General features: G+C 35.8%; 2 protein-coding genes and 1 pseudogene across 3 annotated transcripts; 1 reads left to right on the top strand and 2 right to left on the bottom strand.

The window, feature by feature from the left end:
* Window positions 1-67,176: 67,176 nt before the first annotated feature.
* On the bottom strand, window positions 67,177-67,875 carry LOC149566433 (uncharacterized). The gene has a single exon (XM_089816474.1). It carries the CDS (start codon window positions 67,873-67,875, stop codon window positions 67,177-67,179), a length of 699 nt encoding a protein of 232 aa, XP_089672600.1.
* A 4,163-nt stretch (window positions 67,876-72,038) lies between these two features.
* LOC149566431 (mechanosensitive ion channel protein 2, chloroplastic-like) lies at window positions 72,039-136,170 on the bottom strand (annotated as a pseudogene). The gene is made up of 14 exons (XR_016362189.1): window positions 135,974-136,170; window positions 112,418-112,681; window positions 98,943-99,023; window positions 98,402-98,553; window positions 97,779-97,887; window positions 97,491-97,588; window positions 97,192-97,305; window positions 96,999-97,059; window positions 96,691-96,840; window positions 96,087-96,197; window positions 95,713-95,880; window positions 73,485-73,598; window positions 73,312-73,368; window positions 72,039-73,023 (listed from the first exon to the last, which is right to left on the bottom strand). The product of XR_016362189.1 is annotated as a mechanosensitive ion channel protein 2, chloroplastic-like (transcript).
* Window positions 114,616-120,444, top strand: LOC149566432 (uncharacterized). The gene is made up of 11 exons (XM_089816473.1): window positions 114,616-114,983; window positions 115,189-115,374; window positions 115,577-116,029; window positions 116,197-116,263; window positions 116,345-117,141; window positions 117,296-117,962; window positions 118,398-118,901; window positions 119,003-119,505; window positions 119,623-119,909; window positions 119,957-120,180; window positions 120,268-120,444. The coding sequence occupies exons 1-11, from the start codon at window positions 114,616-114,618 to the stop codon at window positions 120,442-120,444; spliced, it is 4,233 nt and encodes a 1,410-aa protein (XP_089672599.1).
* Window positions 136,171-144,179: the final 8,009 nt, after the last annotated feature.

The following is a 144,179-nucleotide window of genomic DNA, read 5'->3' as shown; positions in this document are numbered from 1 at the left end:
TGGAGTAACTAAGAGGGGGATGAATCAATTACCACAAAAACAAATCCACAGATCCCTTAGATGTCTTAAAACTAGTTACTATCACTCGATAGCCACACAAAAAATGTTGTAACTCAGTAGATGTACTATAAGTTATTACTGATCTTTAAGCATTCACAAATATTTAACATACATGCATAAAAAAAATATCATAAACACAAGAGACACTACATTTAACATGGAAACCCAATATGGGAAAAACCACCAAGTAACTAGCTACCAATTTTCAATCTTTTGAAGTGAGCCTTGTTAGGAGCCAACTCTATTAAAGGTTACAAAACACACTATTAGGTGTGACCTTGTTAAAGGATTTAATCACCTTCTAGGAGTGGCCTTGCTAGAGGACTTTAGAACAATTCAATAGAATTGTCCACCTTGTTAGAGGATTTACAAAATGGTTGTTAAACCAACTCTGTTAAGAGATTTGGAAATCAGTGCTACAATTGTGAGAAAGTAATAATGAGTTGACCTAAATGAGATGCAACTAAATTTTCTAATACATATCTCTATTCTACTTCACTAGTTCCTCTCTTATCGAATAAATCTTTGCTACTCCTCAAGGATATCTGATCCTTCTTCAAAATTTTCTCACACCTTCTTCTTCACAATCAATACGCATGCTCACTCATTCATCCATCCATACTTTAGAATTCACAACTTGACCTTTTATTTATACGTTACAAATTATCCAGTTGGCTCATTTACAAGTTACAATTACCAATAATCATTACATCGGTTGGCTACATTCATTACATGAAATAGTTAAACTTTATTTCCAAAAATAATGAAATCCTTCATTGGCTAACCCTACTCTAGAAATGATTTCCATTGTTAACCAATTGAAGCTCGGTGAACACTGCAAATTTTAAAAAATCCTTTGGAGATCGAGTGAACTTGGTAAATACTAAATTTCCTTCGCTAACCTTGTGAGCTCGGTAGAAACTGACTTTTGCCACAAAAACCTTCGACACCTGAGTGAGCTCAGTAGAAATTATTTCCATAGAGTATTTTCAAGAATGCTTTGTAGACTCTGGAATTTTCTTTGCTGACCAACTGAGCTCGATAGATACTGAGAATTTCCTTGCTAACCAATTGAGCTCAGTAGATACTAAGAATTGCCTTGCTAACCAACTGAGCTTGGTAGACTCTATTTGATAACTGATATGACATTTGTGTAACACAAAAGACAACACACAATTGAACAATTGTATCCAACACACAATTCCTTATAACCCAGAACGGAATGGGGTAATGAAAGAAAGAATAGAACAATTATAGAAGCTACTAGGGCTATGATTTTTGACCTAAATCTAGAATACTATCTTTGGCCAAAAGCCTCTTGTACTATTATATATATTCAAAACAAAAGCCCTCACTCCTATCTTAAAGATAAAACCCCTGAAGAACTATTTGCTAAAGTAAAACCCAATATAAGTTATCTTAGAATTTTTGGATGTCCTATATATATTCATGTTCCAAAAGAAAAGAGAACCAAGTTAGAACCCTCTGGGAGGAAAGGTATCTTTGTAGGGTATAGTGAAACTTCTAAAGCATATAGAATTTTCATACCTAGATAGAAAACTATTGAACTTAGAAAAGATGTAATCTTTGAGGAAGATCCTGCATTCAAAAGAGTCATACGTTCTGATGAACCTTCTCCTTTATCAAGTTCTGAAAGAAATAGTGAATCTAGATCCAAGAGGAAGAACTTAGAAGAGATTGAAGATGAATTTCAAAATATGAACCTTGAAGAAAATTCAAAGAAAAGACCATTTTGGGCCTTAAAAATAGTTGAAGCAGCTCAAGAATTTGCTACACCTTCAGGAACAGTCAAAGAAAGTAAAAGACCTAAAAGATTGTCTAGTTGTATAGAAAATATGAGTGATTTATCCAAAATAGAGCCAACAATCCTTCTGATGCTAGTAAAAATTCAGCCTGGAAAGAAAGTATGACAGAAGAATACCAATCAATTATTAAAAATGATGTTTGGAGAATTGTTCCAAGACCTAAAGGAAAATTTGTTGTTTCTTCCAAGTGGATATTTAAAATAAAGCATGTTGCTGACAATAGTATTGAGAAATATAAAGCTAGATTTGTAGCCAAAGGATTTTCTCATAAATAAGGGATTGATTATGAAGAAACCTTTGCTCCTATTTCCAAATATACCTCTGTATGAGCAGTCTTAGCAATTGTTGCATCAAAGGGATGGAAGGTACATTAGATGGATGTAAAAACAACATTTCTAAATAGAAATATTTCAAAAGAAGTGTATCTAGAGAAATCGAAAGAATTTGAAACCCATGATCCTAACACATTTGTTTGCAAGCTCAAGAAAGCTCTCTATGGGCTTAAACAAGCTCCCAGGGCCTGGTATAAAAGGATTGATAAATATCTCACCGGCTTAGGATTATCCAAGAATGAAGCTAATCCAAACTTATATTATAAAAGAAATAAAGATGATATGGTAATTCTGATATTATATGTTGATGATTTATTAATCACAGGTGATGATCATCTTATAGATCAGTGCAAGAAAGATCTAACTAGAGAATTCGAGATGAAAGACTTGGGGCTTCTCCATTACTTCCTAGGATTGGAAGTATGACAAAATTTTGATAGTATCATACTTAATCAAGGAAAGTACAGATCAGATATCTTGAAGAGATTTGGAATGTGGAACTGCAAGTCTATGTCTTCTCCAATGGAGACTAATTTACATAAACTTAAAAAAGAAGCTGTAGAATCACCTTCCATAGATTCTCCTCTTTACAAACAGATGATTGGGTCCCTTATGTACTTAGTAAATACAAGACCTAATATTTGCTATGTTGTTAATGTCTTAAGTTAGTTTATGTGTGAACTGAAGGAGATTCGCCTAGTTGTTGTTAAACACATTATGAGATACTTATAAGGCACTCTTAATTATGGACTCAAATATGAGAAAGTTTCTTTAGACTTGCATGGATTCACTAACTCAAATTGGGGTGGAAGTGTTAAAGATAGGAAAAGAAAATCTCGATGTTGTTTCAGTATAGGATCAGCTATGATATCTTGGATATGCAGAAAATAGTCTCCAGTACCTCAGAGCTCCACAAAAGTTGAATACATTATAGTAGTGATGGCCTCTCGTGAATCAGTCTGGCTAAGGAAATTACTTGTAGGATTATTTGTGCAAGCCATGAATCCTAAAATTATTCATTGTGATAATTAGAGTTCCACCAAGCTCTCAGTGAATCTAGTTTTCCATGACAGGTCCAAGCATATAGAAATTCCTTACCATCATGTAAGAGATATGGTAGACAGGAATTCTGTAAAATTGGAATACATTTGCACTACAAATCAGACAGTAAACATACTCACCAAACCTCTATCTAGAGTGAAGATAGAACTCTTCAGGAGGAGACTTGGTATGGTTAAGTTGTAATCCATTTGTACTCTCTTGATTATTAATAAAATAATTTTATTTTGTTGGGCTATTGACTGTTATGGGCTCCACCATTTGTATTCATTATTTTAAGAGGTCACGATCTCTAAAAAATAATGAACACTCGTATAAAACATTATGAGAGATGATGATCTCTTAGATAATGTGCTAAACAGTAGAGATCTACTATAACATCTAGATGAGTTCAAGATCATATTATGGTGTTGACATTTCTATGTTCATGGGTCACAAATTGGATAAAGGAAGAATCTTGGTATTCTCCAGGTTCATCCTATATTCTAGTAGATCTTAAAACTTAGGATCATGTTATGATATGGAAATACTAGTTTCTATGAAATCATAACTTGGATAAATGAAGGGATTACTCTTTATATATATCTTGTATAATATCACTAGTGTCAGTAATTTTTGATATCATAGGTTTAAGTAATATGACTTTGTATCATGTGTTCTATGATACCACATAAGAGATAGATAGATATAGAGTATTAATTCTTGCTTACTCATTTGTATTGATGATTTCTAGATATAATATTTCTCTGGAGGATTATCAGCTTAAGAGGGAGTGTTAAAATTCTAACCATGATAACCCTATAGGTCTGAAAGTATAGACCATACCTTCTCTTATAGATAATATATCCAATGACTGGCAATTAATACATATTTATGCCTCTCCTGTAGGTGCCAAAAATTTCCAAGAGATACCTTTGTTTTGTGTCTTGCACACTTTATTTTGTTTGTTGCTCCTCAACTATTGTCATTTCATCATTTTTTTGTTGTGCCTCCTCCACTATATTATCTCCTTTTTCTTTTTTAGTTTCTCCTTCCTTATCATCATCCTCATCTTCTCCATTATTCCTTCCCTCAAAGGGATCCCCTTCTCCTTCCTTGATAGTAGTCAAGACATGTATCGACTTCCACATGTATATGAGCAATGTTAGTATGCTAATAGAAACCAAATTTAAATAAAGCTTCTACAAACTAAACAAAATTCATAAACTTCAAGATAGACTAAGATGAACTCGCAATTGAGAATATGAGCCATTAATGGACTCTCTCAATAAGAAGCTCTCTTGTTGAGTAGCTTTGTCTAAATAGATAGGATGTATGCTCAAGCTTATGCTTCAAAAATGGCTTCAAATGGAGTTGGAATTTGGGTGTGAGTGTATGGTTTTGATGTAAAATGGCTTCTCAAAATGGCATTATGACTTTACTTCATGGATTGTGTTATTTTGCAAAGGGGAAGGATCCAATTTATAGGCAAGAGGCTTGAGGGATTGAGGGCTAAGATGCAAGGATGGGAAAAAGCTCATGGAGGGCTTAGATTGCATGAGAGGAGAGCACATGGATTGTGCTTCCTTATAGCCAATCAAGGAGTGACACATGTCACATGGTGAGAGGATGGAGGAAAGGGGAAGGATGAGTCAACAAAGGAGGCTCAAGGGATAAAATCTTCATAAAGACCCTCATAATGACTTGTAAGAGCAATAAAAGGGCTTGTAAGAGTCATTTATGACCTAGTGGACTTCATAAAGTTTTATGGTTGAGATATTTTGAGGGTGATGAGAGCAATTTTGACTTGGACTTGATTAGGAAGGTTTTAAGCTTGTTTAGGCTTGTGCAAATGATTAGAGGATGGATTAGGATGGTTTAGGATTAGCTTAGGGATAGGCAAGTGGATGGCATTTAATGAGGGTGGGTGAAGGAGGAGATATTTGTTAACTTTGGCTTGGGTTAGTAATTCTTAACCCATGTTTAGGGAATGTGACAAGGTTAGGAGGGGATTAGGATTAGGTTTAAAGACATCTTCTAGAAGAGTCTAGACTTTGGATGAGGATAAAGACTTTCTAGAATAGTCTAGAATTTCCTAGGATGAGGATGAAGACTTTCTAGAAGAGTCTAGAACTTCTTAGGATGAGGATAAATTAGATTTTTAGGAAATAAATAAAGTTTTATTTATTTCAAGGGTTTGGGTTGAGGAGATATTTATTAAAACTTTTTTAATAAACATGAGGATTAATATTTAATCTTAATTAAATATTTTGAGTTTGGATTAGGGGTAGCAAATGATGGGATTAGCCTTTAATCAAAATTAAAGAAGGATTAGAAGATTTTGGAAGAGGTTAGTGGTCTTAAGGAAATTGGCTAAGTTTTGGGCAAAAAATAAATTTTTTATTTATTTTGGGTTTTTTGGTCAATTTATTAATTAAATAATTAATAAATAAGGAAATAATGTTTAAATAAGATTTAAACATTTTTGGGAGGGATTCCTTAATTAAATATTTTTAATTAAGATAAAAGGATTTAATGGCATAAAAATTAATTAATTAATTAATTAATTAATGATGATGTCATCAGGATTTTTCAAAAAATAAAAATAATTTATTTTCTAAAGGTTTTTAGGTGTCTACACCACATTTGAGTGGATTTCCTTACAACATCTTCAATCTTGTTTTGTAGAATGTTGAAGGCTCTATATTTGGGTGCAAATTTGCTACCAAGTTTCTTATTTGCTTTTTTGATTCACCCTTTTGATAATTTTTTAGTGAATAGATTGCCTTCCAAGAAAATACATACAAAATAAATCTAAGTGCCCAGATGAGAAGACAAAATCAGCACTAACAGTTGGATAGGTTATCATTAAATTGATAACATTCCTCTGAATTTATCTGGGTACAGCTCCCCGTGCATGATTTACAATGAATTCAAATATGGATTCTTTTAACTAGAAAGCACAAAAGGTTTATGAACATCTACTCGTAAACATGAAATAGATGTGAAAACTAAGTGACTTGAAAGGAAAGAACAACAAATAACACAAAGTCTATTTGCCTAGATGTTGCATTACAAAACGAATAAAAATTTTGAGAAATCAAAGAACCTGAAGTTTAAAGGTATCTTGAAATCAAATTTATTCAAGAAATAGTGATACTAAATGCTTTGAGATAAAACTGAAAGTTACACCAAGGTAGTAGTCAGTGGGAAGAAATCTACCCAAACTCAAAGTTTTGGTATATGATTTTCTCCCAAATCTCCCTTCCCTAACATGTATAAAATTACATAGACCTCATACATATTGCATCAAAATCACTATTTGAAATAAAACAAAATCTCCCTTCATTACACTTAGGATCAAAATGTTCTATTCTTACTAACACAAAGTTCAGAAAAGAAAATGAAGATCAGCTCTCCTATAGTCCCAGAATTTGTTGTCTCTCTTTTCTACTGTAGCACTCAATCTACCTCTAGGAAAGAAAAGTGGAACCCCCAAATCTCCCTTTCACTAGCCTCTTTATCTATTTCTTTTCCCATAGCTTTCTGTTACATAACTAATTCTCAGAATGCCTTTATTTGCATGTCTTCATATTATTCTCAAAGAATATTTCATATCTTGTCATTAAGGAATGGAAAAATATCATGGGCGATGACAATAAAACATTATAATGTTGCTTGTGGCTTTCCTTTTGAGTATGGGTGAATTTTACATCAAACCAATCATTACTCAACTTCCTCCCCTCTAATGGAATTATCTCCTGAAACATTATAAACATAATGCTCGTATAACACATTTCTTTACACATTGACAGGTGTCTATAATTATTTCCACCTTAGATGACAGATATCATTTGTTGATGGCTAATGCCATAATGTGTGGTTATCCCAACATGGTTCTGTTATGAATTCTTTGTAATCTTTAAAACATCCCTTATTGGCATTAGGCAACTTCTTTCATGTCCTTCCACAAGCTCAACCATCTTGAAATATGTATTTCATGTTGTGTTACCTCAAGTGTTTTTAATCTTTTGCAAAGTTATGGCTTTAACATTCACAAGTTTCATGACATGTTTCTCTACATGGCTTGGAGACCTACATTGATCTACATTTTATAAAAAAAACATTATGCATTATATGTCTTTTATTCAAGACCTTCTATAACCTAAGTAACTGGGCTTGTGCCCAATTTCAGTGAAGAGGGATTGAGCTGAAGTATATTTATCTTGTGTATACTTCCACCTATTTCCATCAGGGCCAAGCTTGAGCTTGAGTCTCATTTACATAGACTCCATTAACTTAGATTGTGAAGTTTCATTTTTCCCCCTCAACTATCACAATTGGGCCAACCTATGAGGAAAAACATGCAAATCTTTATGCTTTTTTGCGGCTTTCTTTTCAATGGCTCAAGAATAGATGGTGACATATATATATCTTGCCACAATTGGGTTTCTTTTCTTAGTTTCAAAATTAATTGTGATAGCTCATTATGCATGAATAGGCTCGTGCAAGTGGTACCATGATGTCCTTTTTATATCTATATTCACATTGAGTACATATGCATTGCTGTAAGTTTACTCAATGTTTCACATGCATAGTTAAACTCTACATATCCTGCCATGGGCATGACAAATACAAGTGTGCTCTCTCATGGTCTGTTGTGTCTTCATACTCGTGCTTCACCATAGAGTGTCAACCACAATTCTAAGCTAGATTATTCATTATCAGTTGGGACCCAATTGTTGCCATAGCTATCATCTTTCACATATATTTTGGGCTTTTCTACACATTCCCCTCACATCAGGCATACATGGTGATCCCTTGTAGAGATTTGGATCGGTGAGACCTAAAATATCTGTAATGTTATCTCCTCACAAGAAGGCATGGTAGATAAGTTCAAGCATATGCACCAACTACATTCAAAAGCCTTGACTTGAACGTCAGAGACCTTTTCAATTCTTCTCAATACATTAATTTTATATAACATGGGGACACTTTTGATGCCTTGCAGTCTACATAGAACATACAACTTCACTTTCACTCCCATCAAATTTTAAATGCATATGAAATTTTCAAATCACAACCTAATCTTTGTGGGTAACTTAACCTTTCCTCATGGCTTTTTCCTTCATGTTGTTTGTGCAATGAGAGGTATGTTGTGTTTGGTCCTCTACGTGCATCTTCATATTCCTATTTCAAAACATCTTTGATTCACAAACCTCCTTTATACTCACCACAAGAGTCAAACCATTTCCATCAATATTATGCATGCCATCTCTTTCATCTATGCACCATGTGCATTATGTTTGGAACAAAGCTCATTGTGGCTTGGGTATAGGAAAAAACAAATGTTTCCTTATCTTTGAATATCATCAACATCATAGATTATGAGGATCAACCCAGTGAGATGCTAGATTCATTGTATTTTTGTGGGAGGCTCGAGAACATGTTACCTCCCTTCAAAGAAAATATTTCACCCATGGGCACTCCTAAGACAAATAAAATTATGAAGAATAGTTTGGTAATTATGAGCCCGTGAGCTAGGATCTACTATCATTATCACATAATCGTGCCTTTATGAACTTAAGTATTTCTCCTGAAGATGCCCTTTCATGTCAAGCATTCATGAACATTTTTAGTCTACCCCACTCACAAAACTCAATTGCCAGAATCTTAATGCTGATAAGCTTACTTCAAATGTTATAATCATCATATCTTTGGTATCATTGATATTATACAAGTAGAGTACCATAAATTCAAGAAAGTGAAGGTGCCTTTGTCTACATGATCGACCACCATTATCAGCTTTATGTGTTATAGTGGTTGGAAATATTCCAAAATTAGTCTGAGCAACATGAACTCAAAATTAGAGAATCCTGAATCGTTAAGCATCTGAATCAACATGTTGTGAATTTTGAATGAAATTTGAAACTTGAATGTGGAATAGAATCACTAGAGGTACAACAAGATTGGATTTTTGAACTGGACCATATCCCCACAATCTTATTCTGCACTTGTGCACTTTCTTCAAATTGTTGAACTGGCAGAACTTGAACCTAAATTATGAGCCAAGATTGAATTCAGGCATTAAACTGAACATGGATTTTGAATTTTTCTGAATCAACAAATCTATATTTTGAACCCATTTGAACCATAGAACCACTTCGAACTACTTGAACTACTTTGAATTTTAGTTCAAAGAGGTTCAAGACTTCACATTAAAAAATTTAAACATTGAGTCCATATGGGTACCAACACAATTCTAGCATCACTTGTGCCAATGTAGATTCTCTTATTTCCTTTTCCATATTTAAGCAATAGTGTCATTTATTCTCAACAATTGAATACAAATCTTTAGTCATTGTGTTATCAAATTCAAGAGGTGTGTTCTTGAATTTTTCCATCATGGCATACATTGATTCTTCTAACATATTCTTGTCTTCTCTACCAAGTTTATTAAATTCAATATGTTTCAATCCTATTAAGTCTGCATTATCCCTAAAATTGTCACAAATGTTTTCAAGATTAGATTTGGGAGCATCACTTACCACTCTGAATTGGCTTGTGTCTTCTGACTCCATCTTTTCATCATCTGACTATGATTGTGCCACATATTTTCTTCTAGGTTTCTTTTGCATAGGATTTTGTTGTTCAGTAGCCTTTTTCTTTTCCTTTACTTGCTTCTTAGCCTTTTGAGTGGTGGCCCTTGTGTTGGCTCTTCTAGCTAGAGTAGTCAGCTTTGCAGGGCTTGGTTTAGCTACTTTCTTTCACTTTAGTTGTGTTGTAGGCTATGTTTTAGCCTTCCTCTTCTTTGGTTCTTGTTTGGCTAGTGCTTTCTTAGCTTGTTCCTCCTCAACACCTTCTTCTTCTACATCTTGACCCATGCATTGGGTTAGGGCAAGAGGTTCTTGGCCTTGCTCTTCTTCTTCCTCTTCTTCTTCTTCATCATCATCTTCATCTTTAGCACCTTCTCCAAATTTAGCTTTCAACTTCCTCACCATTTTTTCTTTCTTTTTTAAGTTGAGGCAGTTTTCAACTCCATTTCAACCTTTGATTTAACATCATAATTACCAAAAAAATTAGTTGTCTTATCAACTTCTTCTACAAGAACTGCAGTGATGGTAGCTAATGCTTCATCAATGTTCATTTCATAACCTAAAGGCCTTAACCATCTCACTCTATGTACTGCAGTCTGGATGAAGGTGTAGTCAATGTCTACTAGAAAAAAAATGTCATTGTAGTATTTCTCCACTAGGAAAAAAAAAATTCTCAGCCTCTGTTTCATTGACTCCTTGAAATCTTCAAAGTAACTAGTCATTACTATCTCAAAATTATCTCCCATTTGTTCAATATACTCATTTATTTGCATAGCAACTAGCCTATTGGTCTTCCATCCTACTCTACCAAAAGATGGTAATTCATTTTGAACATAGAAAAATATGCATATCAGTATGGAACCAAACTTACATTAAGAACTTTTAGACTTCCTTATCGCTCCTATGTTCTCCATTATTTGTTGCAATTGTAGTTCTGCAAGATCATAAATATGATCTTTCTTGACTATCTTGTAGCCTACATCAACTGCTATACAAGGAACACTATTCAATCTACTTGACTTATAAAATTTGTGTGATATGACTCTTACTACAAAATTAAGAAGTGGATCTTTAATAGTGTTAATAATCATTCCTCTCTTGTTCCACTTCGCTCCTATATTTCACTCTATCGCCTCTTTTGAATCGCTCCTCAATGTTTTAGGCCAATCTAGGGTTGGGTAACCAGTAACCCTATGTACAATCCTCTTTGAAAGTTTGATGGGTCCACTTTCTAGCCACAAACATAAATCATGTATTCTACTTAGAACAATCTTGATCCACTCAATTTTGAAGAAAGTTGGAAAATCTAGGGCATGGATTAAGCCTTTCCTCTCTATGATTTTGAATTCTTCCTTTAACATGCCATCTTCGCATAACCTATTGTATGTCTATCTAATTTCCATGTCTCCAATTCTCCCTACCTTGCAGTTATAGCATTTTCTCACATCTTGAACCATAATAACCTTAGGTGGAATAATTGATAACACACCTGCTAGATCATTCTTGTATGAAACTTTTGGTATGGCCCTGAAGTCTAGTTGTTTTACTTCATTGCTAACTAATTGGACTTCAAACGGTTCCTTCTCCTTTGGATTCTTAGAACTTGAGGCCATTATGCAAGCTAGGGTTTTAACAAATATGTAAATTGCATAGCTCAATAGATGAATAATACTTTGAAATCAATGATCTGACACTTGATCTTCACTTTGATTCGTGCAAATGCTTCATTCTTTCTTGAAAATCATTTCTTCACTCTGCTCCCTCTTGCTCTATGTTTGTAATGACAAAAAAAAATGTAGAATTCACCCTTATACCTTTTCAAAATATAACATAAACTTGGCTCCAATGCAATTTTTGTTTCACTCAACATCCATTGGTTTTCCCATCACTCAGCAACTATAAGAACTACCCTTACTTGGCTTCTATAGAAATTTCTTTCACTCGACAGCTATTACTAACTTGGCTTCAGCTAGCTTTGGCTGTCAGCTCAACACATACTAGTGCTCTACTCGATAATTAAAGAGGACCTTTCACACTCAACAGTAAGATGAAAACTTAAAGATTTAACCATGGAATTTTCCTTAGCATCTTGCATCTTTCTTCATGCTAATTCATCTATTTCAATACTAACTTCTTTTGGGATTAATGTATGATAAAACATTTTAAAGGATCAGCCCCACATACCTACTTTTGCTTAGTTTGATGAGATGTGATCACTTGACCTACTAGGTGAAGTGATCCCTTCATTTGATGTGTTGAATCCATATTTCTTCCTCCATGCTTTGTTCATCTATCCTCTGATGTGCTCAATATCTACCTTGCCTTTTCTTTTGCGTAACTTTGAGTTAGGTGCCTTTGTCCTAGTTGGGAAATGTTTGCTGATATGACTAGTCTTCAAATAGCTAAAGCACGTAGTTTGACTCAACCGTCTGTTGTAGCTACCAATGAAGTGCATTCTTATGCAATTCTTAGGGATGTGTCCATACTCTTGACAATAATGACAGTTATGTCTTGTATTGTAATTCTAGTTATAGTAGTTTTCATAGCTTCTTCCCTTTGTTGACTTGTTTGATAACCATGTGGACTTCGATCTACATTCAAAGGCTTTGTGTCCAAACTTCTAAAAATTGTAGCAATTTCCTTCAAATTTTGGTGCATGTATGGTTCTGGTTCTAGTTTTGCATTCATGTGGCTAATGACCATGTTTGTTGCACTTGTGACAATGAGTCATGTTCTTAGGCTTAGCATTCTGACTAGCATTCTTGTTCTTGCAAATGTTAGTTGTATGTCCTTTCTTTTCGCAATGATGACAAGTAGGTTTAGAATTCTTACCTTTATTGTTTCTTTCCATAGTAGGTTTGGATGATTCTCCTTCTTCAGTGCTTGTGTAGCCTAATCTTGATGTGTCTTTACTAGATCTAGGGAATTTTTGTAGTTGCTCAAAGTACTTGATGGCTTCATTTGGCTTGTTGAAACTTTTAGCAAACTCCCTTTCTCTTTTCAAGTCATTCTATAGTTGTCCATTTTGCAACTTTAATGTATTTATCTCAATGTCCTTGACATTCAACTCATGATGAGCATTCATCATTTGGCTTAGGGTGTCTAATTGCATGTTTGAGACCCTAGATAGCTCTACTAGTTTTTCTTCTTATATGTTTGCCAAAATTATTTGGTCTTCTTCAATCATGGTCTTGTCTTCTATAGCTTTTTTCTTCTGTTCAGTCACTTCACATTGCAGTAGAGCTTGTGATTCTTATTCCAACTTGAGATTTCTAATTTCCTCAGCTTGTGCTCTGTTCTTGTCCATGAGATCTGCAATTGCTACATTGAATTCATAGGAGTTACCATCTATAAATAAATTTGTGGTGTGAATTTATTTATATTGTGTGTCATTTTCTACCATAGCAATCTCTTTCCTTCTCTTCAGTAAACTTCTCAAGGCATCTCTAGCTTCATTCAGTTGTCATAGCAAGAAATATATCTCAATCTCCTAATTTTCAATGGTATTTCCCAACTTGTAAACTTCTATTTCAAGATCTTTTCTCCAAGCTATAAGGCTTCTCCTGATGAGAACTTAGCTCTAATACCAATTATTGGAAATACAAATGGGAAATGTATACTTCTCAAAAGGGGGGGTGAATCAGAAGTACTAATCTTTAACCAATAAAACTTTTAACTTTTAAAACAATACATGCATAAACATATTGAAATAACATGTAAAGTAAATACATCTACATAAACACTTGACACTAGATTTGATTACTACTATAGCAATAAAGTTTACCTCTTAAGGTTACATAGTTTGAGCATTCTCATGATCTGCCCTATGAAAGGCCTGCCCTATGAAAGGCTTACAAAGAATTGTTAGATCTCACCCTATTAAAGGATTTTAACACCCTGCTAAAAGTGTTTCTAGCTAAAGGAATTTAGAACACTCACTTGGAATGTCACCCTATTAAAGGATTTTACAATGATTGTTAAGTCAACCTTAGTCCAAAGGATTTCACCCTACTAATACATTTGTTAGAAAGTAATAGTAGAATGTTTGATCTGATACACTTACAACTTTACCTTGCTCATTTTAGATTGCAATTCTATCCATCTTAATCATCTTGATCTGTTGTAGCAATGTTGTATAGTTTTCTCTTATGTTCTGCAAACTGATTCTACAAATCTTTCACACTTCTAAGTCACCTCGAAACTGATTCTGATCAATTCATCCCTTTCATTTCCTTAAAAATATTCACTAGCATCACTTCCTTGCATACACATTCTCTAAAACTCGCATTGAATTATGGGGCTTCATCTCCCTTTAAAAATAATTTGGTGGCTTAGGGTTAAGTATGAATCTATGATTGAGATTCATTCATTTTTTTCACTTAATTTCTTTCATTTTTATGATTGGTTGCATGTTAATCGCATAGGGAATCCAAATAGATTTGATCTTATGTTCAAAGTTTCAAGATCTATCCATAAGTCAGTTCAAAAATGGCTTACATAGTTGTTTGTGCAATCACAAGCAACTAGGTCCATTCTGTGTTACTCAACACTTGATAATATTGATGCTCGGCACTTACTATAATTTTGTCTTGCTCAACACTTGAACTTGCTCAGCATCAACTATTCACTTGACACTTGAACTACTTGGCACATGAGTGACTTGGCACTCATTACAACTCAGAATCTATACATATTATACTCGTCATATGTTACTAGCTCGGCATGAACATAGTAAAAATCTTAAGTGTATTGACACTCAATTGTCAAAACCAATCTGAGATCAATAGCTTTAACTAGATAACTTGTGAGATCATAGGTGTTGATAAAAGATAAATGAAAAGGTTAAAGGTTAAATAAAATTTTAGTGAGTGTATATAAATGTATGATTCATCTATCTCTATTACTTGGATGTATGTCCTTTCTACAATCAACATGAAGACTCAAATAAATACATTAGACTAGTGCCTTAACCAATGGATTCTTTATCAAATTTCTATCATTCCTTCATAATTCTTTTTGTAACCCTTAGAGACAAAGCAATAAATTCCTTTAAGACAAATTGTTGTCACTTTAATGAAGTATGAATTGCTTGAAATTCTTAAGAAAACTTCAATATCTAATCTTATTTATTTTAACTCTCCTCAAGAGGCCAACACAAAAGTAATGAAGATTAATCATTAACACAACATCACTATTTTTCAAATACTGAAATCCTTTACTACATTCATTCAATTGAACTATCAATTAAAGAAAACTTTGAAAACTTGATCAAAGGAAACAAAATGAAAGAGACAAAATTGATATCACCAAAAGATCAATGGAACATATAATCTTTTTTATTAAATTTGAAATACTTCACCATAGTTTTACATGTGTTGGTAGTGCATACAATTGACAAAATCTAGAGTGAACAAAGAGAATCAACTCCTATAATATATTATGTATGATTTTCAATGATCTTGTATACTATTCTAAATTTGGCCCTTATAATTATAAGCATCAAATTGGTTACATGATGAAAGGGCATGCCCCTTTGTTTAAAAAAATTATAACTAACTGACATATTAACAATAAATTGAATACACAATAAACATGATTATGGAACAAAGGCTAATGTTGTCGATTATGATCATGATGATTCAATGAAATCATTGCACTACTTGATATGATCTACATACTTGTCATATTTTTCAAAATCTACATTGTTGATTGCTTCCTAGACCCTAACCTTGATTTCAAACATGTGTTCAATCTGCACGTTGGCCTTTGTCATCTCCAGGTTATCATTCTACATGACTTCTAGGGCTTCTCTCTACATCACATGACACATATCCATCCGTCTCTCTTAGTCTATGATATCACCATTTTCTTCATGCCAAGATGTAACTCTGTGTTCTACTACCAGTTCCTCCATCAACCTGAATGAAACCTTGAACTCTTGTGAATACACAGCATGATCTTTAATTATCTTTTCTTCCTCCTTGATATCTTCATCCTCTTTGAGGGCATCCTTTTCCTCAACCAATTTCTTATACACTTCATTATTTCTTAGGGCTAAAGGCTTATAAACATTGTAAATGATCAAAGTGCTAGAAACCTCTCTTTTGATTATTGAAACATCTTTCAATTTGGCATTTTATTCTTGTAATTTCTTCAATTCAATCTTCAAGGCATCATCAGATGAATGTATCATTGGTTACATTTAAGGCTGACTTATCTTCAACATATTCTCTTACAAGGCTTCCCAATTATCCCTTTTAGAATTCACTTGTTTCACACTTACTTGATTGAATAATACAAGATCCACCTGTATGCCTGCAACTTTGTTGGAGTCTATCACTCCTATCTTTAATGTCATCAAATGACCAAAATCCTGATCAACATCAATTATTTGTGGCCTTTTATGTGGGGGATATAATGCCCATAACTACATTGACTTCTCATCTTCCACAAATATTGAACCAATTATGACATCCTTGACTCCCTGCACATCCAATTTCATGTATTGCTTACTAGATTTGATCAAACTATCAAAGATGTATGATGCACTCAAATCCCAACCAAGAAGAGTCATCACTCCTACTTCATTCATTATTTGCCTTCCTCATGTCAGATTCATATGCTCAACCTCTCTTTTAATATCCTCTTTTAGATTTGACATTAATTCTTGCTCATTTTTCAGGAGAGATATTTTTGATACTCTCTCTCAGCAACTTACCTCTGTGCTTATACAAGATAGCCATGGACTCCTTTTATTTGATGAAAGCATCATCATTTAAAAATTTGTTTAATTCAAGAAGTCTTTCATCCTTCTTAGCATTTACCCTCTCAAGAATTTGCACATCATGCTCCAAGGGTTAAAGTATTGGCCTCTCTATAGTTCATGAAATTGGAATAGGGGAATCTGGAACTCTCTTAATGTCTTCTTTGAATTTCTCCTTAGCCTTTTGCCTCTTTTCCTACATTTCCCCCTCTTGTTCCACAATCTTCTACTACGCTTCTCCCAATTCCAAGTTCTTAAAACTTTCCTCATATTCATTTCCATGGTGAATGCAATCACCCAATCTCTGAGACTTCCTACAGGCATGAATATATCCTTCTAGATCATAATGACTCCAGGAATCCATTGTATACATGTGATATTCATTTTGCAATTTCTCTCCCATCTTGTCATATGAGTTAGCTATGCAAATAGTAAAGTCTCCAAAAGATAAAGTTACAGGAAAGAAAGTTTTATTTCTTTATTTTCCTCCAAAATGGTGTTTGTTGGGTTCTAACATCTACTTAACAATCTCTAAATAAGCAATTCTATTAGGCATTGATGCTAGTAACCTTCAAATCAAAATACTCTAATGAAGGTGAAATAATCATAAGCATACTATTCTCCCTAATTGTGCTTTATCTTCTCTCCCAGCCCATTGTTTTGAGGCCTTAAAAAATATTTAATGTCAGGGCTAATTAAAGGAAAAGATTGATGTCCAACCAGAGAATACAAATGTTGAACAAAGCGATCCTCAAATGTAAGGTAACAAAAAGTACTAAACACATAATCCCACATTGATGTCCACATTTGTACTAGCTTCATTTCTCCATTTAACTCTCTCAAATTTAATTGCAAACCCTCACCCCACAATCCTCTTATTTGACCAAACTATAAAACCATATGCATAAGAAATGACTAATTCTTGAAAGTAGGGAATTCAATTTCATCAAAGCTAACAAAAGTAGTGTGAATATTGTCAACAACATACTCTATGTAATCATAGGGCCGAGGCTCCAACATTTGAACATCTTATGCTAACACCATGGGACCAATCGCTATCAAATTAGGCACTTCCATCCCTCCTACTTTTCTACATGATCGGTATGTAATGTCTAAGTATCTCTTAAATAATTTGATATTGAATGGAGGTCCATCGATGCTCCTTTTCAATTTTGTGTAACTTCAGTTTCCATTGCATATATGAAACATATGATCTTTCATATTCATTTTTCAATTCTATGAAAGACAACTTCATTGTTAAACCATCACTGAGTCTAAAAGCTTCATTTAGGAATTCAATAGATACATCCATGAACTTTCCCCCATCCTTGCCATAATATATATCTATATTTAGCATTACACTTGCTAATAATGATTTTGAGTAACTCTACATTCAAAAACACATTTGCTAATGTCAATTTTCCCAAATTCATCTCCCAAAGATGACATATAGGGGCCTTATGATGTCTTTTCACATACTGATACAAAAAAATATCCAACCTCACTATATTTGTCTTCGACTTTATCAGGAGAGGAAAATTTACTTCTCCTTGACTTAGCACCTATAAATTCCATATGTTCTATGAGATCTTCATTCAATTTCTATGGTGGCACCTCATCATCTAATTTTTTCTTCTTATCAACTTTACCTTTTTTTAAACTTTTCTACTATTCTCTTTTGATTAGAACTAGAGCTCTCCATTACAACTTCTCAAACCTTCTCCAAGTACAATCCTCTATTTTTTGAATATAAATGGCAATTTTACAATCTTTCTTCTCAAAATTCATGAACATAAAATTGCAACGATTGTCTTTTTATTACAAAACAGGTTGCATTTGTGCATTTACTTTCCATGTGAATCAAAAACATAAAGACATTTTCTATCATTGTAGCAGATGGACTAGATTTCAGAGGTCATTTTGTGCACTCATTTCCACACCTAATAAAAAATATTCAAACATTTGATCCCTATAGCCTTTAGCAATATGAATATATGAGCTTCTTGATCATTGTAACCAAATCTCTCCAATAGTGAGCTACTTTCAATTATGTGCATGTCACTAGATTAATAATGATAATACCATTACTCATTGTTATATTGCTAGCCCTTCAACCACAATCTCCAATATTCCTTCTTACTACTAGGTATTGTAATATTAAATCTCTATTTTTTATTTTGACATGAAATGTTGCTATAAGATAAAGTGATATCCCGTAGCTCATGGTTGATCTCTATATATCCATTGCACAAAATGCGATCAACAATCACTTTAAACTTTATTGTCAAAGCTTACAGTGATGCCCATTCAATAATGTAACCATCCATCATTGTAGCCCACAATGATCACCAAGCTTTATCGCTCATTGCCAAAGCCATTTTAAAATACTTCAATCAGTGATGACCACTATAAGACATAGCAATGACCTCATTTTATTGCTAATCACTAGATTTGAATTGTTGCTTCTTCAATTAGCAATAAATTCTATATGTCATAGTGATAATTTCTTTCTCATTGTTAATCACCAAGACTAACGTTTTTGCTACTTTGATTAGTAATAATCACCACAATCTTCAACAATCTCTAGGTTTTATTGCTAATTGCCATATCTATTTTGTGCTCTCACCACTAAGTGACAGACTATGATCATTGTAACATATAGCAATATAAAGACATATCACTCATTGGTATATCAAAATTGTATCTCCTTTGCTCACCGATGAGGTGCATCACCATAAAATATAGCAGTAATGCATTTCTATTGGCTATTTCTATGTCTCCTTTGAACCTTCTTCACTCAGTGATGAACCTTGATTGCCATATACTATGGTGATATCATACTTGACTTCTAGCTGCTCAATCTGTAATCACTGAAAGGTACCATGATATATGATCCCTCATCACAGTAGTTATAGCAATAATCTTTAAAATGATAATATCTCCATGAATTATGTTGGAATTACAAGTGGGAAGAGAGTAAACTTTTGAGAGGGGGGTGAATCAGGAGTTTAAACTTGGACCCATAAAACTTTCACCATTCATACATCACATGCATTAATATACTAAAATAACATGTAATCAATCACACACATAACACCAGATATGATTACCCAGAAACCCTCCAAGTGAGAAGGGAAAATTGGGGTGGGGATGACACCCATAAATCTTCACTACTACAGTAATAAAGTGTATCTAATGAAGGTTACAATGATTTGACCATGAATCATGGTATGCCCTATGAAAGGCTTGCCCTATTAAAGGCTTACAAAGATTGTTAAGTCTTGGCTTGTTAGAGGATTTCAACACCTTGTTAGAAGTGTGCCTAGTTAGAGGACTTCAACTTACAATTAAGTAAGCACCCTGTTAAAGGATTTCATACAGCCTATTAGGACTATTCTGTTAAGAGATTTAACTAAAATCACCTATTAAAATGTCTCAACATAGATCCTGCGATTAGAATAGGCTTTCTTGATAACAGATCATCTGTACACAATATACTTTTTGATCCTTCACGATTTGATGTAACAATGTTGTATCCTTCTCTATCCTCAATTCTTCTCTAACTAATTTTGCAATTCATTCTTACTTCTAAGTCACCTTGAATGCTCTACAAACTATCTTGTTTGCTCTTCCAATTTGATCATTCACCCATCATACACTGTCATTTTCATTGTAAAGAGTTTAGGGCTTCATCCTCCTTAACAAGACTCTGGAAGCTTAGGGTTAGGTATGAATCTATGGCTAAGATTCATCCATTTTTCTGCCTAAACCTTCCCTTTTTCTAATTGGTTGCATGTAATTACATAGGGAAACCAAATATAGATTCGTTCTTATCTCCAAAAGATCCTAATCTATCTTTATGTCGGCTCAAAAATGGTTTACATAGTTATTTGTGCCATTACAAATAAATATGTCAAAACTGTGTCACTCGACATATGAAGTCACTAATGCTCGGCATGCATTGTATTTATGCTTCTAACTCGGCACCTGCATTACTCGGCATCCACTACTTACTCAGCTCTTGAATCACTCAGCATAGTCTATTTGCTTAGCACTTGAGTGACTCGACACATGAGTAAGTGACTCGGCACTCATTGCACATTAGCATGGTCTTATATTTACATGTTGTGCTCAGCATGTATTACATGTTTTGCATGAACTGAGTAAATGGCTTAAGTGTGTTGACACTCACTTGTCAAAACTAATCTGAGATCAATAATCTCCCCCTTTTACATGTGTCAAAAACACTTAAATATACAATATTCTACTTAACATCTCAAGCATAACATATCCATGACTCAGCTTATATACAAAACTTCAAATTTTCAAAAGTCTTAAATAACCTATATAACTCAAAATTGATAACTCCCCCTGAGTTAATGTATCTATTTTGTATCCAAAATCTATGCTCCTTGCTAACTTCAATGCACTATATCTGATACTCTTTCATTTGATATGCTCTGTCTTGGCTAATATCTATATCTATTTATTGCTTTCTTCAATGATATATCCCAAAAATGTATATCACCCCAATGATATAACCTCTGTCTTAGCTGATATATGTATCTGTTTACTACTTTTACTTTCCAAAAATGTATATCACCCCAATGATATAACTTGTTTGTTATTATGCTCTATGCTCCCTATCTTTTGTATGTCTCTTTTGGCCATTTTCCTCCATACTTTATCTTCCTTTGTTTTTGGCTCCCCCTTTCTTTATTCTTCCCTTCCTTTTTTTTGGCTCCCCCTTTCTTTATTCTCCCCCATTGTTTCTATCTCCCCCATGGTATATTTGTCCCTTGCTTTGTCTCCCACTTTTTGACACTTATGTCAAAAGGGTTATACACTTATAGTGTGTTTGTCCAAAAAGGATTTATGGACTTCCATTATGATCATGAAGGTTGTATTCCAATTGTCACATGCAACATCCAATGACTTGATCTGGATTGCAAGCTCAACAGCAAGTTGTACTAGGCCATCTAAGGTAGAAAGATTGGGGTCTTTCTTTAGTAGAGTCTCAGCATAACCTAGTTTCTTGTGCAATATTTCCAAGCGTGGGGTAAGGGATGCTTGTATACATGTTAATTTTTCTCTTATGATAGCCTCATATGTTGTTAGTATAGCTAATTGACTTTGGGTTTGGAACAATTTCCTAAAATGCTTCTCACTTTGAGTTGGGTTCTGAGGTAGCTTAGTACTTGATATGTTGAGGTTTCTCTCCAAATTCAAAATATGGATCCTAGTTTCTTGAGTGAAGACTGTAGGATCACATAGCTTGGTGTACAGTGAGAATATATTCTCAAGTACCTTCTTCACTTATTCAACTTTATTTGCCAATGCAACTTGAGTTAGTGCTATTTCACTAGATATTTTCTCATTCATCTTTCCTTGAAACTTTTTCTCAGACCGTTCTAAAAGTTTTGCAATAGTATCAAGGTATTCATTACTAACCTTTTCCACTATATTTGTGAGTTGTTTGATTAGTGTCTTGGTCTCTTCAGGAGTTGGTAGGCTAAATGCATCTAAAAAGATGTCTTTAATATCTTGGAGAGCTTGCTTTTGCCTATTTTCTCTCCTAAGCATTTCTTGATGCTTTTTCTTCTCTACGGCTTGTTGTAATATGCCTATTTGTTCAAATGTCATGGTGTCATAGTCAAATTTTGGAATCACAATTTCTTCATCAAGGCTTATGTCCCCATATTGAATTACCTTATCAATCTTTGATGAACCAGGGCTTGGCACTAAGATTTGCAATGGTATGGCTTCCATGCTCAGCTTCTGTAGAACTTTTGTAGAAGGAGTGCCAAATTTTGGTTGAGTTACCAATGCATGGATGGCTTCCTATTCTTTCACCTTAGGCATTTGCTCATGTTCTTGAGGCTTGCCCTGATCTATTACTATGACTTCAATAACACCTTGTTCCTATGCTTTAGGTATAGATGAGTCTATCTATCTTGTTTTATGTTGTTAACCTACAATATCTTTCTCCTTTGGTTGCTTCTTCTCAATAGTATCAACTTTGACACTTGTATCAACCTTAGTAGATGTATCTACTATTATTTGAGATGAAGGTTTTACACCACTAACTGAAGGGATAATAGAAGGTAGTGCTTGCATATTTACCTTTTCCCTTGACCTTAGTTATTGTCTTCTACAACTCTTCTACACTGACCAAAATTGGATTGTCACAAAGTTTTTCTTGGACTGTAAATTGGTCTAGAATATTTTTCATATCTTTTGCAGTTAGTGGATTGATGTTCTAAGCTAAAGCATCAGAAACATCCTTGATAGTTATGGTCTCTATAGTGGCACTTGTGTCATGAAGGGGACTGATACTCGACACTTTTGTGTCTTGCACACTTTATTCATCTTGTTGTTGTTTAGTTGTTGCCTTGTCACCAGTTTTCTTTTTGGTTTCCTCCCCAACTGTATCATCTTTTTCTTTTTCATCCTCTTTTTTATCAATTTTACCCTCTGAAGGGTCATCTTCTTCTTGTTTCATAGTGGTCAACCCATAGATAAGTTTCCATATTTGGGTTGATTTCTTGACCACATCTTCAATATTATTCTAAAGAATGTTGAAGGCTCTACATTTGGGTGTAAACCTAATAGCATATCTTTTGACAACCTTAGCAATATGTCCCTTTGTTATCTCTGGCATCACTTGAGCTAATGTTGTTTCTCTAATTTGTTTCTCCAAATGCCACTTTTTCTCAACAATATCATATAAACTGTTTGGTATTGTGTTGGAAAATTCTAGTCGAGTGTCCTAAAACTTAGACATCGTAGCATATAATGCCTCTTCCACTTGATTCTTCTCTTCTTTCCCAAGTTTATCAAAATCAATATGCTTTAAACCAAATAAATCTACATTTCTTTTGATATTTTCACATAGATTTTCAAGATCAAATAGGGGATTATGACTTACCACTTTAAATTGGTTATTCTCATCTGATTATGTCCTTTCTTCATCTGAATATGGTTGTACAACATATTTTCTTCTTTGTTTCTTTTGCACTTGGCCACCTTTTTCCTATTTTCTTGGACTTCTCCTTGGCCTTTTGAGTTGTTGCTCATGTTTTGACTCTAGTGGTAGGAGTTGTGGGCTTGGCCAAGCTTGGTTTCACAATTTTATTTGCCTTTGCCACAAGTTGTGCCTTAGCCTTTCTCTTCTTTGGCTGAGTAGGAGTAGGTGCTTCCTCAGCTTCTTCTCCCTTGACATCTTTTGTTTCCTCCTCTTCCTTATCCTCTCCCATGCCTTGAGTCAATGCAAGAGGTTCTTGTGCTTGTGCTAGTTCTTCCTCTTCATCCTCTTCTTCTTCTTCATCTTCCTCCTCTACACCTTCTCCAAATTTGGCCTTTAGTTTCCTCACTAATTTATCTTTCTTCTTGAGTGTGGAGGCAGTTTTCAATTCCATGCAAATATTTGACTTTACCATCTCATAATTGTCAAATATCTTTGCACTTTTATCAATTTCCTTTGTTAGGATTGCAATGATGGTTGTTGATGCTTCATCAATATTGATTTCATACCCAAGTGGTCTTAACCATCTAACCCTTGGTGTGGCAGCTTGTACAAAAGTGCAATCAGCATCAACAAGAAAACATATGTCATTGCAATGTTGTTCAACCAAAAAAACTGGTATCCTCATTCTTTCCTTCATTGATTTCTTAAAATCTTCAAAATAACTTGTCATCAATGTTTCAAAATTTTCTCCCATCTACTCAATGTACACATTGATCTATACTACAATTGACCTATTGGTCTTCCAATCTACAATACAAAAAGAGGGAAATGTATTCTACACATAAAAGAATATACAGACTAGTATTGACCCAAATTTACATTGTGCACTCTTTTTTTCTAATAGCTCCAAGATTTTCCATCAGTTGTTGTAGTCGTAGCTCTGCCAAATTATAAGTATGATCTTTCTTTACAATCTTGTAGCCAACGTCCATAGCTATGCATGGTACACTATTCAATCTACTAGATTGATAGAATTTATGAGAGATTACCCTTACAGCAAAATTTTGCGATGGGTCAGTGATGGTATCTATAAGCATACCTCTTTTATTCCAAATTGCTCCAATTTTCTTCTCTATCACTTCCTTGTAGTTACTTCTAAGTGTCTTTGGCCAATCTAGGGTTGGATAACATGTAACCCTATGAATTATTTGTTTGGTGATCTTAATAGGTCCTCCTTCCAGCCATAAAGAACTATCATGAATTCTACTTAGAACAATTCTTATCCACTCAATTTTAAACACATTTGGAAAATCTAGGGCTCGTGTTAAATTCTTCTTCTCAATGATTTTTTATTCCTCCTTCAGAACACCATTCTCACACACTCTGTCATATGCATCTCTAATTTCCATATCTCCTATACCTCCTATTTTTAAATTATAACACTTTCTAACATCTTGCACCATGATAACATTTGACAGGATCATTGACAAAGCACTAGAACGATCTTGTTTATAGGCTCTGTCAGTGATGGCTTTAAATATTGGTTGTTTCACTTTGCTACTGACAAGCTAGACATTCAAAACTTCCTTCCCTTCTATATTTTTTGAACTAGATGTCATTCTGTCAAACTAGGGTTTATGCAAAAGTAAACTACGTAGCTCAGCTTATGATAAATACCTTGTGAAATCTATATGCTGGTGTGAGATCTTCACTAAAAACTTTGTAAATGTCTTTAACAATTTTTTGGATCGCCTTATGCTCCAATTGCTCTTGCTTGAATTTGAAATGATGAATAACAAGCAGAAATTGATCATATACCCTTCGAAAACCTTGCATTTAATGCTTAGTGCTTATATAGCTATAAGCTCAACATCAACCATTTTTAGAATTACTCACCATCAATTGATATTTCCATCACTTAGTAGCTACTACAAACTCAGCATCAATTAGATAGTCTGGCAACTTGGCATAAACTAACATTCCACTCGGCATACATATGAAACTTTTTTCTTTTTTTATTATACTTGAAAACAATATGAATTTTTTTAAAGATTTAACTTGAATTATCAACAACATCTTGCATATTTATTCATGCTAATGTAGTCTTTTTAGTTATATCTCCTTTGAAATTGACGTATGATATAACACTTTGAATATCAGTCCCACATACCTCTTGGTTGCCTAGTTTGATGAGGTGTGATCACCTGACCCATTGGGTGAAGTAATCCCTTCTCTATTTCATGTGCTACAATCATTCTTCTTTGTCTTGGTCATCTCATTTCTCATGTGTTCAACATCTGCCTTTCCTTTTATCAAATTCACAATTTGATGCCTTTGACCTAGTTGGACAATGCTTGCTAATGTGACCAATCTTCAAATAGCTAAAACATGTAGTTTGACTCAACCACCTTTTGTAATTACCACTGAAGTGTCTCCTAATACAATTCTTAGGAATATGTCCATATTCTTGATGATAATGGCAGTTATATCTTGTATTATAATCCCAATTATAAAAGTTTCCATTGTTTCTTACCTTTTTTGACTTGTTTGATGACCACATGGATTTGGATATGCATTCAAAGGCTCTATGTCCATACATCTGATAGTTGTAGCAATATCCTTCAAATATTTTCTTATGCATGGTCTTGGTTCTACATTCATGCACATAATGACCTTGCTTATTGCACTTATGAAAATGAGTCATGTTCTTAGGCTAGACATTCGAATTTGTATTCTTGCTCCTACACATATTAGCAGTATGTCCTTTCTTACCACAATTATGACAAGTGGGTTTGGAGTTCTTACTTTTGATGTTCCTTTCTCTAGCAACTTTGGATGATTCTCTTTCTTCAGTGCTTATGTTGCCCAATCCTGATGTATATTTGTTGGATATAGGGGATCTTAGTAATTGCTCAATGTATTTGATGGCTTCATTTGTCTTGTTGAGACATTCAGCAAATTCCTTTTCTCTTTTTAGGTCACTTTGCAATTTTTCATTCTGTAACTTCAATGTGGTTATCTCAATGTCCTTGACATTCAATTCATAGTTGGCATTCATCATTTGACTTAGAGTATCCAATTGCATGTTGGAGATCTTGGTCAACTATGTTGACTTCTCTTCCAATCTACTTGCCAGAATTCTATTGTCTTCTTTAATCATGGCTTTGTCTTCCGTTTCTTTCTTCTTCTATTTAGTCACCTTGCATAGTAGTATAGCTTGTGATTTTTGCTCTAGCTTGAGATTTATGATTTCCTCAGCTTGGATTCTATTCTTTTCCATTAGATCTGCAACTGTTGCATCAAATTCATTAGAGTTACCATTTGCAAATAGTTTGGTGGTGTCTATCTCTTTGTATAGTGTGTCATTCTCTACAAAAGCAATCTCTTTCCTTCTCTTTAAGGATTTCTTTAGTTCCTCTCTTGCCTCATTTAGTTGATGTAGTATGAGATGTATTTCAATCTCCTAGTTCTCAATAGTCTTTCTCAGCATGTAGACTTCCATTTCAAGATCTTTCCTCAAAGTTGCAAAGCTTCTCTTTCAAAGGACCATGCTCTGATACCAATTTTTGGAATTACAAGTGGGAAGAGAGTAAACTTCTGAGAGGGGGGGGGGGGGGGAGGGGGTGTGAATCGAGAGTTTAAACTTGGACCCATAAAACTTCCACCATTCATACATCACATGCATTAATATACTGAAACAACATGTAAAGAATGTACATCTAAATCATGTAAACATGTAATCAATCACACACATAACACTAGATATGATTATCTAAAACCCCTCAAGTGAGAAGGTAAAACTGGGGTGGAGATGATACCCAAAAATCTACCATAGAAATAAAGTGTATCCAACAAAGGTTACAATTATTTGACCATAAATCAAGGTCTACCCTATGAAAGGCTTGCCCTGTTAAAGGCTTACAAAGACTGTTAAGTCTCAGCTTGTTAGAGGATTTAACACCCTATTAGAAGTGTGCCTAGTTAGAGGACTTCAACTTACAATTAAATAAGCACCTTGTTAAAGGACTTCATACAGCCTGTTAGGACTACTCTATTAAGAGATTTAACTAAAATCACTTGTTAAAATGTCTCAGCATAGATCCTGTGTTTGGAACTTGCTTGCCTAATAATAGATCTTCTATGCACAATATCCTTTTTGATCCTTCATGGTCTGACGTAACAATGTTGTATCCTTCTCTAACTGATTCTACAATTCACTCTTACTTTTGAGTCACCTTGAATGATTTGTAAACTATCTTGTTTGCTCTTCCAATTTGATCATTCACCCATCATACACTATCATTTTCATTGTAAAGAGTTTAGGGCTTTTTTCTCCTTAATAAGACTCTGGTGGCTTAGGGTTATGTATGAATCTATAGATGAGATTCATCCATTTTTCCACTTAAACCTTCCCTTTTTCTAATTGGCTACATGTAATTACATAGGGAATCCAAAAATAGATTCATCCTTATCTCCAAAAGATCATAATCTATCTTTATGTCGGTTCAAAAATGGTTTACATAATTGTTTGTGCCATTACAAACAAATATGTCAAATGTGTCACTTGGCATATGAAGTCACTAATGCTCAACACGCACTATATTTCTATGACTTGCCACCTGCATTACTCGACATCCACTATTTACTCATCTCTTGAATCACACGACATATTCTATCTACTCGACACTTGAGTGACTTAGCACATGAGTGACTCAACACTCATTGCAACTCAGCATGGTCTTATATTTACATGTTGTACTCAACATGTATTACATGTTTAGTATGAACTGAGTAAATGGCTTAAGTGTGTTCACACTCACTTTTCAAAACCATTATGAGATCAATAGAATTCAAATAGGATCACAACCTTGATTGATCAATGAATAGTGCCACATGATGAGCAAGTCCTAGAAGTGCAATTTTGTAATAGGTTCCTTTGTTTTAAGTAATAAATAACCATTTTATGTCAAAACACAAAGAGATGCAGTAAGTGATTCCTTATTTTGATCACCAAAAACTACTTAGAACATACAAAAATGTAGTAGTGAAATTAAGAAAAAAGATAAACAAATATTTGCAAAATATTAATTTTTACCAAACCCAATTTGGGAAAACCACCAATGCAACTAGTTACAACTCTTCACTCTTCTGAAGTGAGCCCTGATAGGAGCCAACCCTGTTAAAGGTTACAAGTCACATTGTTAGGTGTGACCATGTTGAAGGATTTGAATCACCCTATTAGGAGTGGTCTTGTTAGAGCTCTTAAGACACTTCAATCTAGAAATTTCACCTTGTAAGAGGGTTTTTTAAATGACTATTAAGTCAACTCTGTTAAGAGATTTCTTTGTTGCTATAATTGTTAGAGAGTAACAATGATTGACCTGATTAATGAAGAAACTAATTTGTAGATTCAAATCATTGTTCTAGTTTATCCTTTAGATCCTCTCTGATCAAAATAATTTTTGTAGCTCTTTGGATGTTCTTCTCTTAATCAGATATCCTTCTTTATCTACATTATATCTTCTTCCAGAACTTCCATATTTCAATCCACAACTTGACCTTTCATATATATGAAACCCAATGTCAATTCGGCTTGAATACCTTTACAAATAAGAAATTAGCATCGATTAAGTCAGATTGCATAAATAAAATAATAATAAAAACTATTCTATTGTAGGTTTGTTGATACTAAAACCGGGTCACTCGGTTACCACTGAGTTTCTTGGTAACCAACCTAACTTGGCTAACACTAAACCCCTTTGGTAACACACCTAAATTGATTAACACTTGAATCCTTCAATGAATGACCTAGATCATTTTGCACTTGATCACTGAACTTGGCTTCTTCTATACTTATGCTTGGCTGATAGTGGAGCCTTCTGAGCTCAGTTACTACTGGCAATGCTTGGTTAGAGTGTAACATGTGTGTAACATCAATGACAATATACAATTAAATAATTGTTTTCAACACTTCCTTCCTCATCATCTTGGATCTTTCCATCAAGTTGTTAGTCTTCATAATAATAAAGGTCCAAATATGTGATGAAAATTGTTCATCCTAAGGGATCAATTTATAATCAACCAAATAATCAAATTTTCAACCTTTTCAACCTTTTCAACCTTTAACTTATAAAAAAATCAGTAGGAGTACGTAAAAGAATTAAAAACATACACCAATTTTATATAGATATTTTGGTATTAAAGAAACCCAACTTCAATCAAAACTATGGGGAGATTAGTACCCTCAAATTATGTACTCTTCTTGAGTACACCTTGTTAAGAGCTTAACCCAGTTAGGAGTAAAGACATTTTTAGGTGTCATCCTATTAGAGGATTTACCTCTAGCCTCATTAGGATCTTTACCCTATTAGGGGTAGCCTTGTTAAAGGACTTTTAATGCTAGATAAAGTATCACCTATTAAAGGATTTATAGTAAAAGACCTATAAGGATCTACTCAATTAAGGAATTTCATTATGTAACTATTAGGGGAAAACATAAGAAATGATCTATTTCACGATAGTACCTCTACTTGATTAGATCCACTAAAGGTAAAACTCACTTATTCACACACTTTACTTCTTTTTGGTTGGATCAAACCTTGCACTTCTTCAACACACTTGCTCAGCAATGATCAACAATACGAACTAATAATATTTCACATATAAATAGCAATTTTTTAGTTCCACTACCTTAATCAAATTCTAAACATGGTACTTATATAAAATTCAAAAATTGCACTCAAATTCAATCACCATCAGACAATATCTTATTTCCTACAACTCATTTGCACAATTGCACTAACTAATTCATAGAATTATGTGCAAGAGGTCAAACATATTTTGACCAACCACTTTTATTCCTCTAGAACCTTCTTCATACAATGTTCTCAAACAATGTGATGCCAAAAAATTATCTCTAGATTACTAATGACTCATCCAAAGTCACTACAACCTTGTCACTAGTTATTTAATGACCAAATTACTAGTAGTTACTCAAGAGTTTATTTTTCTTTAACCCATTCATAAAACCTGTCATTTCTTTATTGGTCACCTTTCAATATTGTAACTACATTACCTATAATGATAATGAGTTATTATCATAACCACACTAGCTTCACCAACTTCAACAAATCATATTATGATCACTCCACTTCCTTAAATATAGATTCGATAAACCAATCAAATTACCTACTGCTTGTCACTAACTATTCTACTAGTTGAACTATGAATTCACTGATCATCTTTTTTTCACTTTAGAAGTAGTGGTCACCATATACACTTCAAGGGACATCTCAAATTCTCTCTTGATTATCACAACCACAAAATCTTACTCCAATACTCTTCTCATAACAATTATGGTAGACTACATACTAGGAATACTAGGTCAATATTTGACATTAATGGAAATAAAATAACTGATCATCATGCAATAAAATCACTAACATCACCAATTATTACACTATTAGTTATATCATTTATTCCAACCTTTTATTTTAGAGGATGGTTTGGATGTGAAGTAGCAATATATCCTAGGAAGTAGCTGAGATGAATAGAGATGATCTTGGATAGAAATTGGAAGGAGTAGAAGGGGTAAGGAGTATTTAGTAAAGTGGAAAGAAAAACCAAGTAAATATCATTCATGGATTTCTTGAACTAAGTTGGATCATGTTGATGTTCTTAAGCACCAAAGTGAGAGACTCATTTTTTTCATCAACCTCACATATGTGATGTGGGAGCATCTTTGTTTCAGACCAATCTGGCATTTACCAAAAATATTTTTATTTTTATTTGTTCTAGTTTTCCTAGTTGTATAGTTTGAGGGATCAAATGAGGGAGTTATAATCTCTTTGAGTTAGCACATGTAAAGATAAGATTCTAATTAGGATCTAGTCATGCTTATATTTCTACTATTGAAGACCATTTATTTATGTGTTTCTTTAGATTTGTTGGATTTTTTATTGGGTATTTAGTTTGTGCAAATTCTTAGACTTTTTGATCAATTTTGGATCAGTGATAGAAATTTGTGGTCAATGATTATCAATAGTGCTTATCTCCATTTTCATGGATCATGTGGACCTACATCTCAAACTTGAACTTCTCAAACGGTTTATGAAATGAGTTCAATGTGCTTTAGGAATTATCCTATTTGTTGTAATATATTTCCTATTCTTTTGGGATGTAATGAATCCTTTGGTTGACATGCATGCCATATATTCTACATAAGAAATGTAATGCATCTCTAGAAGAGATTTTTTAGAGTAGAAGGATTTAAGGTCAATCACCAAAGTTTTCCAAAGCAATCAGGCTTGTCTAGCCTAACATGTAAGGAGGCTTATTTCCAACTAAATGTAATTGATTTACCAATTGAATGAAATTTGATCTTGCATTGTTCTCTCTGTTTCCTTTTTGTTTTGTTGTGTTTAATCTTTTTGCATGCTTGGGCATATCTCTTTGAGGTCCCTCTATTCATGATTGCACAATGAGAATAAAGATATTTTTCTAGTCGCAAATGAGCATAACATAGGTGTATCATTAGGATTCTTGAGGTGGAAAGACAATTCTTATGTTTCCCTCATATTTCCCCAAGATTATCCTACAAAAAATTTGAGATTAAGATGGGGTGGATAGCTCTTCTTAAAATGATATTTCTTTGGCTGAGGATTCCATTGTTTTCTTTAATGATACGAATGTTGTCCCTAAGGTGGCTTTGGTTCAAAATGTTGTTGTTGTCCCTTCTTTTGATGTTGACTCTATCTAGAACATTATTTTTGGTGTTGATTCAATGATTTTATCTCCTATTTTAGTGGGTATTAAGGCCCATTTTTCTTTTGCGAGGGTTTTGGGGGTTAGTAGTGGGGCTACCCCTTTCCCTATGGTTTTCCCTAGTTATTTGGATTGGCAGGTGGCTGCTGGGAAGGTGGAGGATGGATGGACATCAGTTAAAGAAAAAAAATTCAAATCCTCCAAACCTTCATTTGATATGTCTTTTACATTCTCAAAATACTGGACCAAAATGTAAATCTTGATGGTCTTTTTCTTTCTGGATTGTTGGCCCTCTTGTTGGGAACTCTAGTGTGTCCGTCTGGTTTTTCAGGTGGTGTTCCACAGTTGTATTAAGATCCTTCATTGTTGTAAAAATTTGGTATAGCTCTAATACCATATAAGAATTTGGTATAGCTCTGATTTCATGTAAGAATTTGCCTAATGCAATAATTCAACACCAAGATCAAGAAGCTCAATAGATAGCACAAGAGAGACTAATTATGATCAAATGAGAATCTCAATAATAATCAAAATGATAATAGATATCAAATGGTTGGATATTAGATAATTGGATAATTGGATGAATACATCATAGAGGGTACCTATATATGAGAGCAATCGATATGTCTAGAAGTCACACAAGAGATAAGGATTACAACTCAGCACATGTCCACCAAAGGTGGATTATCCTCCATTGAGCACAGCAGTTTGTGAGATGATGAGAGGATAAGTTTACATAGGTGTATCTCATAAAGAGATGTTGTAGACACCATGTGCTCAAATAAATTTCTAACTCCTATGTTGTCAACAAGACAACTCATATGACTATGCATATTCCTAAGTAAACTTAAGTAAAATATAATAATAAATAATTATTTACACTAACAATTGTTATATCTTTCTTGTCCCTTTGTACAAGGTTCCAGGTCCTTTCAAAACCTATTTTTACTTAATCAAAACAATTTGAGACTATGGGCTTAAAATTCATGATTTAAAAGAGGGTGAGGGGGATAGAGATGGACATGGAAATTAAGATTATGATTGAGATTAGAATTAGGTTTTTTGGTCAATATATTTTTCACTGTGAAATTGTCTTCAAATTTGACCTTGTTTTTCATGTACAATGATACATTGCCAATAGTTCGAGAGATTGCAACTTGGTCACCATCAACTTGCAATTTTCATCTACATTTGAGAGGGGAATATCCCTCATATGATTGGGATATTTGATATTTTTATGTACTTTTCACTTGAAAGTACAAAAGGAAGCATGAAAGAAGTAAAGAAGATGATTAATGAAAACCTCATTAGTAGACATAAGAATACTAACAAAGATTCACAATGGAATAATTATCACAAAGGGTTTCTAGAACAAAATATAATAATGGGAAAAGAAGTACAGAAATCCTAATATACGAAAAGATGTACTAATCCAAAACATTCAAATCAAGATACTAAGAAATGAATGCATTCTCTTCTATCAACTACATAGATTAAACATACTAATGGATTACACCAATACATAAAGATATTACTAATATGACATACAAAAATTAGTAATAATAACTCTTGAACGCATTTAAGACATACAACTTAATGCATTCTTCATTATCTCTTTGAAGATATAAAAATTCAAAGACACATCTATACATAATGTGAATCCAGAAATCTCTAGAGAAATTTTTCCATAGTATCCCCTTTGTAAAAGCTTCATTTCTCTACTTTGTGAGAGCATTGTATATAAGGCTTACAAGATAACCTCCTTGTAACCACCTAAGTTAGAGCATGGAATTTATTTTTGGCTTTTGAAACTAACTCTAAATTTCAAAAACCTTAGAGTTCAAACCTCAACTTTTAACAAAATAAATGTCAAATTCCTAACTTTTACAAAAAGTGAATCACAAAAGCTAACATTTGTTTACAACAAGTGATATAGGTCACTTTTTCAAAATATGAAACTTCAATCATGTATGTTTCAAGGTAGGATTTGTTGAGGTTCTGGTTTTTCTTCCTTTCTTCTTTGACATTAAGGTCATCCTTCCATTTACCCATCCAAGAACATAAATAACGCATTCTTCTCTAGGAATGAATAGATAATCTTCATTCCTTTTAGAAGTATGAAAATCTCAATTTTACCTTTGTAGCATGTCCATATTTTAAACTTTTCACTATCATATATTTCAATCATGATTTTAATAACACCCATTTTATGGTGCAATATAAACTCTAGCGCAATTATATAGAACCTATGGAAAGAGTCTTGCAATACAAAGATATATCACTATTTAGATGTCAATCTTACTCACAATTTAACATTTGTTTCTCCTATATTTTTCATTACATTACATGGTATTGATTATGAAATAATGACATATTTTTTAGTATCCATTAGGAATAGTTCATGTGTCTTGTCCATGTTTCCACATTAAACTTTATAATATAAATTTAAAGACATGTTGACCAAAGAACTCAAATCATAATTTTTGACAACAAAATAACTTTTTGTGATATTTTTGCGACGTGCATGCATTTCTCCCAGTTCTTCCACCATTTTTAGGGTGAGATAGTGTTATCAAATGATAAAATGATTGTTGCAATCAGCTCACATATTCCATTCTCATTTACCTTTGAGATATACTAGAGCTATCTGAAGAAAAGTGTTTCATGTATGCCCTACAATAACTGCAATAATTTCCTTTTGTTGTTTTAATTTCAATGGATAACATCTCTTTTTGAGGAATTTGTCAAACATTTAATGATCATGTCTTTGATTTCATTACTTTAAATTTCAATTATTATATTTCTTCTTCACATAAGGATCTACATACTCATTTAAATATTCAGGACCTCTTGTTGCACCAAAGGCTATTCTCATTCAAGTCTCCCAATCCAATTTTGGAGGAATGCAAGAGGACCATCAAAGTTAAGTTGCCCCTTAAGGTTTCCATTGGGAATGTAATTCATAGACTAATATTTTGTGGTCATGGTCTACATAGTAGTTAATCAATGAAAGGACAACTTAAACATCACACACTAAGGTCTAATTTCTAGGCTTAAAGTGTTAAATAGTTGACTTACTTTTTCCAAGCTTAATTTTTCTCTTAGTGTGTGATGTTTAAGTGTTCCCATCAATGAAAGAAAGATATGGAGAATGTGATCTCCTCAAAACATAAACCTCCACACAAAATTTGTGTTTGTATTTCTTGTTAGGTCAAGCTGCTTGACAGTAACCTTAGTGTCATCCTATAATACCTTTTTATACACAAATCCAAACCCTCCATTACCTATAACAATATATTGATTGAAATTGATTATGGTGACTTGGAGTTTTTTAGTGTGAATACATACTCTGCATGAAAAGAGCTCAACACTGGTACTGTAGACTAATCAAATTCTTTGGGTTCTAAAAGGGAAATCATGTTTTTTGTAGAAATAGTCAAATTACTAAAAGCTGACATGTGTTGGATCAGTTTAAAATTTGGATTGGGAATATTTGAATTTTATGCCACTAAATTTAGGACTTGTAGAGGGTCACCTTTAAACATCATACACTAAAGGAGACATCAAGATTGGAAAAATTAATCTTAGAAAAATGTTAAATGTGAGATTATCATGCATATCATGGATGGTTGTAGATAAGGAAATGTTATCGTACCTAATAATTGTCTACCAACATTATCAAAGATGCAAATAGACAGAGAATTAGGTTGAGTTAGTGAGGTATCCACATTGATTTTATGTAATAAATTTATTATACAAACATTAAGATAAGGGAATCATATCAATTTTAAACTTCCAAATATGATAACTCATATCATGAAAATCCAATATCTAAACTTTTTGAGTGTATAATCTAACAAGGTTGTTGTATTATTTAGCCTTACAAAAAGTAAAACCACTATCTTTTACAAATATTCTTAATGCATCACATGGTATGTAGGAAAAGCTTGAATTGGTTTCCAAAGGACGATATCAGCAAGAGTAGTACAAAAAAATTCAACAAGAACAAACTCCTTTCTAATATATTGAGTGAAACAAATAGTGAAAGAAAACACAAGTTGAGAAGCAAGAAGATAAATAGAAGGATAATTTTCAATAAGATTTTACTTATTATTTTTTATGTTTCATATGTGAGAAACTATGTTACGAATAGGTTGTGAAACTTTTTTATCAAAAAAAAAACTGAGGCAAATATTCACCATTTGGCAAGTTCTGCATGTTGGCAACATAAGATTTGACAGATACATCTTGCATATTGGACAATTCGTATTGCCCAAACTTTGTAAAAATTGAGTCACATGTATGGGCTCATCGCTAATCAATTTGTGTAATTTTCTCCTTTTTTTGCATGATATCACCAATCAAATTTACCTTTTTGCAAGCTGAAAACTTTTGCCTATAATTTTTGAAGGGAAGTTTTGGACAACCTCAATTTCTCCATGGTTTTCTAAATATTTATTGACAGGAGGCCTCAATTTTTCCTAACATTTTTTGGGCGCATATCACAAACTATTGCATTTTTCCCAACTCTATTATTCATAAAAAATCATTGGATGACTCATAATTGCCTCAAAAATGACATAAGGCATGTTATTATTACACAAAATTTGTGAGACATATATATATATATATATATATATATATATATATATATATATATATATATATATATATATATATATATATAGCATATAAGCTTCCCATTGAATTTTCCAATAGAACATATTATTTTACACAATTTTGTTGAGTTGGTTTTGATCTCTCAATCCTAAATGATCATGAAGTCTCAAAGTCCATTGGCGACTATAACTGACACAAGGGTGGGTGATTAATTTTTGAAATGTATTGTGTTGTAATAATATTTTGAATTCACCTAAGTTTTTACCTCTATTTTATGAAATTTTGAGTTCCTTCTTATTTAGTGGGTACAAGTTAGTGGTCAACGGTTGCCCAAAAGTCCTCAGACATGATGACATCTAAATTTTATATTATAGCTCATACAATCAATAAAGCATATTTTGATAATTATATGTTATAGTCTATTGCTACTTCTTCAAGATGGTAATTTTTTTGGGTATTTTTTATTTCATTGGAGATGTCAAACATGATTAGGGGTAAGAGTCTTGCATGTGGGGAAATCCAAGAGAGGCCAGCAAAATGTAGAACCTTATCATCATATTTTAGTGATGGAAAATTCTATGGCCAAAATTGAGAAGCCACAAACTCACAAGTATATTTATAATATTTCCAATGTACATGCACACAACATATTGAAGAAGTTAGAAAACCTGATATCTTAGATCATGATGAACTTAAAGAAGATTTTTAGTGAAATACCTAGAGTAGAAAGAATAATATAATCATCTTAGATGATAATGATAGAGATGATGATGGTCCATGGTCATGAAAGGAAAAAAGGAAATACAAATCAAAAAATAATGCATAAAAAAAATGGAAGTAGGATGTGTCGATTGATCATTTTTAAATAAAATGAGCCTCAAAGTATTCATTCATTGAACCTATGAAAAATCTAATTCAAAGTGAGCCTCCAATAGAATGCAAATGTAAGTTTTGCACAATGGTAAATGAAAAGGAAAAGAGGGTCCATCTAAAAAATACACCATAGAGAAGCATATTGGTAAACTTTATGAAAATAAAATTATAGATGGAGTTGAAAAATCAATGATAAAATGGAAAACAAAGGAGTAAGTTCAATATGTTAGGAATGCAGAATTATTTGGATTTCAAGAGAAAATACAAATGACACATATTAAAGTAAAAGGCTCTATTGAAACTTTTCTTCAAAAAGAAAAGGAAGTAGGAAAATAAATTTAGTTAAGTATTGTCTTTTATATTTTTGAGAAAAGAGAATGCTATGATAGACTAACCATCATTGAGTACTTTATTACACTTTTTGAAATTTCATAACTAACCTAACAATCTATAGTCAATAAACAATGGATGGGAATGGGCAAGTTGTCTTGTTGGGGTTGAAAATGAATATGTAAAGGCAAAAACTAAAGAATCAAACTTTATTTTGTTGTCTTTAGATGAATTTACAATAGAAGATAATACTTCTAAGGTATAAATGCATATTTATACTATACACATTTCTTTCTCCCAACCTCATTTACTATTTTTTGCTAAAATGAAGGATAATGTGACAATGGAAAAATTATTTGAACTAATATAGAGTTATCTAATTGAATATGGAGGTATAGATGACATGATGATTTCCCAAAAATTTGGTGTGCATTGGAGTGGAAGGACCTTCAATAATTCAAGGCCATAGGAATGGTCTTTGTGTAAAGATAGAAAATTATTGTGCACCTTACATTATTGGTACTCATTGTATGGCCCACAAAGTGAATCTAGCTTTTAGAATTGTCAACAACTATGTTTCAATAAAAAAATTTGACTTTTTAACCAAAGATATATCTATAAACACTTATGTCAAAGTCTAAAATAGTTGAGGGAATTTCAACACTTTGGTACTAAATGGATCTCTTTGGATGGACCAACACATCGAGATTTTTTAGAATATTTGTCATTGCTTGGTCTAATGAAGTCAAGTCATGATGATGCAAGCATAGAAAAATTTCATAAGATTCTTTAAAGTTTAAGTAATGCAAAGACACTCTTAATGTCAGTAAGCATTCTCCCCATGCTAGTGGAAATGAGGGTTTATAAAGAACAAGGCCCAACAAAAAGTTGTGTATATAGAAGAATATGCTATGTTGTGTCAACTGGTATTCATGACCTTCAATACTCTTTATTGATATCAATCAATGTTATGTGATGATGTGCAAAAAATTATTGGATGTGACTCATAGATTTGAACAATCTGGATAACTTCTACAGATCGGTGCAAACAAGGAGTTATATGTTGATGTATGCAAAGTTGACATACCAATGCACTAATTTTCTAAGATCAACTCTAAGGAACCATGAAAGAACCTGGGAAAGTGACTATCGAGTGTTATAAAGGAATTATTTTCCAATATTTTTGAGTTTGTAACTACTTATATGGAGGAAATTGCATATGATATTTCCTCATAGATTAGAGAATGATTCCCTCTATTCAAACTAATTTATTCCATTTCTATTGTGTTTCTCCATTATCAAAGTCTTAATAATTTGAAATGTTTTTTTACCTAGGCTACTAACTTGGATAGATTTTTTTTGTAAAACCAAAGATTTCAATGGAATAACTCTAAATGGAATTTTAGATGAATATTATTTGAGAAATAAATCATTTCATTTTAAAATATGATGAAGGTATAATATGAACTTGTGTGGAAACCCCATGAAGGATCAATAAAAAAGATTTCAAAAACTCTAGCTTAGAGTGATGTGTTAACGAGTTCAAAATCAAAATATTTTAATATTTCTAATTTATATATAATCATGATATTGGGATCAGTGGAGGATGTGATATTTTTTAGTGCTTTGGGGTTCTTAAAGTCAAAGATAAGATACAAACTAGAAAAGAATTTGGAAAATTGATCAATGCCTTATGAATCCTAGTATGATATCCATGATTTTCCTTATTGTAGTGAATTGAAAGCATGGAGGAAAAAATGTCAAATAAGAGGGTTGGGTAACATTTCAAACTAAAGTGGAAGTGCCACAAAAAATGATATTTTTAACTCAAGTATTGGTAATGTTGAACTTGAGATGTACTTAAGGGGATGTATCCAGAGTGAAGAAAACATAGTGAAGAACCAAGCGAGATCTAAACTTGATGGAGAAGAAATGAAGGATTCCAATGATGATATGATGTGGAAACTTGAACTATTATATATGTAGTAGGTCCTAACCTAGGTGTTTATTACACTTATTACTGTAGAAATTCATCTGATGTAATTCATAGAGATTCTCATTACTTTATTTACAAATATGATATTATTCAATGAATTGATAATTCACTATTACTAAGTAGAGAACTCTAGTCTCTGAATGATTATGCTTATAAAAGTCAATACCCAAATTCAATTTCATGACCCTAAGTAAATGACCCTTAATTCCCTTTCATAGAAACAAGGGAGAAACAACAACTTCAAGTCAATTCACAACATTTCATGACACCACATCAAAAATTAATATTATAAGAACTTGAGTACAATTGTAGTTTGTGAAATTTTGAAATTGAATGTATCTATAAATCAATGACCATCATGATCATAGATTCATATGTTGGATTACTAAATTAGTAACTGCTACATGTCTCCTATTGAAAAAATTACAATTCAAACTAACTTATTCAAGCCATTAGAAAAAAACATCCAGAATATCATTACAAATTTATATTACATAGCCTTGATATGATGATATCTTTGTGCCAAGTTTTGTAGGTTGCTACATTCTCCACCTAATGGAAGTTCAATATTTTTGAGACTATAGTAAATGACCTCCAACTTTCACTTTTGGAATAATGACTTGAAGCCAATATTTCATACAACATTTAAAGTTGGTAATGTTTTAATGTAAGTTGCAGAACCTTGATCAATTGTCTTCTTAGGAAACTTTCCTAATTTAGACTTCATTGTGTCCTCCAACCATTTTTTATAACCCTCTCTTCCAATGAATTTATTGCTAGCATAAAAATATTAGGAAAACCAAGATTGAGAAATTTTAATGTATTTTGATTCATCTTGTCCATATTTTTTCAATCTTTCTATAGAATTTCTTGTTCTTACCTTGGTCATTAACATTTTTAAATCACATATGACATTTTTAGTGAAGCATGAATGTAGTTATTAACCCCCTTTGATGTGAAATACATGTCATTGGTTATAAGGATTTCTTGCAGATTATTTTTTTGAATATCCTTTCTAGGATATAGATATATGTTCTTGTTAATGTGGTCTTCAAGCTTCCTAAAATCTTCTCTCAAAGTATCTACTCATCCAAACCAATCATACCTCTAGCTTTTCTACAATATTTGGCCCCAAAATGTCTTGGTGCATATGCTTAGAAGTATTTTTTATTTTTTCATTCAAGTTATCTTGGTGATTTTTAATCATATTATTTGCCTTTTGTAGCTTTTGTCTCAAATGTGATAATTGGTCTACATTGTGTTTTCTTATTTTCTTTGCTTCAACTTTCCATTATTTTACAATTTTCCTATGAATCTCCAATTCCTCCTTTAATTTATTTTTCATAGCACCAATTTCCACATTTTTATATAAATCTTTTTAAGTGGTTTTTTTCATTCTCAAGTTTTTGTTTGCTCTCTCCAAATTTTACCTTGGTATTTTTTACTTCCTCCATCTATTTTTGTTGTACAATTCCACTTGTAAAGGCATAAATAATATCCTTTTTCCTTAATTCTTTACACTTATTATTTTTTTCTTTCTCCTTTTCCTTTTCATTTTGTAGATATACCTGTAACTTTTGACTTAGCTTCTATAGATTTCTGTTCTCTCTCTTTGTCTTGAACAATGAAGTGTAGACCACTTGGTTGGTCTTTTTTCCATATTGACTATGTCCACTTTTTTTTTTTTGGAAAGATTCATTTCCACTATGCTAACAATAAATTTATAGGGATAAATTTGACTACAGACTCCATTATTTCTTTGTTCGGATCATATGTGAGAAATACCATATTTGATGCAAGTTCTTCATGATGAGTTTTATCAAATACTTCCCTCTTCAATGTCTTCTTATTTTTTCTATTCCTAAGATTTGTTTATCCCAATTTACTACCAAAATCATCAAAGTGAAAATATGGAGTTGCTAAGATAACTAAATTTTTGAAAGGTAAAATAACTCTTGTAGGGATGCATAGGCCTCGACCTATGCATATGCTTCTAATTATTGTATTTTGAGGATTACCAACACCCTTTTCTAATCTTATCCCATTGTCACTAGCAAGTGGATTTTTTGGACTATTCTAAGGGTTTTGTCCTAAATCTACAAACAAAACATTAGGAGTGGTTGTTGTTAAAGTTGTACTCACCATTGGCATTATTTTCATAACCTATTTCTTCTTTACAATACCTTAATCATTGGGATCCCCTATAGTATCTACTACTAGTGACATTTTGTAAGAGATGTCTTATTGTTGCACCTATACTTGTGAGGACAATTAGTATTACTATTAGTACAAATGGCACTTAATTGAATAGTAACACTAACACAAAATGGAATATCATGTTATTCAACTTTTATTACTCAGTGTGATTAAGTATGAGTTATTGTAATAGGTGGAATTGGATTTTAATCTAGAATAAATGATTTTGCAATAGTGTGAAACTGGTCAGTACCTCTCTTTGATTAATAAGTTGATTCACCTCGAAGCATTGGTTTCTCACCATGTTTTGGTGTAACTGGTGTGCAATTGGAAAGAGACCTAGACCACCATCACATGTATAACCCATTTTTTCTATCACCTCTATTTCTTTTCCATATTTTAATTTTATCAATAGATAAACCCCTATAAAATATGAATGTTTATTGCTTATTAGAGTGGATGTAGGAACTGGCTTAACTTGCATCACATATTCATTATTTTTATTTTCACTATTTGTGAGGGTGGAAATGTGAACTAAAGATAGCATTCTAAGTTCATCACATAACCAACATGCACATATGTATAATAGAGGGAGGGAAGTCAAGGAGATTAGTTCTTTCAATTCCAATTCTAAAGAACTAGGTCTAGAGAGATTAGTGCTAATCCAAACAAGTAAGGAGCACTAATACAAACTAGGTCTAGAAAGAATAGGGGAAAGAATTCCAAGTCCATGAAAACCCTAGATGAATGTAAGGAGATAGAGATAGATATAAGTAAATGTGATAAAAGTAAAAAGAAGGTAGAGAACACACCTTTGGAATTTTTTTTATGCTTGACGTGTTGTTCAAAATGAAGGGAAATTGTTGGATTTGGGCCTAAAAATGTGCAGCAAATAAAACCCTTAAAAAAATTAGAGATTTGTTAGGGGTGAACTAGATAATTGAGATAGAAATGGAGCATCAAGCATGCATTTCACCCTAATTGATTGTATACAATGTTGATTCTAATTTTGCAGTTCTAAAGAAAGTCAAAAAGGGTACTTATATTTGCAACCTATTTGTCGATTCAATATCTATAACTTGCAATTAAAAAAAAAAGGTTTTTGTTGTTGATGGGGGTTTTCCTTGGTTAAAACTTAGTTTAGTAATTAACCTTGAATTTAAATAATTGAAATAGCATGAATGTAAAGTAAATGTACAAATTCACCTTACATTAGTTGGATCTCTCAAATTGAATGCAATGTGCTTGCTTCACTAGTTGATTTGGATCAAGAAGATAAAGATGAATACATGTAGAAGATGCAGTAAAGGATCTTGAATTTGTTGAAGAATATCTTGAAGATAAACTCCTTCAATTTCTTGAATTCTTTAATCCTTGATCTTCAATGGAGGAATGCTTGAATCAACACTTGAAGGCTTAAAGGCTTGAAAACTTCAATGCTTGAGAACTTGAGCACTAGAGTACTTGGAGATATGATTCATGGATTAAGAAATGGAGAAAATGGAAGGTTTTATATATCTCTCATAAATTATTAACTCTTGTAGGCCTACCTATCTAGGAATTAACATTCTTAAGGTACTCAAACATGGGACCCAAAGAGGAGACACAAAATAGGTCCTAACTAGGGGTGCATTGTGGTCCTAATTGGCCCATTAGGGGTAGAATGTGCCCCTGATTGGTCAAGGGTGCTTATGCCTCTAATAACTGAACCTAGAATCTTCAAGATCTCAAAACATGTCCTATATCTCTAGGATCAAGTATAGAATCTTAGATATAGTCATTATGGTACAAAGAGCATATTCCAAGTGGATAAATGAAGGGAAGAGAGGACCTAGGGGGATAGATCTTACCTCAAGCTTAATGCCATGAAAATACAATTTTTAAAGAGGATCTATTAGGTTTTACCCCAGTTCCACCTACGAGGAAGGACAAAAAATGGAAGAAAGGAAGAAAAGTTAGAGAGATTGATGATCTTGTGTTAAATAGGTACTAAAACTTCATTAAATTGGAGTGCATCCAATTTAAGATGGTACAGTTAGCCCCCACTTCAGTAAGAGTATGGACTCAATCCAAACTCTTAGTAAAGTAGAAAAAAAAGCATAAGATACTATTATTAAAATCAAGGAGACAAAGAATCCATCAAGCCCCTAAGCAAATAGGAATTTTCTAACTCCCAAATCATAATAAGAGAGAAATCATTAACTTAGAAGAAATAAGAAAAGAGTGATGATCTCACCCAATTTTCCACACCCTACTGTGAATCAGTGAAAGAGTTGTTGTAAAAGATGGCATTGAAATAGTCTAATGGGGTGGTAACCCTCTATTCAACCCATCAGAAGGTTCCCCTAGTGATCAATATTCCTTGTACCACCATGTAATGGTCTAATAAAATTGTGCTACCCATGTATGGGACTTATAAAAAAAATATGTGTTACCCATAGATGAGATTTAGCATATCTACATGTATAGGAAAGAGAGACCCAGTGTCAAGGATACTTACTTCATGTATTGAATGTGTGAATAGAGAATCCATTCTTTAGTATCATGCATAATCTATAGAGAGATTCATAAGATGTGTGCATTGAAAAAGAAAGGATGAAGTAGTAGTGCATAGATTCAAGGGTAACTTAGGAAGCATACTAAGCATCTAGGGATAAAGTACCCCAAGCTATACTTAGAATCTATATTCACTACCCATAGTTGGAATGCAAAGATGAGTTGAGTGTAAGCCCCACATTATGATAAAACTTTAAGAAAAGTAATATCATTAATGTATTGTATGTATAATCATTGAAATATGTTTCCACTATGAGATGCCCCAAGGAGAAGACAAATCAAGGGAAATAAAATGTATGACATGTAAGAGCACAGAATGGATCTGCTAACTTTGGGGTTAGTATGATCATATGATAACATGTAAATATTATATCGATTAAAAAATATCATCTTCTTGCAAAGGAAGTATAACTACAACATAATGGAAGAAAGAGATGTAATAGTTACAAGGAAGAGTCTTTTTGGATAGCCACCATGCATAGCAAAAAGAATTGGTGTTACCATATCACAAATCCAAGCAGACAACAAAAGGATATAAGTATGAACAATAGCACATGTACAACATAACATATAATGACAAATAAAAGAGGTAATATACAAATAGAAGAATGATACAATGCTTTGATTTCTTTATCACCTTGTGCCAATAGATAACAAGGGTTGTGTAAAGAAAACTAAACAAACATTAAGAAAACATGATACAAGGGAAGCACATAATAACAAGCAAACACACAAAAAGCTACTATGCTAGAGCACACACTTAAATCATGTTTCCACCCTCCCCTATCGCGGCCAATAATAATAAGAGAAGGTGGATAACTTGCAAGAGGATTTATATTCAACATAGTAGGAACAATAGCTAAATCCAAAGAAGGACCCTCAAAAGAGTCACTATGCTCAAGAGTAGATGTAGAGTAAAATTCTTAAAATGCATGTTAGGTAAATCAACATCAAGATCAATAATCTCATGCTCAACATTATCTAAAGTATCTTCTTCATCAAAATTAATAGAAATTGAATCCAACATAGGAATTTTCATCTCATTAGTATGATTAACTTCCTCAACATACATGGGCTGATGATAAGAATTCATACGATCTTTAGCACGAGTCTGGTGGATCTTTTTATGTTCACAAGCATGTTAGTTATGATTATTTTTATTATATACTAGTTGAGAATATGAAGGAGGATCAACAACCATAGGTTCATTACTTTTTGGTGGCACAACAGGAGGAACAACAAGAGGCTGAGAAGTAGAAGGAGGAACCACACTAGGAGGAGGAATCGCACTAGAAGAAGGAACTACACTAAGATGATCAGTAGATGCAAGAGGTAGTTAACAATTAGAAATAGAGGAATTAGAAGAAATAGGCATAGAAGGTGTAGGTAAAAGACCATGATAAATATCCCTACACATACTTAACTTAATAACCTTTTGACATTTATGAGCTTGATAAGTGCAAAAAATATAATATATACAAGTAGGAGGTGTAGTAGGAATAGAAGGCCAAAATAAATTGAGTAACACAATGTTGAGGTCTAGAAGGGCGATAAATACTATGATAGATCATCTTAATCTCACCATCATAAGGAAATTTAATGCATTGATGAATAAGGGAAGCAATGGTTTGCATGGAAGTCAACCAAGGTACAGCCAACTTTACTTGGAATTGATCAAAAATAGGAATGAAAAAAGGTATTATTCACAACTTTACTATGGAGCTCAATAGGAAAATATATAGAACCTTGAGGAGGATAGAAGAAACCATTACAAGTCTAGATCTAAGTATCAGTTGATTCATAGAAATCACGATGTTTTTTCTTAGCATATAAATGTTCCTCAATAATAATGTTAACCATGGAAGTAGGATCAACAAGATACCCATAAGAAGGATATTTAGAAATATGAGTAGTAATATAAAGAGGACCATCAAGGCCCTTGAACGTATCAGCATCAAATAATGAGATAACAAGGGCTCTAGGACATTTACAATTCAGTTTATGTTTAGGCTAATCAGTATATGTAGAGGGAACATATTCCTTAGGTGGAGATGGAGATTGAACTAAACATTCCATAGCATTAAAATTATTATTATTCACTCATCATGAGGTATCATAAGCAACATTCACTTCAAGAAGAGAAAAAGAAGAAGGGGGACATTGAACAATAGTATTATTAGTATGCTAAGGTAAAGGATTAGTGTAGATTTGAATATTTTGATTGGGAGGTGCCAAAAATTTGTTTCTATTATCATGGCTATCAACATACAAGGCATTAGAATCAATCAAATCTCGGATCTTATGTTTCAAAGAATAATAGGCCTTAATAGCATGTTCATGCTCGCAATGAAATTGAAAAAGGGCTTTAAGATTAAAGTGTGAACTTGACGTAGTAGAAGAAAGAAGTGATTTAATAGGAGGAAGTGTAATCATATTAGCACTAACCAACCTACTCATAATAGAATGAAATGACTCAAAAAGAGGAGTAAACTTATGATTCGTCCAAAAAATAAAGTGACACCTTGAGATGCAACAACTACTTGGTCATCTAATATTTGTGTCTTTTTAAATATTGATGTAGTTGTTAGGTTTTTGAATTTTTTTATGATTAGGTGTGGCCTCTCTCTTATCAATAGGTAAAGGAGCCATTGGAGTGGTGCTCTTAAACTAACTTGTAATTGACAATGATGAAGCATTGTACAAAGTTGTGAAAAAAGAAGTAAATTCAATAAGTAGAATCTTATCTCTAATTTGTTTTTGTAAATTTACAATAAACATATGTTGAATATCAAGATCAAGAAAAAGACAAGAAATCTAAGCATGCAAATGCTGAAATCTACCAATAAAATTGGTCACTTTCTCCTGACGACCTTGTTTAAAATGCATATACAAAGTAACTTGTAATTGACAATGATGAAGCATTGTACAAAGTTGTGAAAAAAGAAGTAAATTCAATAAGCATAATCTTATCTCTAATTTATTTTTGTAAATTTACAATAAACATATGTTGAATATCAAGATCAAGAAAAAGACAAGAAATCTAAGCGTGCAAATGCTGAAATCTACCAATAAAATTGGTCACTTTCTCCTTACAACCTTGTTTAAAATGCATATACTCAATCGAATAAATAGGACCAATAATATTCTATATTTTTTACATAAAGGCATTGACAAGTTTATGGAAAGAATTAATAGAATAAGGTGGTAAAGAGAAATACGATTACAAAGCTTTTTCATGGAAGGTGTGAGGAAACATCTTAGCTAAAATACTATGGTCATGAGCATAGTCACTACATAGAACTTAGAAAGTCTTAAGATGTGTCTCAAGATCACCGTTACCATTTAAAGTGTCAAGGTGAGGCATATCAGCTTGTTGGGGAGCAACAATATGGATAATGTCAAAAGACAAAGGACTACCATATCACATGTAGGAACATTAAACTTAGATTGAGTAAAAGAAGCATCTTCTTGTTCTAAAGAATACACTATTTGAGAAAGACTAAGGATAGTGGAATCATTAGAAGAAACACATGGCACAGGCACATTTGACACTCTAGGAAGGGTGTATGAATTAGATGGAATAGAAGAAAATACAGGTGGAACACTAGGAACCATAGTAGGAGAATTAGGATAAGTGAAAGGAATACTATTATATGAAGGTTGTGATATCAACAATGAAATAGGTGGAACACTTACAAGAAAAGAAGGAATAGGAAGACTCTTAAGGGGATTAGATGCCTAAATAGAAGTGGTCATAATAGGTGAAACATAAGTATAAATTCTAGATGTAGGTATGGAAATAGTAAAAATAGGATCAAGAGTAGAAATAGGTGGAGTTATTCCTACTTCAGAAACAACTTGAGTTAAAAGCTTAACATGAGTATGGACAAGGTGAGTAAGACCATGCAAAATATTAGCATCATGTTCATCATTATGGATCACTTTCTTAAGAGAATAAATAGCAGCAATAGTTTCAATATTGTGATTTCCTTGTAGAAGCCAATCATGCATTTTATCAATCTTAGTAGAAAGTTTATCAACTTGTTCAAGAGGAACCCTTAAAGCCTCATCGTCATCACAAGATGAGTGAGAAGATTCATGTTCCATAGAAGAATTAGGATCATGAGATACCATAGGGTCACTAAGGTTTCCAAGACAAGGAGAATATGAATTTGAATCAAAGAGAGTCATGAGTCTATGACATCTCCTAATAGGAATGCTATAAGTAGGACTAAAAGTAGTAAAGCACATACATCAAACAAGAGAAGAAGACAAAACTAAATCTAACCTGATGACATGAACTCAAATCCAATGTAATATAACTCATGCAAAGATAGATCACAAGATAATACAAGAGAATGCAAAGATCTAACATTGAAAAAGAAATCTAACACCAAATCAAAAGTCGAAATGTCATAAGTCGAGTTCATCAATAAAGTGAGGGTGGAAATGTAAATCAAGGATAGGAGCCTAATTTCATCACATAGCCAACATGCACATATGCATAATAGAGGAGGTAAGTCAAGGAGATGAGTCATTTCAATCCTAATTCTAAAGATCTAGGTGTAGAGGGATTAGTGTTGACCCAAATAAGTAAGGATCACTAATGAAAACTAGGTCTAGGAAGAATAGGGAAAGATATCCAAGTCCTTGAAAACCCTTGATGAATGTACAAAGCTAGAGCTAGATATAAGTAAATGTATTGAAAGGACACATAAAGTAGAGAAAACACCCCTTGGATCCTTTTTATGCTTTCTATGTTGTTCAGAATGAAGAAAAAATATCAAACAACAGGCAAAAGCCAAAAATATTTCAGAGATTTGTCAAGGAAAAATTGGATAGTTGGGGGTGAAATGGAGCATTAGGAGTGCACTATTCCCTTGATTAACTATGGGTGAGGTTGATTCTAATTTCGCAATTTGAAGAAAACCAAATATGGTACTCAGATTTGCAACTTGTTTATTAATACGATATTCGCAAATTGCAATAAAAAAGGGTTTTTATTGTTGATGGGGGGTTTGCCTTGGACAAACTCCAATTTAGGAATTAACCTTGAGTTGAAATAATTGAAATAGCATGAATGTAAAGTAAATATACGAATTCACCTTATAGTAGCCAGATCTCTTGATTCGAATGCAATGTGCTTGCTTCACCAATTAATTTGGATCAAGAAGATGAAGATAAATAGATGTAGAAGATGCAGCAAAGGATCTTGAATGGATTGAAGAAGGTCTTGAAGATAAACTCCTTCAATTTCTTGAATCCTTGATCTTTAGTGAAGGAATGCTTGAATGATTACTTGAAGACTTGAAGGCTTGAAAACTTGAATGCTTGAGAACTTGAGGGCTAGAGTACTTGGAGATATGATTCATGAATTGAGAAATGGAGAAAATGGAAGGGTTTATATAGAGGTTAGAATTGATTAACTTTCATAGACTAACTTACCTAGGAACTAACAATCTAAAGGTACTTGAACACGGGACCCTAAGATGAGGCTCGAAATAAGTGCCAATCAAGGGCCAATTGTGGCCCTGATTAGTTAGGGGCACACTGCACCCCTAACAACCAAGTCTTGGAACTTGTAGGATCCCTTAAAGATCCCAAAATAGGTCCAGATCTCCCGAATCAAGTAGAGAATCTAAGATAAAAATTTTATGGTGCAAATAGAAGATTCCAAGTGGATAGATGAAGGGAATAGAGGACTTAGGGGGACAAATCTGACCTAGAACTTAATGCCATGAAAATAGGATATTTAAAGTGGTTATGTTAGGTTTTACTCCAATTCCATCTAGGAGGAAGAACAAAAACGGTAAGAAAGAAAGAAAAAAAGGTACAAGGAGATTGATGATCTCGCATTAGATAGGTGGTAAACCTTCATTGAATTGGAGTGCATCCAATTTAAGATGGTACACTATTTCCATCATCATATGCTTCAGTTGAATGATTTGTATTCCACAATAATTTGTTAAACTCTCAATCCTCTTTGTTTTCATAAAGATTTGCACAAGTATTTGGATTTAGATTAGTTTTTTACCGAGGGTGGTTTTTTGTATATAACTGGTTTTGTGGCAATGGTTAAAAGATTTCATGAATATAGTAGGTTGTAATTTTGATTGCTTTGGGCGCAATTGAAAGTTGGGGGTTGGTATAGTTTGAGATTGGTATCAAGAAAAGTGGGGTGGTGATCAAGTTTGTAATTCTCATGGTATATATTATATATGTGAATATTTGAGTTTGTAATACTTTTTGAGAGACCTAAATTGTATACCCATGTTTATAAGGGTCCTAGTTGCTCTCTTTTTAGTTTAGGTTTGTTGTATTTGATACCATATATCATTCTTTCTATTTTTGTAATTGGTAACGACTAGAGGGTTTCTTGTTGGATTCTTCCCTTCATGAGCCATTGAACCAGTTTATAATTATATATATAATTTTAGTGGCATACCACTTTTTGCTTTTTTTTTAAAAAAGTATTTGGATCATCAAGATTCTTCCTCAAATCCCAAAAAACACAAATTGCTCTCTAAGTCAAATTTTTATCCTTACATTGATCCAATATTTCTTTTATAATAGATTGTTTAGATGATTTAGCAACTTTTTGGTAGAAATTGTAGGATGTCTTGGGTTGCTCTCTTGTTGTCTATTTGTGCACTACCATAATTTGTGACAATAATTATTGAATTAAAATATTATTGTCAGTAATGGATTACTTTCATGTTGAAATTTGCTTACAAAGTTCTCATTTGCTTCAAGGCTTGTTAGAATGATGTCTAGAAAATTATCCTATCAGTAATTGTCAGCATCGAACTTAGAAATTTCCAAAAACTCGAGTGCCACATTGAATCCTCTTCTCTCAAATTTGAATCGTCCACATTAGAAAGGAAAGGAAGGAAATATCATTTACTTTTACTGGCCACTAAAGAGTACATATGCGCTCTTCATTTGTTGTACATTTATTGACTTGTTAAAAGTAACGTATTGTGTCTCCTTTTTTGGATCTCTCCACTTATTAGGTAGTGAATATCTAATTTCCATGATTCCTTATTTTCTATAGATAGCAAGATCATAAATATCATTGTATTCATCAGTGAAACATGCTAGTTTAACCAGTTTTATTAAGTCTATTTTATCTTTCTCTTGGCTTTTAGTTTTTCTCATATTCATGATTTTTGTTTTCTCCACCTCTGGTATTTACTACTTTTATTGGTTCCTTTTTCAAATGATTAAATTATTACTAGATAGGTCGCAACCAATACTAAGAATTAACACTTGTAGGCCTAAAAAATCTTACCCTCAACTTTCAAGATGAATAGTAAAACTGTAATTCTATTTGTACAACTTTAATAATAAACCAAAAAGATAGAAAAATATAAAAAAGCAAGAAGTTGTTGTCCTAGATTTGGCCTAGAATTTCAATTTCAGCAAACTATGATTAGGAAGAGAAACCTAGTTTCCTTGATTGTTCCTCGACATAGGAGGTCGGAGCATAGAACCCATTTCTAAATCTCTCTATATGAGTTAGAAACTCTAAACACAAAAATAAATTCAACACCCTCTTAAAGTTAGAAGTCTAGAATTTGAAGGGCAAATATTGAACATTAGGGTAAGAACTAGAAGTTTTTTTTTTAATTACTAGTTGCTTCTTTCTGGAAAATTGAAATCTGACGTGTCACTTTAATCAATACGATGTGTCACTTTTATTTGATTCTACAAAAAACTAAACTAATTAGTTTAATGTTTGACATTTATGGTAGGATGGGTGCCTTGTTTATGTGGGAACTTTGGGTGGGTGGGAATTCCAATTCAACATGAAATACACCTTAGTCTGTTGATCTATGCTCATCCAACTATCACTGATATTCGTCATCAATTTTCCTATCCAAGCCACTCAGCATGTCATCGTCCAATCATCAATGGTTCCAAAGTAAGAACATAAGTTTGTAATAGTTAATTAATTTTGAGTTTTGTTGATAGTGGATATGTGTCTCATTTTTGAAGGAAGTCAACAAAAAATGAGTTTCATTTCCCACTTGGCTCTAAAATATTATATAGATTATTGATATATATTCATTGAATGGCTATTGGTATATATTATCATTTTTCCAGGTCCCATTCGTTTTTGCTAGTATGGCGACCTACTCAAATGACATGTCATCATCAAGATTCAAGTCATAAAGATTTACCAAATAGGACACTAACAACTTTTTTTTAGATTTAAGTAATTTATCATTATATTTAAGGAAATGATATTATCTAATCCTATAAAAACACACCAAGAATGGCTTCTTTTTTGTTGTCCATTATGGTCTTCTCAATTCGCACTCATTGTTCTAAGCATTCAAGTTCTTATAATGTCTATTAGGTTGATGAGGTTCATGTCATTGTATTATTTAGGTTACAATAAATTTTCATGGGTTAGAATAGATGTAATGGGAAAGAATTAGAAGAGCAAAGGAAGGCTCATTAGGGGCATTCAACGCCCCTTGAAATATTTTTCAAAGTTCTATACCAAATCATAAAGAAGACTACAAATCTTCTTCAAGTGTATGTCTTCTTTGAGTGCTTTGTCCTCTTATATTCTAGGAAGATTATTCTTGCCTTATGGTATGAGAAGAAAAATTATTCTCAAAACAATAGGAGGAACGAAAAGGCCATTGCGAGGATTTTGAATCTATAATTACTTATTAAAAGGATGTATCAAAATTTCAATTCATCATGTACCATGTAACATTATATTTTATGTTTTTTTTTTAATATAGAGAATCAAAGTTTACACAGTAATAGTAATAAATATTTAATTTCTAGTAATTTTCTATGTTCTTTGTTACTCATTTACATTAAGGACTTAGGAGTTGTTGTTTTTCTGAAAATTTGTTAATTTTCATTAATTTTACAACAACAAAAAAAAGAATAGATAAACACCCATTAATCACCATAGGTCGTTAGTTTGTTAACTAATTCTATATGCCTCATTTATTTTTTGTGAATTTGTTAAGTCTTGTTAATATAATATACTTCCACTTTCACAATGTAGTCACCTAACACATCATCATCCAGTCATCATATTTCAATGTGTCTAAACTAAGCTTATAAATTTATAACAATTAATTAAGTATTGGTAAACTAACAGTGGACATGTCTTGTTACTAGAGCAAGTCCTTCGACCTAAAATACACATAATGTGCTACATGACATGTTGTCAGATAAGTCTATAATTACAAAAGTATTTTATTCAATGACACCAATACATGTCAAATTTTTAGAGGAAGTATGAGAAAAGAGTTCTTGTTCCAACCTTTGGCCCATAATACACCTTGGATTGTTGATCTTTTTATCCAACAAGCAAAGTCTATCTTTGATGTTAATATAATTTATTATAATATTTGATATTTATATGACATTTAACTAAATCCATAATTACTAGAATTTTTAAGTACTTAAGTCAATGACATTTGACACTAACATGTGTCACATTTTCAGATGAAGTATTAAAAAGGAAATCTTGTTCCCAACTTTACCTCAGAATACACCTTGCATAGTTGATTTTATTATTCAACGGACTTATGTATTTTCTTTTATAGGTAACATTGATATTTTACTAAACTTAAAGAAACATAAATACTCTTCATTATAGAATATCCGCAACATTATCTTACTGGCATCAATAGCCTATAGATCCCCTATTAAAAGGCTACACATCCCTCCTATTACACATTAAAAAGATTCTCATTAAAAAATCAGAAATTACAAAAAATAGCATCACTATCCTACTCGTGTGCTGATCTGGATTCAAACTTGACCGAACTTCATCAAAACACCACCACGTTGCCCCCATACGAACCTTCATCCCATATGTTACTGTAACGACAAGCACAAAACTGCACAAACCTATGATATTCATTCAATATGATAGATAGCTCTAATTCCCCTTATAACTCCGACAGATAAACCCCATTGAATTCATCCAAAACATAGATTATCCACCAAACTATCATCCGCACTACATATTTCACCTGGGTTTCCTCTTTTAACCATATATGTTTGACCACACTGATCAAACGAAATTCCACCATTAACAATGCTTGATCATTGCAACCCAGCAAAAAGAAAGTCTTCCAAAATGCTCATCCAGGCCTATCATAATCTACCCATCCCCCATAACATTCCCAGTACTTTAAAACTAGAAACCAGAGCCCATATATGCCAAAATTTGCAAAAATTATTTTTTGCCTTTAACTTATCACGACATGGGTGAATGGGCAGCATCAACCATTAAAGCTCGACCTCTTCTAGCTGTGAACAACCCCTTCTTGCCACTGTCATTGGAAACTCTGGAGCCACATCGTCCTCCCAATTCTGTCATTCCAATTTTAATGCTATGCACGCCTCCCAGGATTCTTGCAGATAGGCCACCTCGTCATTTTTCCCCCACCGCCACACACACAAAGGGGACATAGCCATATTCTTGGGCTTCTTCCTCTGTTACAAAGCATTCAGAATGTCGGTTAACTACCCTGGAACAACCCATTCCAAAATTGAGTCCATGCCTAATAGCATGTCCTCTTCAAACAGGTTGTGCATCACCCACTTCATCGTTTCTTCCTCTTACTCAGACTGCAAACCCCAGGCCAGTGCCATGGAAATAATGCCCACGATAATTTTCTTACAATGGATGTCTCATGTTTCTTTCTCAAATTAGAGTTACAAATAATTACTTTTCGTTTCATTCATTTTTTATCAAAATTTTGATATCATTTGGGACCCTCCAAAATATTTAAGCTAAAACATTAAAGCAGTCTAAGAATCATTTTTGTATCAATAAAATGCATATTGAAATAAATTTTTCAATGTTTATTACTTTTTTAAGAAAATTACAATGTGGATTAGTGTCACAACTCGAGGCATGACTGTAATGGTATAAAAAGGAAACAAAAAAATGTAGGGTGGCAGGGCATGGGAAACCCTACTGATATTCCCCTTCCCCTATGTAGAATTCTCTAGAGAGGATTAATTATGAGATTTTTTCAAATGAGTCGTACTGCATGCTTCCATTTTGTTGACAAATAACCACTTACAAAAAAAATCCGTAGAAATCAACACTCATTTCCTATGGTGCTACAGTTCCCAACATTCAAACCCAATAGAAAAGGTTGCATGGTCACATTTTAGCTTGGGAGGAGAAGCTTGGGTATTTCACTTGCCCAAGGGATCCCCACCCCTATTTCTACAAACACAATAACATCAACATCGTCCCTTAAGTATTCTTCTTTGAAAACCTTCCTCGACAGTGGTAGCAACATGTCCACTTTTTGTCCTTTGAGGTCGAGGAGATGTCAGAAATTAGGACATAATGTATGTATTAACAGTGTCTAACTTCATTTGGTAAGAAGTTTCATCCCAACACCATTTTCATATCCTTGATTATGAAAGGGTCGCCCTCCCTACAAATTGACTCTAGGGGTTCATCTAAGAAGGAGCCCAAGAAGGCCTTCTAGGCCTCCTTAGATGTGCATCCAAGTCTACTAGGAGTCTCAATCTAAATCTACAAAAATTGAGCAGTCAAATTAGCTACAAATTAATAACCTAAACTAGGATTCCAATTACGGATGAAGCACACAAAGAAGGGTGCAATTAAATTATATGTGATGAGGGCAGAAGCCATTACTAAATAAATAAGGTTCTCCCCAATGTAGATACTTTGAGTCACACTTGTTTTCTAATTTCACCATGACTATTCAACACTATAGTATCTTGAATGCACTAGACTATCCCGTACTAATAATGACATATATGATCTATTGGTGAATGTTAAATCCCACTAATCTCTTAGTCCATTCTATTCACTACTCAAATCCATCACAATTTATCTGTCAAAGACAAATTGAGCAATGAGGAACAAAGAAACTAGATTGCATATAAATAGCCTCAATTGCCTCACAATTCCTTCTATAACCCTATTTGTTTTGATTAAGTGAAAACAGGTTTTGAAAGGCCCCGAAACCTTGTACAAAGGGACAAAAAAGATGTAACAATGAGAATCTCAAAACAACTATGGACAACCACCCGACAAACTAGAGGGATGCACTAAGGTTCCCAACAAGAGGGCAAACAACCCAAGAGACCACAGACCATCAAGATTTACATTTTGGTCCATTCTTTTGAGAACATAAAGACATATCAAATGAAGGTTTTGAGAATTTGCCTTTTTTTCCTTTAACTGAAGTCCAACCATCCTCCACCTTCCCCGCAACTTTCTGCCAATCCCCACTAACCCCTGAGATGCCCACAGCAAGAGAGCCAACAACAGTGTTCTGGACAAAGTCAACAACAGAAGGAACAGCAACAAAATTTTGACTCAAAGCTGTCAAAGAGACAACAGGAAACGGATTAGCAACAACCTTTTGTTTCAAAACCATTATAGGGACAACATGCGAATCATCAAAGATATCAACAAAATCCTCATCCAAAGTGGGATCAATATGAGAGGAGCTATCTAACCCATCCACATCTAAAGCAACGTTTTGGACCGTATAGTGATCCTCTGAAACCCCCAACCACCAAGAAGATGATTTCTTCGATCTAACCTTATCAAAGGAGCATTGAGCAACAAGATGGTCAGTTTTATGACATTTCCTACATCTAAAGAGAATACCTTCATAATCAAGAAGCTAAATCCAAGAACCACATGAAGAAGTCAACTTCAACATAGTCAAGAGTCCCTTAGAGACATCCATCTCCACAAGGATACGAGCATATGATGTCTTATAGACATTGGAGGAAATTGAATCAACCAATAAGAAATTCCCAAGGGTAGCCCCCACAACCTCCAAGACTGAGTCCAGCCACAAATGAAAGAGGGGGATTTGGCAACCTAACCCACAAAGGAATCTTATTAAAGGACTCAATAGTCAAATTAAATGTTGGATACCAAGGTTTGGCCATCAAAGGAAACCTTTCCTCCCAAGAAAAACCACAACTTAGGATGACATTCCTGTCATCACCATTAACAAATTTCACAATAAAAAAAACCTTTGCCATAGGGTAGATCTAAACTAAATCCGAAATAATTGATTCCAAAAATTTGGAGATCCAAGCATGCGAATTCGAGAGAGAGGGCCAAAAACCTCCAAAAATGAAAAATAGCAGCAGTAGCAAAGAAATCATCCATGTATGCATTAATCTCATCAACAATGTCAGATTTAAGAATAAGCACCAACGGATTATTTACACAACCGCATGAATAACCATAGTCGGACAAGACCCCTTCCTTAGAACCGAAGCATTAAAACTTGCTTCAAAAGCAGCCACATTTGCATAAGAGATAAAAGATCGGCCAACATCAACCCGAGATACCTCAGGAAAAGCGTCCACAATTGGAGCCACAGTAGCAGATCCTACGGCTGTATCGTAGTCCCAGCAGGAGGGGGCATAGGATTCAACCGGCCGGAGGAAGCCACATGAGCAGATGCAACAGAGAGTCAGATCGCGGCAGAGGCAACCACCACACCATGGGCATCCTCCACACTAGGGCAGTCTAGAGCCGAAGTTTGAAATGCACGGGCGGGAGCCATCTTTCCAACTCACCACTATAACCCTATTCGTTCCTTTGTCCTTCCACGTCTAATTGTTTTAAATGATGAAGTCTTTGTAAATCTTTCCCGTAGATTCACAATTGTGTGAAATTTGTATATTGGTTTTTTTATAATATTGTCAGTACCAAATTGGAAGTTGTGTGTACCACATTTTTTTGCTCTCAGTGACTCAGTGGCATCCTGATGATGGATCATACAGTATGATCCGAAACGTTGATGAAAAAACTCTCACACAATCTTCCCCAGAAATTAATACAATAGATAATGTCACTAACAAAGACAAGATTTTGATTTAATGTCCATTACAATGGAATTGGGTGAAGGGAGATATGTCACCATTCGGAAGACTTGCAAAATATTAAGGTTTCCTTTAAGATATTTCGCCTAAAATAAAACTTCAACCGTTGATCTATAATCATCGAACAGTAAATGGATGTTGGGTTCGCGTTGCAATTATCAATAACATTGTACAAAGTGATGTCTCTAATCAATTATCATTTGACATTGGCCCACATGACAAGTCAAAACTATTGAAAAAGTGGTTATTAATAGAAAATATTTTTCATTACAGTTTTTAAAATAATCTTTGAAGGAAAAAAATTCATCAATACATTATGGTTTTTTTTTTCAAAAGGAAAAGATTTGCCTCATACATTATATATGTTTTCCTTAAAAGGAAAAAGTTTGCCTCATGCATTATATATATTTTTCTTCATAAAATAAAAATTTGCCTCATACATCATATAGTTTCCCTCAAATTAATGAATTAATTGCACCTAGATTTTATGGAATTTTCCAGTGGTGGGAAAAAAATCATCAATACAAACTAATTTCTCCCCCAACTTTGAAAAAAAATTGCCATCAATATGAATTCCCCTCCCTCCAAAAGTAATTTGGGATTTGTCGAGATTTTATACATTTCTCTCGGAGGGAGTTTCGAGTTTCTTAAAATTATCCCTATTGTTGATTCATCATGTTTTAATGAGTGTATTAAAAATCTTGAGCTTCTAGATTCATTATTATAACTAATAATATGTATCATGTTGATCAACCTTTGATGAAGGGTCAATTTAGTAGATGTAGAGGATAAGCATTAGTGATGAAGTTTTTCAAGAGCTTCATCTAACGCATCAGAGTTGTCACTACTCCATAACACATCACAAATAATAAACCATGTAAAACCACAACCAACATGATCGAACAACTTACTTTCTCCAAGAAAGGTTTTTTTTTTCCCAAGATTTGGGTATTCTAATCTAAGAAAAAAATGTGTTCTAACTAATACCTTTAAATGATACAATCAAATGCAATAAAGTATTCAAACACTAATACAATCTAAACAAACACGATAAAAGACACAACAAATGCATGTAAATCAAGATTTTTTTATTTTTATATAATAAAAATATACAAAAGACATTGGCTTCATCAAATTGTTTGAGATGGAAACATGATGGACAAGTCTAGCTGGTAACTTACCAAAACCAAAGTTTTTTCCATAAAGCATTTAGATACAAACAAGCCAAAAGTATTATGCTTGACTAACTCTACTCGAAGAGAGTCAAGTAACATGGGTTGTATATCCATTTATTGCATAGAAGATTGATTGATTGACAAAGATGTGAGCTAATTAGGTCCTAAAGCATGTATATATTATCATTTAAACTAATAAGACATATCAATAAACAAACAAAAAGCTACACACAATAATAGAAATGAAACCAAGATATAGAAGTGCATCTATTATAGCAAATAGAGCCTGGAACTATTGATCAAGTGAACTATGTGCCCTATATTAAATGGTGTCCAACTGTTAGAAATTGCCCAAAATTGGTATCAAGAGGCTCCAAACTATTATTCCTCCAAATTTTAGGCCAAATCAACAAGACTTTGCTTGATTGGATATTTTCTCTTGAATGTTCTATATCAATCTTTATCTCAATCTACTTAGTTCTCTTGAACTTGCATTTATGTGAAATCTTACATTTGAGCTTGTACAAGCATGAGGAGAGAGAAGAATGATTGCAACTATATAAGGGCTTGCCTCAACCAAACCATTGTTTTGATGTTTCCACCTCTATGGATAGTCAAGTTGGATATGAGATACAAAATTCTAGTCTAAAACCTTGTGTGTGCCTAAGATTATGAGAAGCAATAAAATGCATAAATACAAACAAGAGACCTACTCAAATGTATTAAGTAAACCTTATACACAACAATATAAAAGTGGTGTACAAACCAACTCAAGAATGCATGAATCACACAAATAATAGTGAATAAGTTAATAAGGTCAAATATAAGTTGAAACTTGAAAAACTATGGTTGTCATGAAAACATATTTAACCCTTGAAAAGAGGTACAAGATGATCATCAATTAGTAATTCTCTATATTATTCTCCAACATTAATTAAGGCTTCCATCTTGATGAGTGAGTCAATAAAAACTTATGAAGATTTGATGAACGCTTGATATTGTTCATTATCCTTTAGACACGCAAACTTGTCCACTCAAATTTTATAAGATCTCCTTATAACAAAGATTGCATATCAAAATTAGGAAGGTTGCTAGTTTATATATGGGTTACAAGATTAATGTTAATATAAATTAATCTTTAAATTGTCATAATAAAAAATCAAGGCTAGATTCCAAAATGTCAAAGTTTACAATATTAAAAATTTCAAGAGATTTTTGTTGGTGAAGTAAGCAAATTGGCCAAGTCCCACCTAAATAGGTTCTCGAAAAGCAAGATACAATTAGTACCCTGATGTTAATCTTGTCCAATTTTTTTTAATTTGATGTCAGTAAAATGTAAACCATGATATTTTATTTTTTATAAAAAGATACGACATATCTTCTTGAGTTGGTTAAATTCAAGGCTAGAATTTATTCTTAAAATATCTAAGATGGTGGATAGCAAAGCAATGTGTTAAGAATAATGAAAGTGACCTCTAAGGAGTACAATTTGTGGTATTATTAGTGGTAAAGAAGAAATTTTGGAGTTCAAACCATCCTAACTTGAGATTGATAGTTGATAGTTAGCAATTTTTCTATATCCTTCATTATCATTGTTTTATTTGGTTGTCTTGCTATACCTGTTAATTATCTCATTTCTTGTACAAGGGTCATGGACCTTTCAATATTCCTAGTTACCTAAATAAAACCTCTCTTTTTTATTTTAATCATATTGTTTTGTTGTTTGAAATTTTTTTATTTTTTAAAGAAAAAGTGGACAAACCACTGAATATATTTTTATTAATTTTTCAAAAAAATTGATTCAAAAAGGCTCAACCGGGAAAGAATCAAGAAGAAAACCAGGCATTATCACTCAAAATACAAAGATCATTGATATATACAACTATTTATATCTATTATTAATTGCTCAACCATACAAAAGGAGGTTATCCTTCTTCCCATATTTACAAAATTTGAGCAATTAAGATACCAAGTCATCAGATTTTAACATTGTTTAATCAAATTTCAAAAAATCAAAAAAAAATTTGTTTCCAATCTCTCTCCTCCATATCTGCGCATACCTCCCCATGTGCAGCCTCAGGATCAGTTGACGTACACCCCTAGTAAGAAGAAGAAGGAATGAGAGGAGATTTCTCCCACCTTGACGTGTTATCTATACCCAAATCAGAAGGAGACCGACTAGCATCTTCATTTTCCCATTGACAAATTTGTCCAACAAAGTGAGTCAGTTCCCATCCTTTTCCTGTGGCCACCTCTCTTGTCAAGGTCGATACTCCATGCATGTGCTTCCAATTAGCAACCACATTATCATCATGTGAGCCACACCACATCTCCTAAAATCGAGATTGCACTTGAATAGGGACCCCTGAGGAAGGCCCTTCCTAGCTCTGAGAAACACAGTCAATATTAGACAAGCTCAGCATATCCAAAATGGCGTAACTAGTACGATTTACTCTTTCTTCCAATTGATACCCTAAAGACCTTGCAGTGGTGGGTTCTACCTTTCAAACACTTTTTAGAGAGCTTCATACATGACAATGAACTCATGCCTCCATAATAGTTGAGACCTTTGAAACAAACTAACAACTAACGCATTACCAAACCATAAATCGTACTGTTGCATAGCCTTTGCAAGTTTATTTTCATTCCAAAACTGAGGAAGAACAACCTTTCTTGCCAAAATTTCTAGTAGGGGGACCGATTGTAACAAATCCATGGCATTCAAAAAGAAAATGGACACAACATTTGATGGAAATAGAAAATGTCTTGAAGAAGGGCATAAGACTTCTTCACCAATTACATGTCGAATACCTCGTCGAATCATTGGAGAATTAATAAAGAACAACCCATCCATGACCATATCATCAATTCGCAAGGGTAGAACTATTTCATTGACATTCAAAATAATCCATATTCAATAAATTTTTGACAACAGGGACCAGTGAAATTGATTACAAGATTCACACTTAACGCATGACTCCAAAGGTATTGACATTTTTAGACAAGGTATAACCAAGAACATTATGCTCCGCTAATATGTGAAAGTGGAGAAGCCAATATCGCCTGTTATAAAAATAGTTATTGAAGGACTTTATAATACTAATGCATGAATAATAATTATCAAGCTTTTGTAGATATATGCAGAACATACAAAGGACAAGATACCATGTGAATAATAAACATATTCAATCTTCATATTGATCTCACCTCTTGTTATACACACCACACAACCATTATGAGAACTAATCATATCCAAGTGAAAAAAAAATTTCCATGAAACTCGGCGGTATAAGGTGAATTGGCATGAAGTTCACTAACTTCACCACGTACTGAAATAATGATTTTGATTAGGGGCAATAAATAGTAATTGTAGACACCTAAATCTAATTGCACAAATAGGTAATTGTTTATAGTCATCTCCTAGGACATTAATGATTAAATATTTATTATTTAATTAATTAATTGTCATCCCCTAGTTAATTAATTAATTTAATTAACTATAGTCTAGTTGATAAAATCAAATGATAACCCAAATCTACTTATCAATTAAAACCCTATTCCTCTATTAAATTAACTAAATCCTCAAACCTATTTAATTTAATCTCACATCCCCCATTTTATTAAATAAATCATTCCTAACCCCTAAAACATCCCTAAACCCTACCTTTACCCCTAATCCAACCCATCCACCCATATTAACCTCACTTAGCCACCTAACTAACCCATCCCATCAAAGCTAAGCCACTTGCCCCCTAACCCCCTTTCTAAGCTAAGCCTAATCCCTCGCCTAACCTTGTGCACAACTTTAAGCAAGGGTTAAGACTTGCTAACCCAAGCCAAAGTCAACAAGTCTCCCTTATCCTCTTCAATCTCTATCCAAGAGCATTTATGGCTCTTACATGCCATTGATGCCTCTTACATCCCCCTTCCACACTCTTCCTCTCTCATTACTCCCTTTGACCAACCATTATTCCATCCCCTCACACTCATCCTCCTTATGACAAGTGTCACTCCCCTATTAGCTCCAAACAAGCACAATCCATGTGCTCCCCTTTCAATGCATCCTAACCCTCCCTCACCTTTTTTCCATCAAAGCATCCTGACCCTCCATCTCTCTACCCCTTAGCCTATAAATGAAACCCTCTCCCTTAAAAAATATCATCCACTTCCAAGCTAATGTTATAATGCTATTTTGAGAGCCTAAGAACTATCAAGATACCACTAAAATGGAAAAATCCATCCATAAGTCCACTTTGATCATATCATTCATTGAAGACTGAGCAACGTCATTGAGCACACATCTCCATCAAAGGATGCATTTACACAATCAAGGAGGTTTGGACGACAACTCGATTTGCACTCTCTGTTTACCTTCTTTGTCTAATCTCATATGTGAATATAGTTTTAGTTTGTGAATGTTTTCCTTTTTATTAATGTTCTTTGCACACTAAACTATTGTTCTACAGTAATTAGCTCTGACAATCCACTAACTCATTGTTACTTAGCATTTGTAAATCTTTGTATTGCTCAATGAGCATTGATGGTTGCATTGTAAAATTGGAGAATCCATTACAACCTAAATTGGAAAGATAATCTACAACTTTATTCCCTTCCCTATATGTGTGTGATAATGTCACATCAAAAAATTGATCAATTAAGAGCAATATTTGTTGTAGAACGTACTGAAGCTTCCAAGAAGACGTTTGTCGCTTGAAGCAAGCTGTTATTATAACATGAGTCTTCTTCTATCTGAACTCGTTGAAATTCCCCTTTGTTTGCAAGAATAAATCCTGATAGTAATGATTGAGCCTCTGCAATATTGTTAGTTCCTGCAGGTAAGGGTGTCGTTGTAATTGCAAGCACTTTACCTTTACAATCTCTAAGACATGCCCCTAATCTCGATTGACCTAGGTTTCCTCTGGATGCCCCATCAAAATTGAGCTTCACAAATGCTAACTGAGGAGGTTGTCACCGTATTGTTGACCTATCTATGCTTGTTTGATTTCTTCTAATTCGGCCAATTCCTAATGGAATAAACAATAATTTTCCTTCGTGAATGATACCTCCATCCCAAGAGGTAATAATAGATTAAATTTACATCTACTAACACTTGCATTAGTAACTTCTAATATCAATTTTTCATGTTCTCTAACACCTTGTCTAGAGAAGTACTTCTTTTCTAAGTATCCTCTTATTTCTTTCCCACCAAATTGCCCAAATTACTAATGCTAGAGTGCATTGCCAAATTCCCACAAAGAAGGCATTAGGGTAAATAATTGGCCATGCTTGAAAAATATCCCAAATGTTGTTATGTAATGGAGTGGGGTAATTTTTTTTTTTAGAACAAACATCCAACACTGGTATGCAAAATGACGCCTTACGAAAAGATGATCTACTGATTCATAATCTTTATCACATAATACGCATTTGAATGGAGGAGCAATACTTAACCTTTCCAATCGATTACTTGTTAGAATCCTATGTTTAATTGCAAGCCACGCAAAGCAACCTACCTTAGGTAACACTACATTATTCCAACAGAACATATAGGCTTGAGATGGAATTTTGTCCGATGCAACTCCTTGTAAGAGCTTATATCCTTCTTTGATTGAATATTTACCAGTTTTAGTTGGAATCCATAGTAATTGATCCTCATACTTGGATACAAATGCTTGTCTTTTTGAAAGAATAGATTGAAAACGTTCTTTTTGTTGGTTATCTATAGGGAGTTGATTTGGATCTTTCCATATTACTTTCCTTGAGAAAATACATACTGCATCTATAAAGTGAATAACAAGATTTCCCCACTTTGCTTCTAAAGCAAGCACAATTTCTTGAATATTTGGTAGTGTGATTAGCGGGGGTTGTCTGTTCCAAGAATCTCTCCAAAAATTAATCTTGTCACCATAGTTTAATTTCCAGGAAATGTATTGAAGAACAATGTCTCTGGATGCAATCATAAAATTCAAATAGCATAACCCTTAGGGGGATCCAAAATGGAAAATATTCTATGTGTATCATTGTTATCTAAATATTTCTTCAGCATTATTTGACACCATGCTAACTGTGATTTAGTGTACATTTGCCAAACCAACTTGCCACCAAACACTTTATTCCTTGTTGTCAAATCATGAACTCTAACTCCTCCTAAAGCAGGAATATGTGTCATGTCTTGGAGAGAAATAAGTGGAATTTTCTTTTCATTTGTCATATTTCCCACCCATAGAAAACCTCTAATAAGTTTATGAATTTGTATCAGGACTAACAGTGGGGCTTGCATGACAGTAAAGTAATAATTTGGAATTGCTGAAAGTACTGACTTGATAAGTAAGATTTTACCTGACAAGGATAGCCATCTTACTTTCCAGAAGACAAATTTGCTCTTAATTCTTTGAAGGACACTGTCCCAAAAGCTTGTCTTATTGGATCCCATAAAAAAAGGAATCCCAAGATAAGTGGAAGGTAAAAAATCCTCAAAAAATCTCAAAATTTGCACTATCTTGTCTAATATAACTTTGTTTGTATTAAATAAGAAATCTTTGATTTTTGAGAATTAATTTTCTGCCCTGATACATCTGAATATAGTTTTAATATTTTCTTGATTTGTTTGGCTTCTAAAACTTGTGATACTCCAAAAAGTAATGTGTCATCAAAGAATGCGTGATGGAGATTGGCGTGCCCTCAGTTTTTGTTCTTTTCCACTTGACAATTAAGTGATGATGCTTAATATTCTTGCTAAATGCTTTAGCCATGATAATGAATAAAGCCAAGGAGAGTGGATCACGTTGTTGGACACCTTGCGTAGAAGAGAAGAAACCTGATGTTGATCCATTCATTATAATTGAAAACCAAGCCCCATAAATGCAAGCTTTTATCCACTTACACCAATGTTTAGAGAAACTCATTTTCTGGAGAACTTGGAAAAGAAAATTCCAGCATACTCTATCATATGCCTTTTGCATATCTAGCTTGATTAGAAAATTGGAAGATTGATTTATGTTAATGGAATGAAGGACTTCATGAGCTACGATTGCTCCCTCCATTGTTTCTTTGCTTGGGACAAAACCACCTTGTTAGAGAGCAATTATGTACAGAGGAAGATGTTGAAGGTGTAAGTAAATAGCTTTGGTGATGATCTTGTATATCAAATTGCGAAGTGAGATTGGGCAGAAGTCTACAAAATTTTTAGGCTCCTTTACTTTGGAATGATTGCAATGTTTATAAAATTAAAGCACTTGAGCATAGATCTGAATTTTCTAGATTCCTTAATAGCTGCTAATAAATTCCAACCAATAAAATCCCAACAACTCTGAAAAAAAAGCGTTGTAAAGTCATCTGGTCCCAGAGCTTTGTCTGGAGGAAAGGAGAACACTACCTCTCTAACTTCTTGAACAGTGAAAGGGGCCATGAGCTTAATATTCTTAGCGGTAGTTACCATTGTTGGTATATTCTGAATGAAATCCTCAACTTGTGAGGGTAGGGGCGTTGGATATTCTGCTGGCGCAAGAAGGTTCTTAAAAAACTTGACACCTTCGTCTCTGATTTGTTGTGCATTAGTTAAAATATTACCCGAATCTGAATCTTTGATTTGAAAGATTGATTTATCAGCTCGCTTTTGTTGAGCTGAAGCGTGAAAGAATTTTTTGTTTTTATCTCCTTGTTGTAACCATACTTCTCTAGACTTTTGTCTCTCTTCCTCCCTACTACACAATTCCTCCCACTCCTGCTGAAGATTTTTTTGCTTGACATAAGTATCATTATCCATCCCATGTTGAATGATGTTACTATAAATTTCATCCAATTGCAATTTGACAACCTCTTTTTGCTTGAATACATTCTTAAATACGTGTTGGTTCCAATTTCTAATCTGCTCTTTAACATGTTTCAATTTCATGGCAAATTGATGCTTCTTAGAACCTAGGATAAAGGGAGCATTGATCCACCATTGTTTTAAAAGAGGAAGGAAATGTGGATGTCACAACCACATTCTTTCAAATTTAAAAGAGGGCTTATGCTGAATTTGATCTAGAGATACTGGTTGACTGATATTTAGGGGAATTAGAAAATGATCAAATTCTGGCATTGGCAAAATCTTTAGATTGAATGTGGTAATTGCCTAATTTTCATTCATGCAAAAGTAGAAATCTGTCCAACTGAATTGCAATTTGTGCAAAACCAAACCTTTTGTTCATCCATGTATACTTACCATTAGAAGGTTGAATGTCCATTAGATCATTATTTTCCACAAATTGTGAGAAATCCTGAATAGTTTTAAGAGGTGGGCAAATGCCACCAACTTTCTCGTTTTGATTCAAAATTGCATTGAAGTCACCACCGAGGATAATTTGGTGAGAATTTTGCAATTGAATTAACTGAGATAATTTGTCCCAAGTTTTAAGTTTATTGTGGGTAGAAGTAGGACCATAAACATTGATCAAATGAAAGAAACATCAAACTCTAACATCTACAGCAATTGCCAATTTGTATGTTCTTGAATAAGGTGTCCCTGTACTGTTAATGGATTCCATAGAATAGCAAGACTGACAGAAGCTCCAATGCTAGGAGAATGTGATGAAGACCACCTTAGCCATTTAGCTATAGTTTTTTGAAAGGTATCTTGTGATAATTTTGTCTCTATAGCATCACAATATCAGGTTTCATGGATTCAATTAACTAGTGAATCTTGCTTCTCTTGTCAAAGGTATTAATGCCTTTAACATTCCATGAGATAATTTTCATTGTTGACAAGGAGAACAGTTTATTCTCCTCGTCACTCTCTTGGTAACTACAAACTTATCATCTAATGTCGTCTGGACACCTGAAGCAATCTCAATTATAGTCTTTGATCTCTTAGGTCGACCTCTCGATTTGGGTGTCTTGAGAATTTGTTGTCAAAAAGGAGACTGAACAATTGATAAAGATTGGTGAGGATCAAACAAGCTCAGGTTGTTCTAATGTTGTGAGTCAGATTGTTCCCTAATAATCTCATGCTCCCCCAAATTTGTGTCCTCGTATTGGGAATCTGAGTTTACAGCCACTTGTTGATATATACAATCCTCAACTCCTAATGGATCCTGACTAGTGCAAGAGTCCAATAATGAAGTCGTTTTACCAGTTTGGCATACAGTTTCTTCAAGCTCTAAAATCTTACAACTGGTAGCATTCTATGGTGCAACTTGACTATTCCAAAATTGAAATTCTTTAAACAACTCATTAAGATCATTATTTGTCTAATTACCTAATTTGAATTCTTCTTCCTCTGCTATACCAAAAATTATATTAGTAGCAATCGTACAAACAATCTGGTCTCCAATTTGATTAGTTTTCCAATCTGCATATTGGCTCTTGGAGCTAACATCCCTTGTTTTATGGCAAACTAATGAAAGTTATAAATGTGAATGCTTAATCTCCATTGCATCCAAATCCATGTAATGCAAAGAAGGTTTAATTGGCGGAGAATCATAAAAATCCTTCAGCCCAACTATAAAGCATTGGATAAAAGGCAAAACCAATTTCAAAATTAGAGAACTTAACTTCTGTGGGATTGTGAATAACCAAACTCTTATTTTCTTCTAAAGGGTTGGCAAGTTGTGAGGAATCCATAGTAAACATATCGAATTCAGGTGCTGATATAACATTATGAGCACATAAATTGGGATCTGAGTTATAATCTGAGCATACTTCCTGTAAGCCCTGAACTAAATGTTGACATTGAGTATTAAAGTGACCCAATCTTGCTTGAAATTTTTGAACTGTTTGGTCATCCTAAATCTTAAGTGGCTTATCCCATAAGGCCCCACTGAGAGTTAATTGACAAGTGAGAAGGGAAAAGCTTCTGCATGTCTAAAAGCAAACAAACTCACACATCCAAATGTGGACGATCATAGGGTATAAGATCACGCTTTAGAAAAATTCCCAATTTATTAGCAAAAAAATTGATAATTTGGGGATCCCGATACTCTAGAGGTAATGAGGGGAAAGAAATCAAGGAAAAAAGAGGGTTTTTTCAGATTGGGGTTTGAAATTAGGGGTCCAAATCGTAGTAAAAAGCCCTGACCCACAACAAAACCAACTTTTTTGCTTATGAATCAAATCCCTAGATACTTTTGAATCAAATATAGCTACAAAATATTTTGATTCTGAGTCAATATGAAAGATATCTTTTAAACCTAGCCAAGACGAAAAGGCCCAATCTTTGACATCAGAAAAGAGCAAAAATCATAAGGCAGATTGTCGAAGCAATCCAATTGAGTTTTGCAGCAGATGGCTTGGAAGTGTAATTGTCAGCCGATCTACACGTTGCACATGAGGGTCATTTGGATTGAAATCGACCGCTTGCTTCTTTCTCCACACCTGTTGAGATTTATTTGGTTTGAAAGGAGCCCTAGGTGGATCCTGAATCAAATGATGTGATATCATAGCAGCAGGCACTAATTTGGATCCTTTTGTGCCATGGACCTCAACTGATGGTTGATTCTCTTTACCCTAACCCGAGCTCAGAACCTTAACCATGGCCTTCGAATGTTGAACTAGAGAGCCAAGCGGAGTCCCCCGACAAATACCAAAAATTGGTTGTTTTTCTACACGACGACACTTGTTTTCACGAGGCCCATTCTTCCAACCTTGATTAGAATGGAGAAAACCCTTGTTCCTCTGATCTACTACAAACTCCAAAACTTTAGAAAATTTTGAATTGTTCACATCCTACCGAAAAAAAAATCAAATTGCAAAATTTTCGGAAGATGTTTTGGATCCTACTTTGATGATTTCCCTTTTTCAAAAGTCGAAACTTGCCAAGGTCACGGTTTGTCCCCGATTTCCAACTGCAAATGTCTTGTATTGGCTATCTCTCGACAATCATGGAAACGGGGATTGACAAAAGGGTTTTGCAGGCTGGATTACCGCTTTCCCTCGAAATATTGATTTCTCCCCTTTGTTGAAATGTGTTTCTTGGAACTGACAACGCTGAAATCACCATCGTCATGAACATATAATGGGCGTAGAAGAGAGAATACTATAAAAATCATCAAAACCGAAGGGTTTTTTTTTTTACAAAGACCCTTGAGTGTTGTAATCCCCTTTGAGCAATTGCTCCTGCACCGGATCCACCACCTGACCTGAATCTTGCTGCTACACCTGAACGAAATCTTGCTTGCGCACCTGCTCCTGCATCTGTACCTACACCCGCGCCTATGGCCATCTGAAATTTTTTTCATTGGATCTCCATAAATATTGTATCCTTTGTTAGATCGAATCGAGTTGTCTCGGTTGTTACTAAACTTTTGAACTTGGCCTCCATTATACAGATCAGCCAATTCCATCTAACTTGGCCTATACATCAGTTTGACATTTGGGGTTGTTTGAAATATTATCCTCTAGAATATTAAGTTTTACAAATTTAAGTGTACCTTAATTGTTGTAAATACTCAATCACATTTTTCTTAGTTTAATCTGTGCTTTGATAATTAGATATGTTTTCGTAAGTAGATAGTTTAGTAAATTACGTTTCAAATGTTCTGTAATTCTCAATATCACTACTCCTTTCTATTTATAACTGTCCAAATGTAAATATTTTACTTTTCCAATAATGAGTAATTTTATATCTTATTGTTACGTTCTGGTGCGTGCATAGTTTCAGTCCAGCCTCAACTGGTTTATTCCCTTGATCTCATAAATACCAACGGAGGAAAAAAACTGCTTCCAATTTTAATGGGATGTTTTATATTTCTTAGTTTCAACTTTTGTATTTGAAATTTTATCTCTGACAAACCTTTTCAATGTTTCTCAGCTTTTTGCAAGTGCTTTGGTGCATCTAACCTCTAGTTTGCAACAAGAATGCAAATGACCAAATATTCGCCATCAAAATACCAAAGCTTGGGTGTTTAAGCTATCATTTTAAGCATTCCCTTTCAATTCTTTTTTTTAGTTAGATCCTTAATCAAGGATTTATAAATAATGAAAGCCTCGGATTGTAATGCTGGTATTGAATTTTACAGAGCTAAATTCAAATAACCTGTACAAATAAGATGAGAAAATAGACATATTTGAGTAGATCCATGACCAAGAAAAAAAATAATTGGATGAAATGATATGGTACACATCCACCGTACATTTTCCATCACCACTCGTAGACTCTTTTGAACAGTTTGTAAAATGCTTGACAACGGTGACCTTGACTCCCTACTGTCCTTAGATTCTAGAATTGGAATTGATGCGCTCTTTTATTTACACCTGTGAATTAGCATGTCCCTTAATTGGAAGAGTTAATCTTTGGTCCCTTCAAAGCAATGCCCTGTGGTGTATTTTCTTCCAGTGGAAGCCTTGAAGTTGGAATGGAAACACTAGACCGGTCACTCTTGGAAGATGGGAAGGAAGAAACTTGACCCTGTTGCTTTCCTTTGTCTAGGAGTAACTCATCTTCCAATCTGTTTGTTGAGTCAGCTTGGACTCTGTTTATCTCCGTGACTGAATGATGAACTTCAGCTGACGATTTGATCTCATCCTTTTCATCTTTGGATGCTTGCTTTCCTAAAGCTGCTCCATGAAAGGTCTTGTTGTTGGAATTATGTCTCACCGAATCCAACCCTTCTGGATGCAGTTGTGGAAGCAATGTTTCAACTGCTTCCAAACTTTGTTTATTGCTCTTCATTTTTTGGTCATTAGCAACAGGACCCCTCTCTTTCTGCTTCTGATTACCCTTTGCATCTGAACTATCATGCTTGATAGTGTCTTTGGATGAAAGTGTTCCAACTTCAATCTCTTTAGCTTCTGATGCAACTACTTTGGTGTGAGCAGTATTCAGCTCTTGATTGCTTCTCACAGATTGCCGCTTTCCTCCATCCTCTCCATTCACCGTTCGACTTTCAATGAGTAGGAAACGGCAATTACCAGGCACACCTGCTCCTCTTCCAGCTATGTTTTCTTGAAATGGTATGCTTTGTGTCTCATTATCATTGGGCATTTTATACAGAGAACGAATTGGAGTAGCCAGTCTGGCACGGTGGTGACTGACAACTCTCAAAAGGTCCAAAAGAACAGCTTCCTGTAACAATAAACGAATGGATATCATGTCTTGTAGCACTTAATGAGATAACTAGGAATGTCTTCTAGCACTTTATTAATGAAGTACTAAGTTTTAGTGAAAAGCATTGCAAGTTTAGCAAAAGCAGACTGCTTATGAACTTAAAAATTAAATCACAAGCAATATGCTTATGTACTAAGTAACCTTTTCACCACATCCAGATCGGTGACTTACTCTGATTCTAATAATATATATAGCTTCATTGAGATACTGGATAAGTGTGTGAAAGAAAAAATTAGATAACCCTACCTTAACACAAAGGTACTCCTCAAAATGTGTAGTTTTCACAAAGCAAGATATCAGAATCTGTGGGCACACGAGCAAAGACTGAGCAAAATTGAAAAGCAAATAAAACATTATATTATAGCAATAGGAACTTGATCTGTAATTAGTCATATTAAACCAAGTGAATCCGCAACTACCATAAGTGCTTGACTGTCTTGATTTATGTCATCTAGAAATACTCTTCTAGGTAATCTCTGTTGTTCAATATGTGGATTTTTTGCTAAGACTTTGCGCATGTCAGCCATTATATTCTGTAAATAAAATAGAAACAGGTAAGAACTATGTAGCTTACCTAAATGATATAAAATAGTACAAATAAAAAATCTGTTTTTGTATGAAAATAGTACTCTGAAATTATTTATAAAATGATAATTCAAAGACATCAGAACTAATGGTTCTCAAGACGCAGAATGCAAAAATCAAAACCCACCAAACGAAGATACCCAACATGATCAGAAGTAAACAATACTGCCTATATGAAGCACTATATACTATTATAGTGATAAAACAAATCTAAGCACCATATTATATAAAGGAAGGCCATAGATATCACAAAGTTATTAATATTAAATGGATATAAATCATAAAACTACATTGAATATTTATGCACACTAGACTCCTGTGAAGAGAAATCAATACCTATTTTAGAGGCATAAAAAACATAGGGCGTCTCACCAATTTCTACATCATTCTGTTGAAATTTAAAACCACCGAAATCTCAGGTAAATCAATCCAATAGAAGGCTGATTAACATTACAGAAAGATTACTTACTCAAAAAGATAAACTTGTGCATTCATTTCAAGGTAATCTATCCAAATCAAATTTTGAACACATGTATCATTACTAGAACAACTAAGAATATGCAGCTTGAATTGCATTTAGCAGAGACATGTTCTTAAGCCAGTGTCTGCATCAAATTATGTAGTAACCTTTTCTGAATTCTCATAAAATATGCAAAACATGTTGTATATTCTGATTTATGCATACTGGAATAAACAAGGATTGCAGTACGACACTACTGAAATTCAATAGTGAACAATTATTATTGAAAGTTGAAACCAAGATATCTAATACAAACTGAAACGTACTACAGAAATCTGTCAACAATTAATTTCCAGCAGAGAATATTATCTCTATAAATTTGCTATTCCTTTATGGCCACTGAAGGATAGGGTGACTCTATATCCATGTTTCATCAACACCAGGGGATATAGACTCAAAAACAAGTGTAACCGCCATAAAAAGGAGGGCAGCAATGGCAGAATCTAAAGAATTGCCACTGCTAATACCAGATGGTACAGTGGCAACAATAGGGACTCTGAAGTGTTAAGCAACTCAACGAAAACTACAATAAATATGTTTGATGGCCCAAAAAATCATTAAAAATAAATAAATAACAATGGCATGCACCTCCAACAAGGTAAATCGCCCCCAATAATGGTATGGCCAAGTCCCAAGAAATCTACAAATTGATTAGCTATGAAATAGAAAATAAGCTGAGATAACATTACCTTGGAATCACCAAGTCTGAAACTACTTCAGAATTCCTCAATCACCATACTGAAACTGAAATTCATTGCAATTTTCTTGCACACTGCAATTCTTAAATGGAATCCCCACAAGTGAACAAGAGGGTTTTTGTCCTTCATATCCCCTATGCTATATGGTTTTTCGACCTTCAATTCAACATGGAAACCAAGAGGATTTTTGCTTTTCACATCCTCTACACTAACAAGTTTCCTTGCTCTGGTATTAAGATGAACAAATTGTTCTATAATTAACGGGTTTGATAACAATAGCAGTGGATTACCTCTCATGTGTCAAACTCTGCCTTCAAAATCACCTTTCTGTTTGAGTTTCATTTTCTCGACCAACATTACCTCGAAGATGTTCAAAACTACTTTCTAAGAAAACATTATTAAAGCAACAACAATTATATAATTCATCCTTTTACAATATTATTAAAGTTACAAGGAAAACTTGAAATATTATTCTTAATTTTTTTTCCTAACTTGAATACTCAACCTATGGGAAATAAGAAACAAGGTTTAGTATCCCAACCATTTAAGTTTGGAAAGAGGACATGACAATCAACCCTTTCCAAAATTGCTTGCTCTCAAGAAATTGGAGTTTTTTTCATTGCACTAGATATATTCTATTATGGTCCTACTCAATTTCTCCTCTCTAATAATCACGATAGCTTCTAGAATCAATATTTACTCCCCTTCATCATCCAAAGGGGGTTACTCTGATGAAAGGGTGATATGCTTCCTATGTGCCCTTTTGAGGCACAATGCATGAAATACATGGTCAATACAGCTATATTTTAGCGACTCAAGTTAATGAACAACTTTAAATCTCCCCAAGTTGATGTCGGTTTCATAAAATTATCACTCATGTTTCCCCCTTTTCCCAATGGAAGATAGTCTATAGGTCTATAAACTCAAAAAAACATGTCTTCAATCTCAAATGTCCTCTCTATAGAATACATGAAATACATGGTCGATACAGCTATATTTTAGCGACTCAAGTCCATGAACAACTTTAAATCTCCTCAAGTTGATGTCAGGTTCATAAAATTATCACTCAAGTTTCTCCTTTTTCCTAATGAAAGATAGTTTATAGGTCTGTAAATTCAAAAAAACACATATTCAACCTCAAATGTCCTCTCTATGCAGCTCTAATCTGCATAAAATTTACATCCACTCTAATCTTGATGAGAGTGATCTTCAAATAATCTCAATATCTGCAGACTATGCTTAACAAACTCACGTGATGTGACTTCCTTGTGTATGGCATGTCTATAAGCCTACCTATCCATGCGTAATCTTCTATTAGCATTTGGGATTTGTACCTATATCCACAAAGACAATGGGGTGGACCTAAGGCTTCGACATGGTTGCGCGGCGTTCCAAACCACCATTGGGGATTCAAGTTCTTGGCTTGATGATCGTGATTTGAGTGCAAACTATCCTTCTCTCACTCTTATATTTTCTAGCTCTTCAATTCTTGCAAAATGTAAATTGTGTATAGATTCAAAAGCAATTTCATCATGCAATTGTAAATTGGACACTCCTCATAGAGAGTGATGTAAACATATGTTGAAAATGAGATTAAATAGATTTTTGAGTTGTTATAAGACATGATTTGATATGTGCTTTCCTTTGTTATGATTCTTGTTGTAATTTAGTTGTGTTGAAATGTCTTGGAGGGTGAGGTAGTCCCTGCTCATTGTCATCTTGTGGTCTTGTAAGAGTTTGAATGAATTCGTATTGACTTTGAGGAGCTTCAAGTTAATCGAACCAATCTAGGCTTGTTCGTGATACTCCAAAGAGTCTTGTGTAGTGTTATGTAAACGTCCAAGCATTTTATTGCATGGTCCCTGGCATGTTAAAGGTTAGGATAGGAGTTTAAGATAATGTGGAGGTGTTTGTCACCCTCATCCTCTCCTTGCATCTATCAATGATTCCTCATGTCTCAGAGAGTTCATCTACGATGTCCCCTCATCTTTTTTGGAGTTGTCTTGTTCCTCGAGTGTCAAAGGGATGTTTAGATTATTCCAATGCATTTGTGATTTCTAGATAGCATACCATGCCTTCAATTCGCTCCATAGCCCAGACAAATGTGCATTCAAAAAGCGAGTACACAAAAGACTAGCAACCAAGAATAGGGTTACTACCAACTTAGATTGCATTTATTGTTATATCCCAGCCGCTTTTCTACTTCGTTGTTCTACTTTAATCTAATCATTTTTTTCCATATATCCATGCATTGCTCATTAACAATGTTTACAAAATGTTCTTTTTGAAGAAAAACTTGTTTCAGTACTTAACAATTTTTCTAAGGCTCTAATATTTCTTCATGGCAGGCATTACATATTATTTACTATTATCATTCCATACCAACTTGCAGGAGTACTAGTTTAATAGTGTTTGATGGGATAGCTTGTCAAAGTTTGAATGTATTATGTCTTCCTTTTCTTTGATTCTCCATTTATAACCCTTACTAACTCAAGGTTGCTTGTATAAATTTCTGCACTTACTACTTTTAATATCGGATTTGAGATTTCAAACTTCTTATCTCTGCAGCTACTGCCTTATTCCCTAACCCTGCTTTGGTGAATATAATATTCCTTCGTGCATGCCCAAACTAGACCCCACTAACCTTTTATATGCATACCAATACACACACCTTTTCATTGATTGGTTGCATTTCCTTAAACGGATTGGCCAACAACAAATCTATTTATTTGATTTAGATTCCTAAACAATGGGCACCAACACCAAAGGAGGTTAACCCAATAATTAATCTTATTTTACATGTTTGAGTTGCCTAGGTTAGGGAGGTCATCCTTAGTTGTTAATACCTTTTAACTGATATTTAATGATCATCTTTTATTGTTTGTACCTAGACCCTAGACAAGGCATGGCATGCTCTAGCACGCCAATGTCTTAGTTTGGTGCCCAAGTCCTCTTTGGCAGCAAAATCTTGAGGTTGAGCCCAACAAAGCTATTAAGGTCTCAGAGGGTCAATTTGACACCTGTTGGAGCTTGAAGTGTCTAAGGAACCTCTAGGACATCCCAAAAGTGTTTTGAGTGAGTTTGAGTGGTTAAGGTGTCATCAATTTGCAAGTTGGTATATAATGGAGCCAATCTTTGACATCTAGGCCTAGGAGAAGGCCTAGTTTGCCAAATAGCCTTGTAACTTCTTGAAAGGGTCTTGTGTGTGTCAAATAACCTTGTAAACCTTGCCTAATTTGTTTGGAGACCCTTCCCTCTACTTAATAGACATTTCATGGCTAAAGTCTTCTTGGAAAGTGTTGTATTTCGTCTAGGTTGAGGTCTCACCTTTAGAACTTCTCTATGTTGCATATGTTTCTCTTAAATGTTTCCAAAAAAACGTGCATTTGTATGTATGTTTAGGTCCTATCCTCGATAATTCCTTTAGGAAGCATTACAGCTAGTATCAAAACCCATGTTCATACCTTAGGAGCTTTTATGCAAATGTGCTTAGCATATAAGGCATGAATGGTGTGTACTTGTGACACTGTATTCTATGATGCCCATCATTGTGTTATCAATGCCTTAGTATGGCTTATTGACTTGATCATGTTTATCCTCGATAATTCCTTTAGGAAGCATTACAGCTAGTATCAAAACCCATGTTCATACCTTAGGAGCTTTTATGCAAATGTGCTTAGCATATAAGGCATGAATGGTGTGTACTTGTGACACTGTAATTCTATGATGCCCATCATTGTGTTATCAATGCCTTAGTATGGCTTATTGACTTGATCATGTTTATCCTAACTCATGCAGTGCTTGTGTCATGAAGGATGCCTCCTAAGGGCACCAATAGAGGTAAATCTTATGGTGGCCAATAGAGTGCCCAACTTAATCCTAATCAAAGGACTTATCCAAAGAAGCCTAAAGATGACCATTAATAGGAGCATCATGCAAAGAATCATAAAGGAGATCAAAATGGCGGATGTAGAGTTAAGTCATTAATCTCCTTTGGGAAATAACAGCCTAATTAAAACCTCAATAGGAGGCTTTTCAAAAAGAGTCTGACTCATCAAATCATGATTATCAAGATGGGAATAGAGAGAAAGAGTGTTCTTAGTGTACATGTGTTTCTACATTAGGATAGCATTCTTGTAGGACATATGAGAGACCCACTTAGGTCCCATCCACCTGCTTTTGTTGGTTCTTGTGGAGGTACTAAAGCAAAGACCGCACTTGTAGACATGGATCAATGTTTTGCTAAGCATTCTTATGGTGGTGATAACAAGGCTCATTGTGCAGTCATGCATCTAAGGAACTTTGCTTCCACTTGATGGCACATGGAGGGAAAAATCCATTTTGGCATTGCTTCGATATCATAGTTGATCTTAGAGAGATTCTAGTACATTTCTTTTCAAAGCATTATCGTTAAAGGTATGTTCAATTCCATAAGTTGTATCATATGGCTATATTTGTAGATCAATATGAGCACTAGTTATTTGAGATTTACATGTATGCTAGTATTGTAGATGATGAGCCTATGATAGCGCCACATTTTGTTTGGGGCTTGAATGCTTGTATTAGTGATGACGTTCAATTGTTTGAGCTCATGACTTTGGAGGTTGTTGTAGAGAAGGGAAGAGAGACTAAGAATGTTGCTAAGGGGTACGAAGGTCAAATAGTAGTTCAAGTGGGTAGTGCACCTCCATCAAGATTGGGTACTCAAGGCACTTAGTCTCAACTCACACGATCATCTATGGCACATTCCACAAATCTTCGATCACATTGGCAACAATAGAGACAATGATCTCCTCAAGGTTCTTAGCGGACAAGTTTCAAGTAGTTACTGCATAAGATGTTGTTGGGGCGAACATTCAAGTGATTATTTCCCTAACTTGTTCTCTTAACCTATGTGAAATAAGAAATAAGATTGTTCTCCCACTTATTTCAAGAAAAAAGGACATGCCAATCTGCCCTTTGCAAAATTGCTTGCCCTCAAGCAATTGCAAATTTGAGTGCTAAAACATCTTTGGACACTCCCATGCAACATCTTTATTTGGATATTTTTAATCGCAATAGATATTCTATTATGGTCCTCACTTTTCCTCTCTAGTAATAATGGTAGCTTCTAGAAACACTATTGATAAACTCCCCTTCACCATCTAAAGGAGGCGACTCCATCCAAAGGGTGATATTCCATGTAAGTGACAATTTGAGGCACAAAATATGAAATACATAGTTAATCTCTGTTATGTTTTGTCAACTCAAGTTCATAAACAACTCCAATTCTCCTCAAGGTCTTGTCAAATGCATAAATGTGCGCTCATTTCTCTCATTTTTCCTATGGAAGATAGTATATATGGCTGCAAACCCAAAAAACCCAAGTCTTCAACCTTGAATGTCCTCTTTGTGCAACTCTAATCTACATTTAATAAATGATGATTCTAAGCTTGTTGAAAGTGATCTTCAAGCTATCTCAATATGTCTTGACAATGCTTAACAAGCACACTAGATGCTAGCACTTATGATGTCTCCTCCGTGTATGGTGTGTTTAAGCCTACATATCCACATATATTCTTGTATGTGTTTGCATTATGTGACTATCCCCATGAGCATGGTGGTGTGGACCTAAGGGTTCCACATGGTCGAGTAGCATTACAACCTACTATTGGGGCCTAATGCATTTGGCTTCAAGGATTGGCATCAACTGCACCGTATCCTTCTCTCTCCCATGTACTTTTTGGTTGTTTCAATTCTTGCATAAATGCAAACTATGTATATTGATTGAAAAGTAACGTAATGATGTGATTGTTTATTGGACACTCCTTATGTAAACATGTGATATTGGAAATGAGATGAGATAGATTTGTAAGACTTGATGTTGCTATCAAATACGATGTGATGTGTGATTTTCTTCCTTATGTCTCCTGTTGTTACTTTTCAATATGCATAAGAACATAATTATTCTTATAATGAACTTAGTTGTATCTTGCGATATAATGGAGGGTGTGGTACTCCCCTACCATTGTCACTTTGTTATATTGAAAAAGTTTTGAGTCAATTCAAGTGGATTCAGATTGGGTTCATTGGAATAATCTGATACATCTTGACAAGTGTTATAAAACATTCAAGTGTTATATTTCATGGTCCTTGGTGTGTCAAATCTTAAGGCAGTAGGTTAGGATGATGTGGAGTTTTTTTTCTCCCTCCAAATCCTCTCCTTGCATTAGTTAGTGGCACTTAGTGTCCTTGGAAGTAGTGCGAGTAATTTTTGTGTCCATTGAGTAATGCCAAGATGCTTTGTCTACGCCAATGCTTCAGTAATATCAAGGTGAACATTGTGCCTTCGATTCTCTAACTAGCCATCTTGGACTAATGCCCAAAAAGGACACTAGCACACCCAAAGAACTATGGCTCACTACACTAGTGCCTCTTTGTCATGTGAATGTCCTAGTTTAAACCCCAAGTCCTCTATTGGCACCATAGTACACGAGGTTCTCAATATCTTGAAGGGTTAGTTTGACCCCACTGAGAATGCCTATCGGAGCTTGGAGTGTTCAAGGAACTTTTGAGGTATCCAAATGTGTTTGTAGTGAGTTTGAGTGATGTCGGTATTGTTTGTGAGTTGGTGCATGTGAGAGCCTAATCACAACACCTAGGGCATAGGAGAAGGCCTAGTTTGTTGAGTTGAGTCTTGTAGCTTTTTGAAAGGTCATGTGTGTGTTGAATCAGCTTGTAGACCTCACCTAATGTGTTTACAATCATTTCTCTATGCTCAATAGACATTTTGTGGCTTACGTCTTTTACTTGATCATTAAGCTTACAAGTTGGCTTAGGCTTTAGAACTTTAATATGCTGCACATGCTTGACTTTAATGTTATCAAAAACAAAATATTATTCCATGCTTTTGTATGTTTGTTTAGCTCATATCCTCAGAGGTTCCTTGGCAAGGCATTACATTTATCTTCACCATAAATTACATGCTGTCTAAACTTTTCCATAGCATGCATGATGTCCAACATCTCTTTGTCATATATAGAGAGTTCTTTTCCTAATTCTCTCGACTTTCTATTTCAAAATGTAATGTGGTGTCCCTTCTATGTTAACACAGCTCCAATTCTTTTCCTTGATGCATCACATTTTGTAGAAAATGGAAGAGAAAAATCTAGTTCAACAAGTAAAAGACATGAGTTCATTACCTAGTTATGCTTAACAGACAAATCATTGTGCAGAATTTAGAAATTTCAAAGCTCCTTTCTCAGTCATATTTGTTAAGAGTGTTTCAAGCTATTAATTGTGTCAACATGGCAAGAGGAGGGTGAACCCATGTTGATCCCATGAACATTTTCAGCACTAATGACATGACCTATATATAAAAATTCGTCATCCCAAACTCACATTTAGATTCTATTGCAAAGAAGTATTACACCAATATACCCAAAATTGTACCCAAATGCTTCAAATGTCCTCCCAACACTTGTAAATCAAGTTGTCATAAGAGAAACCAAACTTCAAATGATCCTCCCAAGTCTTCTAAATCAAGTTGTGATATGAGAAACTAAAATTCAAATGATACTCCTGACTCTTGTAAAATCAAGTTGTCATAAAAGAAAAACAACAAAAAAATATTAAGTGCTTACTGAATATATAATTCATACATGATTATAAAGTATTTGAAGATATTGACAAATCAAAAGGTGTGACCAAGAACTTTTAAGTGCCCAAAATGAAATCTAAAAGTTGTTTTGTTCATGTCCTCATCACTTATGCAAATAACCTGATCTCAAAACAATCTCTTGAAAAATACAAACCTCCATACAACTCGTCAATCAGCTCATTGATCTTAGGAATGGTGCACCTGTTTTTATAATCTTCTTGTTCCAAGCTCCTGTAGTATTAACATTCACATCATATGATCATATTTTTCTTCACAAGAACAATTGATGAAGAAAGCAGGCTAGAACTTGGCCTAATAATGCCCATCTCCAAAATTCTATTTAAGGCAATTTTGATCTCCTTATACCTTCTTAGATGGCAATAAGGTGCAATTATCACAAGCTTAACCTAGTTCCAATTCTTCAATATGTTGAATCCTTTATCAAGTGTTAATCCTAGAGGTAAATCAATAAATACTACACTATACTCATCCAAAATAGACTAAATATCAACATGAAAGGGTTTCTTATAAGTGGATGAAGCTGCAATTGCCACTAAGCAGTGTGCTACCCAAGCAACTTGCCCTCTCCTAGACAATCTTTGTGTTCTGTCCCTAGAAGCTCATTGTTTCCTTCTGAATTGAGATTAGAATTTTATGGTTTTGTAGTTTGAGTAATTATCCATGGAAACATAAACATTGGACTCCTACAACCATGTCAAACTCTCTTCTCCCCCTAACTTTAGAAATGTCAAGTAGCTGTATCTGCTAATATAATATCAAAACCTTCAAAATCCTCTATTCTTGATTCTTTATCTAAAATCACCTCTATGTAATGTACCTAGTCTTTCTCAAAACACATATTTTAGGACTCGCAACTCCTTGAAAGATAAACACATTCTATCTTTTGAATATATTGTTAGTTTCTTCATATTTGCTTATTCTTTATGGTGCTTTCTGATGTGATGCACTCTTTTGAAAGGATGTTTACAAAGTTAGAACTCTCTTAGTGACTGGCTTACTGCAACGATGGTGAACCAAAGGTCTGTTGAGATATTGTCATTAATGTCATTGATGTCATTGATGTTGTTCGGATAAAGTCTGTCATTGATAAGAAGAAGATTAATATCAGGGACAGGCCATAGTGTGAACATATATATATATATATATATAATTGAGAAATTCTTATACATAAGATAAGATAATGTAATGTCTAACAAGAGACCAACCAAAGGGTCCAAGGGACTGCAAGGTACAACAGGGATGAAGAGCAACACAACAGGAACACCAAACAGTGTCCGAAAAAGAGCGAAAAAGAAAGCAAAAGAAAGGAAACAAGCAACATATAAGAAATTCTTAAGTATGAATATATCAAAGCAGTGACAGGTATGGACAGAGTAGAACAAATATAAAAGAGCATAAAAAAATTTATGATAAGGACTATTGACTACACAAAGAAAAGAGGCACGCAGAAAATGAAGATATCTCAGAGAGAATTTAGAGGGAATATACAACACATATATGACAGGCAAGTCACCGGCATGTATTCCATTGTGGTCAAAGACAAAATCTTGCCAGGTCATCATGAAGTTTCAAAGCATATATATGAAGGCAACTGGTTAAATAACCTACAGATGATTAGGCCAACAAGTAAAGTGTTTTATTTAAAAAAAGATTCGTGCTTTAAAGATTAAAGAATCCACATACATTAAATATGTTGTTTAAGCAGCAATAAAGAATATCGATGTCACCAAAGTCATCATGGGGTTCTATAATAAGTTAGCGTTATGTATTAGCGGCAATGTGAAACCAATTAAAGACTTGACAAGAAAATCCATGTCACTATGTAACCAAAGACACTAAACAGAGAAATGACGGAAGGATATTGTAAAACATATCATCAGCTATGAGTGAAGCAGCAGTGATATATGCATATTACATAGAGAGCCTGATAAGTCAGTTTAAAGGTGGTCTAAAAAATAAATAAATAAGTGTTCTATATAGATGATTACCAGCGACATATTTGAGGAAGCATCTCTATGCCGTTGATAATTGTTTAAAAATCATCTTCAAATTAGAGTCGCACAGTGTAGATGAAGTACAAATCATAAACGAGCAATTTATCATATCGCAAATCTGATTATGTGCAAAGGTTGTAGAGCATCATTGATATTCAGCATTCTCCCGCATTGGGTTGCCACATAAAAACTGTGTTATTGTGGTCCTTTATTCATTTCAGCATAAGAAGTTAATTGCTTGGATAAAAAGTTTTAAATTGACAAGTTTTTATTATATTGATTCAAATGCCCCACCCCTCTCAGTATAATTGTGTGCTCTTGAAGGTCTTCAACCAGCCTTTAGAAGGTTCCGTTCATATCCTCATCAAAAGAATGGTAAGTCTTATTTGGAAACGTAGGAATTTATTACTAACACTCTCTAAAACTCTACCACATAGTTCCTCACTATATTGTATTGCCTCAACTAAGTCAACTCCCTAAAGTGAACCTTAGGATCCTTTCCATCAAATCTATCAATATATTTTTAGCTTAAATCATGATAGGAATTAACCAAACTGTACCCCTTTGTAGCCAACCTACAATGCCACTACTTGTGTGCTATGTTTGAAATGAAGAGTAGCAAATTTTATAGTTTATTCCTCATTTAAAGCTTCTTCTCATACATAGGGTTGGGTAAGAAATATGTATCCAACTTTTGAGCCCAATCAAAAATAATACATTTTTAGTTTGAACAGTCATTATCAGGAATGGTCAACTTATCTAATCTGAGTTGCAGGCCTCTAAGCATTTCATCTTCTTTCATTCTTTTGACCATGCTCCACCTTAAGATTTTAGAAATCCATGAAACATTTATGTATAAAACCCTGATCCAGGTGCTCTGTATTCGTCAAACCAAGCTGCAAAATTGTCTCTGTTCTGATCGTTTGTCCTTGTATAATGTTGTTTCTCTTTCTTTGCTCCTTGCTCTATTTGATTCCTTTTTCTCGGACACCGTTTGGTGGTCTTGCTGCCTTCTGGCCTCTATTTGTACCTTCAGTTCCTTAGGCCTGTTTGTGGTCTCTTGTTGGACATTAATAGTTTATCTTATCATATCCTATCCTATTCTTCAAGTTCTCTTTGTAATACTTAAGCTAGTAAAGCCTAGATGCAAATCCCATAGCAGCTTTATTATAGGGATTTGGGAAAAACTTGGAACATCTGGGTTTTGCATTGTCTGTAATAACTATGCCATGAAATTTAACATTTTTTTTTTTACCCTAACTTGAACTCGCAAAGGCATTTTATTGAATATCTGTCGTCTAATATATCAAAGCCTTCTTGCTTATTTCCCCCGTTTATATTATTATTTTAACTTTTTCACTCTAATCCTGCAATTTTCTTCATTCTCTCTAAGAAAATCAATTTCTCTATCACTAGGTTGCAATAAAATTATTAGCTCTAACACTCTGGATTGGCAAGATCAAGCTCTATTACCATTGTAATCTATTTTCTGATGTTTGTAAGCTGGAGCATTGAGACCAAGATAAGAAATCTCATACAAACTAAAATGTGGTACTAAAATCTATCAAGATTCAACTAAAGATGTTAGTTTATTTTAATTATAAAACTGAGAAAGATCCTGGCCTAGTCCAGGGATGGTTACAGCCTGAGAAACCACCTTTCCTGAAGAAAGATCATCACAATAGAAATTCAATAACATTTCAAACCAAAGTTCCAAATTAAAAGCCCTGTAAACAGAGTTTAATCAAGATTTTCCTGTAGTTCCAACCTTAGTCTATGAACAAGCAATTGTATCAAAGGATTTCTATTGCTTTCTTTTCATTTTTAGCCTTTAACAGTTTCACATCCATCTTCCACCCTAGAAGCCTCATTTTGCCAATCCATCGAAATAGCTTGGAGAATCCTAGTCATCTCACCCGAATTTCTAACACCTTGCTGATGTTGACCTACTTTCAAAGGATCATCCTCCTTGTTTTGAGACCCTACCGGTATTTTCCCCTTTCCCTTTGTCATAATTGCTCCACTGCTCCACTCTTCAACTCCTTTTCAATACCTTAATTGACAACATTAGCATTGTTCAATAATGGTTACATTGTCTTATTCGTATCCCTGGATGATTGATGCAACATCCCCCCGTTCACAACTAGAGCAAAAGTCTTATGCAAATCTCCTTTCTTCTCCCCTGTATAGTGAAGGGGGAGACATCCTTCCACCAAGAGTCCACATTGTCCAATCTTCATATAGCATATTGGGCAGCCAAATGCCATGTTTGAAAGCTTCTTCAACATCTAAACAGGGACTCCCTCATAATCCATGCGCTGCACCTAGCAGCCTTATGAAGTTTTAATCAATATTTCCTCATGGAAAGCTTCAATGCATCCATCTCAACCAGAATCTAAGCACAGGTCAAATGTAGGAGGTTTGAGGAACCTTCTCCAACCATCAAAATGCTTCCTAGAGAGTTTCCAACAGCCTCAAAGCATAAACCAAATCAGAAATGCAAAGGCGGGTTGAGAATTCTAGCCCAGAGAATAACACTATCAAAAACTTCGATAGCCGAAAAAAATACGGATGCCAGAGTTTGAACATGAGCAAATACCTATCCTCCTAGCTCCACTGGAAATCAAACTAAATCTTGTTACCATCCTGAACATTTTCAAAAACAACAATTAAAACCCTCTAGCTATATGATAAATTTGAACACACCCGTACAAAATTGACTACCATTGCTCAGTAATCCACTTATGAAGTTCAGTCAAACACGACCACAAGCCCCTAAATCGCCCAATCAATATAAGAACTAACAAGACTGCAACATTATGTGCCACTTCCCTCTCCATGTCATCCACATCTCCCCCCCCCCCCCCCAAAAAAAAAAAATCCCACATCCCACATCGGCTTCCAGATCCTCATTGGAATCAGTAACTTAGACTAAAACCATCAAAATGGCTCTGGCTGTTCATTGCTTCCCAACACCCTTCAAACCCTCTACTAGTCAGTCGGCTTGTTTGTCACTAGCCAAAGAAACCCAAGGAAAGTCGCTTATGTAGAACACAATAATAATCCTAAGAGGGGGGGTGAATTAGGATTATACTAAAATCTTTTGCCAATTTAATTTATTGCTAAACTTGTGTTAAATATTTCATCAGTGTACCATAATATCAACAACAATAATCAAATAAACACAATCCACAAGAAGAGTACAGAAGATATAACGTGGAAACCCAACTCGGGAAAAACCACCAACACCCAGACTGCTAGGAGCTACTGTCCTAATCCAATCTCACCAATCTTTCTTCAAATACAACTTTAAGGGCTTCAACCCTTAGGAGCAACAACCCCTTTTTCAGAGATACAACTCGTTTAAACTGAGCACCCACCTAATCTGTATGAGTATCTAACTCATTGACAAATTAGAATCCAAAACACAATCCAGTTTGCTTTAAAACACTATATTATCTCTATACAAGGATTGAATTGAATTTCTGAAAGTTTGGCTTTGGTCTGATATCACTTTACTGAACATCAAAACATCTTCTTAAAATTCAAACTGTAATTGAACTTCTGTAGTGCCTACCCCTAAGTCGCATTTCTGTTATCATTGCCAAACTCTTTTAGGCCAATTTATGTTCGATGATTAGTATTATTATTTTAGAGATTATCAGATGTTGTTTTACACTCAGTTTATTATATGATGAGATTACTTGGTACTCTATATTTCATGCATGAATGATGATTATTCAATGTTTTCAATTATCGATGATGATTAGTTAGATGGTTTATTACTCCATGTGCTTCTTATGGATACTTACCCCATACTGCATGTGTATGGTGTGTGTGTTTGTTTTATTTATGTATGGTGTTTCTGATGTGGTTAAGGAAGGGAGTCGTAGTCACCTGCTAGTCGGGATCTACACGATGCACCACTTCCTTCCATTGTCTGTTTAGCTTAGAATATTGTGTTTGTACATGCGTGAATTTTATGCAGGTTGCAGGTACCGGGTATCGACTTCCCTGAATTGCCAGGATGAGCGTACCCTATCGCATTGTCTCAATGGTAAGAGAGGGGAAATAAACTCTTAAGTCCAAATCCTAAACCCTTTAGCCAATTGTCCTAATTGATAATTAGGACAAGTATCTGAGTTAAGTACCCTCCGAATGCATCAAATGATGTAATTTCGTGATTATAACCCTTTTTGTTTTGATTTAGTATGTGTTTTTCTATGTAGGGTTTTCGTATGTTGTTATATGAGTCCTTGATGTGTTTTCTATTAATTAAGTCTAATTAAAAAGATTAATTAATAATTTAATTTAATGGAGAATTAATATGATGTCTTTAATATTTAATTAATTGAGAAATTAATTAAATAAAAGAATTAAATTTAGAGGTTAAAGTTCAAAGATAAATTTAGAACAGGATAATATTAATTTAATTTAATAATAATATATTTGGAGTTCATTTTTAAATAAATGCTAAATATTATTGTTATTTAAATTAATTAAATATGTTATCAATTAAGTTTCTAAAATAAATTAAAAGTTGAAAGATATAAAATTATTAAGAATTCTAGATCGCATGATCTAAGCATGAGTTTAAATATGAGAATTAAATTAAAAGATTAAATAATAGAAATTAATAATGTTATTTTAATTTCATGAAGTGCACATGAGATTAAAGTAATAAATTAATTTAAAATAGAAGTCAAGTGGAATATTAAATAAAGTTATTTAATAATTCAACTTAATGTGCATGAAAGTAGAATGCAAAATAAAATAAAAGATAATAAAGGTTAATTTGAGTTAACTCAGTTGTGCAAAGAGTCTTCTCGGGTGAACGCACAATTAGTGCCCCGGTTTGAGGAGAAAAATTGCTAATCACAACGTTGGGGGTTCATTCTTGGGGGACACGAATTGGGACACGTATTTGGACGGAAATTTTTGGGAGACTACTTTTGGAAGCAAATTTCAGAAGGCTGATACCAAGAAAGTTTTCCAGAAGAAGGTTATTGAGAGGAGCAAATTCTCTTACAGTTCTTGGAGATTGCATAATAGCATCAGGATCAGGTAGGGTCTTGTGTTTTTTATTATCGATTTATTACGCAATTATCCTTTCCTGTCTTCTTCGTGTCTAGGTTTTGTAAATCTGAATTCTCTGTGATGAATGTTTAAACATTGCAATATTGGAATTTATCAAATGCTTGTTTATAAACTTCTATATACATGAGATTTGAATGGGAAAGGGTTGAATCTAATACCGAAATTCTAGATTAGAAGTTCGGATGGTTGATTATATTTCTATACCAATATTAAAAAAAGAGGCAATTCTTTAATATATTTTTATATTAATATATTAAAGAGGAATTGAGTTAGTATATTTATAAATTTATATATATTTATTTATATATATATTTATATTTAAGCGAAATTAAATCTTAATTAAAAAAAAAGGAAATTGTTTAAAACAAATTCGTTGTTTTTAAAATTAAATTATATATAAAACTAAAAATATAAATTTAGTGGGGGGGAGGGATTTACCCCGTGCCCACCCCCACGGTCGGCCTAGCCGACAGTACCTGCGTTGCAGGTACTGCGACCGCAGGTACAATGTACCTGCTGCCGCAGGACTGCAACAGGCTGTCGGCTGGAATAGCCGACGGTTTATAACTTGTACTTTTTGTTTTATAAATATTTTTTTTTTAAATTCGTTTTTTTTTTTTAAATTATATTATTTACAATAACAATGTTTATTATTAATTAAAATTTTTAATTAATAAAATTATAATATATTTTAATTAATAATAGTTTTATCTTTATTAATATTTAATAAATAAATATTAAATGCATTTAACATAGTTTGTAAATATTAATTTATTAATAATTGTGGTTTAATATTAATAAATTAACAATTAATAAATAGATTAAAATAAGTAATTAGAACAAGTAATTATTGATTAATTTAAATTAAAATTAGTTTAATTAAAGTTAATTAATAATGAATATTATTATTTGACTAAATGGTAGATTTGGATTATTGACTTAATGAAGTTATTATAGAAATGGGTTAATCGTAAGGGGTAGTTATGAAAACCTAGTTACTTGAAATTCGACATTAAACTAAAACATAAACCTTACCTTAGCTCAATAATATACTTTCAATTCCAATCTCTGAGACTTTGATGTCTTCTTTGTGCTTTGAGTGTTATGAGGTTGGTTTAGTGTTGACCAGTTTAGGTTGTTACCAGAGGCTCGGGGTTGTGAATGCGATGTTATGATGATTTGTTCTCGATCTTTTCAAACCAACCAAGGTAATGTAATAGTATGCTCTATGATGGATGTATTTACTGTTTGTTTTTGCTTTCCAGTTTCCTTGTGTGAAGCTGAGGTGTATGTATTTGAGATGCCTAACTTAACCATTTTCGAGTCTCGATCAGTTATATTTGATAACCATTTTTGAGTCTCGATCAGTTATACTTGGATTTCTTTTCGGTCACTTGAGAGGACTGAAGTGTTTGTTATGTTCCTGATGATGTCATGTTTTGACTTGACCATTTTGGAGTCTTCGATCAGTATTGTAATTTACTATTGGGATACTTTCTGGTTGCTCATTGGAGAACCATTGGATTTTGTGATCTATCATTGATGCCTTCAATTGCTAATAGAGAACTGTTGTGATCATATGATTATTATTTGATGCTTATCTGTTGCTCATGAAGAACTGATGTAATTTTGTGGCTTATCTTTTATGATGTTTTTCAGTTGCTTGTATAGGACTGAGGTGATTTTATTATGATTCTTTGATTTGTGATTTCATGAGCCTAGGGTAGGTTATCTATGTGTAGTGTCGGGAAGTGGCTTGCAATGGGGATCGGGGCCCTAAGAGGCTGCCTGGAGTAACCCATTGTAAGTTGTTTTAATAAGTGAAAACATTTACACTAAATGAGAGAAAATGAACCTAACAAGATAATTGTATGTTCTCTCCCATGCCTTGAGTGCTAGTACAGACTAGGATAGGGTAGAGAGAACGCTTGGTTATGACCTTGCATTCCGTAGTATGCCTCGTCAGTACGAGAGGATACTAGTGGTCGCAGGGATCAGTAGGGACCCGAGATTCCTAAGGGATTGCTCGGGTAACTTCTACGTGACTTTTGCGATGACACTTTCCCGCTTGCATATTAGGTTTCCTACGTGTCTTGTGGTACCTCTGGGTCTAGGTGTCTATCTATGTTGGAACCCTTGAGTTAGTATACTTTTAGGATTTCCCAGACTTAGAGAGTACTTGTGTTTTGTGTTTTGATACCTTGTTTGGGACTTGAGACTATCTCCTCAGCGCGGTGGGAGTGGACCATTTAAGTTCCACGCGGTCGGGTGGTAGTGCTTTTACTCTTACCATTGAGATCCGTTCCGTGGTCACCATGACTAGAGTTTTCGTGATTGGCATTTACCTTCACTATGTTCTTGGATTATTATGATGGATAGTTAGATTTTATGGTAAATGTTTTATCATTATGGATGTATGGATGTATCATGTATAGTGAATAGTTTCATATATTTTTACTGTACTTTGTATCATGGATTTGAGGATGTTGTATCTTTATCTTTACATATGTATATTCTTTTAAGCCTTTCATACCCTGTGACTTGTACAGTGGATGATTGAGCATTCCGAATTAATTTGCCAAGAGGCATTCGGAACAAATGTATATTATGGACATGGGACTTTCTGATTATTCTTTCATATGTATGTGATAGTTGTTAGACTTAGAATTAATTAAATTTAAACGTGACTCAACATCTTGGGATCTTTAAGAAATGTAACTTGCAATGTATGTTTGTCGATGATTACATGTTATTGCTTCCGCTACTATGTGTTTGATGTGTATGTTATACATTCTCACTTTAAAAAAAAAAAAAAAAAATATTTAGCAAACTTAGTGAAACTTTAGGTTAATTCTTTTGGATCCCTTGGCGGGGCGTTACAACTTCTGATAACTATCAAACCAGGAACAATTGTTTCACAGACATTTTCTTCAAATTTCAACATACAACTAAATCAAATATACCTGCCCTGTACATTATCACAAGTCTTCTTCTGAACTTCTGTGTTGATCTCTGTTCCTGATGTATCTGCTTCTCTGATTTTATACAATCTCAAAAACTTGTTTTCATCTGTATGCTCTTCTAATAATATATACTCTCAATACTTTTATGTTTATGTAATTGGCTTCTTCTTCAAAACATATTCTATTTTAGTACCATCCAAAATGGACACAATAATACGAAATATATATAGAGGATGATTTAGTTGAAATTCGTTCCAACTTCCTTCGCTTTGTAAAAAAACTGTCCTCTAACCAAATATTAAATATATTAATATGAAACACATCACCAATAATAAACCGATGCACCGTTTCAATATTTTTTTGTGTCACCAAAACTTTAATAGGACGATTTCATTATCATCGGGCTGCCACAACACATACTGTGAAATATTAAGACAAACTTCTTTTGTCCTTTCCCAATTTTGTCTTTTCCCAGTTTTGTCTTTTGTCCTTTCTGAACCTTGTCTTTATTACTTGCTTTTACGTGACCAAATAAAATTACATCTGTAGTGCCTTGTGAATATATTTATTGGCAATTCTAAACAAAATTCGTTTCTTGTAGTTCTTTGTCAAACGTTTTGAAGAATGATTATCACACTAGGTTTATTTTTAAATATTCATGAGGCTGCAAATCTATCTTTTGATATCCAACTACGATGCAACAGTTGCTGTAAGTTCTTCATTCATAACCAGTCTGTATAACATTGTTCTATCACCTGATATGCAACCCTATGTATAATATCAACAAGATATCTTCCAGCCGCTACATATTTGTTTAGATACAGAGCTTACTGTGAGTCTATACAGAACAGTAATGTGAAGAACGGAGTATTCAGATTCACACAGGTATGTACAAGATAATCATTTCATGGTTTGATATTCATCTAGAAAAGAGTCTATTTGACATCAATTACACTTAACAGCTTAGGCTGCTCCCCTTAGCACCAGTCACACCATTGCATGCAAATGAGCCCTTCTCACCTGAGATAGCCACCCAGGACCTATTCTAGATATCAACTTCATTGTGCCCCCTCATGACAAATCCTAGCTTTGACATGATCTCATTTAGCTGTAAAGGGCAACTATTCTCTTTCAAACCCTTAAAAGTTTACCATCTGCAACCTCAAAACAAGGGAATCATTCCCACAAACAGCACTCCCATTATTTTGTTTTTTTCAGGCAACCAAAACTGAATGCATGATGTTCACCACCATTCAGATTTAGAGTGAGAGATTTCTTATTGTCCTTCACCCCAGGGAAATCTTGCATCACAATCTGGCGACAACACAGAACCATCAGACATATCTGCTAGGTTCCTAGCAGCGACTGAAGCTGTAGCACCAGCAGGAGCCACAGAAGCCATTTTTTCTTTCGAAGTGTTCCAATAAGAATGTAATAAAATGTTTAGATAGTTGCAATCTACATTTACAAATTCCTTTCATAAAATATAGCTACAAACCCCCTTAAGGGTACGGCAGCAATATATAATCCAAACTTCATCAACATCCAAGAGACACAACACGAAAGACAAGTGTGGTGGCCAAGAATAGGTTAACAGAAACAGAAAACTCAAAAGAATAGTTGCAGCTGATACTTGATGATACAACAATAGGGACTCCCAATTATTTGGCAACTTAATGAAAACAACCATAAATCAAAATGTGTACAAAAGCCCAAACAAAAAACAACGAAAGCTGTGAAGGCCTCCAACAAAAGAGTGTGCCCAAAAAATGGTACAGTCAAGTCATATAAAATATGCAAACTAATGTGCTATGAAATTGCTAAAAAAAAAGAGATGATATTGCCTTGAAATCTCACAAGTTCAAAACTAGCACTGAAATCTTCAAATTGCATTTAGCCAAGACATGCTCTTAACTTCTTAAGCTCTCCAAACTAGAAAGAAGCTAAATTAATGTTTACATTAATATGGTAAATAGCCACCTTAGTAGTCCCAAATATTAAACCATTCTTGTTGTGTTGGAAAAAGGCATTACTCTTATCTCCACCAAACATTGCTGATGTAAGTCAAGGTACAGAGGTAAAGTTATCACTAAGATCCAGTTGGAACTTGTCAAATACAGAACAACAGACCATTTATTCTGAACAAAGAGAAAATAAATTGTAAAAAGCACTGTAAGTCAAAATCTAAAATTATTCACCCAGATTAATAATTGCTTTAGCTTAAGCTTCTACTCTTGTACTCAACAATGATGTGGTTTTCTGAATTTTATTGTGAAAGCATTAGAGACCATGATTTCTTTCAACAAGAAAGAATTGAAAGGGAAATGCTATGGTGACATCAAAACTTGTCATCTGCAAAACAATTTGATATTTGCTGACTTCATTTCTGAAAATGGTTTATATTAGTAAATTCTTATCTTATAAGTTTATACATATAGTAACCGGCACCGCAACCCTGTAGGATACAAAATTTAAGCACAATTAGAGAAGAATGATTTCACAATTAGTGCACAAATAGTAAATATAAATACAATGATCTATTATAATCTCTATATAGTCACACAGTAAATGAAATGTGTGTTTGAATATTACTATTCCTCTTGGTCTGTAAGTAATCAAATTACATATGTATGAATATGCATGTATGGCATTAAGAGTTGTAACTGTATCTTTTATGAATAAACTAGAATTCTTTGCCAACAGAGTCTGCTATGAACACTATTAGGCAACAAACTCTTTATATAATCACTCTTTCAATCATTCATAATATGAATTATAGTTACAAAATACATTTCTTAGAAATAAAGGGAGTTTGCTTTAAGTGAAAGACTTGATTCGCACACAATAGTAACTTTAGTAACATTCTAGATTTATGTTTCAAGTTTCATTTTTTTAATCCTGCCTACGAGTTTAATAGAAATAAACTATCTTGAAATAAGGAAAATAAACTCAGAAATTAATGCTAAAGAAAAAGAAAACTGCACCAAACTTCAAAATCATAAGTGTCTTAGTAACTTCACATTCTCCTGCACACCATATTGAAAAAAAATACTCCATTACAGAAACTCACAAGACACTTTTGCATATCATGGTCACACAAGCTAGAAGGAAAAAAGTCAAGTCTACTTACTCGAACTTTGTTCACATCTAAATGGCTGATAGCAAAATGAGTCTTTATACGCCAGTGTGACTTCTGACTGATGTTCCGTACTGCAGTAACAGTAAATTTGCGATTCGGAATATGCACAGCCTCCCGGTCATCCCCTCTAACAATAGTTGGTGACCACCAACCAACATGCTGAAAAACATAAAATTAAGAAATATATATAGAAATAAGTGTTTGAAAATAAACTGAATAAAATGGAAATCAAATTATACCTCTATGAACATGATAAAGAGAAGCATACAGTTAGCTATCTTTTCAAGTTCAGCATCTTTTAAGATGTTGTACATAAATGCAACTATACTATGTACTATTGAACCATGTAATGACACATTACCAACCTCGACAGTTCCAGAAACTTCATACCCATCAATCTTGGTTTTTATCCACTCATTTGCAACAAATGGCCGGGTCATATGGAGCATTATGCTTGACATATAGTTGCTAAAAATCTACAATCAAAAGAGCTCAGTAAATATTAAAATTTAAGATATAATAAATAAAAAATCTGATGAAGAAAGTGCATGCGATATGTCCAAAATATAAAAGATAACATGGACACGAAACTTTCCACAACAGCTTGATGCAGAATAATATCGACTCTGGGAAAGTGGGAAAGCTAGATAGAAAGAATGGGAAAATTTTCAATAGTTTTCTTCAAACCTTAAATTACACCAAACAAATTTGCATAAAATGCCAAGCAGCTGTCTCAGAAGCCCCCACTGCTTTAATATCAACATTTTCTCAGCAAAAACCCAGAAAAGCTTACATCTGCATCCCTTATTCATCTAATGAAGCAAAGCAGTCCTGTTGTTGGCAGGTATAAACTAAAGTCTAAAACTCAAAGCACAAATTACAACATCAATCACTTGAAGAAACTATTAACAATACACCATAGCTGAGGTGGAGCCCTTTCTGATGGCAGAATAAAGTAATATTAATTACCTCACGACCAACTAGAGTCAACAATACTGTTCCAAACCCTCCGGCAAAGATCCCCTTCTGAATAGAAGAGCCCAGAAGCTGAACAAACAAGGCCAATACGGCCACCCCCACTGCAGTATAAAGAGCATTGGTGGTGAATTCAAGTCCAAGCTGCAAAAGCAAAGAGATTTACATAAAAACTAAGCAACCCTGTCTAGCAAGAATTGATATATAGAAATTTCTCACTCAAATTACAAATTGATGCTGAAAAACTTAAACAACCATAAGAATTGTACTGTAGAATAATAAAACAAATGATGATAGCATACATTTCTTGTTTCCAGGCTGTTCTGGTGCTCAGTGGCAGAATTCTGTACCTGCTGAATCATGCTGCATGGAATTATATGGAATATTTGATTATTTAATATAATCTACATGCATTATGCAATCATATGATTCAATATCTTACCTAGTCATACAATATACAAATGATAAGACAGTTGACAGGGATTTATGATTTACCAAGATGTACAATATGCAAATGCCACGACAGTCAAGATCGATCTCACAAAGTTTAAGAGGCGCTGCTTGATAGCTTGGCTTGTTTCAGAGGCAACCACAAAAGGATCAAATGCCCTGGAAAGAAATCCATCACTGTAATATACCTAACACTTCCCTTAACAAAAAAAATAGCTGCTATCAATGTATTCCAAATCCAAGCAACCAAATTCAAAATAGACTAAACATTAGATAAAACGGCTGGTAATATAATGCAGGCCCCAATAAGCACAGTAACAATGCAAGATCTATGATGGTATTACCTACAAATCAACATTGCACCAGTCCATAGGATGATTGGCCGCAAATAAGACTTCATAAAATAATAAGTACTGCTCTTCTTCCAGTTCCCAGAATTCTGCTGCAAAAGATCATGATTTTAGTCATAGGCACTAACCATAATAGGAACTGTTAATGAAAAGAACATTATTGTTCAGCTCAAATATCAAATTTATCAATAAAATCACTTTGTGAATCTTAGAAGATTATACGGAAAATGAAGTTGCATTCAAAAAACATCAGTGTCAATTTTAGGTTTTCGGAGAACATACACGAAACAACTGCAGAAATGGCCCAAGTCCCCATACAGAAAATACCATGAGCCCAACAGCAGGAGCACATTGGAGTATAAGTGCATTGTCCTGCATATAATTGTAAGCCCTGCACCACTAAGAAACTTGTCAAGTATGTTTTTCTTTTGGTAGGGTTTTTAAATATAGTAACATAAATGTACAATATACCCTTCTATAAACACTATGCTATCAAATACAACTACAAATAAAGTGTTATCTAAACGCTTTTCTCTTTCCTGTAGCATTTTAATCATATATTGCTGAATTAATAAGCGCTGAATAGAGCGAAACAAAGATAGTCGTAAAAACCAATCATATTGCTGTACTCAGCAGTACTACCAACAACATTTGTAATGTGGCATATTTATACCAGCATTGCACTTATTCCATACCAAAAGATTAAGGTCAAGAGAAAGGCCAAAAAACAATTAGTCTCAAAAGCAATGTTCAAAAACAGTCAATCTCAAAAGCCAGGTAGGGGTTTCAAATTTCAATTGTATTGCTGTCACAGAAGCTATTTTCAGTTTGCCACAGGAAAAATAACATTAATACACTAATTATCGAAGTAAATGGCAGCAAAACCTCATATGATTATGGATTACCTGGTAAATAATACTGCACAAGCTTTGATGGAAAGTACTGCTGTATCTTTTGGCTGTCCTAATTGACAAGTGACAATATTGTGAACATTAGGGACTGCACACAGTGGCATGTTTACTTTGTGGGGCAACTTGAGGCTCCAAGAATTATGTCTCTGCAAGACAACCCAGAAGAGCATATGTTCAAATCGTAAATTTGGTTAAAAAGTGTTGGTGTACAAAGCACAATAATGAAATTTTACTGCACATAAGTTTTGACCATAGATCCTTTGGAAAACTGTAGGCAATTAAAAAGTTCAGGGTACATCAAATGGAAGAATAAGTTACTACCTGCAGAGTCTAAAATGAAAATAGCAACAAACCAATTGTTATTGCAAAATAGAAATCTAATCAGTGCAGTATAACACTATTTGGTAAAATTATCTCTATATCAAGAGACAATGATGACATTTTAATTCATGAAAAGTCAACACTGCAATTGGATACATTGCATTCCAAAAATATGAAAATTAAAAATAATTTGATTGCAAGGAAATTAAAATACCAGAGTGGATGTTGAGAACCCATGACTCAACATGCACATCCGATCTTCTAATGGTCTGAATTTCAGTAAAAATTTATTGGCCTGCAACAATTAAGAAAAAGTCAACCTTACTAAATAGAGATGAAATCACCAACCACAACTGACCACCTTATCCAGAGCCCCATTTACACATCCTTAAGCTGCATGCTGACGGAAGCTCACTCATAGGATGGCTTTGATAACATTTTAAAAGGTAGAAACCAGCTCAGATTCTTGCCTAGGATATCTTAATGGCATCTACTACTGAGCCCTTCACAAATTCTAGTTTTACTCGAATGTAAAATTGCCTTACAACACAGACATCATTTTATCCTTGTTTGAGTTATGTTTGGTGACTCGGGTTAAGAAAGGAGAAAGAAAGAGCATATATTAGAGTCTGTGGACGAACAAATAGGTTTAAATGACAGAGAAATATAGCTGGCTTGAGTGGCAAAAAATAACATCCAACATGCATCTAATAAAGTAATAAAATGTAAAGACATAAAGAACAGAGAATTGTCCACCTGAAATATGTGGGCAGGGAAATATAGCTGGCTAAAAGATTACAACAGATTTTGATCGTTCAGAAGTAGAATCAGAAGCAGTACTTCACTTCAAATTGAAGAACACCCAGTGAGCTCAAAAGTGTGTTCTAGAGGTCCACCACTAGTGTTCAATTTATCTCAAAACTCCTGACAAAATTTGTAAGATCTTTTTCTTCAATTTGGGCAGATTATAGCAAATGCGTGTCAGCCTCGGTAATAAAACTGGGAAATATAATAGAAAAAGATTCACTCCATCAGCAATATCACCAAAAATATTTTCTCATCCCAAAAAAATAGCAGAAGCAGCAACCGAGTTCGCATTTCCTGGTCCACCGATGTATTGATGTAAGCTTATAGCACCTAGCCATCAGCCTCACGGTAAATGTTGAAAAAGCCACTTCTCACGGCTGGTAGTGTCTATTCATCCAAATGACATTATGCAAATTTATAAGCTTAATCAAAAACATTAAACCAAGCAGTTTGCAATCAAGTTTCAACTAATGCAAATCGGTTTTACCTAAAGCAGACACCAAGGGTTTGGGAACGGTGATAACAGCACCATCTCTCAAAAATGTACAAAATTACAGAGATATATTTAAATACTAAATAATAAAATTTAAAGAAAATACACTATTCAAAAATGGTAGTATTTTTTCAAGATGATTTCCCTTTTCACAGTATATTCATGCTCTCTGTCAAGGAAGTGTCAAAGTTGTCCTCTCTCGACACATTAGATTACACTCAATGTGAGAACAGAAAAAGATAATTAAGCTTAACATTGCCTCCAGTCCTACCACACTTGGAATCAACAGAGACTCGCCAAACTGGATTTTTGCTTGGATTTGACTCAGCAAAAACTTAGCACTGACTTGGCAAATTTTATAAAAACAAGGTATACAGAGATTTTCTAGGAAAATAAATAGTTTTCTATGCACTCTATTCTAGTACAATTTTAACCAACTGGACTTAACAGACTGGAAGAAATGAATTAGCATACCTCATTTGTGCCTGCTTAGACTTGCACTGAGAGACTCACCGAGTACTCGGAAAGTCCTCTAATTACATGCAAAACACTAAAAATCATATTTATCTCCAAGATCTTTACGAGTCTTCTATAGTTTAAATAAATTAAAGAGTGTAAATAGTGGGAGAACATAAAAGATGAGAAGTGTGATGACTCCGATACAAAACATAAAGTGATGTTTACCTCCAAAAGCTTGAAGATTGAATGCTAAGCTTAATATTTCCGTCCACATAACCTACCTAATCTGAATTTGAAAATGCAGTTTAACACATGACAGCATTTTCTGTGATAGAATGCAAAACGCAATGTTAATTTGCAGTTGCCTCTAGATCTTATTTATAGCTTTGCATTTAACTGTGGGGAGCAACACTAGCACATGCACCAAAAGGAGGTGCAAAAGGAATCAAATATGGCAGATAAAGAGTAGGTTCCCATAGCTTTAATAAGTTCTCCCCATCTTATAATTCCTTTGTTCAAGGTAAATAAGTTCATGAAAAGCTTTCCATTTTATAGAAGATTTGGGATGATTTCATCCAAATTAACCAAACTTAAAACTACTAGTATCAAAATGGAAGATGGTCAAAATGAACCCCCTCATAAAGAGAATGAGAAAAACTAGTAGGCAAAGACTTGTGAATGATCAAAAAGGAAATGAAGACTCAAATTCTTCTGAAATCGAAGAAAGACCTGATCAGATCATGTGTTTCAAATGCCAGAAAAATGGCCACTACATTTCTCAATAGCTCCAGAAGAAACCCAGGGAGGGCAAGCAACAAAAATAAAAGAATTTTGCAAGTGCAGAAGCTTCAGAAATGCATGAGCTTTCATAGTTATCTGCTAACACAAGTTCTGGTGGAGGGTGATATGTAGTTACTCATGCATCAAAAAAATGACCTTCAGCAGTAAAAGGCTAATATAAAACTAGAGCTTCATGACAATCCTACATATCCTGCTAAAAGAAATATAATTTTCTTTTAATTTCAAATCCCATCAAGTGATTGTTCATGATGTCCTAAATGTTCCCAGTTTAATGAATAACCTACTTACAAATTTCAGCCAAGACAAATCTTATTTGTGTAGGTGAGTTTGATACACGTTATCATCGATATACAACAAAGAACCTGTCAAGTATTGGCTAAAGAAATATAGTTTTCTTTTAATTTCAAATCCCATCAAGTGATTGTTCATGATGTCCTAAATGTTCCCAGTTTAATGAATAACCTACTTACAAATTTCAGCCAAGACAAATCTTATTTGTGTAGGTGAGTTTGATACAAGTTATGATCAAAATACAACAAAGAAACTGTCAAGTATTGGTTAAAGATATGCGAGAGGATGATTTTTATAGATTGATCCCTAACCCAATCAAACAATAGGCCTTCATTCATGAAAGAGGCGAATTGTGTGAGCTTTGTATAATGTCCCCAATTTAGCAAGTCCCACTAGCATGGCAATGTCAATTCATCATTGCGACCCTCATGAGCTGACCCCATATTTTGAGGATCTCAGTGAAGTGAATTGCTATCTATAGTAAGTCAGTTCTGGCAAAGTTCCTATTTTTAAAAGTGCAGTTGAGGCACTTGGTGACTTGGCTTCTTCAGTTAATTGGGCTTCATTGTTGAATAGCATATTGTAGTTAATTTATTAAGTTCTACTTAATTGTTAGATTTGAAGGATCTGCTGCAAATGTAACGACACTGTCATATTATGGTATGTGTTTTCCAAAGGTAGCTCTCCTCATATAAATAAGCGTAAGCCATGAATAGACATGTCCCCTTAAGGGACGTGTCTATTTGTTAATTAATAATTAATAATTAATATTATAACCATAGTTATAATATTATTATTATATTAATTTATAATAAATATAACCATAGTTATATATATTTTTATTATATTATTTTATCTCATATAATAATAAACACGCATATATAACTATATCTCATAGATAATTATACATAGGTTTATCCAACTGAAGCTACCACACATCAATACTCCCTCTTAGCTAGGGAGGATAAATACGTGATCATATATCTCCTCAATATAAGAATATCTTTGATCAGAAGATATTCAACATTTTGATATCATGAATATTGGTCTTCTAGAGTATCAACATATGATATTCACCAATTACTCAAATAGGGTTTTGATATCAAGAGTATTGGTCTCCCAAAATATCAACATCCAATATTCACCAAGTACTCAAATAAGGTGTGATATCACATCTGATATCACGAGTATTGATCTCCCATAATATCATACGATATTCACCAATTATTCAAAAATAAGGTTTGATATCACATCTGATATCTAGAGTATTGGCCTCCCAGAATATCAATGATATTCACCAAATACTCTGTGTAATGGTCTTCCAGAATGTTGAGATGCAAGACATTCACCATTTACTCAATTTATTTGATCTCATAATATGATTGTCACCTTAAATAACTTTTGTGAATACAAGCGACATCATTTGGAAGTCGTCACTTCCTCATGATGTACATAAGGGGTAGGCCCATTTAAATCACATGGTCACAATGTGTGAATCATGATCCTCTTGACTACAAAAATTTATAGAACACTAGAGAATCCATCTCAACATGGTTTACTCCCTCTTAATCAATAAGACCGAGTTCACTGAAGGTTAACTAAATAACATCCTCGGTCCTCTCCCTCTCTTTCAAGGTTGCCTCTAATAACATGTCAAACTCCCTTTGAATCTCAATCTCCCTCTTCCTACAATAACATTCTCGGAGGAAAAGATCAAGTCAAATAGCTCTTGTAGAAATAGAAATAAATACTTTTCTACACATCAACATTTAATCTTCCATTCCATTAGACTTTACTTTAGCCAAAACTAATTATTTATTACATTAATCATTTCATTAAAAGAGATTATATGGCCGAGTTAGTCAAAGATTATCAATCTGCTCTCATACTAATACACTGTTTCCCTTGTGAAATATTCTATAATATCAAATTTTGATAACTATTTACATTAGCCTCTTAATTATTTTCCATAAATGTACTTTATATCTATCAATATAAATCAACTAATAAATAATCATAAGCATGACTGGATATAATCACACTTCTATTGATTAATATTATTTAGATAATACTGAAATAATATATCATACCTTTAGAGGATTGATCAACAACTCCACCAATGTCCACGTAGGTATCCTCGGTTATCATTCCTATAAACCACCCGAGCACATACCTGCCCCACAGAGTCTTTGCAAATTTTCAATAAAACAAATAACTCTCTATCAGCATTCTCAATACCCTCCACTCTCCTTATAACAGCCACATCAATGTTCTGATCCAAGATGTCCTTCTAAGATGTTCATGCATGAATACCCCAGCACAATTCTCATGGTACCATAGTGCCTCCCAATCTCTACAGCACCCGATCCTTCACATCATCAGCATTCATGAGTCTCCAACTCTCAATGGCCTCAATATGAAATACTTTTCATTTGGATCTGTCTTTGGAATCCAATTGTGGACTGTACATACAAAGGGACACTAAGTCTGATCACCACCATTGACACATGAATTTGTGGCATAGACCAAAACCTATATGAATAACAACGTATTGATTGACATTCCACCTCCCAAAACCATTGCCCTTGCCGTTTGCACTCCATCCTCTATCACAAATCCCTCAAGGGCATACAGATAATCACAGCGTCGCCAAATACCTTGAAAAACACTATGTTGTCTATAGTGGCCGGATTTCCATAAGGCGAGCCTCCCCTCTCCAATACCAAAACATAATAACTTTATGACAACATTGCTGCCAGAGGACATCCTGTTGTTCCTCCAATCACAATGTAATCATACGTCTCGCAACTGCCTTTTCATCATCTGCCGTCATAAACAAATATGGATATTCTGATTACATCTCTATCATACCCGATCACCCTTTCTCAGATATAGTCATTTTTTCCTATTGCATCGACTCTTTAATTTGCAGCTCCGATATAATATTTTTAATTCCAAACATTTATGAAATGTAACTTCTGATGCAACAAGAGATGGCCTTCAAACTTTGTCATCTCTCCAATAATATTTAGATATCACAGAATTGAACCTTTATCACCTATTGAACTTCACAAGATGTCATCAAACCTGCTCTGATACCATGTTAGATTTGAAGGATCTGCTGCAAATGTAATGACACTGTCATACTATAGTGCGTGTTTTCCAAAGGCAGCTCTCCTTGTATAAATAAGAATAAGTCATGAATAGATATGTCCCTTTAAGGGACATGTCTATTTGTTAATTAATAATTAATATTATAACCATAGTTATAATATTATTATTATATTAATTTATAATAAATATAACCATAGTTATATATATTTTTATTATACTAGTCTATCTCATATAATAATAAACGCACATATATATCTCACAGATAATTATATATAGGTTTATCCAACTGAAGCTATCACATATCAACATTAATGAATAACTTACAGGTCTTTATTACAGATTGTTGGTGTGAAGTTGAAGACTCTTTAAGTGAAAAGTGTAACCAAGAAGCCAAATGGCATTAGTGTCTTGAGGAAGGGTTACACTTTGAGTTGGTAAAGGATCCAGTGATATGTGTCTGAGGTCTGAAATTTATTTATAATTAAATTGGTGTTATTGTATATGAGTTTAAAGTGACATTTGATCTGCATTTGGAAGTTGAAAGAGAAGGGATTTGTACAAAAATTGCAATTACTATCATTGCAAATTTTTGAAGGAAGCATATGACTGTTTGGCGTTGAATCTGTGCTTTCATCATTGCAGTCAACATCACTTCACCAAATCTTGATTGGGCTGCAATCTAAATGGCTGAGGTAGCGATTGGATATATACATCTACGTGGGTTTACTGGCACCTACGTGTATCATTTTTGGGAGTCATTTTTGCTGCAGACAAGCCATTCTTGTTTGATGTCACATCCCATAGCAGCATTTTGAAGTATTTGTCTGATATCCCTATCTGAATGTGGCATGGGAATTCTACTATTACTGCTGTAACTTATCTGACACCAAAACATTATAGGTTCTTCAATTAGTTGCTTTGTCTTTATGTTTATAACTGTAAAAATTGCATACATCAAAGTTGCAATTGAAAATTATGCTGCTAAGCTATAGTAGCTGTCAATAATTGTTTTCACTAATTGTATTTGTTTTCTCAAGCATTTCTATATATTCTGAAAATTACAAAAAAAAAAAGCATATATATCCTGAACTTTAAAAAAAAATCAAGAACATTCAAAAAACAAAACATCCATCCAGCAGAGTGCTTGAGTCAATCAATAGGGCTCTTATAGTGGTATCGGAGTGGTTTCCTGCCATCGTAGAGGGAAATTGGGTTCACTATGGCACAGAGGTTAGTACCAAGCATGCATTATACCCACAAGGGAAGGACTTCACCACCAAGTGAGGGAGAACAGGAGATACAGTTTGGCACCATAGGTGACAGGGTTGTTGGTGGTTCTAGAGGTTCTAGTGGAACAAGTTACAAGGATGCTGGTACAGGTTCCAAGATTGACAGAGAGACTAGGGAGACACTAAGAGACCTTGCACATTGTCAGTGCCATATTGTTGATGTTCTACAGCAGCTATCTGAGACTTTGCAACACATTTCTCTCCCTAGAGGACAGAACTAAGATAGAGGTACCAAGTGTATTTCAGTCATCTCTCACAAGTCTGCAGTTGAGGAGAAGATTGACAAGACTAAGCATATAGGTGTATACGATGGGCCATAGCAGCCTACTTTCTTGAGAGAAAAGTCTGACGTGGCTAGTACTAAAAGTGAGGTCGCACCATTTGTTGATGATGTGGTGGCCCACTATGCTGAGTGGCATGCTCTACCATAGGCAACCAACCAGAATCTGAACTTTGACAAGTTCTTCACATAGAAGTGAGAACAAACTAGAGGTAGGCCTGCACCTGAGAGATAGAGGCCTAGATAGACTAATATGAAGGAAGCAACCAACAAGATGACCTCGAAGTGGGAAGATTATAAAAAGGGCTTGGATACATAAGCTCGAAACTTATCTCTCTTTGCATCCCATGACTGAGGAGGAAGCCATTCACGTTGTTGTGTTGCATTTGGACAGGATAGCTCGTGACTAGTAGTACTATGAGCGTTTCACTGCATCATGATTAGATAGTATCGTACCAAGAGTTTGTTGACAAGTTGGTAGAGAGATTTGATAGGAAGGGCCATATGACTTACTTTCAAGAGTTGGTGCAGTTGCAACAGACAGAGGACCTTGAGGCATTTATCAGTGGATTTCAGTGTCTATATGTGATGGTGTATGACATTTCAAAGAGGAGATGGGTTATGTTATTTGTAGAGGGACTAGTTGAGCCTCTCGGAGAGTGGGTTAAGTCCTTCAATCCACCTACTTCATCATATGATAAGAGGGCAGCCCCTAAGAAAGATGACATATCTAATTCTAAGTGTCCTATGGCAGCCTTTTTAGATCAGAAGACAATTAATGATCTAAGGAGGAGGAGACTATGTCTTTATTGTAGAGGTCCCTACGATGAAAAACATGATTGCCCTTTGAAGCCTAAGCATAAAAATAGAATGATGGAGTGGTTCTATGAAGAGGATGATAGTTCTGATTTTTCTAGACAGCCAATTAATAATGAGCATGAGATACACAAGGCATCAGGTAATGGTAATGAAGTGATTGATGACTCTAACCTTAAGGTGGTATACCTTTCTAGGATGAGAAAGGAAGGTGCATTTAGGATGTGTGGTCTCCTTGGCAGGACAGTGTATTACTCACGCATTCATTGATTCACATTTGGTCTCCGAAAGAGGGATTAAGACAGAAGAGTTTGAAGGTCTTATAGTGCAAGTGGCTGATGGTTACAATCTTAAGTATAGCAAGATGATTTATGAGCTTCCCACGAAGTTGAATGACTATTCATTTAAGGCAGATTTTTATGTGGTAGACATGGGCATCAATGATGTGGTGCTTCCTATGAGTTGGTTACACACCATAGAGGACATTTATCTCAACACCAAGAAGATGGAGATGAGGTTCATTAAGGATGGTAAAACTCACATCCTTATGGCTAGTACAAAAAGCAATCTGAAGTTAATTTCTATTAAGCATATGCAATGTCCTCTTGATCATGACACAGTTGATTGGGCAGCAGAGTGTAGGACGTTGCCTACATTTGATTGGGCAGAAAAACCAGCCTACCAACCGGATATACAACAGCTTAGAACTAAACCCTCTAAAGTGTTTAGTGACTTACCACCTAGCAAGCCACCTAATAGAGGGATAAAGCACATTATTGAGCTAGAGGAGGGCACTAAGCCCGTTATAATCACTCTTTACCGGCACCCTAAGCGGTTTAAGGATGAGATAGACAAGGTCATTCAAGAAACTCGCTATTTGACATATTTGGCCGAGTAAGTATCCTTTAGTTTGATCAATCATTTTGGTGAAGAAAAAGGATGGGATGCACATAATGTGCATAGATTACCGGATGTTGAACAGGAGATATATTAAGAACCAATATCTTATTTCACATATTAATGAGCTTATAGATAAGTTGCATGGGGCATGTCTCTTCTCCAAGATTGATTTGAGATCAAAATATCATATATCAGATCAAAGTCATAGAGCAAGATGTGGAGAAGGCAGCATTTATGGTCACTTTGAATTCTTAGACATGTCATTTGGTCTGACTAATGGCCTAGCCACATTCCAATCTACTATGAACAAAGTCTTTCATAGTCAATTGAGGAGATTTGTTCTAAAGTTTTTGATAACATACTTGTTTATAGTAAGACATGAGGTGATCATGTGGCATGCCTAGATACAGTACGAGACATTCTTGATAGGGCTTTCTTGTATGCCAAGGCGTCCAAATGTGCCTTAGGCATGACAAAGATGCTCTATCTTGGGCACACTATCAATGCAAAGGGGGTTCGCTTGGATCCTAATAAGGACCGTGCTATATTGGATTGGCATACACCTAAGACCTCACACAACTTAAAGATTTCATTGGATTGTGTGCATTCTACCACAGAATTGTGGCAAGTTTCTCTCGACATGCAGCTCCCCTTACTAATCTGACCTATAAGATTGCATTTGAGTGGATTGCTAAGGCACAAGAGTGCTTTGAGAAGTTCAAGCAGATTATGACATCAAGCCTAACTTTAGAATTGCCACAGTTTTCGAGGCCATTTGAGTTGCATTACGATGCCTCAGATGAGGGCATTGGTGCCATTCTTTCCTAGGATCGCCATCCCATTGCATTTGAGAGTGGGAAGCTTAGGGATCCTAAGAGATCACTCAATGTTTATGACAAGGAGGTGTTGGCAATTATGCATGCTTTGGCCAAATTCAGGCAGTACTTACTTGGTAGCAAATTCTACATTAAAATGGATCATAACAACGTGAGCCATTTCCTTGGACAGTGGGATATTAATGAGAGGCAGCAGAACTAGGTCAGCAAACTTCAGCTATATGACTTTGACATTTCTTATATTAAGGATACACATAATGTAGTTGTTGACACACTCTCACAAAGACTCCACTTGTATGTGGTTGTAGAGGTATCTGAGGATTCAAGACACTTGATCATTGCAGGGTATGTCAGGGATCAATGGGCAGTTGGTATTGTTGATGGCAATATTCAGGACAGCAAATATACCCTTGCAAATGAGCTGATCATTTACAAGGGGAGGATTTATTTGGTCCTAGGACCAGGCATCGAGCAAATTATATTATAGGCCTTTCGTGATTCTCCATTTGTTGAACATCCCAGTATCCTTAAGACCTATAGACAGATTTAAGAGAGGTTCACAAGGAGCGCCTGAAGTAATATGTGCAGCAGTATGTCAGAGAGTGTTTTGTTTATCAGCAGAACAAACAGGAGCATACCTATCCAACAGAGTTGGTGCAGCCACTTCCCATCGTAAGGGGAAGTGAGAATGTTTATCCATGGATTTTATTGTGAGCTTGTCCAAAGCCCATGGTAGAGGTTGCATCTATGTAATGGTGGGTCGCCTCGCCACATGTGCACACCTCTTTCCCATCACCAATACATTTTCAGCTACTTAGATTGTTGAGTTGTTCTTCCAGGCCCGAGAGTATTGTAAGTGATCGAGATAGCCATTCAAGTCACTTATAGTAGGAATTGTTCAAATTATATGACCAAAGTTGACTCTAAGCACTAGTTACCACCTTCAGACTAATGGTCAGACTAAAATAGTTAATAAATGGGTGGAGAGCTATCTACGAAATTATGTGTCCAAATAGCAGAGAGCTTGGGTAAAGCGGATATACTTATGTGAGTATTGCTATAATCCCCTTCAACACATGTCTATTTAGATACCTTTTGATGTCTTGTATGAACATGGTTCATAGATTTGTTATTCAGTGACAATAGGGTACCTAGTGCTGGGGATTTACTATAGCATGGTTATGATGTCATGAGGACTTTGAGAGGGAACATTCAGAGGGCACTGAATCAACAAAAGCAGTATGTTGATCAAAGGAGGATTTCTCATTCTTTTTAGGTGGGGCATATGGTGTACTTAATGTTGCAGCCTTACAAGCAGTCTTCTATCACGAAGAGTGGAGCTGACAAGCTCAAGCCTTGCTATTACAGTCCCTTCCATGTGATTAGACACGTCAGTGAGGTAGCCCATGAGCTCGACTTACCGAAGGACAATAGTGCTAATAATGTGTTTCGTGTATCACACATCAAGAAGGTGTTAGGCAGGCATGTTGTCCCATCTTCTACTTTACCCCCACTGGATGATGAGGGGAGATTGGAGTTGATCCCTAAGGCTATACTAGATACTAGTTAGAGGCACTTGCACCAGCGGATCATTAGAGAATTTCTGATGAAGTGGCAAGGTCTTCCAAATGAGAATGCCACTTGGGAGTTTGAGGATATACTTCAGCACTCAGTCTTGCTTTAGGGAGGACTCTAATGTCTCCAATTTAGCAGGCCCCAATAGCTTGGTGATGTCAATTCATCATCACAACCCTTGTGAGCTGACACTATGCTTTGAGGGTCTCAATGGAGTGGTTTTCTATTTAAAGTAAGTTCTAGCAGAGTTCTTATTTTTAGCAGTGCAATTAAGGCACTTGGTGACTTGGCTTCTTCAGTGATTAATTGGGCTTCATTGTAAAATAGCATAATGTAAGTTTAATGAATAACTTATAAGTCTTCATTATAATTCGACGGTACAAAGTTGAAGACTCTTAAGTGAAAAGTGTAACCAAGAAGCCAAATGGTATTAGTGTCTTGAGGAAGATTTAGCTTTGCAATTATTATTAAAAGGACTCGTTGTGGAGATCGAACCATCCTCTTGGCTTTTGCATTTTATAAATTTTGTGAAGTCTCTAAGGGTTTCAGCGTTGGGAATTTGGATAAGTCTGATTTCTCCATTAGAGTTGCACTTTAAGCTGGTAAATGATCCAGCGAATTGTGTCTGAGATTTAAATACTAATTGTAATTAAATTGGTGTTGTTGTAATATGTAAAACAGTTTAATTGACATTTCATCTGTGTTTGGAAGTTGAAAGAGAAGGGGTTTGTAGAAAAATTACAATTACCACCACTGTGAATTTAAGAAGGAAGCATCTGACTGTTTGGCATTGAATCTATGCATTCACCCTTGCAATCAATGTCACTTCACTGAGTCTTGATTGGGCTGCGATCTACCTGGCTGAGGCAGTGATTGGATATATACACCTACGAGGGTTTGCTGGGACCTGCATGTATCATTTTTAGGAGTTTTTGCTGCAGACAAGCCATTCTTGTTTGGTGTCACATCCCATAGCAGCATTTTGAAGTATTGATCTAAAATCCTCATTTGAATGTGGCGTGGAAATTCTACTATTACTGCTGCAACTTATCTAACGCCAAAACATTACACGTTCTTCAATTAGTTGCTTTGTCTTTATGTTTGACTGTAATAATTGCAAACATCAAAATTGCAATTGAAATTTACGCTGGCAAGATATAGTAATTCTCAATAATTGTTTTCAGTAATTGTATTTATTTTCTCAAGCAATTCTATATATTCTGAAAATCACAACAACGAAAAAAGCATATACATCTAGAACTCAAAAAATTTCAAGAACATTCAAAAACAAAACATCAGTCCAGAAACTTGATCACTTGCACTATGGAGCTCCAACTCTTTTAAGGAATATAGAATTGCCCAACTCCAATATAGGGAAAACGAGAGTTTGCAAGGGCTACACACATGGCAAGCACACCAAGATTGTCTTTTCTAGCAATGAACATAGATCAAGAGGGATTCTTAATCTGATTTAGCACGCTGACTAAGATTTGCAGGCTCCAGTTATTAATTCTACTCAGTACTGAAAACTTACATGTGCACTACTGCCTGAATATACAGTACTACAATTGCCCACTACATTGAATACTTGCTTTTGCAAGATTGTCCTAATATATGTACTATAATTGCACACTATGCTACTTGCACTACACGCCAACCTTCTGCTTTTCCCATTTATAATTTTGTTTCATTTTAAAAAATCAAAAAACAGAACAGAACGCACCTTATCTTGATGAGAAAGAGTGACCATAAAAATTCAAATATTGTCTGTGGTATATGTATGCATACGCTGTTGTATTTTGATGTAATAATAAGAAATGAAATAAAATTAACAGATTAAATCTCTTCAAAATAAAATATAGATGCTACAATGGTTGTGATTTGTGCAAATTCTTTCCCTCCATATATAACTCAAACTATCTTGTAATTATAAATTGAAAAATATGAACAAATTAAACCTCCTGAAAACAAAACATACATAACAACATAGTTGTGGTTTAATTTGAATTTATTCTCTCCTATATATACCTTAAACCCCATAGAACCTCTGGGATGTTTACAAGGTTTTAAAACCTGCAAAAATTGGGCATGAGTTGTTGTTGCCATCATTGCTATTGATTTGATTGAATCATTAGTTGAGTAGAAATGTGACAATTATCAGATCACAGCATCTGAGATCTTTCCAAGGAATTGAGAAAGACTTCAAGAAGAAACAAGTTATGAAGCGATATCTCAGATGCTTGGACTTCCTCCAAAATCCTCTGGAGTAGCAATAATGTAAGTTTCCAAAACCTGGCAACACCAAAACTTATTTTAAGCCAGCATTATAAAATTTCAAATAATAAAAATATATGAAGCTAAACCATTCAACTTTTTCCAAATAAAAGAATCAAAGTTAGTTTTCAGAAAACAGCTCAATGATGACTATAGACATTAACTTGAATAATTAAATTTTTTAAAATATAAATAATAGTAAATCACTTGAGAACCAATAGAATCATTTTACAATGGCGAACAATCTCAAAGAAATTGTTCTGAGCATTCTATCATATCACTGACGCTATGATATTTTGTAAGCTTTCAAACTAAAGAAAAGCTTAGGCTTCTGATATCAATGAAGCAAGATAAGAATGCTATAAACCTTTTGACTGCAAAAGCAGTAAGGACCTATAATGGAAAGGATCAATCTCTGATCAAAGATACAAGTGAAAAGGTCCACTACATCCATGTTATTCTCTACGTAACTGCCTTTCTCTATAAGGGAGAAAATGTAAAAATTTAAGTGGTTCTTATATCTCAAGTTCAATACCATCCATCTTGATACCTGCATCTAGCAAAATAGATTTCATTGAGCTTATACTATAATTCACAAATGTCTGCAGAAATCCACAACCACAAATTAGTGTCTAACTGCAGTACCTTTTAGTAATGAAATCAACTTTCTATAAAATTCTTATAACAAAGCATGTCAGAGATCTTCTCTTCAAAATCAGTTGGTAACTTGCATTAATAAACAAATATCAAATTATGTCCCGAAGCTTACAAAACATGATCACATCATTACTTTATTACTTTATCTATTTCCCTATGAATACACTTCTTACAGAGGCCTTCCATAGAGCTATCACTCTTTAAAGAAACAGGGATTTCAATGGCCTATTAATATGGAAAGGGTCAACATCTCGGTGAAAAAGAACTCCAATGCACTCATAGTTGTTCCTAGGTTTGAGTCCAGTCCAGTCCACGTCTTGAAACAAGGTACTAGATCACACTGAATGTAGAAGGAGTTTTAATCCACACACCATCAAAAACTTGAACATATGAATGGGTTGAGACTTTGTGGAAGAATGCCCAGCAAATGCTAATGACAAGTCCAAGGTTTGAGTTGTACGTTGCCTGTGTATGTAAACAAACTAGGTTCGCATAACAATTCTTCTGTGACAAAAAAAAGCATCATTTGTGCAAGCAAGGTATTTGATCCCAAACTCACTGCTGTGGAGGAAAACACAACTTTAACAAGGCAGAATTGAAATTAGCCTGATCCCTATGATGGAATACTCGATTTCCTTCAACAATATAAAAATCTCTTAGGAATTAAGAGGAAAAAGTTGAGGGCAATTAGTACCTATTCGTTGTTAGTTCAATCCCAGAGCATTATAAATTTAAATTTCTTTTTACGAAGAAAGGCATAATGATTTTAGAACCGCAAATTCAACTAAGTAATTATCATAACTAACTGTTGTTATGTGTAAAGTTGTAAACCATAGTTTGCAAACTCTGTGAATAATCTCCAAGTTGCAAGTACTCTCCATTTCTTTTGCTGGGCAAATTTTCACAAATCTAACTCTCATGTTTTTATAGATGCAAAATAACATGAGTAAAATTGTTGATGCAGGTAAACACTAGTTAAAAAGTTTTTCCACATGTTTTTGCTATAAATTTTGCATTTTTTCTTTGAGATGTTAATTTTTAATTTAACACAATTTGTAATTGAATTTTACGGAAAAAAAAATGTGCATCTCTAAGACATTTTAATTTTAAGTTGCCAAGCGATCTAAGTAGATCGGATGGCTGTAACGGACATTCTGGTTTGGTCTGCTAGGGCCTGCGTGCCCTAGCCCGACCTGGTTCTCTTTGCTCCCTTCGTCGCTGAGTGTGCATTCTGCTTGGGTGTGGCGGTTGAGGGGACTTTGCTGGCGTGTGGGGAGTTTGGGCTGTTCTTGACCATGGGATTGGGTCTGCTGCTGGGAGTCGGGGATTTTTGTGGCGTTGTGAGTGGCTGCCCACGACCGCGCAGGATTGAGGGGCCTTTGTCCCTTCTTCCCCTTGCTGATTTGCCAAGTCCGGGCTCGGGGTTTATGGGGGATCTCGGGGTCGCCTTTTCCCGGCCTTCTGGTGATGATTTGGTAATGGGTGAGCTAGGTTCGGGGGTGCATGACAATAGTAAGGATTTGAAGGGCAATTCCCAATCAATGGAAGGAGAGCCCTCTTCGAATGGAAATCTTCGACTTCAAAAAATTAATGGATGTTTACAGAAAGCTGAGGTTCGCCCTATTCTTGTCGTTCAACCTGAACAGGTTTCGGAGGATGTCGAGTACTAGAGTAATCATGCTCTTATATGCAAATTTTTGGGCCTCCGTCTTTCATTACCGGTGTTGGATTCCTAGGCCCGTAGGGTGTGGAATCCAGAAGGAGATATGGAGATTCTAATAACAGCCAATAATTATTTCTTGGTTATATTCTCTTGCATGTCGGATGGGAATAAGGCGTTTGAAGGTGGCCCTTATTTCTTTAACCAGGTGGGGTTATTCATCAAGCCCTAGCACACGGGCTTTAATTCTACTGAGGAAATCCCCTCTCGTGTTCCGGTCTGGGTTCGCCTGCCGAGACTTCCTCTGGAATTCTGGAGGGAGGATATTCTTCATTCAATTTCGATGCTTCTTGGAAAACCTATGGGATCAGCTACTCGGACACAAGATCGTAAGGTAATTTCTTTTGCTCGTATTTGTGTTGAAGTTGATTTGAATAACCCACTACCAGATTCAATGGAGATTTGTATGGGCTCAATTTCTTGGATTCAGCAGTTGGATTACGAGACTCTCCCATTTAGATGCAGAATCTGCCATGAGTATGGTCACCTACTGCACCATTGTCCCAGATATAAGAATCCTTCCTTGGATACCCCAGCTCCCCTAGAGAGGACAAGGGAAAGGCTAAAGCTTCCAATGGACCTGTTGACAGTGAGGGATTTACCCAGGTTAAATATCGCAACAAGGGCAAAGGTAAGAAGAGAGCCTGGATGGACAGGCAGACGGATGACACCTTTAACAAGTTTGATGCTCTTGGTAGCATGGCCCAAGAGGAAGGTATCCCAGTTGAGCTCTCTTTCGAGGCCAATATTCAGCAGGAGATTCATGAAGATGAAGTGCAAAGAGAGGATCAGAATCTTAATACAGGTGACCTACAGGCCGAGCAGTTGGATATGGATGTGCCTCCTCCTGCTCAGAATATTGGGGATCTTTGTGGAGCACAGGGATCTCAGGGACCAACAGGGGTGTTCAATGACTCCCATTGGCCTAAGGGGGCATCTGGCTCTGGTAAAAGCAATAAGGCTCCTCTTGCTTTAGGCATCCATCAGAAGTCCTTCAAAAAGGGGCCTTTAAATAAACCGATAAAAAGTGGTAGGAAGACTGATCAAGAGAAAGTGAAGATAATGGGTGAAAATTTGGTGGAGTCTGGGTCAGTGTGTCCCATTGATTCACATTTCTCTCACCCCCATAAATGATTGTGATATCATGGAATGTAAGGGGGTTGAACAACATCCCCAGGCAAAAGGTTGTTCGTAGATTAATTGAATCTCAGTCTCCTGATACGGTTTTTATTTAGGAAACTAAACTTTCTTTGGATGGTTTGGCTAAGTGTGCAACGTATATCTGGCCTCATGGCGCTTGGCAGGGGGTGGGTGCTTTGAATAGTTCTGGAGGGGTGGCATGCTTCTGGGACCCAAGGAAAGTCTTCCCATTATGGTGGTTATCCAGTCGGTCATCCATTTCTTTGATTGCCACTAGCTTTGAGAATGGCGAAAGGTGTTTCTTATCCAACATTTATGCTCCAACAGGCTTTGCAGGTAAAGTTCAGTTATGGGCCCATATTAGATTCATTCGCTCCCTGGAACCTTTTCTTCCATGGATTATGGCAGGAGATTTCAATGCGGTCATTAGCCTAGAAGAAAAAAGAGGCGGGCTTGCTAGGCTGGATCAATCGTCTAATCTGCTCAGAGAAATGATTGGCTCTTTATTTCTCATTGATGTGAAACCGAATAATGGAGTCTTTACATGGAATAACCGGAGATGTAGTGGTGAGGCTATCTTGGAAAGGCTTGATAGATTTCTGGTTTCTTGCTACTGGATGGACAACAGGTGGGTTACCAGCTCTGAAATTCTTGACTGGAGGGGATCGGATCACTGGTCTGTTAAGCTTTCCATCACTCCATATAGGGTCACCAAGAATCCCTCTTTCAAATTTCACTTGATGTGGCTAAGAGACTTGTCTTTACTTGATCTAATGGTCAATTGGTGGTATGAGGGGATGCCTGATCATGGTACGGCCATGTATACTTTCAGCAAGAGACTTCAACATGTGAAGTACAGGCTTAAAAGATGGAACAAACAGTGTTTCGGTTATCTACATGTTCAGAAGAATGCTGCCCAGACCAAGCTAGATAACATTACCCGCCAGATTCGAAACCTTGGGTTGAGTTTTGAGAGGAGTGAAGCTGGGGTTCTAGCCCTCAAGGAGCTAGAAGAATGGGAGCTTCGGGAGGAGATTTTTTGGAAGCAAAAATCTCGTATTGATTGGCTTCAGGAGGGGGATAGGAACGCTGCTTTTTTCCACAACTCCGTGAAGGCACGACGGCATGGGAATTCTCTATCCTCTCGTCTTACCAGATGGATCCCAGATCTTTTCTCGTGAAGCTATCTCTAGGGAGGCAGTCAAGTACTTCTCTGATCTCTTTTCTAGGGAGGAGCTTGGAGCTGGGCCTAAGGAGCGGGACATCTTGGAGTGTATCCCTCATCTTGTTTCTGCAAATATGAACGAAGCCCTACTAAATCCTATCTTGCTTCCTGAATTGGAGAAAATTGTGTTTAATATGAAGAAAGGTAAGGCCCCTGGTCCAGATGGGTTTCTGATTGAATTTTTCCAAGAGTTCTGGGAGATAATAAAGTATGATCTTCTAGATGTGGTCCAAGAATCATACAGAAGTAAACAGATGCTGAAGTCTCTGAATTCAACCTTCTTGGCTCTCATACCTAAGAAGGAAGGAGCTAATAGGTTGGATCATTTCAGGCCCATAGCATTATGTAATGTGGTCTATAAGATCATCACCAAGCTAATTGCAGAAAGGCTCAAGCCATTTCTTGGCTCTTTGATTTATGCAGAACAAGGTGGCTTTGTAGATGGAAGACAAATTTTGGATGGAGTTGTGATAGCAACAGAGGCGGTCCATTCTATGGCTAATTCTAAGTGGACAGCTATGTTTATAAAACTTGGCATGGCCAAGGCTTATGATCAGGTGAGTTGGGAATTCTTACAAAAAATTCTTTTGACTTTTGGGTTTCCGGTGGAATGGGTCGAATGGGTTCTTAGCTATGTGACCTTGGCCTCTTTCTCTGTACTTATTAATGGAGAACCTTCTGAGTTGTTTGGTGCCTCTCGGGAACTTCGGCAAGGCAACCCTTTATCTCCCTACTTATTCATTATTATGGCAGAAGGGCTTGGCAGATTTTTAAAAGCTCAAGTTCAGCAAGGAATTATCCAAGGATGGAGTTGGAGTAATAACCTTCCTTCATACTCTCATCTTCAGTTTGTGGATGATACTGGAGTTATGGGCATGGCTAGAATTAGTGAGGCAATTAATTTCAGGAAAGCTTTGGATATCTATTTGAAAGCCTCAGGTCAAAAAATTAATGAGGATAAATCTTCTATTTATTTCTTTAACACTCCTTAGATTATTCAGAACAGGATTGCTAGAATTCTTAGATTCCAGATTGGCTCGCTCCCCCTGATGTATCTTGGGATCCCTTTGTCCTTGGGTGCTCAGCGGAAGGATTATTGGCAGGGGATTTTGGATAAATTTAGAAGTAAGGTTAGTCATTGGACATATAGATGGTTATCTTCTACTGGGAGATTGGTTCTGCTTAAGACTGTGGTGCAGTCCCTTCCCATTTACAGGTGTTGTGTCCAGGTTCCTCCGTCTAGTTTTGTGAGAGATTTTGATGTTGTTTCTCGGCAATTCCTCTGGTCCGGTAATCTGCTTTCCTCCAAGTGGAGTCTGGTCAAGTGGGAGTATGTGTGTAGGCCAAAGCATGCGGGTGGCCTCGAGCTTCGGTCGATGACTCTTGCTGTCATTGCGTTGGCCGCCAAATTATACTGGCATTGGTGTAATAGTCAAGATCAAGAGTGGGCCAAGATTCTTTCCCATAAGTACCTTCCTGGTGCGGATTGCTCTGAGGTACCACGACTTCCTTTGATGGGGAAAGGCTCCTGCATTTGGAATACTCTTAAGAGGGGAGCTCAACTTGTTAAGGAGGGGCTTTTCTAGATTTGCAACAGCGGTTCGGATACTCATGGGATGGCCATCCTCCTATTCTTTCCAGCTTTCCCCAACTTCTTCCTCTCTCCCAAACTTTTGTTGATGCTGATTGGCTTAAGGTGGAGCATTTTAAGACTGTTAAGCGCCTGGGCAATGTTGAGATAACTTGTTGGAAGGATCCTCAGGAGTGGCCGATGGGTGGATCTGTTGAGGATCGAGCTCTCCTTTCTCGTGTTTTGGAGGATAGGTTGTGTAGCTCACTCAGTGGGAGGGACAACCTAGCTTGGAGTCCAAGTCCAAGGGGTAAATTTACAGTGGCTCGAGGATATGCTATTCTAGACAGGAACCTTCATGGTTTGGCTGAAGTGCACTGGAGGAAGAAAGTTTGGAGCAGCTATTCATGGCCCAAGTGTAACTTTTTCTTATGGTTGTTGGCTCAGAGGAAATGCCTTACTTCGGAGAATCTACGCAAACGAAGTTTTCAAGGTCCCTCGATTTGTGTTCTTTGTTTGCACAATGAGGAGTGTATCTCCCACTTGTTTTTTCTCTGCCCCTTTTCGAGAGAGATATGGCATAGATGGTGGGAGGCTTGGGGTCATGGTTGTATTCATGCTAATTCTCTTATTGATTTCTGGGAAAGCTTGGGCCGACCTCCAACGAAGACTTCTTTCCTACAGGTGGCCTGGTTGGTCGGTCCAGTCTTTATTCTATGGAATCTTTGGCTGGAAAGGAATCGCAGAGTTTTTTGTGATGTCAAAACTGGCAACTCCCAATTGTGGAAGTTGATTCTTAATAGGCTCCAGGAGACGATATATGCAAAGTGTGATATGTCAGTTAATATTGATTCTGGGGATCAAGGTATTGTGAGGAATTTGCACCTGAATGATAGCTGGTGGCGAGGCAATCCCGGCAAACGACCAAGCCATGGTATGCAGCGAGTGTGTAGAGATGGGAGATGGTCCCCTCCTCGATAGGTTTCTTGAAGATCAATACAGATGGGTCTTCTCGGGGGAATCCTGGACATGCTGGTATTGGGGCTATTGGTAGAGGCGATGATGGTGGTGCAGTGTTTCTTTTCTCTGTTTATAAGGGTCAACATTCTAATAATTTGATGGAGGCCCTGGCTATTAAAGTTGCTATTGAGTGTGGCCTCTCATTAGGGTGGCGGAAGATCATCTTTGAGTCTGACTCACAGATTGTTGTGGATATGTTGCACAACCAAAGGTTGGAAGATGTTAGTTGGCAACTTGCCTCTATAGCCAAACAAATTCTGGGTCTTTGTCAGTCGCTGGACTTTGTTGCCTTTCGTCATATCCCTCGAGAATGGAACAGAGTGGCGGATTGTCTGGCTAAGTGGGCGTCAAACAATGAGGGTAAATGGGATATTAATAGTAGGGATGAGCTCCCCACTGAGTACCGTGAGATTATTGATCAGATGCTCCTGGAGGACAGAAGTTTGTAGTGCTGCGTTGGGCTGTTTGGCCTCTGCCTTGTATCTTGTTTGTGATTGAATAAATTTTTACCCCTCTTTTTCCAAAATTTTAAGTTGCGAAGCTTATGCCAATTTTTTTGTCAGGTATTTGCCGAGTTTTGTGGAGATGAAAGTTTTAAACTTGTTGAGTACTCTTGTAGTCTGACTCTGTGAAGTATGATGTAAACCATGTGCAGAGAAACATAATAATCATAGAAGAAGATGAGTATTTGAAGGCATTTGAACCCAAAACAATACACTTGACAAAATTTGAACATATTTTTTAAATGTTTGGACTTCTGAACCATCCATTGCCAACACATATAAACCTGGTGCCAAAATAAAGAGCTTCAAAAACCTGATTTCAATGTGGAGAGCAATCCATCAGAAATTAACTGTTAAAGCCAAGCTCTAATTTAACTATTTATGCCATGTATTATAGGTTGCTGATAAAAATGGCTCGTCTCCTACACAGAACCCTGTTTACTGTACAGGTAAAGAAATCAACGCATACAGACACTAGAACATGAACAGCAGAATTATATTCGCAATAGTAGATAGATGATGATTTACAATGATCCCAGACGGGCTATAAATACTACCGCCAAACCTTCCCGAAGGAGTCCGTCGGCCACAATTATTCTATCCGCTACAAATTATTTACCGCCGGACTGTCGGCTACAGAATATCGAAACACTGTCGGACCGTCGACTACAGAATACAAAACACCACCGGACCGTCGGCTACAAACTAGAAAATATTGCCGGAACTATCCAGTCAGCTAACACCATCCCCCCCAAAAAAAAAGTCGTCTCTTGACGACTAACAAAATTAGGAGACAACTTACAGACCACAGAAGAAACTAGAGAGAAGGGGGCGTCCTAGAAGTGTGTTGCTGGCGACGTAACTCATACACCTGCTCTGTCCTGATGCGGAGATCTGTCTGAATCGACTTCAACGGCCTCCTTTAGAAAAAGTGCCGCGTCCATGGCCTGCGTCCTGGCTAACTGCATCTCGTGTTCAGCCGCATCCTTATCTCGAACCACGGCCTCCATACCTTGCTTAGCCACGTCCCTCTCCTGCACCGCTACTGCCAAATCTGCCCGTAGTGCTGCCCACTCTGTGGCCCATGCTGCCTGCTGGTCGGCCAAGTCGGCGACTAGCTTCTGTCTAGCCTCAGTCTCTGCTGCCAATGATCTCTCTACTGCAACCCTGTTCGCCTCCGCATGCTGACGACCATAATAAACATCTTTGTACAGTCCCACAATCTCATGTGCCAGCTTCATCATAAGGGTGTCACTGGGTCCCAACTCCGGCTCAGTGGCCCAATCTGCCAACATCCCAGCTGTCTCCGTTGCTGGCCAGCCCCTGTCTATAAAGCAAGTCTGAAATCGCCAAGGACAAATCCCACGGATATATGCTCTGATCAAGTGCCACTCCCTCCACCGAGTCAAGGCCTGAATTGCCACATCGTGGCCCTTCTTCAATGCAGATTTCATAGTCCTAAGGTAATCACGGCACCTGTCCTCATCTGACCCATAGTCCTCCTTGGCGAAGGCCTCCAATGACCATTCCGCATCACTGTTTCCCTCCTCATCAGCGGGAGCCATGCCCACATCCGGTGCCGCCATCTCTGCTGTTGGCACAACCATGGCATGTGGCATTCCCTCCTCCTGAAGCTGAGGCTCTAGTACCGCTGGCCATGTTCCTGAACGCCTAGGAGACTGAATGGACGGACCTCGCTTGGCAGGAGTGAGTCGGAACTGCTGCCTCAGAAACTCACTAGCTCTATCGATCACCTCCGGTTGGTCGACCTGCGCAAGCTCCATGTTCATCTCCAGTACTGGCTGGGCTGACTCGGCCTCTGCTAAAAAGGATGATGAAACGGTGACCACTGCATCACAATCAATGACCTCCAACCGAACCTGCGGCTCGGATTGTGGCGGTGGCGACTGTGCTCTCGGTGTGACTGCGACGGTGACATCTGCTAGTGCAACTGGAATCACCTCCGCTACAGCCGTCGGCAATGACTCGGCAACTATCCGTGGGACAGCATCCGTCACTGTCTGTGGAACCACCTCCGTCATTGTCCGTGGGACATCTGCCTCCGCTGGAGGAGTCATAAGAACCGGGGCATGGCGCTGACCAAACGCCGGAATGACTGTTGAAGAGGTAGTCAAGTGCGCTGAAGTTGACAACTGAGGTGGGGTAAAGAATGTGGGCCCACCACCCGCTGTCTCACCATCAACTTCAGCCGATGTGCTCTCCTCTTCTTCCACAGATTCAGCCTCGTCACTCATCGAAATGCCCTCCCGTCCGCTATCTGTCTCCTCGGAAGGGGCCAATTCGCGGAGTACTTTCTTGCGACCTGCTGCTGACCCTCCTATATCTAAGTGTCGCCAGTAGAATATGGGAGGCTCCCCGTCTGCCAACTTGCCCCTTGGAGGAGCCTCAAAGCCATCCATTGGAATCTGGCTAGCTGCAGCCTCTAGAAACAACCCGATGGCATGGTGCGGCATGAAAAATGTTCGGTGCTGAAGCGTCATGAATTCCTCCATCCTGTCGGCAAATACTGAGGCCCAATCATATACCACTCCCTGCATGATACCATTCATAAACACAATCTGCGGCAATGCAATATCGAAGGCCCGGGTGGCGCCTGTCAACCTGCTCTTGATAACGTCCATGATACAACGCCAATGACCCTCCCGAATAAAGTCTCTGCGAAGCCCTCTACACTTTGTCCCCTGAACTACTGTCTCCCTCTCCACGGGTGTAAGATCCCTGCATACTAGAGCTATCCAATGCTCCTTCCATTCCCGTGACAGTTTGTGATTCCTGATTTCCACTTTCCTCCCATCGGGGCCAAGGATGCCGAAAACTCTAGTGAAATCCCTCGGTTTAAAAGATACTGACATCTAATGTTCTTTGTATAGGAATGTACTTGTTCTGCTCCGGGCGCTATATGTTTTTATCATAGTGCACAATACTGATTCAAACAACCGGATGGAAAAAGTGGGAAGCTGAATAGCCCAATGTACCTGTGCCCGCCGCAAAATCTGTTTAATTTGGTCTGCCTCGGGGGTCTCCTGCCACCACTTCCGGCATTCGCTTCCACTAAGACTCTCAAACTGGACAGTGAGATAGGTGAGTTCCTCCTTGGTTTTCTGTTTCTTGCTACTGGAACCGGAAGGGCCTGCAACTCGAATCCCTGATGCCAAAACTCTTGAATTCTTCTCCATATTTGCCGCCAACTGACTCTTCCACGGCTTCCGCTTGCCTGCTAACTCCATGCAACAATGACTTATTTCTTCTTATTTTGTTTCCTCCGTCCGTTATAAAAAAATCTCAGCCCGCGGAAAAGGAGAAGACAAATCTTAATCAACAGTGCTGCCAATTAAACCAATACTTGCCAACAGCTGTGTGTGATTGTCCCCCCTTTTTTTGGTATTTGAATTCTTGCAACCGCATCATTTGCATTCCGAACCGTGCTCCACTCCTTCCATTCACGATAAACAATTGAAGCATAAGGATTGGCTTCAGTTGCATGAGACGAGGTTAAATGCCTTAGAGGAGTCGGATCTTGAAGAACGATTAAGAGAAGAGTTATTGAAATATGGCCGATTAGATGAGATCACTTCAAGAGGAATTGCGGATCAAAAAGGATGGACAGGCTCTTTGTCAAGCATTGTTGCAAGGTGAAACCGTTGGGCGAAAAGATTCAGTTGCGATTGGGTCCTGTCCTCCCCGCGGCCTTTCTGTCCTCACCCGCGGCCTTCCTTGTCGTCGGTAGAAATTGTGTATCGGCCGACGGGTTCCTTCGGGAAAGTTCTTGTTATGTAGCCGACGGTGAATAGTTTGTAGCGGACATGATGTACTTAGCCGACGGATACCTTCGGGAAGGTTCGTCGAAAAGTATTTATAACCCCTTCGGGAAGCATTGTATTGATCTTATCATTATGATATCATATGAGAAAAGCATAATGTACTGTTGGCATATGCGATAATAATAAGAGTTCTGCTGGTTGCTGTTCATGTTCGTATTCTTTGTTTGTGTGTGTTGCTTAATTAATCCATACGGTAAACATTTGGTGCCGTTGCCCGATGGATCTGGCACGCAGGCAGGCGGAGATGAATTAAATGCCGAATCAGTTGAACAAAGACAAGAGTAAGCTAAAGGAAAAAGATGACATACGCGTTGCGCAGGAAAATTTAATTTTGGCTCAGCAGATAGAGCGTCGACGGAGGTTTCAGAAGATTTCCGACAGAACCAAGAGTGCAGAAGGATTGTTGAAAGAGACTCGACAACGGCTTGATTTGGTGGAAGAAGCGAGGGAGGAGTTTCTGAACCTGCATACGCCACGGGAAGAGAATCCTGACGGAAGCAGATCGACTTGCACGACTCGGAGTGCAGAAGGAGCACGAGCGTGGAGTGACCTCTTCGTCCGAGATATACTTCCGGAACAGACAGCTACGATTGACAAACCCTCTTCTTCATCAAACAGCGCGGAAGCAGAAAACAGCGCGGGTGTTGAAAACAGCGCGGAAGCAGAAAACAGCGCGGGTGTTGAAAACAGTGCGGAAGCAGAAAACAGTGCGGACGTAGAAAACAGCGCGGGTGTGCAAAACAGCGCGGGTGTACAGAACAGCGCGGGTGTCCAGAACAGCGCGGGTGCTAAAAACAGCGCGGGAGTGCAAAACAGCGCAAGTACACAACAAAACCCTCGACATACAGTAATAATGGCAGGTCCGAAGGAAAAATTGCCTAAATTTGATGGTGATGAAGCAGCTGATCCCATTCGACATTGTAAAACATGTGAAACGATCTGGAGGGCGAATGGCATAACAGATACAAACGAATGGATCCGACAATTTCCCGCAACCCTACGAGGTGTTGCCATTGATTGGTTTACTGATGCCGATCCACAGAAATTGAATAGTTGGGATAACATTAAGAAGGAGTTCATCGCAGAATTTCAACTTTTGCGTGATGACAATGAAATTGTCGCAGAGATATTCAATACCAAGCAAAAGAAGAATGAAACTGTACGGGTCTTTGCTAGGAGGTTGAAGGACTTAATCAGTAAGATGGAGAATAAACCAACTGACGGGTTACAGAAACGATGGTTCATTGAAGGCCTTCACCCGAAGCTGCGGAAAAAGATGAAGATCGTGCCGCCATCCACATACAATGAAGCTTACAACCGAGCAATGAACCTCGAAAGTGATCAGAAGACAAAGAAGCAGAAGAAGACCAGCTCGTCCGATTCAGATGACGATACATCTTCCGGAAATAATAGCAGCGATGACGAAGGAAGCAACAAGAAGGTTCGTGCCCTTCAGAAAGACATGCTTCGGATGATGAAGGAATTCAAGAACATGAACAAGGAACCTAAGGGCAATGACTTATGGTGTACGGAATGTAAGAAAGAAGGCCATGCGAAGGGATCTTGCCCAAAAGAGCAATTTTGCGAGATCTGCCAGATTATGGGACACTCAATAAAGGACTGCCCTTTCAATTTGAAAACAAGAACACCACAGCAAGTGTTCCTGACACAGGAGGCCTCTCCGTCCGGAGGGAATGGGAACACCAGTACGGATGGTGCCACATCAGGTGGATATAGAAACAACCGGCGCAGTCCAAACAACAACAGCACTAACAACAATGGTGGCAACAACAACAATGGAGGAAGGAGTCGCATTCAGTACGATGCAAATGGTCGGCCAATTGTTCAATGCCGCGCATGCAATCTGTGGGGTCACTTCGCCCGCGACTGCACCACAACAAATACACCGAAGTTACTATGCCGCTGGTGTGGACCTGGTGATCATGATGATACCAAGTGCCCAAAGTCCGGAGTAAATCTGATTACTGTAGGAACAGACGAGGAAGAAGTTCTGGCCATCACTCGAAAGCAAGCGAAGCTTTATCCTGACCCAGCAGAAGAAAAGAGGAGACTGGAGGAAGCAAGGGCAGAAATCCAGAAAGCAACACAGGCAGAAACGACACACCTGAAGGACACGCCGAGTACTTCCGTACGGAACTGCGCAGAACAGAACATTGTCCGGCAAATTTTGCAAGCCGAGATACCTGTCAGGATAAGTGATCTGTTGCTCACTATGCCTCAGCTCCAATCGGCACTCACAAACATTGTTCCCGCTGCTCAACTACCAGGAGAACATGGAAGGAAGCAAGAACGTGGAGCAAGTACAGTACACAAAAAGGAGAAGGAAAGTGGCGCAAGTGCAGAAGATCCAATGTTGTTAGCCCTCTCATCTGGACGCCATCCAGCAGTCGTCGAAATGGGAATTCTCGGGACTGTATTGACGGAAACAATTGTGGACGGAGGGTCCGGTGTCAATGTGTTGCCTGAAGACATTTGGAAAAAGTTGGGACAGCCGACATTATGGCCGCCTACATTCCAGCTGCTAACGGCCGATCAACATGGAATCAAGCCATTGGGAGTCCTGACAGCACAACCAGTGACGATTGGAACACAACCGTTCCTGTTGGACTTTGTCGTGATCCCACTGAAGCGGAGAGGATATGATGCCATTCTGGGCCGGGGGTGGCTGATACAAGCCAAGGCAAAGCACGATTGGAAGAAAAATACTTTATCACTCGAAAGCAAAGGCCGAAAGTATGTCATCGATCTACACACTCAGATGGTTGGAGAAGAAGCTCTATCGTCAGATTCCGAAGGAGAAGATGATGAGAGGAGGCAGAGTATGGAACCCGATCAGGAGGGAGTCCTACAATTGGAAGGAGATGATGATCTGGATTCAGTAAATGGTCTTTACCACTGGCAGATAGAGGATTATGAGCTCTTTCCAAGTTGTAATATGCTAAGGATCGACGAAGGTAAGAAAGGAGGAAATGAATGTCCGAAGGAACACAGAGAAGCTGACGAAAGAAATGAATGTCTGAAGGAACATGGAGAAACCGAAGGAAGAAATGAGTGTCTGAAGGAACATGGGGAAGCCGAAGGAAGAAATGAGTGTCTGAAGGAACATGGAGAAGCCGAAGGAAGAAATGAATGTTCGAAGCAACATAAAGAAGCCGAAGAAGAAAACGCGGATATGACTGAAGCTGAAGGACAGAACATACAGTACGAACCGAAAAGAAGGAAAGATTCTACTGTACGATTGCGCAGGAAGAAAGTATTATGTCGAACCACAAATATAACAGAAAGGTACTGGCAGCAAGGAAGGCACACGATATGGTCTGCACAGGAAACAAAGCGAAAGGGTCTAATAAAAGTTGCAGCAGTACGGAGTGAAAGTGTTATTGACGGACAGAAGGGGCAGTTGACGAAGTCCATGGTACGGGACTTCGGGAACAAACTGGGCGATATGGAGATGACACAGAACAAGCGTAGCAGGTTTCCACTCGGACAGTGGGTATTGTACGACGATCGGAATGAGATCAAACCAGGCAAGTTCAAAATTAAATGGGTCGGGCCGTACCAGATGAGGGAAGTAAGCAATAACAGAGCAATAAAACAGTGGATGCTAGACCGAAAGGAAGTATTCGATGTAGTGAAGAGGTCGAAGTTGAATGTCTGCAATGAAAGAAGTAACGCACCCCTATGGACGAATAACTGAGAGAAGACTGTAAGTACTGTATATATGTAAATATTGTAGATAATTGTTCCAGAAGTGAGATTTTAAAAAAACAAACCAAAAAAAAAAGAGAGAAGTGAAGTAAAGCACCGTACGGTTTCTGGAAAGCACCGTACGGATTTTGAAGTACCGTACGGTTTTTCAGAAGTGAAGTACGGATTTTGAAACTAAAGTACAGATTTTGAAGAGCACCGTATGGTTGTCCAGAACTAAAGTACGGATTTTGAAGAAGCACCGTATAGTTTCCATCAGCAACATACGGATTTCATGTTACCGTACGGATTTCCATCAGCAAGGTACGCATTTTGTGTTTCCGCATGGTTTTCCATAGCAAGGTACGGATTTTATGTTGCCGTACGGTTTTCCATTGGCGAGACAATCCAAATTGCAGTAGGATTTTTTAAGAATGTACGGATTTCATGTTGTAGTACGGTTTTTAAAGCCGCCGTACGGATTTCATCACCACCGTACGGATTTTATTGCAATGGTACGGATTTCATAGTAAGGGGCATTGTACGGTTTCCACAAGCACCGTACGGATTTCACAAGAAAAAAATTTGTCGTACGGTTCTCAATGTTTGAAGAATGGTGTACGGCTTTTCAAATAAATTAATTGTACAAGCTCTCAAGAGGCTGCCGTACGGCTTGTTATAAGCTTGTGTTTCGTACGGATTTTAAAGCACATATATTAAGCATACGGATTTTAGAGCCTTTTTTTGTACGGATTTTTAAAGAAAAGCAGCGTACGGAAATTGCAGCCAGGAATGCGAGGTGATTGTACGGATTTTCCAAGCATATCATGTGTAGGGATTTGGATTGCAAGATTACAAATTTTGAAGAGTGGGGTTTTTGCGTACGGATTTCATCACAGAAGGGTGACAGGAGGTTTTGTATTAAAAAAAAAAACGTCGACAAATCGAGAATGCTCAGAATGAGTATCAGATGATACCATAGGGAAGAGGAAGAATCAGCGATTGCCAGAAAGAGTGTAGAATCGGCAGAAAATGACAGAAATGGTGTGTTCCGTGCAGTTTTGTGTGGGTTTCACAGTGCTAAATTGGTGTTGGCGACGAGGGGCGTTGCCCCTCGACCCCGCCCTGTACTGCGACAGGGAGCGCACCCGGGGCGCTGCCCCAGGACCCCGCGAGGGCGCTGCCCCTCGACCCCGCCGGGGGCGTTGCCCCCTGGACCCCCAGTCGTTGCGGATATCAGTCGTGGGAGTCTGACCAATGAGAAGATTTGGAGCTGCGGCAGGCATGGAGTGTCTGTGTATCAGAGGCACTGAGAGTAGGTGTTGGCCATGAGGCTGTCTTGGTGGATGTGTAGAGAGCTCGGGAGGAGCTGATCATCCAGTTGGAGGCAGTGCAGCGACACTTGGTTCAGTGTACTTGGCATTGGAAGGCAGAAAGCGGCACAGGTGGCTATCAGGGTCAGATGTCAGATTGGCTAAAGTGACAGTGTTGGGTCAGTCATTATATTTTGGTTGTTGATTTGTCTCAGAGATTTTGTAATAGTCGTCGGGAGACGACTTTTCTTTTTTGGGGGGAATGATGTCGTCGGTAGAAATTGTGTATCGGCCAACGGGTTCCTTCGGGAAAGTTCTTGTTATGTAGCCGACGGTGAATAGTTTGTAGCGGACATGATGTACTTAGCCGACGAATACCTTCGGGAAGGTTCGTCGGAAAGTATTTATAACCCCTTCGGGAAGCATTGTATTGATCTTATCATTATGATATCATATGAGAAAAGCATAATGTACTGTTGGCATATGCGATAATAATAAGAGTTCTGCTGGTTGTTGTTCATGTTCGTATTCTTTGTTTGTGTGCGTTGCTTAATTAATCCATACGGTAAACATTCCTGTCCTCACCTGCGGCCTTTCTTTTTCTACCCGTGGCCCATTCTTTCGCCGGCGATTAACTGGGCGAGGATTTATAAAATGTTAAGCCCGTGGACATCTGCCCGCGGGGCTTTTAATAACCCGCGGACAGTCCGGTTCCCTGCCCGCGGGGCTTTCTCTGCCCACGGGCAGCAGCTGCCCACGGGCCTTTCTGTCCATGGCCCCTTTTTCTTTTCTTTTTTATAATTTTTTTTTTTTTGAGAAATTCGAATACATCAAATAAAAGCGGTACCTCTGGATGATGTCGCCGCCAGGAAGTTCTGTACTGACGACGATGGCAAATTCAATGACGGCGAGAACTGCCTTGCACGATATGGTTTCAACTTGGATCTGTTAACTGACTAAGTCATCTCCTGTCTGTCCACGGTCACCAGTTTGATTACCCCATTCTCGCCAATTTCTCGAATCTTATATGGTCCAACCCATCGCACTTTGAATTTGCCCGGCTTGATTTCATTACGGCCGTAATACTTCAGTACTAACTATCCCGGCTGGAATCTGCTACGTTTCAGATGCTTATCATGCCAGAGTTTGCGTCTGCTCTGTGCCACTTCCGTTGCCCACTGTGCCAACAACCGGTTCTCCTCCAATTTATTCAAATTATTCAATCGCTCTTGTAAGCTTCAGTCATCATCCAGTTTGTTTTCCAACGCTATTCGGAGACTCGGAATCATGAATTCTACTGGAACCACTGCTTCCTATCCAAACATTAACTGGAATGGTGTGTGCCCGGTCGTCACTTTGAATGCCGTGCGGTACGCCCAGAGGGCAGCAAGTAAGTTCTCCTCCCAATCAGCACCTTCCACCATGCAAGATTTGTAGATGATGGATACCAGAATTTTATTGGTGGCCTCTGCCTGCTCGTTTGCTCTTGGATAGTACGGACTTGACAATGAATGATAAATTTTGAACTGAGTGGTGAGCAGTCGAATAACATGATTAACAAAATGACCTCCCCGATCACTTGTTAATTGTAACGCGATTCCATACCTTGTGATGATCTGTTCATAAATAAATTTCGCGGTACTGACGGCCGAGTTATCTGGTAGCGCACGAGCCTCTACGCACTTGGTCAAGTACTCCGTTGCAACAATGATGTAGCAACACCTTCAAGTCTTGCTCACCCTCAGTGGTCCAATGAAATCTAGTCCCCATCGCTCAAAAAGTTCCTGCACAAGAGAGGGTTGAAGTGGCATGAAATCTCTCTTCAGCGGCTTCCCAGCCCGTTGGCAAGTGTCACATCCGACGACCCATTCCCATGCATCATTGTACACCATCGGCCACCAGAGTCCTATGAGTAATATCTTTCGTGCAGTGGTGTCAGGCCCCATGTGTCCTCCCGCGGGACCCTCATGTGCTTCTTTTAACACCTGCGGTATCTCTTCTTCCAACACACACCGCCGAAGAATATGATCCGGCCCCATTTTGTAGAGCAACCCATTGATTAATTGAAATGTACGACTTCTGATTATCAACTTGCGCCTATCATTTGGTGACATCCCTGTGGGAAACTGTCTTGTTGAGAGGTATTCGCCAATACTCCTGTACCATTCCAGCAGTACCCCAATCTGAAACAGCTGTGTGTCAGGGAAGTCTTCATTCACACCATCCGCTGGTTCCCCTGTTTTGATCCGTGATAGGTGGTCAGCACTAACGTGTTTCTTTCCTGGCCGGACAATGATTTTGAAAGTAAATTCCTGCAACAGTAGCAACCATCGGCTGATCCTCCCTTGGATGACGGGTTTGTTAATCATGTACAACAGGGCCTGGTGATCAACATAATACACAAACGGTGTAGCAAGCAAATAATGACAGAATTTTTGCATAGCATAAACCATTCCCAAGGCTTCTCTTTCAGTCGTGTTGTAGTTCTGCTCGGCCTTTGATAGCAACCGGCTGGCAAAGTATATTGGATGATCCAATCCGTGATTACCAGTCTGTGCCAGGGTTGCGCCGATCACATAATTGGAGGCATCCACATGAACATGAAATTCTTTATTCCAGTCCGGATATGCCAAGATGGGTGTCGTAGCCAATCGTACCTTCAGCCCTTCAAATGCCTCATCCTGCTCTTTCTCCCATCTAAATGATTCTTCCTTGCATGTTAGCTTATCTAACGGTTGGGACACCTTGGCAAAATTTTTAATAAATCTCCGATAATAACCTATATGCCCGAGAAAAGATTTTACCTCCGTCACATTAGTAGATGGCTACATTTCGAGAATGACTCTCACCTTATCAGGCTCCGTCTTTAATCCTTCCTTACAGACAATGTGTCCGAGCAGTCTGCCGTGCGGAACCATAAATCTGCACTTTTTGGGATTCAATGCTAGCCGGGCCCTGCGACATCTCTCCATACACTCACCAAGTGCTGCCAGGTGTCCATCCTCCGTGCTAAATATTGACCAATCATCCAAGAAGGCCTTGAAATTCCCCACAAACATCTTGTCGAAGATATGTAGTATAATCCGCTGGAATGTGGCCGGTGCATTACACAACCCAAAAGGCATCCGGTTGTACGCGTAGACCCCATCTTCAAGAACAAACGTTGTCTTCAACTTATCCTCCTCCACTATAGAAATCTGATTATATCCAGAGAACCCATCCATAAAAGAGTAGATTTCATGTCCCGCGACCTCCTCCAGAATGCTATCTGTGAATGGAATCGGATAAGGATCTTTGATTGTTACTGCATTCAGGCATCTGAAATCAACGCATATCCGGATCTGAATGGTATCCTTCTTCAAGGAAATGACTATTGGTGACACCCATTCGCTGGTCTGTACCTCCTAGATAATGCCTGCTTCTAGCATCCGGTTGATTTCCTCCATAACCCGTGCGGCATAGTTCTTATTCATCCTGTAGGGTCGCTTCCGTACAGGTACAGCTCCGTCCACCAGTGGGATGCGGTGCACACACAATTCCGGCGGTACTCCTTTGAGGTCCTTGTATGTCCATGCAAACACATCCTTGTAGTCCATAAATATCTTGAATGTCGTAGCCTTGAGTACTGGATCCCAATTATCTCCGACTAGTATGTTCTTCGGCTCTGCCTCGTCCCCCAAATTCATTGTTTGCAACGGCGCCAAATGTTTACCGTACAGGTAAAGAAATCAACGCATACAGACATTAGAACATGAACAGCAGAATTATATTCGCAATAGTAGATAGATGATGATTTACAATGATCCCAGACGGGCTATAAATACTACCGCCGAACCTTCCCGAAGGAGTCCGTCGGCCACAATTATTCTATCCGCTACAAATTATTTACCGCCGGACCGTCGGCTACAGAATACCGAAACACTGCCGGACCGTCGGCTACAAAATACAAAACACCGCCGGACCGTCAGCTACAGACTAGAAAATACTGCCGGAACTATCCAGTCGGCTAACAAACCCAACAATTTGTGGCCGTACATCACATGAAAAGGGAAACCTGGAATGTCCTAAATCCCAAGGAATTATTTTCTTTGTTAACTATTGATAAATATCTATGGACGAAGAACCAACAAGAGAAGTTTAACACCTACATGACAATTACAAAGCATATTCAAAGTGTATGTGTTTTCTATTAAGTCAATTTTATATTTATTAATTATGTACATCTATGATTATATCCACATGAGACCAACCATAGTAGTGTGACAATTAAGCAGTAATGGCAGAGCATGATTCGAGCATAAATGGTTTTCAGTTAGTCAGATTTACATCGATAAACCATGAATGTCTATGTATTCAAAATCAAAAATAGTAGCATGACACTAAAACAACAATTATTAATTACATAGTATGTTCAAAGTCAGGTGTTTTTCAAATACTCCAGTTTTTTATTCATTATTCATGAATATTTGTGGCAAGAAACCTACTAAATGTGAAAGTTGAGTGTTTCCATTGTCCAGCTTTATATTCGTTGAGAATGAGAACCTAAGGATTCTGAAACATCCATCTCAGTAACATGTTACGGTTATAAAGAAAAATGCTGTGTTACTGGGTTCAGAGCAGCCTGGATTCAGGTCCAGGTGTGCGTGGGTCCTGATTCGCACCTGGGTTTGTGGCAAGTCTGAGCAAGGTCTGGATTAGGGACTGTGGGTCCATCCAAGTCCATGCTGCAGAGTAAAACTGAGCAAAATCTCCAGAGTTTTTTTTTTTGTTTTTCAGTCCGAGGTACTTATAACAGAAGTAAGAAATGAATGTAGCAGCATTCTGAGTAATGTCCAATTAATTTCTGAACATTACCATATATTGGCTGCCACATGTTTACGGCGATTCTATGTGAAGTGACAGTAGACAGAAAGCTACAGTAGTCATTATTCTGATTTCTGAGTGACCACATATTTGTAAAATTCTGGGATTAGAATTTAGTTTTTAACAGTTTTCTTGTAAACTTCCAATGCTATAAAATGTAATACTTCTGATTCAAAATCATTGATGAGTTGTCCTACTTATGACATCTTATAGGTTGGTGCCTCAAGGATGCTAGGTTGCTTCTCAGGTTCTAGAAAATAGCTTGCATGCTATGTTGGGTCATACCATAAAATGACTTAGTTTTGCAATTATGCATGTTTCACTTGTGTGTGGGTGTGTGTGTATTCAAAAATTGACCAAACCCAAATGGACAAAAAAAAATTGCCCAAACCCACGAACACCACTTACAGAGCAATGTTCTACTGAAGAAAAATGCCTTCACTATTTCTATTTCTCTTAGCATATGCATTGGATATCTGCTGCACTATTCCCTTTGTGAGCAGCATCTCCTACATGATGAATTTGCTGTTACAGTCAACAGCAATGACCATGCATTTTTACACACTATTTTGCTTCAAATAATTTCAAAAGGACTAATACTTTGGCTGATGTGTATCTCCAAATGAAGTCACCCTTCAAGCTGTATGCACTGCACTCTCCCTCTATAAAAATGCCTCATAAAATGTCATACTAATCAGAATTCAATGTTTCAATGCTTCAGAAGTCGACCATGGATTTCATTCATTGCATCAAAATGTTATCAGAAAAAGTCATCTATTAGGTCAATACACCACACTCAGTCTCAGGATCTCCAATAAATTGGATCTGATGCCACATGAAATAAGCAAACAAGCCATAGCTCTTACAGTGCAGAATATTTTATTCTGTAAGCGACGAATTATAAAAATTCCTATAGTCTAGGAACAAAACAATAACAACCTAACGTGATGAACACCATAATATTCCTTTATTGTGTAACTTAAGAAAAATGTTCTACTGAAGAAATTTAATAAACTAAAACACCTCCTAATTACTAGCACTAAAGCGGAAAAAATCAAAAGAATAAAGAACAAATACATTTTAAATAGCTTCAAAAAACTACTTGAAAATAAATCGAGAAAACTTCACGATTTATTTTCTGAATTCATGCAAATTAGAACATCCGAATCATGAGGCTGTTGTGCGCTAGTGATTATTTTTAATATCTTCTATTCTTCTCTTCCAAAGTTTAAATTAATAGAAATATAAAAACTGAGAGTTTACTTAAAAAATTTAATTACACATTGAAGGTTAGTCTATATTAGAGGCCTATTTAAATATTTATTTCTGTCTGCCATTATGGAAAAACTACTGTTGCTCATACATAATGTCTGATCATGCTTCAAGAACGTTTTTTTTTAACTAGAAAGAGCCAACCAAAGGTCGACAATTGTTAAATTTGACCCCACAGTACAACCATGGGCCAGATTCGAATCCCGAGTTAATTTGAAAAAACAAATGCTCCTCAGCTCCTTGCTCTTTATAAAAAGAAATTGATTATTGCTACGCCTCACAATTAAATAAAGTAAGAGAATTATTGATGTTCTCAAAAACAAAATATATATGATTGTCGGCTTCCCTCAAACGATTTACTCGCAAGGCAAGAAATCAAAAGCAAGCCAATGCATCTGCCCAGCTTACATCCCTTCAAAATTTAGGAGCTAAACAAATTTAACAAATTCATAGTAAAATTTAACGGAAACAGCTGACCAATTTCCCTGAAGCAATATCTGCTAAGGCTTTACAGCCAAATCACGATGAAATCCATCCAAACCAGGTCGTTCGGCTAACTATGCTTCCCCGTTACTTTCAGTGCTACTATTTCCTTTTCTTATTTGTATAGCGTCCGGGCTGCGGAGGGTTTCAAGGGTGTCGTGCAGATTTGAAAAACAAACGAATAAAGCATCGACTTTGCTGTTATCCAAATGTGGTGTATATTCTGAGGCGATGCTGCAGAAGTGTTTACTCGAAAACGGTAAAGTGGTGGGCCCCACGACACATACGAATTCATTGGTAGCTTATGATGCAAGTTAGCCGACTATAACGTGTGACATTAAAAAACACGTGTGATTTTAGATAACCCGCCCGACTCTTATGGACAGACTTATTTTTCCTTTTAAATTTTTAGATTTTTGTACGGCAAGGGAACATAGATATTTTTCACGTTTTTAAAGCGCTGTGCAGGTAGACGAGGCGACGTGGTTGTTCTGGATGAAAAGTTTGTATTGTGATGTGAATATCAGAATTTAACTGTGTGATTTTGAGTCAAACTCGATGACCCATGTTTCATGAGTAGTGATTCAACATGAATCCATCTCTCATGAGAATAAATGGAACACTTAGCACTCATTGGATCTAGATGATGCTCATAGGGGTGAAGCATCGGGACTTCCCGGGAAGTCACCCATCCCAGTACTACTCCAACCTGAGCGCGCTTAACTATAGAGTTTCCTCCACAGTTAAACCTAAAGTTTGACTCAAAATCACACAGTTAAATCCTGATATTCACATCACAATTTGACTAGCTGTGGAAATCATCTCCTACTTATCAAAAGTTTGTATTGATTAGTGTTTCAAAATTAGTTTAGTTAGTTAAGATCAGTGTCGACTATGGTTAGGTTGTAGGGATCAAATTAGTTGTCAATGAGTTTGATTAAGTTTGATTTAGTTGTAGAGGTCAAATTAGCTATTTATAGTTTTGTTGTGCACCTTAACCCTCTAATATTTTATTTGATGTTTGTAAAAAAATTAATGGTCATAATTGAAATTTAAAAAAATGGATGTGTATATGTGATGAAGGTTTACTATTGTCTAGTCGTGGTTTGTTGGATTATTTTATTTTATTTTGGTTATTGAGAGGAGTTAGAAGATTAGGGATTATTTTATTTTATTTTGGTTATTGAGAGGAGTTAGAAGATTAGGAACAACTTGTTGTTTAGGTCTTGTGTGAGTTGAGTTTCTTATAATTGTAATATTGCTATTAGGCATTAATTGTGCAATTCTTTAGTCAAACTCATTGATCCATGTTTCATGAGTAGGGGTTCATATGACCTCCTATGAGGATAAATGAAATGCTTACTACTCAATGGATCCAAGCGATGCTCACAGAGTTGAAGTACTGGGACTTCCCAAGAGGACACCCATCCTAGTACTACTCCACTTAAGGTACCAATTTAGTCAGCAAAGGTTAGTCATAAATGTGATTAGGGAAGAGCCAATCAATATCAGAACTTATATGGAACAAACTCAAAACACTTAACCAAGCCTGCAACCTTAGTTGGATTACTTTTATCGGTAACTTGGAAGTAGTAGTTGAAGATGAAATAGAAGAAGACAAAGAACTTTTAATGTTTACGAAGCTAAACATTAAATAGTGTACTGCATAGTCAACCTAGCACTCTTAGCCTTAAAAAGTTTCATTGTTTTCTATGTCAAACGATGATGAGCTACCCTAATTTTTCAACAACCCTTTCATTAAAAAATGACTGACCCACAAACCAATTGTCAAGACATTAACAAAATTACTCTTGATGTCACTACAGGCATAACAATCTAGGATGAAGTGTCTTTCAGATACAATTGCTCCAAAGGTACAAAGAGAACATAGATATTTTTATGTTTTTTAAGCGTTGTGTAGGTAGACGTGGCGACATGGTTGTTCTAGATGAAATGTGTGTATTGATTAGTGTTTCAAAATTAGTTTAGCTAGTTAAGATCAATGTCAACTAGTTTGATTAAGGTGTAGGGGTGAAATTGGGTGTCAATAAGTTTGATTTTGTTGTAGAGGTCATATTAGCCATTTGTAGTTTTGTTATGCACTTTAACCCTCTAATATTTTATTTGATGTTTGTAAAGAAATTAATGATCATATTATTAATTTTTTTTTAAATGGATGCATATATGTTGTGAAGCTTTATTATTGTCTAGTTGGGGTTTGTTGGATTATTTTATTTTTTAGTTGAATGAGAGGAATTGGAAGATTAGTCCAATGACTTGTTGTTTAGCTCTTGTGTGAGGTGAGTTTCTTATAATTTCTTAAGACACCAACTTAGCTTGCAAAGGTTAGTCATAAATATAGTTAGGGAAGAGTCAATCAATATCAGAACTTATATGGAACAAACTCAAAACACTTAACCAATTATGTAACCTTAGTTGGGTTACTTGTATTGTATTGGAAACTTAGAAGTAGTAGTTGAAGATGAAGTAGAAGAAGACAGAGAACTTTTAACATTCACGAGGCTAAACATTAAATAGTGTACTAGATAGTCAGCCTAACACTCTTAACCTTAAGAAGTTTCATTCTTTTTCTAAGCAAGACGATGATGAGCTACCCTAATTTTTCAACCATCGCTTCATTAAAAAAAGACTAATTCCACAAATCAAATGTCATGACATTAACACAATTTATCGTGATGTCACTATAGGCATACCAATCCATGATGAAGTGTTTTTCATATACAATTGCTCCAAGGGTACAAAGAACACAAGTCCTTTATTCCCGAGTTTCTTTTGGTCATTTTCGACGCCTAGTTTTAGTTCTTCATTAAGTAAGAAGAATTTTGGCTTTCTAGGGGATACACATCTTTAGGTTCACTTTTTATAAAGGATCACAAGTGAGATTGAATAATGTAATATAGTATTTATTTTTTCTCCGAAGCACTATAACCCTAGTATGCTTGTTAAATTGATCTAAAATTAAAGCTTTTATCTCTTCGTTGCCTATGGGGCAAGCATTTAATTGTTTATTCCACTTACTCATCCATTGGTTCTTTTGTCTCATCTAAGTCTTAATTCTTTTTCACAAGCCATCATTGGAAATAATGTTTGACCATCTACTTGTTTCCATGTTTTTAATTATGGTCAAATATTGTATACATCATAACAATTAATTTAATAGGAACTACCCCCGCTTCACTCAAAAAAATATCATAGTTGATCAAAATTTAAATTTTGAACTTTCTTTTGATTAAGTGTTTTTGAATTCTCTCAATTCATTTGCATATTTGAAATAGAAGTATTGTTAGACCATAATTCACATCTTTAAACCATGGTTGGAAGCACTAGAAGCTTGATCAAAAAGAATCTATATAATTTTTCAATCCAAAATTTTGCCTCCTCAAACCTATTTTGGAGAGCATACAATATTTTTCATCCACCCAAAGTTCTAATGTTTTTTGTAGCCCTCGCAAATTAACTCATTGTTGAAGTCAAAACCAAGATTTTATTAGTACTTAACTTCTTCAATAGTGGTTGCCTTCAAAATGAACTTATTGTTGACTTTGCTTTCTTTTCAAGAAAATCATTATTCTGGTCTTTTTATATTGACTTGTATCCCCGCTACACTATAAAAATGATCAGGGACAACTATATCTTATGGAAACCCATGGACAGAATTTGTGATCAAAATAAGATTATCAACATAAAGAAGAATGTTTATCATAAACATTTGTGAATGAACCCCTTCTCCACCTTGATAATTTAACTATTCCCTAAACTTTTCAATGTAAAGACCAAAGACAGTGAGGGATAACAAGCATCCTTGCTTGACTCCAATGTTACTCTTAGAACTTTCTGAGATGCCTATTAAAAATCTATTTTTTTATTATACCTCTTTATAAACTCTATGGAGGATATCTCTAAGATGCAAATGAATCACAAGCGCTTCAATTATATGGCATAATTTATCCCTAGGAATTGTGTCAAATACTTGCTTGATAAAAACAAAACAAGAAAGGGATTTTTGACCTCTCTCCCATACTTGTTTTGATTAAGTGCCTCAAAGTGATGTCATGATCAACTACAGAATGTTTGGACTTTAACTAGCGTGTCCTTTCAGATGCTTATCATTATTTTTTCCTATGTGTTGATTATGTCTTTTATCATACTACCAAATAGCTTTACAAACAAAAAATTTATCAAAATGGTAATTGGAAAGATTATTGATGTTACCACTCTTTAAAAAGGGCTATTGCTAGACTAGTTATATAGTACTTAATGAAACCTTGTTGAATTTTTTCATTATGTGAGGTGTGAGAATCAAGAACTTGCCTTAGATAACCTACTTGGAAATGAACCAAATCTTTAGCTTTGACAACGCAAAACTTCTTAGTACCCAAGTCTCCCTCTTGCATGGTGAAAAGAATTGTTGTAGTGTTGACAAAAGGAGCACGGCCAACCTCTCCTTTTTTCTCATAAATTTTTTTTGCATAATCAAAACATTGTGTTCTTGTAAAGTTATTTCCAATGTCCTTCCCTTTAGACTAAAGTTATTTCCAAATTACTTTGGATTGTTTTTTTCTAAGCAAAAATGGTGATGACCACTTTTTCGTTATAGAATCATGTTCTCTTGCCTTTATCTCTCAATGTCTTATGTAAAGTTATTTCCAATGTCCTTCCTTTTAGACTAAAGTTAATTCCCAAATAACTTTGGATTTTTTTTTCTAAGCAAAAAGGGTAACATGTTAGATAAGTGAGAAGGGGGGAATCAATTATCTCCAGGTATCCTAAACATCATAAGCAATCACTTGGTGATCACTTTAACTCACACAATCAATTTACTTTCAAATTATTCATTCATTGTGGCCATTATTATTGACTATGAGTAATAAACCTTTATTGTTATCAAGTTGTTATCGATCATTTACCTAGTTGTTATCGAGTCGCAGTAATAAATAAATAACATGTAAAACAACTTGCAACATAACAACAATCACACATTTGACACCAAAATTTTTAATGTGAAAACCATGTAAAAAGGAAAACCACTTGGGACTGGCAACCCAAAATTTTCGCTCTTCTAAAGTGAGCTTTGCTAGGAGCCAACATTGTTAAAGGTTTACATACACATTGTTAATGTGACCTGGTTAGGGGATTTGCACCAAAAGACATCTAGATCTTATCACTACTTGATCCTATCTAAAGAGTGGGTTGCTCTAAGGACTTATAAACACCACTAATTGATGTTACCATATAGGATTTCACAGACTTTATGGGTCTACTTGATTAAGAGATTTTTTTGCTCGAATGGTAAGAAAGTAATAATACAAATTGATATGTTAGGTTTAGCACTACCTTGCTTATTCAGATCTCATTTATGCTCAGTCTCTTTCTGATCTCTTTACTGGATGATTCACTCCTTTTTTCTTAATTATGCTTTGATCACCTTTTTTCTTTGCTCAGTTCATCTTGCTCTTCTTTCTTCTTCAACCTTTCACAATCACCAACTTAACAATAATTATCAATAACCAAAAACTTGTCCCAACTCCTCCTTAAATAGTAGTCTCTATACTTCCAGATTCTTCTAATTATTGTCACTTAATCGCAATTGTCGATCACATATTCATTGCATTTAGTCACTTAGAAAATAGAACTTTGTGCTCATCCTTATCCTTCTTCAATCTCCATCATCAGATCTTAATTATATCTTTCCAACCATAGATCTTGTAACAAACTTTGACTCGTGCCTTTGAACTTCTCGAACATTCTTTATTTTTGTAATAACCCCAACAGGTTATAACTTTGTCAAACACAAAGTCTTCTCTAATTCACCTCTTTGACATTTTGTCAAACACTTTTGCAAGCAACAGATATATTGCATATCTAAATTCTGATTACTTTCTAAATGCCAAACTTTAATAAATATGCTTACAAAAAACACACCAAACATCTAACAATGAAGATGCAATTGATTTTGTATAATACTAATTACAAATAGGAAAATGTGCATCTACATCAATAAGACATTAGGGCAACAAATTCTGATAAAACTCTGATATAAATTAGATTTAAATAGATTTTACAAACCCTACCAATGCCCTAAATATCTACTCTCAAACAATGCAAATTGTAGTAGATAAAAACCTAGAATTGCTCCCAAAATATGAATCTTCCTGTAGCAAATCACCGTAGCAATTCGTTGTAGCAAATCGCTATAGCGACGACACCATAGCAGCGGTACTGTAGCAATACCCAACTTATTCCTTCTCCACAAATCTGGCCCTAGGCCACAAATTTGACACAATGAAAAGACTAATTTGTCTTCTCCAACAGTCGTAACCCTTCAAAAGAAATTTCACCATCTCAGTTATGCAAATCAATGGGAGTGTTCGTTCCCAATGATCAATGTAACAACTGTAGAAACCCTTGGCTCCACAAGCTATCTAGAAGAGTAAATGACAACACATTTGATGCCCAACAATGAAGTTTCCCTCCTTATTTATTATTTTCCTCCAATAGATGGACCTCCTTCTAGAAGAAATAAAATAATATTAAATTCCTTCTTCTAGAAGATTCTTTCAATTTATTTATTTAACTTTAGTCACTTTTAATTAAATTAATTAAATATAAAGTCATCTTTTAATTTGAATTTATTAAATGACTTTATAAGAAATTAATTTAATCAATTTCTCCTTATTTCTCCACTTAGCCTTCAGAGAATGTAAAGGCTAAAAAATCCATTGAGATGCTAAAAGGATAGGGACATTACAGTCTGCCCCTCTTGATCTCAACTCTAGATGTTGCAAAATTTCTTCACTCTCCCAAGTGGCATCCTCTACTGGCAGGTCCTTCCACTTCACCAAGTACTCCCTAATAGAATGTCTCCTCAAATTCCTCTCCCTGAACTCAATGATAGCCTCTAGTACTAAAACCAATCTCCCCTCATCATCTAAGGGTGGAAGCACTGTAGAAGGAATAATATGGTGTCCTAGCACCTTTTTGAAATGTGACACATGAAAAACATTATGGACTCTGCTCTTTGTCGGTAAATCCAACTCGTAAGCCACCTCTCCAACTCTCTTGATCACCCTAAAAGGCCCATAATAACATGGCTTAAGTTTTTCAACACTACTCTTCTTAAGAGTGGACTAGTGGTAAGGTTGTAACATCAAATATACCACATCACCTACCTTAAAAGTCCACTCAGTCCTCTTCTTATCAACATACTACTTCTATTGATTTTGTGCCTTAGTGATATTATCCTTAAGAGCCTTCACAATGTCCTAGCTCTCCTGTAATAAGTCTTTAGCACTAGCCACTCTACTATCTGATAGCAACAAATCCATGAAATTAGGTGCCTCATATCCATATAATGCCATGAATGGTGACATCTGGATAGACATGTGATAAGTGGAATTATAACAATATACACATAGATATATTCACTTAACCCAAGCCTTCTATTGTCCTGCTATGTAATTCCTGAAGTATCCCCCCACCCATTTGTTCACTATCTCTGTCTAACCATCTGTCTGGGGGTGGTAGCTAGTACTTAGAGTGAGCTCTGTCTTGCACATTCTAAACAACTCCTACCAAAAGTGACTCATAAACCTATTATCCCTATCAGTGATAATTCTTTGAGGTAAACCATGCAACCTAAGTACCTCTCTAAAGAATAAATTTTCCACCTGTATAGTAGTGTATGTAGTGTTGATTAGGAAGAAATGGGCAAACTTTCTAAGCCAATCAACAACAACATATCTACAGTCTCTACTCTGGGCTCTTGGTAGTCCTGTGATGAAGTCCATGGATAAACACTCCCACTTCCTATCAGGAATTAGAAGTGGCTTAAGCCAACTGGGTAAGAGTGCTCATGTTTATTATGCTGGCAAGTAGGACACTCTATAACATATTGCAACACCTCATCTTTGAGCCCTTTCCAAGAAAAATGCTCATGAATCTGTTGATAGGTTTTGTAAAAACCTGGATGTCCTATCATAGGTGAGTCATGATAAACTCTCAATGCCATCCTCTTCACCTCTAACCCTGGCACCAAATAAATGTGCCCTTTGTAAATGATGATCTCATTCACAAGGGCGAAATCCCTACTCTGGATCAATCCATCTATGAATCCTGATGCCCATGTATCCTTTGCAAGGATCAAATGTCTCCAATCCTTTGATATATCAATCATCAAGCT

Source organism: Cupressus sempervirens, chromosome 3 (genome assembly GCF_028749045.1).
Source record: "Cupressus sempervirens isolate cs-2001-9-10 chromosome 3, ASM2874904v1, whole genome shotgun sequence".
Taxonomy (NCBI): domain Eukaryota; kingdom Viridiplantae; phylum Streptophyta; class Pinopsida; order Cupressales; family Cupressaceae; genus Cupressus; species Cupressus sempervirens.
Note: the sequence above shows the minus strand (reverse complement) of the source record. Positions and strands in the feature narration are given on the sequence as shown.

Bases quoted from the DNA above. Each gene is read 5' to 3' on its own strand.
- LOC149566433 (XM_089816474.1), bottom strand. From the start codon at position 67,875: ATGAAATTGAAACATGTTAAAGAGCAGATTAGAAATTGGAACCAACAC.
- LOC149566432 (XM_089816473.1), top strand. From the start codon at position 114,616: ATGGGATTGGGTCTGCTGCTGGGAGTCGGGGATTTTTGTGGCGTTGTG. The intron at 119,506-119,622 runs GTGTATCTCCCA...TTTCTGGGAAAG, and splicing joins CTTTGTTTGCACAATGAGGA to CTTGGGCCGACCTCCAACGA. The intron at 120,181-120,267 runs GTTGTGGATATG...GGTCTTTGTCAG, and splicing joins TTGAGTCTGACTCACAGATT to TCGCTGGACTTTGTTGCCTT.